The sequence below is a fragment of the Carcharhinus amblyrhynchos genome, chromosome 6 (assembly GCF_965287045.1).
Source record: "Carcharhinus amblyrhynchos chromosome 6, sCarAmb.v2.hapA, whole genome shotgun sequence".
Classification (NCBI taxonomy): domain Eukaryota; kingdom Metazoa; phylum Chordata; class Chondrichthyes; order Carcharhiniformes; family Carcharhinidae; genus Carcharhinus; species Carcharhinus amblyrhynchos.
Window position 1 is genome coordinate 19,713,724 of NC_137329.1, and position 135,466 is coordinate 19,849,189.

The 135,466-nt window shown below is 42.3% G+C and overlaps 1 protein-coding gene across 2 annotated transcripts; it reads left to right on the plus strand.

Annotated features, from left to right (window-relative positions):
- The first annotated feature begins 32,415 nt into the window (after positions 1-32,415).
- Positions 32,416-108,277, plus strand: wt1b (WT1 transcription factor b). Of its 2 annotated transcripts, none has more exons than XM_080189984.1 (8): positions 32,416-33,107; positions 50,082-50,204; positions 53,825-53,927; positions 73,431-73,533; positions 81,952-82,102; positions 97,484-97,573; positions 99,253-99,345; positions 106,757-108,277. In XM_080189984.1, the coding sequence occupies exons 1-8, from the start codon at positions 32,711-32,713 to the stop codon at positions 106,876-106,878; spliced, it is 1,182 nt and encodes a 393-aa protein (XP_080046110.1). In that variant the 5' UTR covers positions 32,416-32,710; the 3' UTR covers positions 106,879-108,277. The 2 variants fall into 2 exon arrangements, with proteins under 2 accessions (XP_080046110.1, XP_080046111.1); XM_080189985.1 differs by having other exon boundaries at positions 99,253-99,336.
- Positions 108,278-135,466: the final 27,189 nt, after the last annotated feature.

Here is a 135,466-nt window from a genome sequence, read left to right on the forward strand (position 1 = left end):
TGAATTACGAAACCAATATTTGCGAGGAGTTTGTTGATGCTATTATTGGACTCACACAGTTCCATCCTACACAGATCATACATTTGTTGGATGTTTGATTGTTGTAATAGTAATATAACATGCATCAAGTGACCTTCATGTTGACATGTATTCGCATAAGGCCCATTAGTTATTACTTGTGTTCAGACATGACTTAATTCAAGAGACAGAAAAAATGAAATGCAAGAGGCTCAGTGGAGTAGCTTAGTGACGTTGGAAGAGTGAGAGGTGATGTCTGGAGTCATGAGGGCCTAAAGAAAATTACACGGGTGGCGAATACACAACTCGTTCCCCTCATCTCTTAATAATCTTACTGACATGGGAAATAGCATTATATGATCATCTGAATTTGTTTTCCATTTTGATAAGTTATTTCTTAACTGTGGCTCAGCAGGTAATGCTCCTGGCTTTGAATCAGTAAACTGGAGCCTCCACTCCTAGCTCTGCACAAAATCTGAGCTGATTCTCCAGTGCAGTAGGGAGGGAGTGCTGCATTCCCTTTCTGATGAAACGTTCAACTGAAGTCCCATCTGCCCTCTCATGTGAATGAAAATGATCCCGTGGTACTCTTTGAAGATGAGCAAGGGTGTCCTGGCCAATATTTATCCCTCCAACAACATCACTAAAAAGAAACAGACTTTCTAGTCGTTATCATGTTACTGTTTGTGGATGCTTGTGTTTGTCCAACACAACAGTGAATACACTTCAAAAATACTTCACCCATAACATAGGGGACATAGAGTCATAGAGTCAGAGAGGTTTACACATGGAATCAGGTCCTTTGACTCAACTTGCCCATGCTGCTTTTTTTTTAAACCACTAAACTAGCCCCAATTGCCCAGGTTTGGCTCCTATCCCTCTATAGCTATCTGATCCATGTAACTGTCTAAATGTTTTTTAAAAGACAAAATTATATCCATCTCTACTACTGCCTCTGCCAGCTCATTCCAGACACTCACTATCCTCCGAGTGGAAAAAATTGCCCCTCTCAACCCTTTTGTATCTCTCCCCTTAAACCTATGCCCCCTAGTTTTAGACTCCCCTACCTTTGGGAAAAGATGTTGACTATCTAGCTGATCAATGCCCCTCAATATTTTATAGACCTCTATAAGATCACCCCTAAGCTTCCTATGCTCCAGGGAAAAAGGTCCCAGTGAATCCAACCTCTCCTTATAACTCAAACCATGAAGTCCCAGCAGTATCCTAGTAAATCTTTTCTGCACTCTGAAACCTTTTACAGCCAGTGAAATGCTCCTACTGTGTCTTCTCTGCGTAACCATTACCCACCTTTTAAAACATGACCTGTCCTCATCTCTCAGCAATTTGTTCAGTTCCTTTGCGAAGGAATCCATATCAATGCACACTTTGGTAATCTGTCTCTGATGTCAATGATAGTCCTTGAAAATAAAAATTTCCTACAATCTAATCTAATGCTTTGCTTAGGTATTGTATAATTGTGCCCTTTTGTTTTATCTTCCCAATTCTTTCCAATTTATTCCCTTCTTCAGAAAGATCCAACCATTCGGAAATGAGCCAATAGGTCAGGTAATTTTTTTTCGCCTGTGATTGATGATGCTAGGGCAGTGGATGTTGTCTACATGGATTTCAGTAAGGCCTTTGACAAGGTCCCTCATGGCAGACTAGTGCAGAAGATGAAGTCGCATGGGACCAGAGGTGAGCAGGCTAGGTGGGTACAAAACTAGCTTGGTCAAAGAAGTGGAGATGCCGGTGTTGGACTGGGGTAAGCACAGTAAGAAGTCTACAACGCCAGGTTAAAGTCCAACAGGTTTATTTGGTAGCACAAGCCACAAGCCATCACAAGTCATGCAAGATGTGTTACTGATTTCGTAATCCAGAGGCCTGGATTGATAAGCTAGAGTTATGAATTTAAATCATTGGCTTGTGCTACCAAATAAACCTGTTAGACCTTAATCTGTTGTTGTGAGACTTCTTACTTGTCAATGAAGACTGAGGACAACAGTGGAAGAATGTGGTTCTGAATGGACAAGCAGTGTTCCTCAGAGGTCAATGCTGGGACCTTTGTTGTTTGTAAAACATATAAATGATTTGAAGGAAAATGTAACTAGTTTGATTAGTAAGTTTGCCGACGACAGAAACGTTGGTGGATTTGCGGATAGTGATGGGGACCATCAGAGGATACAGCAGGACATAGATTGGTTGGAGACTTGGACGGAGAGATGGCAGATAGAGTTTAATCCAGACAACTGTGAGGTAATGCATTTTGGAAGGTCTAAAACAGCTAGGAATTATACAGTAAATGGCAGAATCCTTAACAGTATCAATAGGCAAAGGGATTTGTGTGTACAGGTAACAGGTCACTGAAAGTGGCAACGCAGGTGGAGAAGGTAGTCGAGAAGGCATATGGCAAGCTTGCCTTCATTGGCCAGGGGATTGAGTTTAAAATTGGCAAATCATGTTGCAGCTTTATGGAACCTCTGTTAGGTCGCACTCAGAGTATAGTGTTCAATTCTGATTGGCCTACTACCAGAAGGATGTAGAGGCTCTGGAGTGGGTACAGAAAAGATTTACCAGGATGTTGCCTGGCATGAAGGGCATTAGCTATGAGGAGAGGTTGGAGACACTTGGCTTGTTCTCACTGGAATGACGAAGCTTGAGGAGCGACCTGATAGAATTCTACAGGATTATGAGGGGCATGGGAAGAATGGATAATTAGAAGCTTTCCCCAAGGTGAAAGAGTCAATTATTAGGGGTCACAGGTTTAAGGTGCGAGGGGCAAGGTTTAAAGGAAATGTATCAGGCAAGTTTTTTACACAGAGAGTGGTGGTCACTGTCCAGTGAGGTAGGGGAAGCAGATACTATAATGAATTTTAAGGGGCATCTGGACAATTACATGAATAGGATGGGAATAGAGGGATATGGTCCCCAGAAAGGTAGGGGGTTTTAGTTTAGTCGGGCAGCATGGTCGGACCAGACTTGGAGGGCTGAAGGACCTGTTCCTGTGTTGTAATTTTCTTTGTTCTTTGTTGTTCTCTGATCAAATGCTAACCAGGACACTGGGAGACCTCTACTTTTCCTTGAATGAAATCTCTCACCTCCACCTGACAGCACGGTGGCACAGCTACCTCACAATGCCAGGGACCCGGGATCGATTGCTGGCTTGGGTCACTGCCTGTGCGGAGTCTGCACGTTCTCCCTGTGTCTGCATGGGCTTCCTCCATGTGTTCTGGTTTCCTTCTGCAGTCTGAAAGACGTGCTGGTTAGGTGCATTGGCCATGCTAAATTCTCCTTCAGTTGGCCATGCTAAATTCTCCCTCCTCGCAGGATTGTGGCAAATAAGGAATTTTCACACTAATTTCATTGCAGTGTTAATGTAAGCCTTCTTGTGACACTAATAAATAAATAAAAAAGAAATGAACAAGTTGAACAGATAGATAGGACCTAGGTTGGAAGCATCAATTGAATCTCTACAATATACTGTAGCTACTCACTTCTGGTTTCTTTTGCATTCCTAATGTTAATCACTCCATTCACTGGTGGCCATGTTTTCAGCTGCCTAGGCCCTAATCTCTGGAATTCCTTCCCGAACCTCTCTGCATCTTGGTCCCCTTTAAGATTTTCCTTAAAACCTATGGCTGGAATTTTACCATCCCGCCTGCCATGGGAACTGGAGAGGGCAAGGGATGGACCATGGAAAGGTCTGTTGATGTCGGGCTAGATTTTCAGGTTTTGGAACAAGTGAAACTGGAAGATCCTGCCCTATGACTTTGACCAGGACTTTGATCGCCCGTCTTAATATTGCCTTGTGTGGTTCAGTGTCAAATTTTGTTTGGCAATGCTTCTGTGAAGTGCATTAGGAAATTTTACCATGTTATAGGTATAAACTCATATATTCTAGTGTGCTAGATGCGTTACTGATTTAGTAATCCAGAGGCCTGGATTGATGACCTGGAGTCATGAATTTAAATCATGGCTGCCAGAGAATTTAAATTCAATTTATTTATTAAGTAAACCTGGAAGCATAAAGCTCATATCATTAATGGTAAAGGCCCATCTGATTCACTAATTCCCTCACAGGGAAGGAAATCTGCTATCCTTACCTGGTCTACAAATGACTCAGTCCCACAGCAAAACAGCAGACTTTTAACCATCTTGAGTGATGACCTAGCAATCCATTCAATTATGTTCAAGAAGATGCACCATTATTATTATTTCTTGATGATAATTATGCTGGCATCTAAATACAATATGCTTATTGTTGTTGAATTAGACAGGTATCAGCTATCCTGAAGATTATCAATTGTTAGAAGAAAATAAAAGAAGGAAAATGTTACGCTACAGAAGAACAGGAAGTAACCTATTAGTCGGCCATAGATACAATAACCTCATGGATCCTTGACACAAAGGATTTGAAAAGTTCTTGTATTATGGTTGAGATAAAACTTCCTTTGGAAGTGAATGTGGGGGATGTAGATCAAGGTTATACAAATTCGCTGTATTATTAGAAAAAAATTAACAGGATATCATATAAATGTATGATTCTAAGCTGACAGACAAACAGATAACAGATGCATAAAGGCAACCCAACACTGTACACAAATGCTAAGTTACACTACGTGCATTGTTCTAATATTCAAAGTCATAGACATGCTTTGCATGTTTGGCTAATGGCCATTTCTGAGAACACAGCTGAGGCAGAGGTTTTCCGGATATTATTGAAAAATAAACGGCGTGAAACATTTAGAATCATAGAAAGATACAGCAGCGAAGGAGGCCATTCAACCTATCGCCCCTGTCCTGCTCTGAAATATCTATCCAATTAATCCAACTCCCTTGCTCTTTTCATATAGTCTTGCATTTGAACATCCTGGGGTGTTCATAGTACACACTGATTTTGCATTATTTACTTTGGATACAGGAAGAGTGGATCAACATTTAAATAATCACATTGCTCAGAAGTACCCCAATGTGCTTCACGTGCTGAGGACCAGTACAGTGCTTATAGGGGTAAATAGGGCAGTCGTGTTTCACAGTAATGTCCCAGAAGCATGACTGAGATGAACGACCAGTTGTTACTAAAGGGAGGATTTCCTCTGTACAATATGTGCACAGAAATCATAAATCCATTCTCCATAAATTCGTCAGATGACCAGAATGACTAGTAAAGCTGTTCTGTGCACATGCACAAAGACACCTTTCAATGTGTGGTCTATCAATCTCACAAGGTTTGTAGGACTGCTTATCCTGGTTGTTGTCTGAATATAACAACGTGGTTAGTTTGATAAAATTGCTTTTGTGATTTGCTGAAGGTAGAGAGAGAGTTGATGCATCACTGATGCCTCATCTTTAAGGGTCTTTGATTAAAATAGAAAAGCCATGTCTCAGTTTAAACTGCTGTCGAAAAATGTAGCTGTTCCAGATGCTCCTCCTTGTGTCTGAACTGCAATCTGCTGCTTATCCCTTTACCACACTCTGCAGATCCCAAATAATACTCCATCCACTTGAGAGTTCTCCGATGATGGATTGTGACACTGTGTCAGGAAGAATTGATGCTCTTTTGCATCTTGTGGACTTGAAAGACCTTTCAGGCATTTCAACCTCCCTTGTAGGTGACTTGGGTTCATTGAGATGTGAAATCTTACGGAACTGCCATGATCACCTTCATCAATGTGCCAACTTAAAGCAGGGTTGAATTACTGACTTCAAGATATGACCATAAAATACTTACTCTGCTTCACTTAATACTGGAAGTCTGCCTGGATTTTTCCAATAACACATACTGTGATTATGCCTGTTTCATTGGAACATATGTAAGTCAATTTTGTCCCTCAATCCTATTCCACCCATTCAATTAGCTCATAGCTGATCTGAATAATTTAACTGCCTTGTTGATGTTATTGTATAAAATATAAAATCATTGCACATTGTAAAGGTTTTTTTAAAATCATTTATGAAATGTGAGCACTGTTGACCATTTCTAACTGCCCCTGAGAAGGCAGTGGTGAGATGCCTTTTTTGGGAACACCCACAGTGCTATTAGGAAAGGAGTTCCAGGATCTTGATTCAACAGTAGTTTTTTTAAATTCATTTGTGGGACCTGGACGTTGCTGGCTGGCCATTTAATGACCATCCCTAATTGCCCTTGAACTGAGTGGCTTGTTAGCCCATTTCAGAGGGCAGTTGAGAATCAACCACACTGCTGTGGCTCTGGAGCCACATGTAGGCCAAACCAGGTAAGGATGGCAGATTTCCTTCCCCAAAAGACCCCAAGTGAACCAAATGGGTTTTTCTGACAATAGTTTTATGGTCATCAGTAGATGCTTAATACCAAACAACTGTTTTTGAATTCAGATTCCACCATCTCTCATGGTAGGATTTGAACCTGAGTCCTCAGAACGTTAGATAAGTTTCTGGATTAATAGTCGAATGATAATACCACTAGGCCATCACCCCCCCATGAAAGAATGGTGATAGATTTCAAAGTCATGATGGTATTTGACTGGCGGGATCTTGCACTCTCCTGCCATCTCCCATGGGCCTCGCCTGTCCTCCTCGCCCTGAGACGTCTAAAATTTACCTGGTCCTGGATTCCAGGGACTTTGTCTTTGGGGCTGCACGCAGTCCCAGTCATGTTACTAATTGGGCGGCACGGGAGCACAGTGGTTAGCACTGCTGCTTCACAGCTCCAGGGACCTTGGTTCGGTTCCCTGCTCGGGTCACTGTCTGTGTGGAGTTTACACATTCTCTTTGTGTCTGCGTGGGTTTCCTCCGGGTACTCCGGTTTCCTTCCACAGTTCAAAGATGTGTGGGTTAGGTTGATTGGCCATGCTAGAAAGTTGCCCGTTAGTGTCCTAGGATGCGTAGGTTAGAGGAATTAGTAGGTAAAATATGTAGGGATATGGGGGTAAGGCCTGGGTGGGATCGTGTTTGGTGCAGACTCTATGGGCCAAAGATCCTCTTTCTGCACTGTAGGGTTCTATGATTCTATAATGTCCACTGCTGGGTCTGGTGCTGGCCAATCAGATCGAAGCAAGACTTCCTCCTGAGTGAGGCGGAGATGTCCCATCTCCAGCTAGTTAATATTCATTGGTGTGTGAAATGGCTGCAGAGTGGTGGGTATGGGCAGAGGTGTGTCTGCTGTCAACTCCTGGAATGGTGGCAAGGGAAAGCCCACCAGTCTAAAAACTCTGGCCTAAGTGAGAAGCTCTGAGGTAAGGTTTGAATCTCAAAACTAATCATAGACAAGAAGGTCTGACCAACTCAGCAAGTGTGGTGGAATTATGGTTAATACATGAAAGGTCACGTGAACATTTTTCTTGATCTAACCACGTAGCAATGCAGAAAATTTTGGTTGCTTCATTTTGATATTTCTGTGGTTGAGACCAGTTGAAGCACTACGTGTGTATATGTAGTGCTACTTGTGTCGGGTTCAATTGGTGGCGTACTCATAGTGGCAAAATCAAGATCTGACACTCTGCTTTGGAACAAAAGGAATGCTGAACTTTTAGAAGTCACAAGAATTAGAAGCAGTAGTAGGCCATTCGGCCCCTCAAACCTGCCCCTTCATTTGATAAAACCCTGGCTGATCTGATTGTGGCCTCATCTCCACTTTCTCATCCATCACTCATCATCCTTCCTTTGACTTCCTTGTCAAAGAACAAAGAACAAAAACAACCTGGGAAACAGGCCCTTCGGCCCAAAGAGCCCGCGCCGCCATTTTAACATTACCCCCTCCACCCATGACCCATATCTATTGTTTTATGGCAATCCACATTGAGGGAAACTAATTTAGGGACAATTTATTACTTCCAATCAACCTAATAGCACATCTTTGGGGTGTGGGAGGAAACCGGAGCACCCAGAGAAAACCCACGCAAGCATGGGGAGAATGCGCAAACTCCCACAGACACTGGCCCAAATCCATGTGTCTGCACAGCAAACAATGATAGTCACTGAGCTGTCGTGTTGCCCAGCATCTGGTCCAGTTTAAGCACACACAAACGACCTGAAGCACTAGGCCACTCTCGAACATTCAAGAGCAGCCCAAGCACGACCCATCGCGTGTATGCCCCTTGTTGGACAACAAGGCGGACTGACTTAAAACCTGTGAATTAAAAGAGAAAAACATTATTATCATACCACATCATTTTACATTACCAGGGACGCCCCAATGCTAATAAACCTTATTTAAAACAATCTCCTATATTCTCCCATCTCCAACCCACTCATGTGCCTGTCTAAGTTACTCTTAAACAACTCCAGCGTGCCTGCCTCCACCACCTTACTTGGCAGAGCATTCCATACCCCCATTACCCTCTGTGTGAAAAACCTCCCTCTAATACCTGTGTTATACCTCTCCCCCCTCACCTTAAGCCCATGGTCCCTCGTACTGTGTGTCTCTAACATAGGAAATAGCTTACCTCTGTTTATTCTATCTATACCCTTCATAATCTTATATACCTCTATTAGATCCCCCCTCAGTCGCTGTCTTTCAAGGGAAAACAGCCCCAATTTGCTCAATCTTTCCTCATAACCCAGTCCTTCCATACCAGGCAATATCCTGGTAAACCTCCTTTGCACTCTCTCCAGAGTCTCCACGTCCTTGTCAATCAAACGTCTAACTCAGTTTTGAATATATTCTATGATCTATCCCCTGGGGAAGAGAATTGCACAAAATATTCACTGTCCGAGAGGAAAAAAGCTCCTTATCACAACCTTAAATGGGAGATGCCTAAATTCTAAACTGTCCCTAGTTCTTGTTCCAACCACAACGGAAAATATTCTTTCAGCATTCACCCTGTCAAATTCACTCAGGATCTTACACATTTCAGTAAGATCACCTCTCATTTTCCAACCAGCCAATGGGTATAAGCCCCTACTCAACCTTTTATAAGATAATCCCACCATCATAGGAATCAGTTATGTGGGGCTTCCCTGAATGCTTCTAATGCAATTACACTCTTTCTTAAGTAAGGAGACCAAAACTATACATAGTACATGTGCTTCCTTCAGATGCGATGTTGAACTAAGATTCCCACTTTCCTTCTTGTGTGTTGTAGAAGATGTCATGGCATTATTTTGAAGAGGAGAAGAGAGGGCTAAACCCAGCATCCAGGCAATGTTTATCCCTCAATCAGTATCACAAAATCAGTATTCTGGTCATTGTCCCTCTGCTGTTTGCGGGAGCTTGCTGTGTGAAAATTGGTTGCTGCATTTCCTACATTTCAATATTGATGACATTGTTGTACTTCTTGGGTGTAAAGTGCAAAGTGCTATAAAAATATAAATCACTTTTTTATATGAATTTTCACACACTTATTAATTAAAATGTGCTGTGTTAGTAAAACAAATTTCAGCATGTACTTGCCAAAACCATTGTTTTAAATCTATCAAAGTACTTTTACAATTGCTGCTTGGTTCTTTTATGTAATATCAGTAAACTCATTGGAAACACTTTTATGCTGCTAGATCATGTAAAACAGGCTAGTGTGGGTGGGTTCATTGTTATAATTATAGCTTTTTATCATTGCATGACTAAATGTTACAAAAGTTATTTTACGACTGTCCAGCATTAGGTACAATCTGTCCTATTAAATCAGTTATGTGATCTTTGAAGTAGTTATGTCAATAGTGAGGGTACACCATACTCTCTGAAGGAAAATGCAGTAGAGGATTTAATTTTTAAAATGTTTATAGTCTGGAACATAATACTGGTCTAGAACAATAAACCACAGTCTCTACGATATTGTGCTTATAGACTAGTTTGACCCCACAATTGCCTCTGAGGCAGAAGGTTGTGAGCTCGTGCCCCCTTTAAGATTTAACTCATCTGTCTGACACCCCAACTAGAGACATCCTTTGGTTTAGGTATTCAACTAAAACCCAAGTTGAAGATCTCAAGGCTCCTCTCCGTTCTCCCATTGTCCTGCCCAACATTCTTCAATCTGCCAGAGCACAAAACTAATTAACCCCGTCATACATTTAATCATTATCCACGGGATCTTGCTGAGAAACTAGCTGCCATATTTCTCTACATTACAATTGTGACTGCGTTATGATAAAAAGAAATTCATGTGAAGGAATTTAGGATTTTTCTTAGGGATGTAATGCAATCTTTTCTATACAGCCTGCCAAAGTGTTTTTGTCTCAGCTTATTGAACTTTGGAGTAGGGATAAAATTGCAAAAATGTACTTAGTTTTCATTCAATTCATCATTCTAATACAATACTTCAACAATATTACACATTGACGACAATTACATCACTTCTTATATTTCTGATTTGCCTGGGCATCTTTCACACATTATGCATGATGCCCACTACCTAGATCCACTACAGTTTGCCTTCTGCTGCAACAGGTCCGCAGCAGACACCATCTCCCTGTCCCTGCACTCAATCCTGGAACACCTAGATAACAAGGATGCCTATTTCAGATTCCTATTTATTGACTACAGCTTAGCCTTCAACACCATAATTCCCATGAAACTCATCTCCAGGCTCATCCCCAAGGGAGGGCCTTGGCACCTCCCTATGCAACTGGATTCTGAACTTCCTAACTCCCAGACCTCAATCAGTAAGGATAGGCAACAACACTTCCTCCACGATCATTCTCAACACGGATGCCCAACAAGGCTGTGTCCTCAGCCCCCTACTATATTCCTTATACCCCTATGACTGTGTGGCTCCTGCAATTCAACTTTCAAGTTTGCAGACGATACCACAGTAGTGGGTCGGATCTCAAATAATGACAAGACAGAGTACAGGAGTTATATAGAGAATCTGGTGAACTGGTGTGGCAACAATAATCTCTCCCTCAATGTCAACAAAATGAAGGAGAGTGTTTTCAACTTCAGGAAGTGTGAAGGAGAACATGTCCCTGTCTACATTAATGGGGACGAAGTAGAAAGAGCCAAGAGCTTCAGGTTTTAGGTGTCTGGATCATCAACAACTTGTCCCGGTCCCCTCAGGTTGACACTACAGTTAAGAAAGCTCACCAATGCCTCTACTTTCTAAGAAGACTTTGGAAAATTAGCATTTCATAGAGTCGTAGAGTCATAGAGGTTTACAACATGGAAACAGGCCCTTCGGCCCAACTTGTCCGTGCCGTCCCTTTTTTTAAATCCCTAAGTTAATCCCAATTGCCCGTATTTGTCCCATATCCCTCTATACCCATTGTACCCACGTAACTATCTAAATGCTTTTCAAAAGATAAAATTGTACCTGCCTCTACTACTACCTCTGGCAGCTTGTTCCAGACGTTCACCACCCTCTGTGATATCTCTCGCTTTTGTATCTCTCGCTTCTCAATTTAAACCTATGTCCTCTAGTTTTAGACTCCCGTACCTTTGGGGAAAAATATTGACTACCTACCTTGTCTATGCCCCTTATTATTTTATACACCCCTATAAGGTCACTGCTCAACCTCCTACGCTCCAGAAAAAGAGTCCCAAACTATTCAGCCTCTCCTTATAACTCAATCATTCAAGTCCCTGTAGCATCCTAGTAAATCTTTTCTGCAGTCTTTCTGGTTTAATAATATCCTTTCTATAATAGGGTGACCAGAATTGCACACAGTATTCCAAATGTGGCCTTGTACAAGTTCAACAAGACGTCCCAATTCCTGTATTCAATGTTCTGACCGATGAAACCAAGCATGCTGAATGCCTTCTTCACCACTCTGTCCACCTGTGACTCCACTTTCAAGGAGCTATGCACATGTACCCCTAGATCTCTTTGTTCTGTAACTCTCCCCAGTGCCCCACCATTAACTGAGTAAGTCCTGCCCTGGTTCAATCCACCAAAATGCATCACTTTGCATTTGTCTAAATTAAACTCCATCTGCCATTCATCAACCCACTGGCCCAATTGATCAAGATCCCATTGCAATTCACTGTCCACTATGCCACCAATCTTGGTGCCAGCTGCAAACTTACTAACCATGCCCCCTATATTCTCATCCAAATCATTAATATAAATGACAAATGTCAGCTACGAACCTCACCAACTTTTAAGATGCACCATAGAAAGCATTCTTTCTGGTTGTATCATTGCTTGGTATGGTTCCTGCTCTGCCCAAGACCGCAAGGAACTACAAAAGGTTGTGAATGGATGGGAGGCAAACCAGCCTCCCATTCATTGACTCTGTCTACACTTCTGAGTCATGATGGCAGTGAACAATTAAACAAGTCACTGGAGGAGGAGGTTCTACACATATCCCCATTCTCAATAATGGGGGAGCCCAGCATATCTGTGCAAAAAACAGGGCTGAAGCATTTTCAATCATCTACAGCCAGAAGTGCCAAGCAGATATAACCTCTTCCCAAGGTTAATCTCTTCCCATTTTAACCTCTTCCTGGGATCCCCAGGATCTCAGATGTCAGTATTCAGAAACTTTGATTCACTCCACATGATGTCAAGCAACAACTGAAGGCACTCAACACTGCAAAGGCTATGGGATCTGACAATGTTCCAGCAGAACTAGCAGCACCCCTAGCCAAGTTGCTCCTGAACAGCTACAACACTGGCATCTTCCCAACAAGGTGGATAATTGCGTTGGTCCACAGAAAGCAAGACAAATTTAACCTGCCAATTACTGCACCATTAGTCGTCTCTCGATTATCAGGAAAGCGATGGAAACTGTCACTGACAGGGCTACCAAACAGCTTGCACACAGCAATCAAACAGCCCTGCTCACAGGCAATCAGTTTGGGTTTTGCCATGACCACTCAGACCCTGACCTCACTACAGCTTTGGACAAAATTGGACTTTTAAATAGAAAGCAACATTCTCAAAAGGCAGCGGCAGAAGAGTCTTTGACTATTCTTGAGACAGGGTGAGATAGATTCTTGAATAACAAGTTTATCGGGGCTAGACAGAAATGTGGGGTTGAGGTTACAATCAGATCAGCTATAATCTTGAGGCAGGCTCAAGAGGCCAAGAGGCCTCCTCCTGCTCCTAATTTGTATGTTGGTATGATTAGAAAAACAGATTGGGTGGAAAGAGAGAAACTATTTTTGATGGTGGGGGAGTCCAGGAAAAGCGGGCACAACCTTCAAATTAGAACAAGATGGTTCAAGGTGATGTCTGCAAACATTTCTTCACACAAAGTTTAGTAGAAATCTGGAACCCTCTCCTCTAAATTGCTACTGGGGCTGCGGGGGGTCAATTAGACTAAGATATTATGGATTTTAGAACCAAGGCTGATAAATAGAGTTAAGATATAGATCAACAATGATCTAAATGAATGGTACAGTAAGAAATCTCATAACACAAAGTTAAAGTCAAACAGGTTTATTTGGCAGCGCAAGTTTTTGGAGCACTGCTCCTTCATTAGGTGACTCACCTGAGGAAGGGGAAGTGCTCCAAAAGCTCATGCGACCAAATAAACCTGTTGGATTTTAACCTGGTGTTTTGAGATTTCTTTCTGTGCTCACCCCAGTCCAACACTGGCATCTCCACATCATAAGTGAATGGTGGAATAGAATAGAGAGACTGAATAGTCTCCTCCTGTTTCCATTTTTCTAAAACAAACTACCCTACAGATAAATCCCAGTGCTGAAAAATAAGCTCCTTCTATTTAAGCTCCTTGATATTATTGATAAATGATTTTCTGTATTAAATCATTTAATAAACTCCAAATAAAATATATGTGTTAATTAATACTTATCCTCTTAATCCTCATTCCAGTGATCGCAACAGGCAACAGTTATTCTTAAAGCAGCTAGAATTTGCCTAGTTAAGATGTTCCATGATGTGGAAAAACTTGAATCTTGTCATATGACTTTGTTTTAAAAAAAGGATTATGTGACTGCTTGGAAAAAAATAGGATTTTATGTAAACATTGTTTGGTGATTATGGCATGTCATCCACAGGATAATGCACAATCAAACTGTCACTAACTTCCTGGTTCAAAAAGAGATATAAATTCTTAGGCAATTCATAAAAGCTTTAGTTCAGATTTGTGACCTGTTGGAAGCCTCACTTCCGATGCACCTAAGGAGGTTCTTAGCCGTACATATAAAATTTACTGCCCAACTGCGACAGGGGCACACAGGAGTCCTTAGCTAAATCCTTTCTGGACTCAGAGTGACGCATGGGTTTTTCACATCCTGGACTGTCAGACCTGTTAGTCTCCTCCTAGCAGGATGTTCATCTCTGGATTTCACTGTTGCTGCTGGGTAATTGAGGGTTTCTCCAGAAGTTTTAGAGAACACTTGTATATGTTCTCTTGCAGCGTGGGGGCAAGAGAGAGATGGAGAGATTTTGTTTTCTTTCGGTACTTTAATAAAATAATTCAATTTGGACTAAATCCAATCATGGTCCCTACCTTGAGGGACAAAAAAGATCCAAGCTAACAAGATTATGCCTCCCATCTTGGGCTCGATCGAGCAAGATCTGAGCTGACAGGATGATGCATTGTGCCCCCTTCCGGGCTTGATCTAAAGCTTCAGAGAAATGTGGATGAGAGAGAGTTGGATCAACGACTCAGCTAACAAAATCCCAGTATGACCTGGAGCAATAGGGCGAGAGATGTTTGCAGATTGGAAATTAGTAGTATACAATTCAATTTATTGGGCTGGGGTGGGTGGGTGGTTGGGCAGGGGTGTCTGCTGTGGGGTCAACGCTGTATGACCTGTGTAAGTATTTGCCCTGATTGCAACTTTACTTGCTTATCTTTCCTCTGGGCTTGTCAATGCAGCCTGTTCCACAGCAGAATGGGCCACAAAATTTGAAATGGCATGCTATTGTTTCCAGATGAAATTGACCATAGGTGCCAAAGAGCTAAGACTGTATTTAAATCCTTCTGCTGTCTGTTTGCAAGGTCTCTGTCTCAATTAAAGAAGGGCAAGAAACTCATTCCTGCTGCCAGACAAGCCTACATCAATCATTGCAGCACCCCCTCTCCAACCCTTGGCCCATCAAACTTCTGCCACACCTGGAGAGAATTTAGTAAATTGGTTTGAAATGTCCAGCTCAAGCAGGTGCAGAGATTTAAAGCTTTTTTTAAACAATAAAGTATAGATGCAGAATAATGGATACCAGGAGTAGGTTACAAGGCTGTAATTCATTTGAGATCCTGATGATATCATAAACCGTGAGCGCATCATTCAAGTGGTTCATGAATGCCAGTGGAGTCTTTTGATTGAATTACAACCTGAGAGTGGAATTAAGACTATTGGTGGGTAATTCATTTCATTACTCATTCCCTGTGAGTCTACTGGCTGTGAAATGTGTTTCAGCTGCTTCTTCATTCTTCACAAGTTCCGTACTCACCTATTTAAATTGACATGAGGTGCCACTGTCGTGTTTGTTTGTGAAGAATTATAGCAAAATTGGGTGGCTTTGAACTGGCATTTTCATTGTGAAACTCATCTTTATAACATCAGCTTACAACAAAGGAGGATTATTTACTCGCAACTAGGCTTTACACAGGAGCTCTAAGGCTGGGGTGTACTCGTACTTATTATACTTGATGAATGACAGCAGTGAGTTGTTTTGCTTTTACATCCTCCTGATGTCAAAAAGTGTTTTGCCATCAATTACTTTTTGAAGTGTACCAACTGTTGTAATATAGGCAAACACAGCAGCCAATTTGTGCAAAGCAAGATCCCACAAACAGCAAAAGAGATAAATGGCCAGTTAATCTTTTTGGCATGGGTCCAGGATACTGCTCTTCAAAACAGTGCCACAAGGTCTTATGTGTACACCTAAACAAGCAGACGGAGTGTCTGCTTAACATCTCATCTGAAGGTTAGTACCTCAGTACATCAGTACATCAATCCCTTACTGAACTATCAGCTTACACCAAATGCTCCAGTTCTGGAGTGGACTCAGTTTCAGACTAGATCAATTGGTTGTACTTTTGGATCTGAGTGCAAAGCTATCTAAGTACAGGTTGGAAAAAGAACAGTTAAAAAACTTTACATAAATTCACTGGAGGAAGGCTTCACTGTGGACGTTTCGTTTTGCTTTACCCTGTTTCACATTTCATATGAGAAGCTAACTATGAACTTTAATTTCAGATAATGAGGGATGTGCAGAAAGTGACACAATGTTACCTGGAAGAAGTTACAGCAGCTGCTAAATGGGTAATAAAATCCATACACTGCATATTTAAAATGGAAATCACACAGAAAATCTGTGAATAAATACGAGTTGAACTTTTGGTGTGTATATGTATTAACAGACATGAGAAAGTATGAATAAAGCCAATCCATCATTAGGATTCAGTCACACTTCACTCTGTTTTAACTTGTTATTTCCTGGAGGATCTTCCTTACCTTCTCAGACTTCTCTTGATGTCGCATCCAAGGTTACTAATCTTGATTGTGTCAATGGGGCAAGGCACAGAGGCAGGGACCAAGATCTATCTCAGTCAGGACAGTGGTTGAACCCATAGTTGTTGGTTTAATTTGGCACCATACCATTAGTTAACTGAGCTAATGAATTCCCCCTCGGACTGCACCTTCTTTTATCTCAGGAAGACTTCAAACCCCAAGCTTCAGATAATTGAATCAGCTAATTCCCTATTCTATTGATTTTTATTTTGATGGTGTTTAGGTACACTTCAGGTACACAGGAACAGGAATAGACTTTTTTACCCCACAGGTCTTTTCTGTCTTTCAATGAGATCATGTCTGACTTAACTCCATAAAGCTACTGTTACTCCCTCCCCTTCCAACTTTTAATACCTTTGATCAGCAAACAACCATCAATCTCAGGTTAGAAACTGACAGCATCAATTGCTGTTCGCAGATGAGAGTTCCAAATCTTTATCACCTTTTCCGTGACAAAGTGTTTCCTAACTTCACTCCAGAAAGATATGGCTCTAATTTTATAATTATATATCACAGTCCTAGACTCCCCAGTTTTGACCAATCCTACCTTGATTTGATTTGATTTATTATTGTCACAAGTATTACTGTACAGCAAAACTTATTGGTTCATGCACGCTATACAGACAAAGCATATTGTTCATAGAGAAGGAAATGAGAGAGTACAGAATGTAGTGTTACAGTTATAGCTGGGGTGTAGAGAAAGATCACCTTAATGCAAGGTAGGTCCATTCAAAAAGTCTGATGGCAGCAGGGAAGAAGCTGCTCTTGAGTCTGTTGGTATGTGACCTCAGACTTTTGTATCTTTTTTCTGACAGTAGAAGGTGGAAGAGAGAATATCCGGGGTGTGTGGGGTCCTTTTTCTCCTTGACATGTTCTTCATAGCAAAAAACATCAGTAGGTGGAGGGTTGAAAGTTTAATAATAGTCGCAGGTATCACCCTTGGATCAGTGATAGCACTAATAGCTCTGAATTAGAAGGGCTTTATTCAAGCCCCGTTTCAGGCAGTTGAGCACAGAATCTAGGCTAGCACTTCAGCGCAGTCTCAGGGAGTGTTGGGCTGTGTGAGTTGCAGTTTTACTGATGAGATGTTAACTGGGCTTCTCCTCTTCCGCTCAGATGGATATCAATTATCCCATCACATTATTCAACTAAGCCAGGGAGATTCCTCAGCATGCTGGACAATATTTATCCCACACCCAAATCTGAAATAATATTTGATCTGGTCATTTATCTCATTGCTGTTTTTCAGAGCTTGCTAAATGCAACTTGACTATTGCATTTCATAGAGTTCAGCAGTGAAAGCGTTTTATTTAAAGTGAAAGGTAATTGATTGGCTGCAAAACACTTTGGGACGTCCTGGGATTGTGAAAGGTGCTTATATAAATGCAATTTTTTTCTTTTGGTAAGGATATTCACTCTGTTCTTCAGAAATCAAAGTATATAGGGAACTTTAGTTATCACCTTACTTGAATTTCACATGATATATAGATCATCCTGTGGTAATTTTATTAACTCTACTTGAAAATATTATTGCTAAACCACTTTAAATATTCAACAACAATAATGCAGAGAGTAGTTAGTAACACCTCTAATAAAGAAGAAAACATTATTAAACTTTCTTGGATTTGTTAAAGGAAGGCATTGTTTTACTGATGTGCAATCCAGTGCAGAGAATTCTAAATGGACTAAGATCAACTCATGTTACTGATCGATGTCAATCGTTATGTTAAACCCAAAGCTGGATAACCTGCCAATGCTTTGGTCAAAAGATGATTTAATGTTTTGCACAAGATAACCAGTGAGAATGGAGAAGTTGGAGATAGTTTTATAATTAGTTTGTGGATTTCATTGATGCTCTGAATAACAGTTCAAGTACAATAAATTGTGATATCATCTGAATCTGTAGCTTTATGTCTTGTAACAATCTTTTATTTTAAAAATTGGTTCCTACACAAATTAGACTAATTTGAAAACTAGATATCAATTCCTTTAACAAACAGCTTGGAAATCAGTGTCCTGTTTAATGCAGAAGCACACAACCATGGCTTTTATCTGTTGATGACAGCAAATAAATAAGTGTTGGGTTCAATGTTAAAAGTGTTAGCCATGGCTTGGTGGGTAGCACACTCTCATTTGAATCAACAGGTCACAGGTCTGTGCCTTATTCCAGAGATTTGACCACATAATAAAAGATAACAATTTCACTTGAGCACCGAGAAGTTCTGCACTGTTGAAAATGTCAACTTTTGCACAAGATCTTAAACACTCTCTTTTGTCTCAGGGAGACTTAAAATTTCATGGCAATGTTTGAAGAAAAGCAGAGATATTCTCCCTGTATCCTGATCAACATTAATTCTCAACCAATATCATTAAAGCATTTTACCTGGTCATTTATTGCTGTTTGTATGAGCTTGCTGTGTGCAAATTGATTTGATTTGATTTGATTATGATTGTCATATGTATTAGTATACAGTGACTAAACAGACATAGCATACCAAGTATAAGGAAGGAAAGGAGAGAGTGCAGAATGTAGCGTCACAGTAATAGCTGGGGTGCAGAGAAAGATCAACTTAATGTGAGGTAGGTCTATTCAAAAGTCTGATGGCAGCAGGGAAGAAGCTGTTCTTGAGTCGTTTGATACTTCTGTATCTTTTGTATCTTTTCCGAGGCAGCAAGAAATGTGGACAGTGTCAGTGGATGGGAAGTTGGTTTGGGTGATGGACTGGGCTTAGTTTATGACCCTTTGTAGTTTATTGCAGTCTTAGACAGAATAGGAGCCACACCAAGCTGTGATATAACTGGAAAGAATGCTTTCTATGGTACATCTGTAGAGTTGGTGAGTGTTGTAGTGGTCTTGCTGCAGCTGTATAGGGCATTGGTGAGGCCGCAGCTGGAGTACTGTGTGCAGTTTTGGTCGCCGTACTTACGCAAGGATATTTTGGCCTTGGAGGGAGTGCAGAGGAGGTTTACTAGGCTGATACCGGAGTTGAGGGGGTTGAGCTATGAGGAGAGGCTGAATAAACTAGGCTTGTACTCGTTAGAGTTTAGAAGAATGAGGGGAGATCTCATTGAGACGTATAAGATGATGAATGGGATGGATAGGATAGAGGTGGAGAGACTCTTCCCGCTCAGAAAGGATAGTAGGACTAGGGGGCACAGCCTCAAGATAAAGGGGGGGCGGTTTAGAACAGAGTTGAGGAGGAACTTCTTCACTCAAAGGGTGGTGAATCTCTGGAATTCTCTGCCCGTTGAAGTGGTGGAGGCTGCCTCACTAAATATTTTTAAGACCCGGGTTGATGGGTTTTTGATAAGAGAGGGGATTAAGGGCTATGGGGAGAGGGCGGGAATGTGGAACTGAGCCACGACAGATCAGCCATGATCTTATTGAATGGCAGGGCAGGCTCGAAGGGCTAGATGGCCTACTCCTGCTCCTATTTCTTATGTTCTTATGTTCATGCCAAATTTTCTTAGTCTCTGATAAAGTAAAGGCATTGGTGAGCTTTATTAATTATAACGTTTGCATGGAGGGACCAAGGCAGATTGTTGGTGATCTGGACACCTAAAAAGTTGAAGCTCTCGACCATTTCTACTTCATCCCCATTGATGTAGACAGCACCCTCCACTATACTTCCTGAAGTTGATGACTATCACCTTCGTTTTGTTGACATGGAGGGAGAGATTATTGTTGTCGCACTGGTTCACCAAATTCTTTCTCTTTCCTGTTTCGTGTCTTGTCATTATTTGAGATCGAACCCATAACGGTAGTTCATCAGCAAACTTGAAAATCGAGTTGGAGGGGAATTTGGCTGTGCAGTCAGAGATATATAAGGAGTATAATAAGGGGCTGAGGACTCAGCCTTGTGGAGCATCGGTGTTGAGGATGATCATGGGGGGAGTTGTTGTTGCCTATCCTTACTGATTGCGGTCTGTGGGTTAGGAAGTCTAGGATCCATTTGAAGAGGGAGGAGCCGAGCCCTAGGTCATGAAGGTTGGAGATGAGTCTATTAATTGAGTCTGTTAATGAGTCTATTCGTTGCTACATTTCTACATTACAGCGGTGACCATGCTTCAGAAGTGCTTAATTTGTTGTAAGGCTTTTTGAAATGTCCTGAAGTTGTGAAATGTTCTGTATAAGTACCAGTTAGTTTCTTTGACAAATGGAGAGACATTGTCAGAAAATGTCTGTGAATAGACTTGACAGTCAACCTTTCAAAGGTTTACCCTCACTGTTGTGGAGGTTTTTTTTAGAGGATATTAATTTTACCAAACAGGAATGGCAGAAATAGTTTTAATCTTTGCTACGCATAATAACTGACATTGACCTACATTTCTGGCAATGAGAGTTACTATTAAGAGTTGGGCTGGGATAGAGAGAATGCCTTTCATTCAGAGGCACCATGTCCACTTTTGTCATTGTCACTGTTATTGCTTCGGGCATTGATGCTGCTTCTATTGGTGGGAAAGCAAAGCCAAGTGTTTAGACCCATACCTCCAAAATTAAGAAAACCATCTTTGTGAACACTTTCTGATGAACTGAATTAAATAAAATTACTATGTTTAAAATAGTATGCAAACTAAATGCAAATTATGCTTCTGTCTGCATTGTATCATCGTTAAATTTCAATCATCCACCAAACATGATATAATTCTGTTGTTTTCTTGTACATAATGTTGATTTCTTGAGATGATGGGTGAATGGGGATCGGTGCAAGTTAGGATCCAGGCAGCAAAGTTTTAGCCAAACTCAAGCTTATGCAGGGCAGAAAATGGGAGTTCATCCAAGAATGTAATAGGATAGTCAAATCCAAACTTAACAAGTGCATAGCTGAAAGTAGGCAGTTTTTTAAAATGTAATATAGCAGATTTGCTGCATCTTTTAAAATGAAGGCAAAGCTGTTAAGGTGTGCTCTAGATGAGGTATTTAAAATTACTAATGGGTTCACTGGGATAGATCGAGATAAATTATTTTCCCTGGTGGAAGAGTCCAGAACAAGTTGCAATAACTTTATGGCAACTTGCTAGGCTGTTCAGGGGCAATATGAGGAGACATTTTTTCACAAAAAGGGTAGTGGAAATCTATAACCTTTTTTTCAAAAAGCTGAGTATTGCAAAACTGAGTAGATTTTTAATTAGCAAGGGTATTAAATATTATGGAACAAGGTGGGTAAGGGACAGCTGAGCCATAATGTAATTGATGGACAGCACGGTGGCACAGTGGTTAGCACTGCTGCCTCACAGCGCCAGGGATACTGGTTCGATTCCTGGCTTGAGTGACTGGCTGCGTGGAGTTTGCACATTCTCCCCATGTTTGCGTGTGTTTTGTCCGGGTGCTCCGGTTTCCTCCCACATTCCAAAAATATATGGGTGGATTGGCCATGCTAAATTGCCCCTTAGTGTCAAGGCGACTAGCTAGGATAAATGCATAGTATTATGGTAAGGTCCTGGGTGGGATTATGGTCAGTGCAGCCTTGATGGGCTAATATACTGTATACTGTAGGATTCTATGATCTATGATAATTGAATAGCAGAACAGGTTCAAGACCCTGAATAATTTAACCCTGTTCCTATACTTCTAGGAAGGCTTAAGGGCCCAATCCATTATTTTAGATACAGCAGCAACTGTAACTTGTATTTCTATAGTATTATGAACAAAGTGAAATGTCCCAAGTGCTTCACTGGAGTGTTATCCAACAAAACTTGACACTGAGTCACATAGGAGATATTTGAGAAGATGACAAAAAGCCTGGTCAAAGAGTAAGGAGCATTTTACAGAAGGACAGAAAGGTTTAGCAAGGGAATTCCAGAACTTGGCATCTGAAAGTCTGACTGCCAATGGCGGAGCAATTAAAATCAGAAATACACAAGTGGCCAGAATTTACAAGCATAGACATCAATGATTATTGTAGAACTGCAGGAGGTTCAATAGAAAGGGCAAGGCTGTGGACAAATTTGAAAACATGGTGGAGAGTTTTAAAATCAAGACATTATTCAACAAGGGGCCAATATATGTCACTGAGATCAGAGATGGTGGGTGAATGGGGATTGGTGCAAGTTAGGATCCAGGCAGCAAAGTTTTAGCCAAACTCAAGCTTATGCAGGGCAGAAAATGGGAGTTCATCCAAGAATGTAATAGGATAGTCAAATCCAAACTTAACAAGTGCATAGCTGAAACTTTTATCGGGGGTGTGGGAGGGAAGGGTAGGTATATGGGTGATGTTACAGAGGTAGATGAAAGCTGGTGGTACACACATGAGGTCAAAAACTCATCTTCAGGTTCACATGTTGTTAGATGGCTCCATCCATCATTTAAAATTGCCAGACCTATAAATAGTAATTATTTTTTTAAAGAAATTGTTGTGTAACAATGTCATGACTTAAATATTTTAATAAAATTGTTTTTTTAATTTAAAAATGATCTTTTGTATTTATTTATGAAAACCAAATCTTCCATCATAACTACTTCAATTCATTCTATAGACAATTCAAGAAAGTGAAATATACCAACTGTACACATTTAAAAAACAATTGGATGGTGGATATGGCAAACAGTGACATAATGTGATACAATCTTCAGTAAGTATCAGACTAGATTCAGCTAAGGAATACTTCAAATTCAATACAACATATGCTCTGATTGTATCAAATTGATTTTAAATTGTAATACTCTTAATAATATCTGAAATGCTTCTTACATGTCTCGATGGCTCAGAGTAACCTTAGAGAGAAAACAAAGAACTAGACATGTTAATTTGATGTCAGTAGTAGGGAAAATGTTAGAATCAATGATAAAGGGCATGATGATGGGTTTTTGATAAGCGAGGGGATTAAGGGTTATGGGGAGAGGGCGGGAATGTGGAACTGAACCACAACAGATCAGCCATGATCTTATTGAATGGTGGGGCAGGCTCGAAGGGCTAGATGGCCTACTCCTGCTCCTATTTCTTATGTTCTTATGTTATGTTCTTATAACTGGACACGAACAAAGAATGATATTATTGAGCAGAGCCAACATGGAATAATGGAAAAGGACATCATGTTTGACAAATCTGTTGGAGTTTTGGTGATCTTACTTGTATCACAGATAAAGAAGAGCCAGTGGATATGGTGTATTTGGATTTTCAGAAGGTTTTCGATCAGGTCCCACACAGGAGTTTGGTAAACAAAATTAGAGCACGTGGGATTGGGGAGAAGATACTGCTTTGGATTGATAATTGGTTGATGGATGGAAAAAAAAGAGTAGGAACAAATGGGTCATTCTCGTGGTGGTGGTGGGTACAGCAATAATCAGCACTTGGGGCACAGCTGTTCACAATCCCATAAATGATTTGGTTGTGAAGAACAAGTGTGATAATTCCAAATTTGCTGATGGCACAAAACTAGGTCCGAACGTGTGTTGTGGGGAAGGTGAAAGGAGGATTTGGACAGACTAAGTGAGTGGGCATGAATTTGGCAGATGGAATAGAATGTGGACAAGTGTGAACTTATCAACTTTGATAGAAAAAACAGAAAGGCAGAATATTTCTTTAATGGTGAGATGTTGGGAAGTGTTGATGTCCAAAAAAGTGTCCTTATTGAAAAGATTTCTTCACTCAGAGTGTAATGAATCTTTGGACTTGTCTACCCCAGAAGGCTGTGGAAGCTCAATCATTGAACATGTTCAAGACAGAAATTGATAGATTTCTGAACACCAGTGACATCAAGGGATATGAGGATAGTGGGGGAAAATGGCATAGAAGTGGATGATCAGTTATGATCTGTTTGAATGGTAGAGCAGTGTCAACAGAACGAATGGCATACTCCTGCTCCTATTTCCTATGTTCCTTTATTCCAATGATAACATTCTCAGCTGCGTCAGACATTTGTACATTCCCATTCTAGGTGCATGAGTATAAAAATCAAGGTGGAAACAACAGTGCAGTACAGGGAAAGTCCTGCAGTGTTGGAGATGCAATCCTTTGAATGGGGGGAATTTAACCAAGATTCTGCGTGTTCTTGCAGTGGTGTGCAAAAAAAAAGTTAGGTCCCTACTTTGAACAAGACCGGATGTGCAGCAGCCAATATTTATCCTTTGCCCACTACCAGTGAAAAAAACAGATTATGTGATCATTATGAGACCTTGCTATGCACACGTTGTTGTTGCATTTCCGATATTAACAACAGTGCCACATCAAAAACACTGAATTAGCTGCAAAGCGCTTTGGCATTTCTTGGCAGCTTAAGTGCTATTTAGATACAAGTCGTTTTTTTATTGTTTGGGCACACAGTAGCACAGTGGTTAGGACTGCTGCCTCACCGCGCCAGGGACATGGGTTCAATTCCTGGCTTGGATCACTGCCTGTGTGGAATTTGCATGTTCTCCCCATGTCTGCGTGTGTTTCCTCTGGGTGCTCTGGTTTCCTCCCACAGTCCAAAGATGTGTGGATTAGGTGAATTGCCCATGCTAAATTGACCCTAGAGTCAGGGGGACCAGCTAAGATAAATGCATAGGGTTATGGTGATAGGGCCTGGGTGGGATTGTGGTTGGTGCAGACTCAGTGGGCCAAATGGCCTCTGCCTGCACTGTAGGATTCTATGATTCTACTGAGTACTAATATTCCCAGGAACAATTTTGAGGACCATAGCTATGAATTGCATATTCACTTACTTCTGTGATTGATAAAGAAGACTGTGCAGAAATGAAGAACTTTTTAGTCAGGAGGCCTGGGGTAGTGGGGTATATCCTTTTATCTTTTGCATTTGGGCTCAAATATTTCTCAGACTATAGCAATGTGCTGCTCTCTGATGCCTCTTCCCTCTCAACCCTCTTAGTTGATTTATTGCACTTATCGCAGTGAAACTCAATCTTACTTGCATTATCCTGTGTCTGAGTATCTTCATAAACAGTGCACTGGGAAAGAATCCACCTGTAAAGTGGTTTTCAAACAGACCAGTCCTAAATCAGTGCCAATATGAAGTGGCAGCTTTTGGCGAAATGTGAAATGGTGGCTTAAGAATCAAGTGTAACCTTGTTCATACATATCCAAATACTTATCTTCACACAGAAACTGGGATTTAAATTGATTTGGAAGTAAAGTGCAGATCTAACAGAGCATTGTTTACATTTTTGCAGCCTCTGACTCCCTTATTTAGCCCCAGAGTTCTAAATCTTCTGCTGCAGTGCTAGAATTACACTGTCTCTTTTAATTAAACGTGGGCATTAATGGTTTGGAATCAAAGTGGACACCTGGAGTTAAGGTACAGATCAACCATGGTCTAACTGAATGGTGGTAAAGGCTGGAGGGGCTGAATGGCCTACTTCCATTCTTATATAAGTTTGCTTGCTGTCTGTGTCTAGCAGCTTTGCTTTCTCATTGATATTGGGCTTCAGTGGCACAGTGGTTAGTGCTGCTGCCTCACAGTGCTAGGGACCCAGGTTCAATTCCTGGCTTGGGTCACTGTGGAGTTTGCACACTCTCCCAGGTCTGTGTAGTTTCCTCCAGGTGCTCTGGTTTCCTCCCACAATCCAAAGGATGTGCTGATTAGGTGCATTGGCTATGCTAAATTCTCCCTGGGACACAAGTATTATTCATTCCTGGGACACAGGTATTATTAGTTGGCCAGAATTTATTGCCCACTCCTAGTTTCTCTTTGAGAGCAATTGAGAGTCAACCATATTGCTGTGACCCTGGAGTCACCCTGGAGTCACATGTAGGCCAGACCAGGTAGGGGCCGCAGATTTTGTTCCTTGAAGGACATTAGTTGAACCAGATGGGGATTTCCAACAATCGACAATGGTTTCATGGTCATCAGTAGATTATTAATTCCAGATATATTTTTAAAATTCAAATTCCACCTTTTGCCATGGTGGGATTCAAACCCAGGTCTCCAGAACATTAGCTGAGTTTCTGGGATTAATAGTCTAGCAATAATAGTTCTTGGCCATTGCCTCCCCATACCCGCACCTATGTAACTGAACAGGTGCTGTTGTGGCGACTAGGGGGTTTTCACAGTAACTTCATTGCAATGTTAATGTAAACCTACTTGTGATACTAAGAAATAAACTTAAGCTTAATAATATAAATTTTAAAGCTCAGTTTGCCTTTGGAGAGGAACAGGCTCTAAGGGAAGTCTCACTCCAGTATCCCTAACTCTGGGTGGAGGTGGTATTTTCTAGTGTTGGTGAAAGCCCTGACAATGCAGTTGGTGTACAATGTACCCTTTACAGAAAGATTTCCTGCATGAGTCTCTATGCGTTAAAACGGGCCAAACATTAAGGGCGGGCGAATAGAGAGCTGAGAGAAACCTCAGCGCCAATATGTCCTGCGCACAACTCTGAACTTTTGAGCGCTAATTACTGAGTGAAGAATTCCATAGGTCCCCAGTGCTGTCATCCGGGCTGGGCAATTGGAATTTGAATCAGATGGAAGCCAAAACAAAGTAAATAAAGTAGAGGGGCAAAATACAGTGAAGGCTGGGACCCTTGAAGTAAAGGTGTTTCCTGTAGCACTAACAACAGCAGAAAATGCTGGAAAATCTCAGCAGGCCTGGCAGTATCTATGGAGAGAGAATAGAGGTAACCTTTCCAGCCTGGATGAATCTGGTTAGCTCTGCTTCTCCCTGCAACAGATGCTGTGGAGTGTTTCCAAAATTTCACTGCAACATTGATACAGTACTCTGTGGTTGTTTGAACGAAGACCTAGAGATGCCAGCGTTGGACTGAGGTAAACACAGTAAGAAGTCTCACAACACCAGGTTAGAGTCCAAACAGTTTATTTGCTAGTAATCTCACAAGCTTTCGAAAGGTTGAACTCTAACCTGGTGTTGTGAGACTTCTTACTGTGTTTGAGTGAGGGCAGTGAAGATGGACCTGGGCAATTTCAGACAGAATTGGTTGAAGTGGTGCCACTCAGCACTGGAACTATCAACTCTGCATCATTGTGCATTGACAGAGCTCTTGCCCCAGAATTTTGACAATGTGGCGTGAAAGATTGATAAACTGAACAACTTGCCTATTGATCAAAAAGCATGTCAAGAAAAGTACAGCAAGACGTCTCGCAGGTTAATGTCCAACAGGTTAATTTGGTAGCCCGAGCTTTTGGAGCTGCTTCTTCAGCAGGAGAGTGAAAAGTAGAGCACAGGAAAAGGCCCTTCGGCCCTCCAAGTCAGTGCCGATCATGATGCCCTAACTAAGCTATACTGAAAAAAAACCCTTCTGCCCTCACTCCGGCCTGTGTCCATCTATATAGTGAACCATGTCCATTGGTCAGGATAACCAAGCCCGTGTGATCTCAGGTTATATTCCCACCATCCCAGATACAGGCCAGTACAGTATTGCAACACAACGGTGAAAATTTCCGCCTTGCTTTGTTGAATAATAACGGGAGAAGGGAGATAATCACTGGCCACGGACAGTGTGTCAAATAATCAATTTTTAACAGTGTTTGCCCCTAGGCGATTGCCGGGCTGATGCTGTTACTGATCGGCTCTGGGAGCTGCGCAAACACACCAGAGTCCAACGCCGATATCTCCACATCATGACTACCATCGGCTGCGCAAATGACCAGGCTGCTGATCCGAGATGGAGAAGTGAAGCCAGACTTGAAAACACTTACTCCCACCTCCACCCACTCACCGCACCCCCCTCGGCTAAACAGCCCGGGCAGGTCCCACTGTGTAACCCAAGCACAACCCGAAACCAATACATTTCGCCATTCCGAAACGAAATAACCGTCAGTTCCAAAAGAGTAAGAAGTGATTCACGACTCTCCCAATTAAAAAGAGAGAGCGTGCCAGTCTGTACAGAGGAGATTCAATTCTTCACGATTAATGTGACAAATAATTATCCGGCTGCACGAATTTACTTTTTCGTTAAAATAAGTATTTATTGCTAATTCTAGTGAAGTTTGGGACTTCAAAATCAACTCGTTATAAACATTGGAAAGTTAGCATAGGGAATGGGGGCGGTTAAGTGCGACAAATGAGATGGTTAATTGAACATTTTCCTGCTAAAAAGGAAAGCTAGTCTATTGTCCTTCTATCTCGCCAAGGAAGGTGTCCGCAGTCACAGAACATCGAGCTGCAGTGGTACAGAGTGACACAGGGCAGGGAGTTGACTACATAAAAGTGATAGAAGGTGATCAGTCCTCCCAAATGCCCGGGGCGAAACGAAACGAGGGATTGTTGTTGAAGGACAGAATTGATATGGCAAATTTCGTTCAATGCTTGCGCTGATTCATTTGAGATCCTGAAAGTAATCAGCAACGTTTAAACTAAAACTTCCAGACTTGGCAGAAGAGACGCGAGGAGTGATGGACATGTGTCTCTGTGTTTCTGTGTGTGCGTGTGGGGGTGGGGGGAATTCAAACTGGGGATCGTTCCTTCCAGTGACTTCGCATCTTCTTTCCACCCTGAAGCCAAATTCAAACGATTAACCAGTGCAAAAAGCCACAGAAGCAGGGTAATACAAGACAAACATGCTGAACGCTACCTTTATAGCTGTTACAGCAATACGTCCCAAACCCTAGTCTTTAAATCATTCCCCCAAAGTACACTATAGGGCGGGGGGGGGGGGGGGTGGTGGAGGAACAAACTAATTTTAATTACTAATTTATTAATTACTATTACTAAACCACTAATTACTATTTACTAATTATTTCTCTCTCCCGGCATCGTTCATTTCACTCAGATCTTTTTTTTGAAATATAATTACTTCTAAATGCGCATCCTTGTCAAGTTTTTTGTTTCTGCTCCTTCATCTATCCTTCAAATAAACCTCATCACAGCACCATCATTTTCCTCTTCCTGTAAGTCCCCGTCTTAATCTCCAGTTTTATTCCCTTTAAATAAAACAAATGACCTCAAAATGGTTTAGAAATTATTTTAAAGTTGCTAATTGTTACTTTCCAATTTGCTTATTTTTAGATAAATATCCCCCCTTTCAGAGACTGAACTTTTTTTTCACGGTTTTTAATTCAAAAAGTTCAACTGATTGACTTCATCCGGAACGTTTTTGGAATGGTCAGCTTTTCGCGGCAAGTGTTTCTAACCAGGGGAAATTGTAACTTCCAAAGAAAATGAAATCCGGACCGGCACATATTCGGTATCATTTATAATGTAATATCTCCAACACGTGGCCAACTCCTTCATCTCATTCACTGTTTCCCTCCATTGCCCTCCAGTCTTTATGAAAGTGACCCCCCAATCACACCTCGGAGGAATTTGGTGAAGAAACGTACGGTGTAACTGGCTGGGGTGGGAGGGGAATCAGTGATATTAATTAAAGCAAAAGCGCATGTATTTCCTTCCATGTTGATAATGTCTGACTGGACTTAGGACAGAGCAGATAATGACCAGAAAGAAACCAGTTTTCCTTAAAAGATGATGGTCTTCAAACAATATAAAACTACATAATATATAATGCGTCCCTGTGATCTATATATGTATAAAACCATCGTGAAAAGCACATTTGCTACCATATGTAATGCATAATATAACAAAATAAATGATGTTGTATCAAATGATTGTAAATATTCTTCACCTTCCCTGGTCAACTGACTTTTCCCAAACTTTTCATGTGACAATTTGTCTGTCTAATTGAATCCTTATGATTTCCTAAGTATCGGTATGTACGTGGGAATAGAGTAATAGTATTTTTTTTGAGCGAAAGTTCCCTCTTTCCCCAACTCCCATCCCAGTATTAACACCTCCACAACACTTGGCAAAATTAGTACTGACCTAGGAAAGGTAACCAATAACATGACGCGTCATTCCTGATGTTAAGTCCTGATGTTTTCTAATATTGGAACTTTGGAGGAAAGATGTTTGCGGATGGAACTGCGGCAATATATTACGGTCGCGTGTCAGACATTGCTATAAAGTTCCAGGACCTGAGGGAGGGAAAGGAATGGCGCGTCATGTTATTGGTTACCTTTCCTGAATCAATTCTTGCTAAATTTGCCAAGTGCTATGGAGGTGTTGATAGTGGGATACGGGGGGAGAGGATTACTCTATTTCCACGTACGCACTGATACTCGGGAAATCATAAGGATGCAATTAGACAGTGCGAAAATTTACACGTCCACAATCCCACACCATCCCAGCAATTTGAAAATACAATTTGCCGAGCTGAGATTATTATTAAGTGGGGGGGGGATAAATAAATATCTATATTCCTCATGAAGTAGCCTCGGCGTCAATAATTAATGGAATTATTTCGTTCACTGTAACCACGAGGTTTTAGTTTTCTAATGTTGGGACTTTGCGGATGGGACTGCGGCAATATATTATGGTCGAGTGTCATTTACAACCCAATATATTTCACTTTTCACATTACCTACAACGGCAAACGTGTTCAATACATTACTGATACAACATCTGCAATGTAGTCATTGTCCTCCGCCGCTTAGAAAGTCAAATATAAATATCTCCACATATGTAGTATAAATATCTCCTACTTTCTATGGCTTGTAGCTTTGACAAAGGGTCATCTGGACACGAAACGTCAGCCTTTTTGTCTCTCTCCTTACAGATGTTGCCAGATCTGCTGAGATTTTCCAGCATTTTCTCTTTTGGCTTTAGAAAATCAAGTCATCGCCACCATCATTTAGTTGGCCATTCGTCGCCTTGAGCAAATTGAAAACTTCTGAGGTGAAATGCAAGTAGCTACAACCTCGAGTTTCACAGCAATTGTCAGCTTGTAGCTTTCGCCAGAAAGTTGCCCCCCTCCCCCTCCTCCCCCAGGACATTGGCCCCAGCTTTCACCTGTTTGAATGGAAGCAGATCTCGGCCTTTAGACATTATTGTTTTATTTGAATTAAGCAAATTAACGAGACCTCTGCTCAATTGACCGTCGGATTCCTGGACCGTGTGAAAATTAAAAGGAAAACATGTCAGGCAAAAAGTAATCGCCTGCGAGGGGAAAGTTCATTTACGTTTTAAATGGCCGTTTATATGCCGCTCGCTTCTTTAATGGATTGCGCGCTCTGTCACTTCTGCCCTGATGTTTCTCGTCTGTTCCCTTCGTGTTTTATATCTGTTCGCAAAGCTAACAATTTCATCTTGTGAGGATATGTTTGCTGGGCTCGAATCATCCGTCAATAAGCGTGTGTTCTCAAATTAACTGAAGCAATAATCTGTTGGTTTACATTTGCATTTGATTGCTTACCGAATATCGAACACTTTAGCTTAGCTGCTCCGCGTACCCATCAACACCCAACAGACATCAAACTGTGCCCGAACATTTAGAATAGCGACCGATTATTTTAAAAGCCCCCACTTTTTAAAAATTCACTCCTGTATATTTCCCCGCTCGCTATGACTTGAATTATTACTTTTACAGTAAAAGCAGTGATTGATGGTCGAAATAAAATCAGGGATGACATGTTTGTTTATATATATAGTGTATATATATATATATATTTAAAATCAAGCAAGATTTGGATTCATTTTGGAAAGGTTGCAGCAGATTGCCTGAAAGTTAAATCTTTGACAATAAAACTCAGATAATTGTTCCTGCTAATGATTAAAAAAACTTGCATGATTCGCCTCAATGTATAACAGCTAATTAAGTCAATTTCATCCCCATCCCATATATACACATATATATATTAAAAATGTAGGTTGCGGGTCATTCTATATTTAATTTCGACTTACTGATGGGATCCGCAGCCTTCAATATTGCAACCTCTTCAGAAAAAAAAAGGAAAACTCTGCTTAGATTCGCACCGGCCTTTTGGTTTGAGTCGAATGATAGCTACATACGGAATTAGGGATCAATGACCCCCCCAGCCCCCCTCCCCCCCCCCCGACCCCCCCCCCCCCCCTCCCCACCCATTGCCACTCCACCTCATTCGACTCCCTCCCCCAGTTTGCTTCTCTCTCGCCAACTAATCGGTGGCTAAAAGCACAATGGTGGGGGGCGGGGGAGGGGGGGTGCGGTGGGGTGGGGGTGAGAGAAGCGTGGAGCAGAGTTTTGTTCTTGTAATGGGAGGGAGGACGGATCTCAAACAGAGTTTCCAGACTCCACCTCTTCGCCGTATTTGAAGCGAAGAGTCACCAGTCCAATTCGACACATGTGCCATAGTGTTGCAGATGCAACCACACACGCACATTTCGCCACCCCATCACTTGACAACCTCCAAAACAATAACCCTTCCGAGATCTCTCTCCCGTTGTGAGGAGTCTGCAAGTTTGACCATCAAGGAGACTCGAGATTCCAGCCCTCTTTTTGTTTTGGGAGGTGGGGGGAGAGAATATTGTGCTGGAGGAGGAAGAGGAGGAGGGAGGGGTGGTTGGACGGGTTTGGAACCGATTCACTGAGACAGGCGAGACAGAAATTAAACGATTGATTCGTTGTGGTTGAAAGAGTGCGCGGACACCATGGGTTCCGACGTGCGGGACCTGAACGCCCTGCTGCCGGCTGTCTCCACGCTGACCCCGGGCAACAGCAGCTGCACCATGCCGGTGAGCAGCGCTCCCCAATGGGCTCCGGTGCTGGATTTCCACCCGGGGGCTTCTTACAGCGCTCCCATCGGCCACCCGTCTTTCATCAAACAGGAGCCGAGCTGGAGCGCCAGCGAGCCGCACGACGACCACTGCCTGAGCGCGTTCACCGTCCACTTCTCCGGCCAGTTCACCGGCACGGCTGGAGCTTGTCGCTACGGAGCATTCGGGGCTCCTCCGCCCACTCAGGCGCCTCCGAGCCAGGCGAGAATGTTCACCAACGGCGGCTACCTCAACCATTGCATGGACACACAACCAGCAGCCAGGAACCAGGGTAAGAGAACCAGAAAACAAAGAGAGAGAGAAAGAGAGAGATCACTATAGCCTCCTCCCACAAAGTTTCAAATTAAGTTAGAAGCAAAACTCAGTGAAAGTACAGGTCTGCCGACAAAGAACCCTTCAAAATGTGTTCTGGGCGGGGGGGGGGGGGGGAGGAGGTATGGAATTTCATCTATTAAATTGGTCTCCCTATCTCCACCAGGAATATGACATTTACACATTAAACCAGGGAGGATTTATTCAGAGATTGTGTGTTGCAGTGTGACGGGGTTTAGCTCCAGCAATGTTAATGGTTAATTAATGGTGTGTATAGCAGGGACGTGCATTCTGAAAAGTTGAGATCAGCACTGGGAAACCGGTCACAAAGTGTGTTTAGAGTGGAGATGCAAAAGCGATTGGAAACTTGATGTTAAAGAACACCGTTATCTTTGCAGCTCCACTCCACGTCCCTCCACGCAGACAGTTTACTTTCTGAAGCGGCGCGACTCTTAAACTGGACTGGCGCTTTGCAAAAAAAAAGACACTTAAAAAGAATTCAGATCTGGATATATTACTAAAAGCAAAATCATTTTCTCGGGCAAGATTCTGACGGATTGGACAGATATCGCCTTAACTCGGCCGGACCCTTTATTAATCACACTCGGAGCCCAGCATCACCCCTTGTTTGAAGAATGTGTAAAAGGGTTTTCCAATTGACAAGAGGGGATTTAGATTGGAAGTGGGGAGGAGGAAGGGAGCTGGGGGATGAGGGGGTGGGGGTGGGGGCGGGGGGTGGGGAGTTGTTGAAGTTAATTGCCAGTAAGATCAATGTCCTTGTATGTGATTCTAAACTTCAATGAGATGTCCACAGAGGTGCCTAGGCGCTTGATAATCAACGCGGAAATGGACAAAATATGAATCCCTATCTAAACTTTTGCTTCCTCCGTACATGTAGAGAAGTAAATTGTGTGTGTTTTCTGTAGACTGAAGTATCAGAGGATATTAGAGGAAAGGAGTGAATTGTCTCCTTTCTGGTTCCCGCGTTGCCAGTTATGTCGTATTTAATCGTCCGCCTGTGTTTCACGCCTTGTTCAGGCGGAATCCCGTTTCCGACGCTAAAGAGGCAGGTGGGCGAAATAGCATGAGCTGCAATACTGGATGCCCGGCCTGAAAAAGAAACCAAGTTCTCCTTGTGTTAAAACATGTGGGTTGTATTGAAATGGAACTGCAACATCTGATGTATTTGGATTCTCTAATAACCTACCACAGACAACGGCGACGCTGTAATGGGATTAAGCTAATTTAAAATAGATGCACAACCTTGCTTTGCCCCTCGCTGGGCGCCACTGTTGAGATAGATATATTTACAGTAAAAAAAGGGATATGGGGAAGAGGTGGGGAGGTGGATTTGAGAGCAGGGAGTGTTCAACCATGATCTGATTGAATGGAAAGAGCAGGCTCGATGGGTTGAATTTGCCTACTTCTGCTCCTAATTCCTATGTTGCTTTTAAGGCGCAACATGTTAAAATTTTATTAAGTATATATAGCAGTTTGGGTGAAGTGGGCCCGTGGTTGAAAAGTGCAAACATATAGGAATAGGAAATGAGTTGGAATGTTAAAAACAGTAGCTCAGATGCAAGTATCCCATTCCCTGTTAGCACAGGATCGTTGGGCAGTAGTGAGTGTTTTACTATGTGACCAGTGCTACACTGAAAAAACTTTCCACGAAGAGGGACGCACCGTGGCGATTGAAGAGAGTCTGCCCCAATAAAACTGTACATATTGTTTCTGAAATCTCATAGACAATTTCACTGCCATGTCTAACGTCAGGGTTCTTGGTCGATAGAGGGTCTCTGTCGAAATGTTGCTTGATTTCTTTTTAAAGCTGACATCCCTTGCAAATTAGTCTTCCATTTTCTTTTCAAATCAACAGAAAATGGCTTTGTTGTTAATATATATATTACAACAAGGCCAGCGGCCTCCGTTCACAGCTTTCACAGGGGTGGGGGAATGTCCATAATTAATGATGTTCCCCTTCCGTGAATATCGTTGTTGAATCGATCAGGGAGGGAGGGACGCTGGAATAAATAACAAGACCATAAGAATCTGACTTGTATGAACGAACTCGGAACGGAAGAATGCCCAGATTGGCCTGTTTCCGGAGTCGGCACATCAAGGTGTAGCAATTCACCTGCCCAAAATTTGTGACCCCCCCCCGCCACCCCGGGGTTATCCCTATTACAGTGCTTATTGAGAAACTGGGGAGCCCCCATCCCCATCCAAGGGCATGTATATTACTTAAGGATTATGATCTGAATCGTTGATATATGTTTAGTGACCTGCGTGTTGACCAGTAGCAAGAGCCAGGAGGAGGCTCGCGTGGAGTATTATCGCCGGCATAGACTAGTTGGGCCGAATGGCGTACTTCTGCACAGTAGACTCTAGGGTTGTTTGTCAGGTACAGGAGTAAAGAGGCAGCGTGTTGAACGGAGGAGGGGACCTTCGGCGTAAATTATCTCAAGGCTGCAAGTTTAGCACTCAGACTAGATTTCAGATCGTGGGAAAGGAGCTGCCTTGGCGCAGAAGATTAATTTCTGCCAAGTCTAGGCAGAGAGATGTCGAAAAGGGGGCATTGCAAGCACCAGCTGCGCCCCTCTCAAGGAGAATCTCCTAAATGGGCACGGGGATGGAGAGAGAAGGTTGTCCAATTAAATTTCAGCGCATACTTCTTAATTCATGTTGGATTTTGTTTTTGAACTCCCGATAAGACCCTTAATTGTAACCTTAACTAATTGTAATCTTAACTATCAAATCTTTGGTTCAGAACCGACAGGGAAGTGAGGGGGGGTTGGGGGTGGGGAGGGGGTGCGGTGTTTGCTAAAGGGCCTTATCACATTCCAAAACCGTGGGTCTCGCTAATACCGGAAGATCCGCAGCCTAAAATTATAAAAAAAGGCTTTTGCTTTCAACAAATGTGAAGGTCATGGGCTGATTCGCTATCGCCGCTAAGTGAATAGGCTCTGTGTATTCTATGCTGCAGTTTCCAATACAAGGCTGAGAAAAAAAAAGTGCTACAATTATTCCCTCAAACTGTAGACTAGATAAAGCAATCGTTGAAAGAAAACACATTACACACACACATACTAAACAAAGCCATGTTGTCTATTACACCGTGTTACTTGGTGAATGATTCATTGCACAGGGAGATTCAAAAACTCTTTGTAAATCCATTCGAGCCGTTACGTCGTTTAAAATTGCGTTACTAAATCCCGAAATAACTTTTTTGGGGGGAAACATCTCAATTCCCCGTTGTTTGTTGAGCGAAATGATGGAGAAATAATGAGGATTTTTTAAATGCCAAATGTGATTCCAACCTCCCGATTTGCAGTGTTGGGATAATGTTTCACCTGAAATTTCCAAATGGAGTTGAAAAAAAATCAGGACGCGCCCTGGATCGCACTCACTGGTTACTATTGAGAAATAGTGCAGTTACATCTTGAATTAGCACGACTTGATTTTTTAAAATGTATTTGAAGCAGCCAATTATTTCTGTCCTGTGAAGGATTTTCACAGGACATTCGCGGAAATTAAAGCCATACAATGTGTTCTCGAACCGCTCCCTGTGAATGTGTCCATGTTTGTCCTTTAGAACCCAAAAATACACTGATTTTGGTGCTGTGACGCCGAGATTTTCAAATGTTGTTTAGAAAATAATTAACGGACTTAACTGTTGCTGTACATGTTTCTCGTTCCCTTGTATTCTCGTTAAAAGAAAAAGATACACACACCACCTTAACCAGCAGCGCGGGAGGATCAATTGTTAAGTATACAGCTGCTTTATCTTCCCTCTGCAGTTAGGTGGAGCGGGAGCTTTGCCCACCTGTATTTGAAAAATGCACATGGCCCCCCACCTCCTCTTGCTCACAATGCTGCAAATCGCCAATCCTCGTTCACAGTCTTCTCTGACATGCGTTTACAAGACTGTGGCCGTGCATCTTTCGGAAAGCGAGGTTATCCTGTGGCCGATGCTGGCTTTAGTTTTAAACGTGTGGTAGTTACAGTTGCAAATTAATTCCGAGTTACTGTGGCGGGTGGCAGGGACAGTCTGCGTTGCAATGAATTAGCGTTTGCAGGTTACGCTTATAGATGGGATGAAAACCCCGCTCAGCAAACTGCGAGCATATCACAAGCAAATGGACTGCCAGGAATTTCACAGTAACTTCATTGCATTAAGCTTTACTTGTGACTAAATAAATAAACTTCAAAAATATTTCGAAATATCAATATAGGTCACGAATTTACCGGACGATATTCGCTAGGAGCAGGAGTTCTGTAGGCCACCGCTTTCTCGGTTAAAGTTTGCGTTCTGCGTTGACCCGGGTTGGAGATATTTGGGATCGGGATTTGAAAATAACTATTTGGGAATCCGGAAATGTAACAAAAGAACAAAAGAAATGTAACAAGGGGTGTCTTATAGACCCACAGCAGATTCAAGGCATTCAGAATGTGGATTCTAAGCACTGATTCTATCGAATGGACGTTTTTTTTAAAAAAATGCCCCATTTAACTCTGCCAGAGTAACGTCGAATTTAAATATGTATGTGAAATCTTCGGGATGTGTCTGAAAGACTCGATCAAGAGCCCCCATACCATCGAAATCAGTGTCCAACATGCGAAAATGGGATGCAGGTTGCACGCCAGCCGATCTCACTTACGAAAGGGACACTCCTTTCTTAACAAATTATGACTTTTTAATTAGATCAGGAATCCGGTGCGTGTTTTAAAACAAAATAGTCCAGATAATTGAAAGTCGGCGCTGGGAAGGTTGATTTACGGCTGGGGGCGGTTATCCTGGAGGGGTCAAATGCAGGCGCGGAACTTTTTCTCTCCCTTGTCATTGGGGGTTTCGCCCTGAGTCGTGTTTGTTTATTTATTTATTGACAGAGGCAATTGGTTTTTCTGTGGTGGGAGGCCATTTAATTTGATGTGAAAGTGGAATTTGCGAGGCCGTTTTCCAGACTGGGTGTTAATTAATCGGGCCATGGATAACGGGAGCCGAAAATATTATCCACTGGACAGATGGAGATTGTCTTTCACGGGATAAATATTATTAGAATAACAAACGATAGGTACTCTATTCACAGCGCTATCAAAGCAACATAAGTCAAGCTTTCCTGTTATAAATTGCCCACTTATTCGATTAAGAATCCATGCGCTTTGGAGTTTCGGTTAGATCACTGGTAAAATGCTGCGGTGTTTTGGGGAGTATAATTGATTTTATTTTAGCTTATAATATACCTCCCCTTCAAACCAAACCATGCGGCAGTGTTCTGGGAAAGGTTTCAAATTGCAACAGCGTTTTATCAATGTGTGGACCGCGTTCCACACAAGAGGAGGTTAGCACCACCGATTTGAAGAATCATAAAATGTAACATGTCCCCCAAAACACAGGCCGTAATATCCAGTGGTTTGTATATCAACTCGCTGATCCATCCCCACACCATAAGATTAGAAAGAAAGTAGCTAGCGCCCCGTGAGCGCTGAATGTGGAGATTTTTACTCAGGAGGTTAAAAATTGGGAGATAAACTGACTGCCAGAAAACAGGAGGCGGAAAGGATGCTTCCCCGCCGCAATAATCCCACTTTTGCTCGCGATTTTCGGAGCATCGCCCATGTTTCTTTGTTACATAATGTTAAGCGTTACAGAAAACGGAGCCCGAAAAACAAATTTACGAATTTGCAATTCAGGTTTCCTTTCGAATATTTTCGAATAAACTGTTTTTTTCCCCCTAGAAGGGGAAAGCGGCATCAAACAATTCCACATCTTTTTAAATTCAAGTTTTGTGAAGCGACGTAGCGTATTCCCAGACTTGGCAACTTTCTTCAATTTCACCCAGTAATAAATAGAACTTTTAAGTGGTAATTTTTAAAACAGTGCAGATTCAACACTCAGCATTTTCTAACTTTCCACCATTTACACAGCTTCCTAAAATCAGTTACAGGTCTTTTTTTTTAAATACAATCTCTATTAATGGCGACAATATGTGAAGGAAAATGGTCAGTACATTGAAATAGCCAAAGTACTGTTACATGATTACGGTGCTACATTATTGTGCATTGGGAGGATTGAAATCCAGTCCCGAAATACTGCAATAGCAAATCCATTGCAAAATCATGGGGCATTTCTTATTTAAAATAGTTTACTGCGTCCTAGTCTTGTGTCTATTGCTGCCGGATTTTTTGTTGTTTAACATGGGGCGGCTACTCAAGATGTATTAACGTCTTATGGTACCGCATTTGTGGACAAGTTCACAATCCGGTGGGACTCAGTCCATCAGCTCGGTGAAAAGTAGGTTCTCGTGGACAATATCAGAACTTTCGACAGCAGCGCAGAAATAGCGCTTTGAGTTTGCTTCCAGGCGATCAAACACCAGGAATACCCGTCTGTTTACAACGGACACAAATATTTATAACTTGTTTTGTATCTTAACAGTCCAATCCTGTTTGTGAACTTTCAATGTGTGTGTGTTTTTTTTCGCGGTTATTCAGGACGAATCTTGGATCTCAGTTCTTTTCAAAACCTCGCATGAATCCGAGCGCGCTTCCTTTTCGATTATAGGCAGTGAATTTAATCGGGCCATTTTTTTTTATTTCTTGTTCGTCGATTTCAAATAAGATCCTCGGCCAATTCCAAACTCGAAAAAGTGTAGAAGATTTGTAATGATTGGTCTCTGTCCCTGGAGTGATAAATTCATGTCAATAATAAACATAAGTTCTGTAAAAAGGATGCGTACACAATCTCAGTGTCACCCAACCCCGCTATTTGGAAGAGAGAACCTGAAGCAAGAGATGGAGGGACAAAACACTAGACGCAGCACTCGGATCAATTGTAAAACCGCCTATGTTAAGTACATTTTTGACCCATAAAACGCAATGTTCGGGATTGGGGGTGGGGGGAAGGTGGGTGGGGGGTGTGGTGGGGGAAGGTGGACAGCAGTTTCCAGGACAGATTCGGTCTGTCCTGTGGAGTTCCAAGCAAATCTCGCCGAAATTCTGGGATTAAATAAAACAGCCGAGGTGAGCATCAGAAACGAAGCGAAGGCCAAGACAGATTGATTACTGCATAAAAAAAGCTGAGGGCTAAACATGTCGACTGATGTTTCTCTCCCAGAATAAAACCAGGGCAGATACCTAACAGATGTTTACTTTGGAAGGGGATTATTCAACGAATTCTGAAACCCATTTAAAATGAAACCTCGAGAATGCCAAAGAGGAAAAAATAATTCTCTGGTATTAAGATCGGTTTACTCAATAACAGAGACTGTCAAGTTTATAATTGCAGAAATTATTTTGAGTATCGATAATTTAAAACAGTTTGATTATAATTCGTTAATTTTTAAAAAAGAGAAAAATCAAAGGTTATCCTCGGGAACCTATTTATCATTCTTCAGAATTTTTTTTTATTCATCCGTGGGACATGGGTGTCGCTAGCTGGCCTACATTTATTGCCCATCCCTACTTGCTCTGAGGAAGGTGGTGGTGAGCTGCCTTCTTGAATCGCTGCAGTGGGTTGACCCATAATCTCATCCCAGTCTTCCGGCCGACCAGGGTACCAGGCAGTGCAATCATGTAAAGCCATTTATATCCAGTTGCCTTCGCGTCTGAGGGACTAACGATATCATTTTAACATCTGACGCATTGCTTAATATCACATTGAGTTTTACATTCCTGGGTTCCTCCTTGTCAAAATCTATCTTTTTTATATGGATCCAGTTTTTTTTTGGATGGGGTGGGGTGGAGTGGCGGAAGGTGGTGGGGGGCTGGGTTGGGGTGCGGGCGGTGATGTGCTTTTACTGCAAAAGACGGCAGTCTTTGCGGTAGCTCTTGTTTTTCTTTCCAAATTTGGAGACGGTCTCCGTTTGGGGGGGGGGGGGCTACCCAGAATTGCTATAACATCTAACTCATTTCAATTTTGCCCGAATCCTTGACTAGCTTAGATATTTTAAGCGAGTCCCATGTTTGTTTTTACATCAAGATAGTAACTTGAACTCCCTCAACCCGCTTTCATAACATACCGTTTCAGGATTATGAATGACCAGTTACTTTCTTCTCTACCAATTTCGACACAAATGTGCTTCTGAAGACTATTAAAGGAAGCTAATATTACTACCTTGGAATAATAATCAACGTTTCTAGCCAAACACTGCATCATTCTATTTGTATTATTAATTGCCTTGCTGCACTGTGGGAAAGGTTTCAGTGAAGGGGTCAGCTACCATTTCTAAATTATCTTCCTTTTACGCATTTTGCAAAGCTTTTCCTCATGCCCAGTGTAACTCTTTAATAGATTACACCAGTAGGGCAAGTCCATGTTCTGATCTCAACTAGCCTGAGATCTTATCAGTTTTGCCTTTTCTCACCAAATACTTGGAGACAAATGGATTTTATTGTGTGAAGGAAAGTGATTTATATATTACCTAATGAGCCATTAGGTTTTGACTAAGTAAAGAATAACAGAGTGCCCTGGGAGTGGAACTGAAAGCTATAACACAACTGAATGCCTCTGACAACATCAGTAAAGACATGAGTTCACCCCAACTAACTATGGTTTATAAATTCATCAAAATCTAAAGATTGTGTTACATCTCATAGCATACTCCCAGGCAGCCATTGTTTTATGTATTTCCAGGTAGCATAGGTACAAATCTCCTGGAGTGTAGACATATGAAGAGTTATTGTAGAACAGGAACAGAAGGTTATAGGACAAATGGTTCTTTTGGCACAAGAACTAACTGAGCAGAAATATTCACGTACACAATACACAAACTAACTGGTGCCTGGACTTTCTATGTACATATGATAAATCATCCCTGGATTACTTTGTTTCAAATAGTATTCTTGTCATGTGGACCTGTCATGTCTAGATAGCCTTCCACTTAAATTAATTTTATGCAGTATTAATAAGTAACCAATGACCAGAAGCAGAGTCCCTTTATTCACTGATTAAATTTCTGATTTATAATATAATATTTTCCCCAATTTTGCAATTGCAATTATCTATGGGCTTCACATAGTTCGGTTTTCCAGGTTGACACGATCCATTCTTCTCTGATTGAGCTTTCTTGTATCTTCTTTTGGTTCAAAATGCTGCCATCAGATTTTATCATTTTGAGTTCTTGACAAACTTTAACCAAGTTTGCTGATTGGGTTTTCATTTCTACTCATTGTCAGCAGATGGATTCTTGCACTATGCTTTCAAGATTTTTTTTTAAGTTGATGAGAGATTGAAACAAAAACATGATTGAAACATAGATAATCAAAGGGAAGAGAGAATATATTGCAGAACAGCAATGTGATCATGGTATGTGATGTAAACCAATGCAAAGGATACATAAAATAACATTAAAGTTTATTTATTAGTGTCACAAATAGGGTTACAGTAACACTGCAATGAAGTTACTGTGAAAATCCCCTAGTTGCCACACACCTGCGCCTGCTCAGGTACACAAGAGAGAAATTTAGCAAGGTCAGCATATCTAACTTTTGGACTGTGGGAGGAAATCGGAGCACCCAGAGGAAACCCACAGAGACATGGGGCAAATGTGCAGACTCCACACAGACAGTGAACCAAGCAGAGAATTGAACCTAGTCCCTGGCGCTGTGAGGCAGTAGTGCTGACCACTGTGCCATCATGCCACCCACGTGAAGATTTAAGCACATTACAAGGTTGCATTCATTGAAGCAAAACAATATTCCTTTTTACTATACATTCAGGGGATATGGGTGTTGCTGACTGGGCCAGCATTTATTGCTCAATTGAACTGAATGACTTAGTGGGGCGTTTAAGAATTGACCACATTGCTGTGGGTCTGGGATAGGCAGTCCAGGCAAGCATGACAAATTCCTTTCCTTGAAGGGCATTAGTATAGCAGGTGGGTTTTACAAGAATTGACAATGGTTTTGTGGACTTCTAGTTCCAGATTTTTATTGAATTTGAATTTCACCATCTGCCATTGTGGGATTCGAACCTCGGTCCCCAGAACATTTCCGTGGGTCTCTGGATTACTAGTCCAATGACAATATCACTACACCACTGTCACTGAAAATTCCTGGGCCATTCAACCCATCATGCCAGTATTGGATCTTTGAAAGTGTGTTGCAATTAATCCATGTCTCTGCTTTTTCCAAAAAAAACTTGCATTTTCTCCATTAAGTATATATCCAATTCCCTTTTAAATTATTCTATTGAATGTGCTTCCTACAGCATTTCAGGCAAACCTTTCAGATCATGACAACTTTCTGAACAAACAAAATCCCTAATTTCCCTTCTGATTCTTTTGCCAACTATTTTAAATGCCTTCCTGTGTGCTGATTGTATTTATACTTTGTCAAGTGTGTACATAAATAATTCTGCTTCCAGTCTTTGCCATGGATGTATAGAACATGAACCTGAATATAAAAGATTATTTCTCATCACTAAAGTGGTCAAGATTCTCTAAATCCGTACCGACAGTAACCCAAGCTGGGAATCAAACCCTGGTCCCTTATACTCATCTGCCGTGTTAACACTTAATTCTCTTCTGGGGGAACATATCAGGTGTATAATTAAAGTAATAAGTTTAAGTTTATTTATTAGTGTCACAAGTAGGCTGAATTAACACTGCAGTGAAGTTACTGTGAAAATCCCCTATTTGCGACATTAATAAATAAACTTTCTAATATCAATTTATGCAACATATAATTTGACTGTTTGCAAATTTGGTTTTGCAAATATAAATATCAAAATAGTACAATTGTGGGATCATTTTGGCAGAGTATCAAACTCTGTGGCACTCTTAAAACATGTTTCTGGTGTGAAAATACTGAATTCTATGTCCTGTGAATGTAAGGTGAACACTTTGAAGCTTGAAATTTTAAACCCATAAGTATTTATGTTATATATGTAAACTACACTTTGTTTTCTATTTTCTTGTTATTGAGCACTTTTCTATCCAGTTTTCAGATCTGTTTTCACAAATAACCACCTTCTCTAAAGCTGCAGTTTACTACAGTGACTAATCTCAGAGCTGTATCTGCAATGTTCAATCCTCGGGTAGCAAATTGTTGCTATATTATCCTCTGAAACTTGCACTGAGCTCATTAAGAAGGGAATTCTGCACTTGAATGTTAGACAGACGTACAAAGTTCCTTTCCCTAGTTGTTTAATGATACAAAGGAGCAAGTGGGAATATCTCATTTTTCCTTCCATCAACAAAAGTAAAGATACGTTTATGAAGTTCCCAAGCGGTCCAATAGATTGACTAGATATGTTTACACTGAGGTTTAACACTTAATTCTCTTCTGGAGGAACTTATCAGGTGTATAATTAAAGTAATAAGTTTACATTTATTTATTAGTTTTACAAGTAGGCTGACATTAACAAAGCAATGGAGTTACTGTGAAAATCCCCTAGTTGTCACACTCCAACATCTGTTTGAGTACACTGAGGGAGAATTTAACATAGCCAATCCACCTAACCAATACGTCTTTTGGGCTGTGGGAGAAAACTGGAGCACCCGGAGGAAACTCATGAAGACACAGGGAGAATGTGCAGACTCCAAACAGATAGCGACTCAAGCTGGGAATCGAACCTGGGTCCCGTGCACTGTGAGGCAGCAACGCTACCTACTGTGCCACCATGCCACTTAATATTAATAATATTAGGATGTATAAGAGTCTCAACATTAGTGATACTTTTACACCCACAAAATGAATATGATTGCAAGGCATGGATTTTTCCTTACAACTTTTGTTCGTATGTTATTCTTTATATTCAGCCCCCTTTTTACCTCTTGCAATTACATGTTAAAGTTGACTTGGAAGTATTTCAGTGCAACAACCAAGTGGCACTTTTCATCAGTATGCTTTGATAGATTTCAGTAGATTGTTCCACCACAGGACATTACCATAGAAACATAGAAACAAGAAAAACTACAGCACAATACAGGCCTTTCAGCCCACAAAGTTGTGCCGAACATACCCCTACCGTTTAATTCATTCCAGTTCATTCCAGTTCATATTCAATACCAATCCAAATGCACAAGACCTGTACAGATTTTGTTCCTTGGTTGTGATACCAAGGCTCTTGCAGTGCAATACTTGTGATCCAGATTAGATGAACTAATTAAATGTGCTGCTGATTGATTGTGGAACATTCCTGGACACAAAAGAATGGTAATTTATCCATTGGGCCCCCAGGGAGGCCAAATATTATTTTAGATATGCTGCTTAACGAAAACCTCAAAATGTTGGAAATACTCAACAGATCAGACAGCATCTGTGGAGGGAGGACAATGGCCTTTTGCGGTCTAATCTTTCTTGGTGTCATGTCCCAGGGCAGACTTCACTGGGTGACTATTCTGTTCTTAATGAGAGGAAATCTTGACCTAAATTTGCACTTGGTATGTGTTGCTCTCGATTTCTTCAATATGCACGCATGTTTTACTGGATTTAATGCTTTGATATTTAGAAAGATTTTAAACTTGGGTTGCATCTTGTGGCAAAGACCTCAATGGAAAACATGAGATGTGGCTTTTAATTCTGTGATTAAAATGAAAAAAAAACTACATTTAAAATATTAGCCACCCAGAAATCTACAAAGAAATCAGTCTCTGTCATCCAGCACTTGATGGTTTAGTGAATACACATACAGCAGTATATATTTTCCAATCATTTTGGCCTATATTTGGGCTCTAATTTTCTCTTTGGTTGTTTCCAAGTGATCTTATTCTACATTATAATAGTGATTACACCAAGTACTCTGGGATGTACTAAAGTTGTGAAGGTGCTGTGTAAATGCAAATTAATTATTTTGCTTTTATTCCTGCCTTCGCCCCTCACTGACTCCATCAAATGGGGTGGCACAGCACTTAACACTGCTGCCTTACAGCACCGGGGACACAGGTTCAATTCCCAGCCTGGGTCACTGTCTGTGAGGAGTCTGCAGGTTCTCCCCTGTTTACATGGTCATATGCATTGGCCATGCTAAATTCTTCCTCAATGTACCTGAACAGGTGCAGGAGTGTGGTTTTAGAATATTTTCACAGTAACTTCATTGCAATGTTACTGTAAGCCTACTTGTGACACAAATCAATAAAACTTTTTAAAAATCTGCAAAATAGTTTATTTACTCCCACAGTATCATTGTAGGTTATTTCATCAGGTGATGGCAGTTCTGGTATAACGTTTTTATGTCTCCAATCAACACTTCCCCCAAACTAAAAATGAAATCTCCCGGAATTATTACTGTGAGTTCCTCAGATGTTTTGTTTTCCAGTCCAAAGGTATGCGGGTTAGGTTGATTGACCATGCTAATTTCCCCCTTAATGTCAGGGGGCAAAGCCGAGTAAGTACGTGGGATTACGGGGATAGGGTCTCAGTGGGAATGTTGTCGGCGCAGGCTCGATGGGCCGAATGACCTCTTTCTGCATGTAGGCTTCTATGATTCTAGGAATTGCATCTGTGGTTCCACTTTCCTCCGATTTCTATCAGCAGTGGGGTCAAGTTTCCCCAATTGAATTCCTCCTTATACCCAATGTGCCATAACAATTGCTTCCTATATCAGAACACAGCCAGTCATTCAACTAAACCTACTGCTTTCCTCACGCGAGATAGTATGTTCTTGCAACCCAAAAGCTACGGTAATGCCAGTAGCAATGGTGGTGGAAAGGGGAAACGTTGTGCTTTTTTACTGACAATGAAAATGGAAAAAAAATGATTCTTTACCCATACACTAATATTTAGTTACTCATGTGACCAGTTGGATTTGTATCTTACATTTATCTTGTGGTACGGTTAAAACGGCATGTCATCTCGCAGTTTCATTGTTACATCCGTCAGCAATCCCGCAAAATCCTTCTCTCGTTTTCACTTTTACTGAGTTTTGGTGCTTTAACCGTTTCGTGCTCTTTGCTCGCCAATCTGCATCTCCTGTTTTGCGACTATTTGGAGAAAATAAAAATTCCAATGTCCCCAAAACTGAAACCTATTCTCCTGCGGGTCGCGCCATTTACAAATTGCTTTGGGCTCCGCACTGATTTTTCCAAGCGTCACTTCTTTCTGACGAACTGACAACTTTGCATTCCCTTTTCTTCACATTTACTCAAACCAGTCTCACCTTCCCCTGGTAAACTTCACCAGTCAGTTAACAGGTTTTTTTTTAGCGAACCCTGAATAATTTCTAATATACATTTGCATTAAGGAGCGGCGATTACCGATTAATAATCAAGACCATCACAGTCCTCGAACACCGAGCCTGACTGCTTGGAAATCTTGATCTAAGCCCTTTTCATTTTAGCTAACGTTTAGTTATCTCATTCTGGGCATTCTTTCGTTGTCTATAATTGCGATTCTTTCCTTATATTTAAGCTTTATTTGGAGCATTCATTACGAAATTGAATAGAAACTATTCCATTTACATTCCCAACGAATTTTATCCACTGTCCTTTTCTTCCACCTCGTTCAAGTACTCTTCCGTTTTGCTTCGACTTCCTTCCGCCTTTTTGCGGTTTCATGGTTTCCTTCCAGTGACTCATACCTCCCGCTCTTAACATTGTTCCACCCCAAGAGCAAAGTCCACCTTGGCCATCGCTCTCCTCACTTTCCTGACCTCCCTATTTCTGGATCTCCATGTTATTTTTATATTGGAGAGAGGATTGTTCCGTCCTTACCATTATATTGCAGTCGAGCTTGTTAACATGCAGCGTGCAGTACCAGTCTAATATATAAAAATCAGTTTTCTGTTGGTTATGGATGAATTATAGAATTCCTACAGTGCAGAAGGAGTCCATTCGGCCCATCGAGTCTTCGCCGAACACAATCCCCCACCTCGCTATCCCCGTTACCCCTAGCTAGTTCCCCTGACACTAAGGGGCAAACCACCCAACCTGCATATCTTTGAACACGACTACCACAACAGACTTTATGTAACCAAATACATGTGTTTTATAACGCCTCGGGGGAAAAGTCCTTCTCTGCACTGTAGTGCTTTGAGTGGTGGTGATAATAATGTTGTGGCGGCGAATTTAATATTCAGTCTTCAATATTCATGGCCGCTCTTCTGAGTTTAGTATTTCGACATTTAGAAATATTTTACATTTACATTGAATCTTTTGACAAAGATCGCCCCTGAAAATGTGAGTAGGAGTGAAATCTTTAATTAGAATCATAGAATCCATAAAATGTAGAAGGAGGCCATTCAGCCCATCCAGCCTGCACCGACACCCAGGGCTCTCAGCTGTGACAAAGGGTCATCTGGACTCCAAACGTTGGCTCAATTTCTCTCGATGTGGAGATGCCGGCGTTGGACTGGGGTAAACGCAATAAGAAATCTCACAATACCAGGTTAAAGTCCCAACAGGTTTATTTGGTAGCCAGTAGCTTTCGGAGCGTTGCTACTTCGTCAGGTAAGAAAACTCCCATTTACCTGACGAAGGAGCAGCGCTCCGAAAACTAGTGGTTTTTCTACCAAATAAGCCTGTTGGACTTAACCTGGTGTTGTGAGATTTCTTATCCTATTTCTCTCCACAGATGCTGTCAGACCTGCTGAGATTTTCCGGCATTTTTCTGTTTTTGTTCCACACCGGCCTATCCCGTAACCCTCATATATTTGCCCTGCTAGTCCCCCTGACACTAAAGGGCAATTTACCGTGGCCAATCAGCCTAACCCGCACAACTTTGGACTGTGGGAGGAAACCGGAGCACCCGGAGGAAACCCATGCAGACACGGGAGGACGTGTAAATTCCACACAAACGTGCAGATAGAATTAAAAAGTGCCGATTTTAATCTTGCGTGGAGTGCGATAGATTCTGTAGTTCCGTGTAAAATGACTGATAGAGATTCAGCATTCTGTTTCACAGCTCTCACTATTCCCATTGGCTTCAATGGGAGGGATGGAAATGCCCAATCGCGATCTCTCACCTTACTGGGTCTAGTTCTGGCTGAGGGGACATTCAAACCGGTCACCAATCCACACTCAGCTATTTTGCAGTTTTGTCAAAGTTGAACTTGAATTCCTGTTTCCATTCACTGTTTACCCCAGTCCAACGCCGGCATATCCACATCATGACCCCTGGACATAAACCATCCCATGGTTCTGCTGGCACAGTGGCTATCAGCGCTACCCCACACCATCAGGGTCCAATTCCAGCTTCTCCCACCATCTGCTTTAGCTATTTTGGCCCCAAGACCAAAATGCACGTTGGCCTTCGCTCTCCTCGCCTCCCTCTTTCCGGATCCCCTTGTTATTTCAATATTGAAGGGAGGTTTGTTCCGTCCTTACCATTATATTTCAGTCCAGCTAGTTAGCACGCAGCGTGCAATACCAGTCAAATATATAAAGATCCGTTTTCTGTTGGTTAAATATAAACAGTGAATTATAGAATTCCTTCAGTCCTGTGTGGAATCTGCACGTAGCTCCCGTGTCTGCATGGGTTTCCTCCGTGTAATCCGGCTTCTTCCCACAATCCAACGATTTATGGACTCGGTGGATTGGCCATGCAAAATTGCTCCATAGTGTCCCAAGATGAGTGGTCTGGGGGGTTAGTGGGATCATTACGGGCGTTAGAGGAATAAATTCTCTGTTGGAGAGTCGGTGCAGACTCGATGAGGCGAATGGCCTCTTTTCTGCATTATAGGGATTCTATGATTCTAAACCCAGGGAGATGGCTCGAAATTTCGGTCAACATTCCTCCCTCCGCTAAACCCATGAAAACACAGGTCGTTGGGACACGTGTCTCATTCGCTGTTTGTGGGATCTTGCTGCGTGAAAAGAGCTTTTACTAAACATTAGCAATGACGGCACGGTAAAAGGGCTTATTGGCATGGAAAATGGTCTTCCCGAGGATGCGGAAGGCACTATATAAATGCTAGCGGTTTATTTATTAGCATTTAAGGCAATCACTCTATCTTCTTATGCCCTTGCCTGATGCGATTTTTATGTTTTGGTTTCAGGTTACAGCGCTGTGACTTTCGACGGGACTCCGGGTTATGGTCACACTCCCAGCCATCACACACCTCAGTTCTCGAACCACGCCTTCAAACATGAAGACCCCATCAACCAGCAGAACAGTATAGGTAACACTTCAGTACTCCAGACGTCAAAGCAAAGATAATACCGGGTCAAGTGTTTCTCTAGCCTAACAGTTCAGACTACGAATTAACATTTCGCGAAAAATAACCAGGTACCATTTGAGAACCTAACCTTAAAGCAGTTTGGTCCGGGAAATAGCATCGCAATTCTTTGAGGGCTGCTGAGTGTTGGTCAACGTTGTGCAGACATATATCTGAGTCACTACTAGCCAGAATAACAAAACACTCCCAAAAGTGATACAAAATACTGATCAAATGTACTCCAATGCGATTAAACGCACCACTTAAGTATTACGCCTTTTCAATATCTTTAGGCTTGTGACATTGGAGGACGGTAGCACCAGACTTATTGACCACCTCGCTTGGGCGAGGCTCGTAAAATCCCGTCCGAGGTCTAAAGGAGCAGGGGCGGGCGAGGCGGTAAAATTCCGGCCACGCAGTTTGATGGGCCAGACATAAACTGCCTAATATCGCTGAACATCCACATTTAGTCTATCGCAGGTAGCAGCCCTTGTGGGATCTAAGTACAGAGCGGCAAATGGGTCATGTATTTTAGTTTATGTTTACACCTCTCCAATTACCCCGTGGGGTACTGGCGGCCAGAAGCTCAGTGAACTGTACCTTACTGGAGAAGTTATTTAAGCAGATGAATAGAGCTGAGAGGGAGGAATATCAGGTGTGTTTCTTCGCCATTCATATTCCAATATCCCACTGTGTAATTTCAGGACATGCATTTAGACACTAATGCAATGAACTACCCGGACCTTTCTCAGATTTAACGGCAACAATCCATTTTTAAACAACACTTAGAAGAGTCTCTGTTTATTGTTTATTGACTCTTAATAAACACAGAGACAACCCAACTTAAAATGTTGATTGAATGTTGGAGAAAACAAAAACATTTATTGTGAGTAATTAAGCAGCGACAGCCTGAGCAATTGAACTAGCAGCGGGACCCGATTTATTACCCTGTAGGTTCAATATTTTTTCATGTTGGTTTGAAAACTATCGGGCAAATAGTGAGTGTAGTTGATGTTAAGGCTGCAATAAGTTATTGAACCATCTCTGCAATTAGCTGCTTAAGTGTTCAGGAGAGATTTGTTGATTTTCGAACAGCCCAGACAAGGTCAACTTTGCCGTGTTGGATGATCTGAGTGGGAAGTTGGAATTACACGATTTCACGACGGAACGCGTTTAATCTTTTATCACTGCAACTTGTCGTGGAATTAGTCCCATTAAAAAAAACAGTCCTTAATCCTATAGTCATTTTCACTGTACCGCCGTTTTCACAAAATTGCAGTAGCGAACGTGAATGTTATACATCGTGTTAGCGAGGTCAATTACCCGGTCTCCCCCCCCCACCCCGCAAAGTGATTTGACATAAACTGCAACGTTAATGGTAAAGCAGCGTTATCCCCGGGGGCGGGACCTCACAATACTGGCCGAGGTGTAAAGCGGGTGACTCATGAAAAGTCAAGAGGTAGAGAAGTAGCCAGGGGCTGGGATGATAATAACACGTATCCTGTTTGCCACTCGCTGAATTAAAAAAAATATAATCTTTTATTTTACACCTGTTCTAACCAACCAACTCGACTATCACTGCAGCTGCAGCATGTTTTCGCTCTCGCCCGTGAGAGTTTCTATTTAGTCCCAGCAAGGATAAGACTGCAAACAACCGCGCCTACTATATGTACACGTGAAAGGCATGTACAACAGTGTGTGAGTTACAGGTTCTGTACAACATTGTGTAGCAACACGAGGCTTATACTGGAGTAAACGGGTAGCAACAGTAAATCACCGTATAGGTTTGACTAGATTTCAGAGACGTAACAGGTTCAAAACATACGTTACATATTACCACAAATATTATTCGATATCTTAAACTTCTAGATAGTTTAAAAAAAACGTAAAGCCACATATTTGGGCTGGATCAGTGATTCCCTTGGTCAATGTGATGGAAACTCTTGTGATGAGGTTGCTAAGCACGTTTGTTTGTTCTGAAAATGTGGAAGCACTGCAACCACTTAGTCTGTCTTCCAGCCGGTCTATTAAACAATACAGCAGGGCCTTCGTTACAGTGTCTCTCAAACATGCAACACTTTAATCTTAAATCACAATTAATTTAATAAAGAGGAAAGTTGGCAAGGTCGCTCGTAAGCGAAGCTGCAAAAACAGATCTAATTTCTTAAAGATTTATTAAATGGTATTGGTTTAATGGACGTGCATGGTGACTTTTCGGTAAAATTACATAGCCCGTGCAACGCAGAAATAGATCATTCAGTTTAGTTGGTCCATGTCGGTGTTTGCACGCCCCACGAATCTTCTTCGCCCCAACTTCATCTCACCCCATCAGCATTTCCTTCCGTGTATAATTTTAGACTTTAGTTAAAGTTTGGCGATGGACAAATGTGCCGCTTGCGTTCAAAACTTTTGCGCAACAATCTGAGCAAATGTTATCTTAGAAACTAATCAGATGCAATGCTGTTCAATTCCATCTCCACACTTAAGCGAACTCACTCAAACCCCATTCGCTTAACGGTTCAAATTGGGTCCATATGTGTGCATGTATGTATGTGAAATGCATCATTTTAAAGAAATGTAGTTCCCTAGCATGTGCTAATACTCCGTGCAATGTTGAAATTATGGGAAGCAAAATTAGTGAACAAAATTTACATAGTAAGAAGTCTCACAACACCTGGTTAAAGTCCAACAGGTTTATCTGGAATCACAAGCTTTCAGAGCGCTGCTCCTTCATTCTGGTTGTGAGACTTCTTACTGAGCCCACCCCAGTCCAAGTGCATCCCCATCTTAGGAATATACATAAACATGTGTCAATTAATTTCAGAAAGTCATCTAGACTGATCTGAGGGCCGGACAGTAATTTAACAAGCCCATCTTTAATAAGTTGTCATTTTGTTTTACAATGTTTGGACTGGATATACATATCAAATCGACATGCCAGATCATTAGCAGTTGACTGTGTTAATATTAAAATGAGATCATAAGAAGAAGCCACGGAACCTGTTCCACCATTCAGTAGGATCAGAGGTGATCTGATTGTGGCCTTAATTCTACTTTCCTGCATGTCCCCCATAACTCTTGACTCCTTTGTACAAGTTCAGAAATTTTTATAATTTAGTAGGAGTTTTGAAAAATTACACAGTTGAAGAGCTGGACAGAATCTAAGTAAAGGAGGCTTCTCAAACCTTTATCCTCCACACCTAGCCATCTATGCCAAGAGGTAAAAGGTTAGTCATAATCACAACTATCATTAATTACTTGATAGTCAGTGGCTGTTTTAGTTCTTTGCCTTTGTAAGGGTATATAAAAGTGCATGTGTGTTAATTGAACACCAGGTAAAATACAGTATATTGATTAAACTTAGCAAAGTTTGCTTTAATGATTGTAATGACAATCAAGAATAAAAATGTTATACGTGTGTTAAATCCCACTTGTTCCCAGTAGAATTAATCCCAGTGTCCTGAGGTATCTGGAGCACATCTATGCTATTTTAACAATGACTTCATATCATTGCATTAACAGTTCATGCTTTAAATGGCTAAACAAGTCCATAAATAATTTTTCACCTGTCATTTATTTCACAGGAGAGCAACAGTACACAGTCCCTCCACCAGTGTATGGCTGCCACAACTCTACAGACAGCTGTGCTGGGAGTCAGGCCCTGCTGCTAAGATCCCCATACAACAGGTAACATCTCTGCACTGCGTAATAATTAGCTGGCATTGATGAGAAATATTGGTGGTTTTATTGTTAATGCTGTATATTTTTGGGACGGGGCACACCTCATTTAGGGGCCTTATAATTTGTTGTGGGGCTCCATGATGTGGCAGAAAGTAGTCAGCTGATTACCATAATTTGATCAGTGGGAAAGTAAGTTGGCCAACTGTGCTGTATTGTGTCAGATGCTGTTCACCCATCATCACTATGCTCACTGACCTACATTGGCTTCCAGTTGGACAATGCCTTGATTTTAAAATTCTCGTCAATCTGTTCAAATCCCTCCATGGACCTTTTATCCATCACCCTGCCCACCCCCTCCCCCAACACTCACTTTTCTATAACATGCTCCAGGTCTTTAACCTTCTGAGATTTCTGCATTTCTCCAATTCTGGTCTCTCGCGCATCCCCAATTTTGATCACTCCACCTTGTTGGCTTTGCCTTCAGCTGCCTGGACCAAATGTTTTGAACTAACTCCATAAAACCTCTCCACCTCTCTACCTCTCTCTTTTCCCTGAAGGCATTCCTTAAAATCTGCGTCTTTCACCAAATTCTGATTTGGTAACTGAAACCTTAGTGAAATGTATCTGTGCCAAGATTGAGTGGGCATTTGGATGAAATTACAGGTCTCTATTCTGGCACTGGGAGAGATATTGGCACTCGGTGCTTCACTTGTTTGTGGCCAATACCAAAGTTTGCATGAACTGTGAACTGCTTTGGAATGCTTATGGCTCTGTATAAATGCAAATTATTGTTGTGAACCATCACCTTGTGACACAGCTTCATACATGACAGATAAAAGCTGATCCATCCACAGGGCGGCACAGTGGCACAGCGGTTAGCACTGATGTCTCACGGCGCCATGCACCTGGCTTTGTTTCCCGGCTTAGGTCACTGGCTATGCAAAGTCTGCATGCTCTCCCCACATCTGCATAGGTGTCCTCTGGGTGCTCCGGTTTCCTCCCACAGTCTAAAAGATGTGCTGGTTGGGTGCATTGGCCATGCTAAATTTGCCTTCAGTATATCTGAAAAGGCACTGGAGTGTGGTGGCAAGGGGATTTTCATAGTAACTTCATCGCAGTGTTAATGTAAGCCTACTGTGACACCAGTAAATAAACTTTAAACTTTAAAACTCCCTTCACTTTCAATCCTATCTTGTATGGGGGTATAGTAGCCAGCCCATTCATTTCCCTTTGGATTTTTTCCTTTTAAAGTTGAAAGTTCCATTCAATATTTAGTAAAGACAACTAAATGCTGTTGTTAACCCATTTCCTCCATTTAACCCAATGTTCCCTTACCTTCTGCATTAGTTGTCAGAGTGCAATTGCCTAGCCATTCTAACACTAGTGTTAATCACAAATTCTCCCAGCTGGGTGTTAGCATTTGTGCAGTGAGCAGGAACGTTGTTGGCTTTTGCTAGACTAATCAGAAAAGTCAATTTATTAACCTCTTAAGGGTTGCGAAATGATTTCTACTGCCAACTGAGACTGGCATTTGAACTCCCACTCCTTTCAACTGTGCCCAGAATTCTGCTGTTGGAACATTGTCAAAATAGCCATCATTAGACACTGACAAAATAACTTGCAGAACTGTAACAGAATGTTACAGTCATGGAGTAAATGGTGGAGAGCTGATGGATTAAGAGAAAAGAAGCTCCTTTGTGCTGATAGTGTTGTTGAGTTGATGTAGTTCAATATGACTCATTGATATTTTCCTCTATAATTCATCACTTCAGTTCAAAGTCTTAAGCACAAAATCTGGGATGACATTTCACTCTAGCATGGACTCTTATGCTTACATTTGCAAGAAAACTGACATTTACAGCACCTTGCATTTTATACGCCCTTTCAGGGTCTTAGAATGTTCCATTGAACTTCAGAGTTAATAAAGTAGTTTTGTAATGTAATGTAGGAACCGCAGCAACAAACATCCACACAACAAGCTGCTACAAACTACTGTATGAGAATGACCAAACTATCTGTTTTGCAAATGTTGATTGAGTGATAAATATTCACATAGGACAATGGGAAGAATTTCATTGCTACTCTTCAAAATAACAGTTTGGAATCTTTTAAGGGCAGGCAGGGTGTAACATCTCATCTGAGTAACGGCACTTTTGACTGTGCTGCACTGAACTCATGTACAGCACCAAAATGACAGCCTAGATTTTACTTCCAAACTCCTTGACTGGGACTTGAACTCACGACCATCCAACTAATAGCCGAGATTGCTCTTCACCGAGACTCAGCCAATGGGGCCGCCCAAGGAATTATCTTGCTGCTTAATTGTAATAATGGGTCCGAAAACTTTCATTCTGGCCAACACTAGCTTGGAAGCAACCTCTATGAAATTACACAACAAAAACAGAAAATGCTGGAAAATCTCTGCAGGTCTGACAGCATCAGAGCTGAAAGGTAATTCAGACTCAAAATTTTGACTTTATTCTCTCTTGATGTAGAGATGCCGGCTTTTGACTGGGGTAAACACAGTAAGAAGTCTCACAACACCAGGTTCGAGTCCAACCAGTTTATTTGATAGTAATCTTACAAGCTTTCGGAAACGATGTTTCTTCGTCAGGTTTCTTCAATGTTCCTTCCTGATGAAGGAACACCATTTCCGAAAGCTTGTAAGATTACTATCAAATAAACTGGTTGGACTCTAACCTGGTGTTGTGAGACTCCTTACTTTATTCTCTCTCCACAGACCTGTTGAGATTTCCCAGCTTTTTCTGTTTTTGTTTCAGTTTCCAGAATCTGCAGTACTTTGCCTTTATCGCTGTGATTTTTTTTTGTCCCATTCTAATTAATTTATGCATTTTTTCCTGTTGACTCAACAGCTAGGCAAGATTTCACACACACAAAAAAAGTACATGCTATCTTGTAAAGCAACAAGCAGCTCAAGGCTGTATCATAATCTCAGGGACTGGATGACCCCTGCACACTCCGCTCAAGATTCCCTTTCATAGTTGATGTAGTCTGAACCTCTTGACTGTATTTGTGATTTCCTCTTAGATTTGCAGTTCTAGACTTTTTTTTTCTGAAAGGACATGATTGCAACTTCCGCCAATGCTTGGAATTGTTGCTTGCTGATCATGAAAACATTTCCCCAGATTTTGCAATCCAAGCCAAAATGATGGCAAACGTAAGGGCACTTACAGCTAATGATGTGCAAATTGCCCAGTATGTAGCGAGAAAGTTATAGCCATGAATGGTCAATTGCCACAAGTTGATGACTAATTTATGCTGCTCCATCATTACCTTTGTGAGAACGAGGGCTTGTCCTCAACCTCCTCCCCATGAGTTTCAAGAAATTTTTGTATTTGTATATTAATTGCCCAGAAAACGTATCACAGAAAATTAGGGTTGTAATTTAACTTAATAGCAAGATGTATATTTATGCAATGACAATCAACCTCTCTGGTCAGGAATGATACAATTTAAACTGTGTAGTCTCCTTCCTACAGTTAGTAAGTAGATTGACAATAGAGATTTAATACATTTTAAATTCTGAGCTACTTTGTCTTCTGTCTCTTTTCTTTCTCTTTCCTAAACTAATATTTCTTTCACTCTCTGTATTTTACTTTCTGCATTTGACTCTCATTCACAACATTTCCACCTGATGTGCTGCTTCTTTCTGAATCCTTAAATCTCATTGCTTAAGAAGATGGGCTGCTGAGACCCCCAGGTGTCCTGTGATCATCCAGCAAGTTATGCGGTAAAATGTTTTTATGTTGAAATATGAGAGCAACATGTCTAACTAACTCGGCACAAGCATCGTCTGGGCAGAATCTGACAACTCACAGTAAATGTGTGAAGAATATGCAAATATATAATGAACAATGAATGTTTTCCACAATGCTAAATTCAGCAAAATAAATTAGAAATGGGAAAGGTTAATAAAACACACATACATCCAAAAATACTTTGAATACATGCTCCAGTTTACGTCAAGGGAAGGAGGTAATGATGTAATATAGGAAGGAAAGGAGCTTATCAGGATGGATGATGTGTGGTACTTTATTGACCAAAGGAATCTTGAAGCCAGCATTGGTTGAGAGTGCACAGAATCTATAAATATGATTTGCGATGCAGTCTTGAGCATTAGCATCTCATCTAAGCGCCAGTGAGGGTGACCTTCCACACAGGATACAGACAGTAATACCTGGGCAGCAAGGGAAAATGCGTTTTTGTTATGCTTGCTGTGGATTGTGGCCAAGGGAGAAGTGATGCTGGAAATCACAATGGGGAATTAAAATAAGAATTTATGTCACTGCCTTGCTTTTTTTTGAAAAAAGAAAAAGTGGTAATGTATTGTTGACCTAGTAGAAAAGTTCATACTCAGAAAAAATAGGAGTGCGTTTGCCTGAGGCAATGAATCAAGATCATAACAGCTTGCTGGGTTAATCATATCTCCACTATTTATTCATAATCAAAGTTTCATAGATATTCTGTACTGTTAACAACCTCCCTTCCCTGCACCATTACTTTGAGGAGTTTTGCTGCATTTCACATCAGTGTTTTTTAATGAACTGTTACAGGATTAGGATCAGACTTAGAGATATGCCATTGTCAGGTAACAATATCATTAAAGCTCGGGTTGCATTTGGGAATTAGAGATTTGTTTTACAATCAGATCCGAAGCCAGTTTTTAAAGTTGGTTCATTCCATTACCTTTCTGTGTAAAGTAATGGTCGCAATCAGAGCTTTTACTGGACTTGATTGTTTTGACTGAAAAAAGTACATTCTGCCATGGAAAGGGGTGCCCCATTGTATCTTGGATTGCATAGTATAGGGAATTTGGTACCTATTCGAAGGAGCAAAAAAATTACTGGGTTATGGTAAGAAAGGGAGTGAGAATAATTGGATAGCATTTTCAAAGCACTGGCACAGATATAATGGGCTGAATAGTCTCCTTAAGTGCTGTGTTCACTTGTGCGATGATATGGATGATTCTAATTAACTTAACCTAGTGGATTCAATTGCATTTTCTATGTTTCTATAATATATAGATATCTCACACCTCCTCTCATCCATCAAACACAAACTTAAATGATTTGTGTTTGATGCATTACCACTTTGTTGCTTGGCTGGGCTCAACTAAGATATGCAATATGTCACACTCAGGAAGTCTCTGCCATTCTAAATGGTGTTGGAAAGTGGACAAGAGGAATTTTGGATCGGCCACAATCCTATTAAATGGTGGAGCAGGCTTGAGGGAATGAATAGCCTGTCCCTGTTCCCAATTTCTTATGGTCTTATGGAACAAATCATGATTTGACTCCAGAGTGCTGAAAATAAAAATGAATTTGGTTTGAAACTCAAAATATCACATTTGGACGCAGGATGAGTAGGAATATCTTTCTGCGGAAAGCAGATGGACCAGATTCTGGGGTGGCATTTTGGAATTTTGTATTTGGGATTGCATGGTGCCACAGTGGTTAGCACTCAGAGCATCAGGGACCCAGGTTTGATTATGGGCTTGGGTGACTGTGTGGAGTTTGCACATTTGCCCTGTGTCAGAGTAGGTTTCCTCTGGGTGCTCCGGTTTCCTCCCACAGTCCAAAGATATGTAGATTAGGTGAATTGCCCGAGGCACTCAGATCCCACCCGCGGCTAAGGGAGAATGCAATTCTGTGAGGTGGTAAAATTCTGGCCTTAGTGTCCAAAGATATCTAGATTGGATGGATTGGCCATGGTAAATGTGCAGTGCTATCGTGATAGAGCCTAGTTAAGATGCCCTTTTGGAGAATCAATGCAGAATAGATGGGCCGAATGGCCTCCTTCTGCACTGTACAAATTCTATGATTCTAAGGGGCTTGAGGGGCTGAATGGCCTCCTTAAATGAGACTGAGCAATGAACAATGCAATGCATTAAAGCTGGCACAAACTCCTATCGTGTGCTGTTCAACATGTTTTTATTTCTTTGACAAGAAGTGAAGGGTGTGCAGTAGCCCGGGTTAGAACTCCCTGGTCAGATCATTCTAGCTGTGATGCTGACTCGTGAATTACTGCGGGGTTTAAAAAAAAACAGCCCCGAGAAAGCAGGTCCATGATGAGGGCGTGAATAAATGATGAGTAAATGCAGCAGGTTGATGAGAAAAGGTTAGAGAGCGAGAACAAAAAAAACGCCCCGGTTGAGACTGTGGGGAGACCTGTATAAATGAAGTGTCAAAAAGGAGAGAGGGTGAAGAAAAATCTCCTGCAGCAAATGTATCGGCCTGGCACCTCCCAATGAGAATCAGAGTACTGAAGGAATTAATTACAAGAGCATTACAAGAAGAATTCGTGGAATTGCAAAGCATGTGGCACAGACCAGCACGAGGAGGCAGCTGCTAATGGGGGGGGAAAAACTGCAGGAGAGTTTAATAATTCTCAAAACAGATATGAAGGCAGCATAAAAGAAATGTGGTCAGGATAATGGATAACGCTGTCCAAAAGATACTGATATATATGCGAGGTGGAGTCCTTTTTCTGTTAGCGTCAGATCATTAAAGGTGAACTACAGCAGAGAGAGACACGCACTGAGTTCCAGCTGATCTCTTGTGTTTTCACTTCGAGGAGTGTGTTCTGCTGGAGCTAGGACTGAGACTTCTTTTTAACTAATGATGGAATGGGTAGAGTCCGCGGCTATGAAAATAGCAGGTACTGTTTTCATTCATCACACCTCTGTCGCATTTCTCTTCCTTTGTCAAGCCACACAGAGCGCTCCATCATCCATCACCAGCCACCTTGGAGTTTTCAGTTCACGAGTTGAAAACTATCAGCACTTTTTTTTTCTCTTCTCCACTCACATTTCTCATGGGTTAGTTCATTTGTCCTGCCTCTTCCACATTCCACCATTTTTATGTTAGCCCCCGTCCCTCCTCAACGGTGGATTCCTCTAACAGATTATATTTTTCCTCTCTCTCTGTTAAGCACCAGCCATCAATCCTGGGCGGGGGGAATATTTATTTTTAAAAAGTGAAAGTGGGTCTGTCGACAAGCTGCAGTGTTGTACGCCGTGGTTTGTCCCTTGGGCCTCCCAACAGGGCGAATTAAACCAGCCATAAAAATAAGAGTTAAAGAGCTCTTTTCAGCTTCCCTCTTCCAGCTGATAAGACGGACAGGGTGGCACAGTGGTTAGCATTGCTGCCTCACTTGTGCTACCAAATAAACCTGTTGGACTTTAACCTGGTGTTGTGAGACTTCTTACTGTGTTTATTCCAGTCCAACGCCGGCATCTCCACATCATCACAGTGTTAAGGACATGGGTTCAATTCCCCGCTTGGGTCACTGTCTGTGTAGAGACTGCACGTTCTTCCTGCATGGGTTTCCTCTGGGTGCTCCAGTTTCCCCCAAAGGTCGTGCTGATTAGGTGCATTGGCCATGCTAAATTCCTCCTCAGTGTAGCCAAACAGGTGCCAGAGTGTGGCAACTAGGGGATTTTCACAGTAACTTTATTGCAGTGTTAATGTACGCCTACCTGTGACACTAATAAAATAATTCTGAAGCATCATCACTATTGTAATTTGGGAAATGTGGTAACCCATTTGCCCACAGCAAACTCCCACAAACAGCAAATGGGGCCATTTAGACCCCAAAACTTAACTTGGTTTCTCTCTCCACAGATGCTGCCAGACCTGCTGCGTTTATCCAGCATTTTCTGTTTTTATTTTCAGCATCCTGCAATATTTTCTTTTTCATATGATTTTGCCCAGATAATTGGATTTTTTTTCCTGATGTTGATTGGGGGATAAATATTGACCAAGACACTGGAGATAATAAAACATTGCAGTGGGATCTTGAGGGGAGCGGTGGCTGGGGGTGGGGTGGGGGGGAGAACTGACAACATCTCAGTTCAGCATCTCGTCTAACCTGGAAAGCTGCAACTCTAAGAATGCAGTTCTCTCTCTCTCTCAGTACCACACTGAAATCTCAGCGTTATTTTTGAGCTCAAGTTTTTAGCGTTGGTCTTGAACCCGCAGATTTCCAATAGTAACACACTGGGGATTTGCACAAAATATCTTGCAGTTGCAGGGTTAAATCAGAGGAATTTATAGGCATCCTTCTTTATTTTGTGACTTCAAAATGGGTCCAGGAGAATGGAATAGTCTTGAGATTTGGATACAAGTTGCCATAATAAGCACCCCCCCCACCTCATTTCCCACCCAGTCCCCCATTCCCCCCTCCCCTCCCCCCATCCCCCCAGATGCAAAGTTAAACTCCTAATATTCTGACCAAGCCTCAGACTCACAACTCCTGGTCTCATTTTTCTCCTCGACACTATTCCCCCCCACCCCCGCCACCCCCCATGTGTTTTCTCAGTAAAGTTGACAGTTCAGCAACCAATTCTGTTGAATGATGAGATTTTGTGCCATGGGTCCGTACCCACGAGGAATTGGGTACAGACAGGCAAAAAAATTCATCTGACTCTAAGAGAGAGAGAGAAAAATGTTATCCCTTTAGTTTTGAATGCAAAGCTGAAAGAACAATGTTGAAACTGACTGAATTCTCAATGTTTTCTCATATCAAGTTGCAAAAGGTGATATAAACTTGATTAACCAGCTGCTGGTTGGCCTCGACATTCTTTTCCCATTTCAATTCTAGTCAACAGTCTACATTACTATTTACTGCACATTCCCACTGCTTGTTTTCTTTAGACCCATATGTAACCCCATGTTCTTTTCTTGCATAAATCAATACATGTCAGGCTCATTTGCTTTGACAATGTGGTACCTTAGCTAAATAGGTAGCACTCTTCACTTCCAGTCAGAAGGTACATGATGGGTTCAAGCCCTACATCTGACACAAAGTAGGGGTGGCATGATGGCATTGGGGTGGCATGTGGCACAGTGGTTGGCATTGCTGCCTCACAGTGCCAGGGACCCAGGTTTGATTCCCGGCTTGCGTCACTGTCTGTGCGGAGTCTGCACATTCTCCCTGTGTCTGCGTGGGTTTCCTTCGAGTGCTGAGGTTTCCTCTCACAGTTCGAAAATGCTGGTTAGGTGCATTAGCCTGCAAAATTCTCCCTCAGCGTACCCAGACAGGCACCGGAATGTGGCGACTAGGGGATTTTCATAGTAACTTCGTTGCAGTGTTAATGTAAACCTACTTGTGACACTAATGCATAAACTTCAAATTTTAAAACTAGCCGACTCTCCGAGTTTAAGGCTGAAGGAGGGCTACATTGTCAGAGATGCTGTCTTTTGATGAATTTGTTAAGTTGAAATCCCTGTCTGCCCTCTCAGACATAAAAGATCCCACAGCACTATTTTAACAAAGAGCAAGGGAGTTGTTGCATGTCCAACATCTATCCCTCAGCTAACATCACTGAAAACATGACCTGGTCATTCATTGTATTGCTGTTTGTGGGAGCTTGCTATGCAAAAATTGGCTGCTGAATTTCTTACATTGCAACAGTGATGTACTTCATCGGCTGACAAGCAGTTTGGGACATCTTGGGGTCATGAAAGTCATAATACTAATCCTTTCTTTAAGGCATGAGCAAATCATTGCACCATGTTTTTTCTGTGAAACTTTATCCATGACTTTATGACACATCAGAAGACTTTGATCAGTGGTGGTTTTGGTAGGCTACTATGCTCCACACTGAAGCTCTTCCCCCAAAATATATCTTCTTCATAAGCAGACAAAGAGGCAGACAGACGACACACGCGTGCACACACACACTCGCACGCATTGACAGCGTGACTGCATTAACTCCAGTTGCCTTTTAAAAACATGTCAGCCAAAAAAAAAGCTCTATTTTTCAAAACTACTGGGTTCATACCCAAGAGTTCTCAATGTAATGTTAGACACTGTTATGTCTGTTCTGTAAAAAAGAAGTACATCAACCTTGACACAGTTCCAAGATATAAAATAAAGGAAGAGGTCATCTCTGGGGAACTGTGAGAAAATTGGACATGATACAGTATTAACATTTCGCAACACAAGACTAAATGTGCTCCAAGAATCTACAAACATTCCCAAACAGCGTTTTACTTCCCCCGTACCCCCCCTTTAAAGAATTTAATCTTTTGCGAGTTACATTGTGACAGAAGAGTTGAAAATAAGCTGAGCAATCTGCGGCAAATATAATTCCACAGTTTCTTCAGGCCAATAACGAGGATCCAGTGGAAAATTAGTTCTAGACATATCCTCATCACCGAGAAGTGAAGCCAAGGTATTTAGTTGGCTTCTTAAACCGATGGTTAAAATGTACGGTGCGCCGCCACCGCTGCTCGTTACTAAGGTCACTCTCTCTGAAGGAGTGATGATGTGTTTATTAAAGGTTTTCTTTGGCGTGTTAATCAGAGAACCATCGCTGAAGGCAATCTCCCAACCCAGAGGAAAAGTGTTGCAAAAACAGAATGACTGTAATTGCATTTTATGAGCAATGTATCCTATCGTATTTGGCAGACCCGCAGGAAAAATGCAATTCCCTTTCTGCCGAGTGCAGGAGCATGTCCACCAGATGTCAACAAGTTTTGTATTTTAGTCCATCTGGAGGACATCATCCTGGGTTGACGGGTACACAATGGACTTCTGTTGGTGGACTTACAGCCTCACCAGGAAGATGAGTCATTTCAGCCTACGTATGCTGACTAACAAACATTGTTAGCGTTCAGGAAAGTTATTTGAATTCGTTCTGTTTATCTACACTATTACTACAGTATCAGTAGCACGCTCTATTTCTGAATGGTGGGTTCAAATGTCACTCCAGAGACATGAGAACAAAATCTAAGCTGGGGGTATGCTGCAATATCAGAGGTGCCGTCTTTCAGATGATCCTCATTGCCTTCAGGGCTTTAAAACACCCCTTGAAGTATTTTGATAAGCAGGGAATTTGTCTTGGTTTTCTAGGCAAATATATGTAGCTCATCCACCATCTACAAAAAAGAATGCTTGTCATTATTGCAGTAGGCTGTGTGGGAGCTTGTTGTGTGCAGATTGCTTGTTGCATTTCCTCCATACAACAGTGATTACACTTCACATGAATTTTATTGGCTGTGAAGCACTTTGAATCATTCAGAGGTCATGAAAGACACTACATTAATGCAAGTTCTTCTTCTCACTATTCCAAATTGGATCATTTTTTTGATTTTCTTTCACCCAGAATTTAATCCAGAAGCCTTATAACCTGGAATATCTTTTCAAAAATAGAAAGGGTTTAATTTCCTCTGATTAAATTGCACTGATTAAATTGTTCATTTGCTTCTTCATTTTAATAGATTGACCCATTTATTCTCTGTGCGCGAATTTGGGAATGATAAAGAAAGATTTAGCCTCATCATTTCTATGCCAAAGTGCGTCTCTTACAATGAGTTACATTGTGCAGCTAATATAGCATTCGGTTAGTAATTTAGCAGCCATTTTCCCCATAGCAAGTGGCTGGGGGAGGCATGTTGGCCTAGGCACCAGGTGAACTCCGTCTTTTTTTCAAATATCAGTCACATATGCCACAGGTACAGGAAAACAGGGTCTCAGTTTAACATCTCATCTGATTTATAGGACTTCTGACAATGAATCATTCCTTCAATGGCTTACTAAGACTTCATCTGAGATTATGTTAAATTATATTGATTAATGCTGTTAAATTGAGTTTGAGCAGTCTAGAAGGGAAGGATATCACAGAATGAGGACAAGGAAGGATTTGAATGCATGAACGAGCATTTTAAAATCAATGCATTTCCAGTCGTTCCTTTAATTTCTTTGGCTAAGCAGATATCCTGTTACAATCATTCACCAGGGTTTCAGAAGCTGTATAGCCATTGCTGCAGAATGAGATTATGCTTACAGTCCAAAATAAAATTGGGCTGAAGGATGCAGGAAAATGTCGAACTAATTGGGCAGGTTCCAACAAATTCCAGCTCATAATCTGATGTTAACATGAACATAATCTGATTCTACTTGAAGAAATATCGAGCAAGCATAAAAATTTAGGGGCTATAGTGGCATCATTGTTATGTAACCAGGTCAATAAAGCAGAGTCCTGGACTAATGATCCAGCTAAATAGGGCAGGATTTTACAAGAGTGATTCTAAGCGTCCAGGGAGTGTGAAATTGGGAGAATTGCGGATCTGTTTTTGGGCAAGTTTTTACACCCAAGCTTGTGCACATTGTGCATGAAAAAGTCGGCTAGGTCATTTCTAACTGCTACAAGCAATGATTGGCCTTAATTCACCAGCCAGCAGTAAAGGTAGCTATTGTGCATGTGCAGACCTCTGTGTCTACACATGCGCAATAGCTGCCTCTGCTGTAGTTGTTGCGCATTTGTAGCCTCAGTGGTTGCAGACCTCTGATGCTACATTTGTGCAATATCAACAGCAGAGGCCTGACAGAGAGAGAGAGAGAGAGAGCTGTTGGGCCTCTGCTGTTGCAACCAACTCCCTCCCCCGCCACCGAAATTGCAGGGGAACGTGGGAGATTCCAAGCCCACGCCACCCAAAAATATAGCCACCACCACCCAAACCGATTGCGCCCCCTCCCCCCCACTGATCACAGGCAGTGCAGCAGGGCCCCTCCCCTCATACTGATCGCAATGCAGAATGTCAGCAAGCAGCCCCCTCCCCGATTGGGCCATCTATTAAGATCCCACCCCCTTCAAGCCCTGCCCTATAAGTCCCGGCCCTTTAGGTCGCACCCCATAAGCCGTATCCCTTCAGGCCCCACATCCCATGGGCCCTGCCCCAGCACTGCCAATGGGCAGTGCCAAGGTGCTCACTTGGGCATTGTCAAGGTACCAGGCTGACAGTGCCAAGGTGCCAGGCATGCATTGCCAGGCTGGCATTGCCAAAAGTGCACCCTCTATTGCCCTTGGCCTTCCCAGAGGATCTCAATGGCTGTCAGTTCTACCGCCGAGGCCAACATGAATTTTCCCTGTTCATGGAGAGCAGATGTTTTCCTCGTCGGAGAGAATCTCTCCCAGCGAGGCAGCAAAGGCAAATGAACCCGCATGATTGAGCACCAGGCTCACTAAACAGATGAAAATGGTGAGTTAAATAAATTTAAATACATTATTCAAACTCTCACTGGATTTGGGTGAGAAGCTGACCTCGCTGTCAATTTAATCAAATAACGTTTTGAAAAGCCTTTGTCCCTTAAAGGTGCTATGCACATGCAAATTATTCACTGAAAATTGTGCATTTGCTTCTTTATTTGGATGTCCTTTTGCCAGTTTGTGTAGATAGAACAAGGGTGTTCAGTTTTAACAGTGTAATATGATGTGGCCTAAGTAAGTTGTGCTAAATTGAAAGCTAGATTTACATCACAGAGCTGAACTTTCATATATGTGTTCCCAGCCTAGCACATTTTATTGAGGAAATTATATGGATTGAAATTGTGCAGAACATCTGCCAATGTCCTGGGTTTGTGGCAGGAATGGGTGATTGTAAAATTAGCCCTGCCTTCTTTGAACTTCACCAGATAATGTAACATACTTCTACATACTTCCGCCTTGTCAGAAGAGTTCATTCATAAAATTGACCCAATGGCCAACATGGAACAAACATGGCTAATAACATTTTAAAAAATTATTTCATGAGACATGGGCATCGCTGGCTGGCTAGCATTAATTGCCTATCCCTAGTTGCCTTGAAGCTGAATGGCTTGCTGGGCCATTTCAGAAGGCAGTTGAGAGTCAACCACATTGTTGTGGCTCTGCTGTCACACGTAGGCCAGGCCAGGCAAGGATGGCAGCTTTCCTTCCCTAAAGGACGCTGGTGAACCAGAAGGGTTTTTCCGACAATCGGCAATGGTCCCATAGTTATCAGTCAACTCTTAACTCCAGATTTTCTTTGGAGTTCCATACCTGTGCATTGCTAATATTCCAGTAGATAACAAGGACATCATTGAGCAGATAAATCGGTGCTGGGGCAAATCTTCAGATGCTTAGGCTGCTCTGGGAGGTACAACTTATGTTGTTAACACGTATTTTATGGATTTGGGTGGGAAGCAACAGTGGGCCGCAGGCCTCCTTGTGAATTAGACAGTCTATATCTGGGGCTAATCCTAACTTCTCTGCGTCAATTCAGGATGCTTCTTTACCGGTGATACTATAGTCTTGTTCCTCTTTTTAGGAGGTGCACAGACCATCACTCAGCTTTGCAGAGCTGCTGCTTTCTTGGGTGGGAGTTGATAGTTCCTCCAATCTGCAAGTCCATTCATGGCAGTAGCAAAGGTTGTGACGTAATTTGGTTATCGATCTGCATGAAAACAAATAATCTGTATCGGTGAAATGTCTGAATCATGATTTTCTGTACCTCTTTTCCAAGCTTGTTCAAACTAACCTGGATCACTTTTTGGGCTCCAAAGAATATTAGTTGAGACTTTTGTTGGGGGATGGTTATGCTTCTATTTCAATACTAATTCATACACCACTGGTATTAAGACTTTGCACAAAGGCAATCTGGGGACTATTTGTAATCATTTAGCTTACTGTACTGCACCACATTACACTACTGTGTGCACAGAGGTACTAACTGCACAACATAGTTTATGTTAAAAACCTTTCATTTGGAAAGCAGGCCTGTATCTTTAACACAGAAAGTGCAGGAGGGCAACCAACAAGCTGTAACAATGATCTGAACCTGCAGATAACTCATTGACCACCCCCCACCCCCGCACCTTTGATGTTCAGTGACAGCATTTTGGCACTTCATGTTGAAGAACATTTGATTCTCTTTGTCAATAAAGTAGATGGGAGTTATCATTTAAATAGATTTGAGGGAGGGATTTACAGTTACACAATGTAAATCCTTTCTCTGTGAAGGGAAATTATTGTCTTACAAGAATTCCTTGGCTGAACTGACAGGCATCAACATTTCAGGTCACAGCTAGAAGGTCAATATCTTTTCCAAAAGGTAGGGGAGTCTAAAACTGAGGGACGTAGGTAAGAGGGGAGAGATACAAAAGTGTCCAGAGGGGCAATTTCTTCACACAGAGGGTGGTGAGTGTTTGGAACAAGCTGCCAAAGATAGTAGTAGAGTTGGGTACAATTTTGTCTTTTAAGAAGCATTTAGATAGTTACATGGGTAAAATGGGCGTAGAGGGATGTGGGCCAAATGCGGGCAATTGGGATTAGCTTCGGGTTTAAAAAAAAGGTGGCATGGACAAGTTGGACCAAAGGGCTTGTTTCATTGCTGTAAAACTCTATGACTATGGTCATCACCTGAAGGAGTGCCTGAAATGGGTCAAAGAGGTAATTATATATAGTAGAGAAGGGTGGGATCATACTGCTGATTTAGCAGATTGTCCTGTCTGCAATAGGTCCGTTCATGTTAATGTTCTTGCTGCTGATTGATCAGTACATGTTTTAACATTCTTGCTGCTGATTGGTCAATTGTGTAGAATAAATGCTAACAAGTTTCTTGAGACAGAGTAGCCATTAATGAGAAGGCTTCAGTCTTGGAGGAACAATGTGGCATTGGTAGATCTCCATAAGCTCCTGAACATACCTTTTATGCCAATATGTGATGGATGAAATCAGTTTAGAGTTGGGCTTGTATTGGATGTAGTAGTTATAAAGTTGAGCACATTTGACAATAATTCACATATTCCATTCACTATATCTGAAGTAGGTTTGATGTTCTTTGAATCTCGCATTTCAGCTGCAACTTTCTTCTCCAATGTCGGCAAGCCCACAATTGTATTGTATGCTGTAAATCTCTGGTGTATTGTAAGATGCTTTCTTGTCTTTGTGGGTATGAAAACTGGAGTGAAATATTTTAGATGATGTGTGTTGGACTTCTGCACCTGTTGACTTGAACATACATTGTAACCTGTGTGAGGTGGAACCAATATACAGAACCTGATTCTTGTCTTAGTGGAAGTAGCTATTATAGAGTGAGTAATTGGTGGGCATGTGTTAACCTTGTGGGAAGGGAATCATAGAATTGAAGTGTAGATTTAATATTGTAAAACTTTTTGTCACTGATAGAATAGGCCTTTTTAATGAGAGTGTTTGAAATCGACTGGATGGTGAAAGTTTATTGGAAGGATTGATAGTTCCGGTATCTGTTAGTAGAACAGGGCTGACATTAGACTTGTTGTAATGGCATGCGATTATGAGACTTGCTGATGAGACCATTGAAAAATGGTATATGATTGGGCTTCGTACTGTCATTACAACAACTTGATTTTACACTACTAAACACCAGATACAATTGGTTATCAGTACATTGATTGTATATCTGATACAAATAATAAATACTAGTATATTGTATGTGCTATTGTCCATAGTGAATATCAAGTTTTTTATTACTTGCAAAGCAGCAACAAAATCCCAAAAGGGCCATAACTTGTGGTCAAAGCCTAAGTTGACATGGCTAAATTGGCTGGGCAATGTTGACATTGCAGTTTACTGTGGTAAATGTTGATGCAAAAATGTAACCAGGATTTGTGAGAATAGGAAGTAAGGTGTGTGAGGATGAATTATATATGCTAAGTAAGACTTTTAATTAAGTATCTTACAACTCCAAAAAGAATTCAGCAGGAACCTCTTTACATAGAAAGTGGTTAGCAATTACTCCATATTGCACCATGGAGTATTAAGATGAATAACATTTAAGAGGAAGCTGGATAAACAGATGAAAGAGAAAGAAATAGAGGGTTCAGCTGATAGGCTTTGGTTCAGTAACCAGAGTATGCGAGCATCAGATGTTAGACAAAGGAAGTTAGGGTGGGTGAGGAGAATTTATTTTGTGTAGCAAGCTAGAGGAGCTTGAATTGGAGATATGCCATAGATGCTGATGTACAAGTTGACCTTTGAAACCATGGAATACCCCTTCAAAAATGTGGGCCTGACTCACACGCCAAGAATAAAAATGAACTGTTGGCATGGGTGTGGGTGGTTGCCATCACTATGTGGGGTTTGCCCTCTGTGGGCATGTCTTAAACACCTGCGCATCTTTGCATCACAGACCACAACACCTTCTTGATCCCTTGCACCCAGCTGTAAGGGGACTAGCATATAAATCTCCATTTGAGGCTGACTACTAATGTGACTATTGCATGTCATGGCTGAAAAAGGGGTCAATTAATGTGTCAAGTATATACAAAAACTTGGGGTGCAATCTTACCGGCTGTTCATGCCATGCTTCTGCTGAAGCGAGGTTGGAGAATTTGGCGGTCAGACAAATCTCCATTCACTACAGCGGAATGGGAAAATCCCATCGGCATGAACAGTGATAAGATTCTGACTATGGTTTTTGGAGCCAGAAAAATAGGGCTGTCTCATTCACCAGCTTGTCTCATACGCCACATTCTATGATGCAATAAAATTGCAGGGCTACCAAGGAAAGAGTGGAGGTGGGAGACTAATTGCCCATTGGGCACAGGCCCAATGGGCTAAGTGGCCTCCTGTTGTGCTGTATGATTCTATGATCTAGTTTGGGAATCTACCCAGGCCCAGAAGACCTTACTTTGGCTTTACATATGTAAATGGACAAAGCAGTGAGTAATATACTCATGTCATGGTAAGGTTACTGCTTTCAAAGAAAGAAAATTAGTCCAGACAGATTATATTACATGCATAAATTGACGGATGAAGCTCTGTGACAGCCCATCATTTAATTCATATTTAAAAATCCTCAGGGATTAGAATCAATAGCTGATTATAACTCACGTTCAATTTTAATGCACGATGCAGAGCCTGGAATGATTCTGACAGCGATAGATTTAGAGGGTGATGCAAACTGCATGTCTGTGAATGTTACTGCTTCAATGAGAAATGCCTGAACCTATATCGTGATTGCTGGCTAGAGAACAGCTGTTTTCATATGTCAGATTTTCCAAGTCCGTAAAATAAAAATTGCTACTTACTGTTAACATTTTCAGTTCCTATGACTTTTCAGACTGTTTGCTGTCAATTTGCTACGCAATGCAAAATGGTTGTTTTCAGCAGTTCTAATCACTGCTGTGATTCGTTAGGTGTGACGGGTTAATGCATTGTAAATTATGTACCTTCACCAATAGGATAGACGGTCAGGTCTGTGGTGCTGAAAGAGGACTGAATTGTGGTATAAGTACTGAGCTTCCCGTCTTTGGAACACCGGCAGTCCAAAGAGTTTCCTCACTCTTATTTGTATAACATTTTCAAACCTGTTCTTTACAAAAAGCACCCAGAGGAAATCTAACCCATTAGGGTAGCAGGATTTTACGTTGCATCCAGTCAGGTTATGCTTGACCTGGTAGACTTTCACTGCAAGACCTCCCCTCACCTACCTCCCCCATCGTCCTACACCCACTCTCCCATCTCACCTCCCAATTCCTGGACTTGGAGAGCACATCTAACAAGAAAGAACTGTTGAAGAATGCATGACTAAGGTGTTTTCATATTAAAGGAGCCCCTCTCCTCTTCTTCGCCCATTTGTTCTGCCAAATAATGGTGCAAATTTGGCCACCACAAATGGGACTCGTTCACAATGCAATGGTAAAGAGAAAAGATACTCTCCAGAAATTGAAGGGTAAAAGAAAGTCTTTGATATTGTTCCTCAGGACATCACTACACTCTTTACCGCCACTGATGCACAAGGTGAATGTTTAATCAGTGTTGCAGGAAAAGCGGCAGCCAATTTGTGCACAGCAAGGTCCCATAAAAGGGCATTATGACATTGACTGGGTACTCTATTTAGTGGTGTTAGTTGGGGATAAATATTAGCCAGGAGAACTCTGCTCTTCCTTGAAATGGTGCTATGGTGTATTTTACATCCACCCAAGATGGTGAATGGAGCATTGGTTCAACATCTAATTCAAAAGGCAGCACCAGAATGCCAACTCAGATTTTCTGCATAAATTGTTGAAGATATTTTGAGGAAATAACTCTCTCACACGGACTACTACCCATTGAGGCATAGATGGCATCTAAGGCAATTGAAACCTCTGAAAGGATATTTATTAAGGGTGTGTGCACAACACAAGTAATCCTGCATATTTCCCAAATTAAAAGCAACACTATCTACTTGGGTATGGTAGTTTAGTGGCTATGTAGTACTAGAAATAGTAATCCAAAGTACTGGGGGTTCAGAACTGACTGCATGCAAGTTATGAAATCAAATCTAATGAATGTAATATTTTATGGACTGGCACTGGAATAACTTTTGGAATTTTTATAAAATCTGGTGCTGCATTGACACAATAGATCCCATGGTACTATTCAACGCAGAGTTAGAGAATTCTCCCTGGTGTCCTAGCCAATATTTATCCTGCAACCAATATCTCAAAAACAGATTATCTGGTCAATTATCACATTACTGTTTGAGGGAGCGTGCTGTGTGCCAATTGGCTGTCACATTTCCTGATAGAACAACAGTGACTACGCCTTGAAAAAAAAAGTATCATCAGTCAAATAATACTTGGGGGTGTCCCGGGGTAAAAATAGAAGTGTTTTGTTCTTTTATTTTGTATATTCAGTTGTTAAAGGTAATAAATGAGCTTTGAAACACAAAACCGAGCAAGTGGAAAATGACAATTATTCTATTCTTACTTCCCCGACAGCCATGCGACAGGTTATGAGACCGACAATCACAACGCCCCAATGTTGTACAGCTGCAGCACGCAGTACAGAATACATACACACGGGGTGTTCAGAGGGCTTCAGGTGAGTAATGCCAATGTTCCTTTTCTTAACAGCCCGTGTGTCTGTTACGGTCTTTAAAGAAAACCTTTTAAAACCTTTGCACCTGACCCTGGGAAAGCTGATTGTGGGCGGTCTGGAAGTAGTCCTGATTACAAGGGCCACTTATGTTTCCAGATGGTTCTAATTTGGGACTTTCACAACACCAGTGGAGCCGAGGGAAGGAGATTCTGTTTCGTATCAGCAGATTTGAAAAAAATGTAGATTCGACACTCGTTCTATCATTTGCTTGAGACTGACTGAGAACCAGTCAAGGTGGCAGCAATGAGAAGGTTTGCCTCCAGCCCTGCCTGCTGCATATTTTCGAGGAATTGGCAGAATAATTTCAATCTGTCTTGATTTCATCTGCATTTGTAGTACCCGATATTAATCATTATAATATCTTATCAGTGAAACCTTGCCTTCTGATATATCACACCAACTGATAAAACGTGTTATTTATGGTTTCCTCTCTCACAGGGGGATCATGATAAATGCCCTCGTTCTATAACCTGCCACTATCTGTGTACCATTTCTTTCAAAAGAAACTGAAAGTACAAACAGTTTGACCCTACTGACACTGTAGAATTTCCTTCTACACTTTCCCAAACAGATAGTGTATAGGGCCCCACAGACGAGCTCCATGAATATGAATATTTCATCAACGCTTCATAAATTAGAATCATCCAGGTTAGGTACTGCAAGGTAATGATTTGTTTCTTTAAAGTTACATTCTTCTTTAAGACAGACACTGTTTTCTTTGGAGCAAAGAAGAGATTTAATTGAGGTGCATAAAATTATATGGGACCTAGTTAGAGTGGATAGGAAGAATCTATTTCCATTAGCAATGAGGTCCATAACCAGTGAGACAGAGATTTAAAGTAATTGGTAGAAGGATTAGAGGGAAGTTGAGGAGTTATTTCTTTTTCACCCAGAGAAGTCACTGTGTGAAAGGGCCATAGAGGCAGAAATTCCCATCCCATTTAAAAATACCTAGATATGCACTTAAGGTGCTGCAACTTACAGGACTACAACTCAAAGAGCCAGAAGGTGAGATTATGGGTGGCATGGTGGCACAGTGGTTAGCACTGCTGCCTCACAGCGCCACAGCCTGGGGTTCGATTGCTGGCCTGGGTCACTGTCTGTGCGGAGTTTGCACATTTTCCCCGTGTCTGCGTGGGTTTCCTCAAGGTACGCCGGTTTCCTCCCACAGTCAAAAGACGTGCTGGTTAGGTGCATTGGCCATTCTAAGTTCTCCCTCAGTCTACCTGAACTGGCTCCGGAGTGTGGCGATTAGGGGATTTTCACAGTGACTTCATTGCAGTGTTAATATAAAACCTACTTGTGACACTAATAAATGAACATTAGGTTGGATTTTTTTCAGCTGGCATGGTGGTATAATGTGCAGCACAGTGCCATAGTGGTTAGCCCTGCTGTGTCATTGCATCAGGTATGCAGATTTGATTCCCGGCTTGGGTCACTGTCTGTACGGAGATGGCATGTTCTCCCTGTGTCTGTGTGGATTTTCTCCTAGTGCTCTGGTTTCCTCCCACACTCCGAAAGACGTGCTGGTTAGGTGCATTTGCCATGCTAAATTCTTCCTCAGAGTTCCCAAACAAGTGCCGAAGCATGGCAACTAGGGGATTTTCACAATGAACTCATTGCAATGTTAATATAAGCCCAGTTGTGACTAATAAACAATAAAAAAGGTATCCCTCTGTTTTTACATAGTGTTGCAAACAAAAAGCGAAAGGCCTTTCTCTTCTGTCCTCATCAACATTCGGCTTAGTTATTTCTCATCCCCTCTTTATGGCCTCCTGTGGAATGTGCCACTTTCCAACCACAGATGAAGACAAATGTTTTGGTCTCAGAAAGTTGACAGGTTTTCCAATTTCCCTTCCCTTGGTTAAGGTTAGCACCTCATTGTGCAGAGAACAGTGGGCTTGAGCCTACTACTTTATCCCACACTCATCAAGTAATCCAACACACTTGTGTTTGAGTTTATACGTAGTAAAAACCCTTGTATTATCACTCTTAATTGATAAACAAACCAGTGAGTTTCTTCAGGCTTTGCTGAGTTAGAAGTGGCTTTTGTTTATTATCACAAGCCCAAATGTTAGATAGACCTGGGCATGTAATGTCACAATCGCTAGTGATAGGGGGCAGGGGTACTGTGTGGCAGGTATTACCTATTTAAATGATTAGAAACACTGATGCACTTTAGATTTTCCCTCTAGTTGTTGCAACTGTTGCAGAAATATTACTACATTAGAACAACACAAAAGAAGAGGAATGAAATTCAGTGTGGAGAAACAGAATAGAAAGAAATCCCACAACACCAGTTTAAAGTCCAAACAGGATTTATTTGTAGCAAAAGCCGCAAGCATTTGGGACAGCCTGTCCCTTCGTCAGCTGGTTGGCTGTCCCGAAAGCTTGCGACTTTTGCTGCAAATAAATCCTGTTTGGACTTTAAACTGGTGTTGGGGGATTCCTTCCTGTTTTACCCCAGTCCACTGCTGGCATCTCCACATCAAGAAATATAATACCATGTGAATCAGAAATACTTGATGACCATCAGTATGCAACTACACAGTGCATGATTCCCCCACTCCACTCCCACCCTCAACACACACACACCTTGAAGTTACTAAAGAATGTTATTACCTAGGAATGCACATCCAAAATAATTTATAGTGGAATGTACAAACTCTACACAGCCATCCAAAAGGCTTGGATTTGTGAAATGGAACTTCCATCACTCTTCAACAACAATAAAGAAATTGCAATGGCAAACATTGATTAGATTGCATGTATTTTGATTTGATTTATTATTGTCACATTTATTGGTAAACAGTGAAAAGTATTGTTTCTTGCGCACCATACAGACAAAGCATAATGTACATAGAGAAGGAAAAGAGAGAGTGCAGAATGTACTGTTACAGTCATATCTAGGATGTAGCGAAAGATCAACTTAGTATAAGGTATGTCCATTTGAAAATCTGATGGCAGCAGGGAAGATCCCGTTCTTGAGTTGGTTGGTTCGTGACCTCAGACTTCTGTATCTTGTTCTCGATGGAAGAAAGTGGAAGAGCATATGTCTGGGGTGTTTGGGGTCCTTGATTATGCTGACTGTTTTTCCGAGTCAGTGGGTAGTGTCAGTGAATGGAAGGCTGGTTTGCGTGATGGACTGGGCTTCGTTCACAACCCTTTGTAGTTTCTTGAAGTGTTGGACAGAGCAGGAGACATTCCATGCTGTGATACATCCAGAAAGGATTCTTTCAATGGTGCCTCTGTAAAAGTTGGTGAGAGTCGCAGTGGACATGCCATGTAAATGATGGCATAGCTTCTCGGGATCAATATGCTGCTATAAGCATTACCCTCACTGAGGAAGTACAATATCATGCAGTTCATTTGTTACAAACAATTACTCACAAAATTCTGGTGTCTCCCTGTTGGTCCCATTGTGAGGCTGTCATACACAGCAGAATCAAAGAAAAACCCATACATTGACAGGTGTGAATAAAACTTTGAATAAACAATTACATTTTTCTAATTAATACATTAACCTCGAAAGTGACTGAACTCAAAATTACATAACCAACAGATGCAAATGCCAACATGCTTCCTTTGCCAACTCCTTTTTCCCAGGGACAATTAAGATTTGGAAACATCTTCCACAAACCTTAATCACCAAGCCCCCAGGAAGTAATTTATGGAAAATCTGTTGAACTTTTTAAGTTAATGTAAATGTTAATGTGCTGAAGAGCTATGTTCCAGAACCAGCCGTGCCCTTAACTGAGAGGATTCCAGAGGATTGGAGGATAGCCAATGTTGCCCTGTTATTTAAGAAGGGTAGCAAGGATAACCTTGGTAATTATAGACCAGTGAGCTTGATGTCGGTGATAGGGAAATTGTTGAAGGTTCTTAGGGATAGGATCTACACACATTTGGAACTGAAGGGCCTTATCAGCAAAAGACAACATGATTTTGTAAGAGGGAGGTCATGTTTCACGAACTTGATTGAGTGTTTTGAGGAGGTGACAAAAATAATTGACGAGGGAATGGCCATGGGTGTTGCCTACTTGGACTTTCGTACAGCATTTGACAAGGTCCCTCAAGGCAGGCTGGTGCAAAAGGTTAAATCACATGTGATCAAGGGTGTGAACTGGCTTAGCCATAGAAGACAGAGGGTAGCGGTGGAAGGGTGGTTTTCTAAACGGAGATCTGTAACTAGTGGTGTTCCACAGGGATCAATGCTGGGACCTCTGTTGTTTGTAATATATATAAATGACTTGGAAGAAACCGTAGCTGGTCTGATTAGCGGATGATACTAAGATTGATGGAGTTGCAGATAGTGATGAAGATTGTCATAAGATACAGCAGGATACATTTAGGCTGGAAAATTGGATGAGGAATGGCAGATGGAATTTCATCCGAACAAATGCGAGTTGATGCATTTTGGTAGATTCAATTCAGGTGGGAGCTATAAAATAAATGGCAGAACCATCAGAAGCATGGACACACACACAGAGATCTGGGAGTATGGGTCCACATATCCTTAAAAGTGGCAGCAGAGGTAGAAAAAGTGATGAAGAAAGCATATGGCATGCTTGTCTTCATCAACTGGGGCATCTTCAAATAAACTCTACAAACCTTAATCACCAAGCCCCCAATGAAGTAATTTATGGAAAATCTGTTGAAGTTTTTAAACTAATGTGAATGTTAATGTGCTGAAGAACTGTGCTCCAGAACCAGCCATGCCCCAAACTGAGAGGATTGGAGGATAGTCAATGTTGCCCAGTTACTTAAGAAGGGTAGCAAGGACATCCAGGTAATTATAGGCCAGTGAGTTCAGACTATAGGCATTGGCAAATTGTGATACAGTTATATAAAATGTTGGTTAGGCCACATTTGGAATACTGTGTCCAATTCTGGTCGCCACACTACCAGAAGGATATGGAGGCTTTGGAGGGAGTACAGAAGAGTTAACTAGGATGTTGCCTGGTGTGGAGGGTATTAGCTATGAGGAGAGATTGAATAAACTGGGATTGTCCTCCCTGGAAAGGTGGAGGCTGAGGGGCAACCTGATAAAATTATGAGGAGTATAGATAAGGTGAACAGATGGAAACTTCTTCCTAGGGCAGAAATGGCAATTGCAAGGGGCCACAAGTTCAAGGTTAGGGGGACAAGGTTCAGTAGAGATGTGCAGGGAAAATTTTTTACACAGATGATGGTGGGGGATTGGAATGCACTGCCAAGTGAGATGGTTGAGGCAGACACATTAGCAACAATTAAGACTTATCTGGACAGACACATGAACAGGTGAGGTAAAGGAGGATACAGGCTGTTGGTCTAGACAGGACAATGTGATTGATGCAGGCACGATGAGCCGAAGGGCCTGTTCCTATGCAGTGCTTTTCTTTGTTCTTTGTTCTTAAGCTATTCCAGTATAGCTACAATCCTGGCATCTATGGGGCATAAAATTGCCCAGGGATGTCCTGTCTACAAAAAGCAAGACAAGTCCAATCTGGCCAATTACTGCCCATCTATCTACTCTTGATCATCAGCAATGTGATGGAATATATTGTCAACAGCGCTATTAAGCAACTCTTATTCAGCATTACCCACTCACTGGCACTCAGTTTGAGTTCCACCAAGGCCATTCAATCCCTGACTTCATTACAGCTTTAGTCCAAACATGGGCCAAATAGCTATACTCAAAAGTAGGGGAGAGTGACTGCCTTTGATATTAAGACAGTATCTGACCAAGTCTGGCATCAAAACTGAAGTCAGTGGAAATCTGGGGGATCTCTGCACTGGATGGAGTCATATCTAGCACAAAGGAAGATGGCTGTGGTTGTTGGAGGTCAATCATCTCAGTCACAAGACATTGCTCCAGCCCAACCATCTTCAGTTGTTTCATCAATGACCTTCCCTCCATCTTAAGGTGAGAATTGGGGATGTTCGCTGGTGATTGCACAATGTTCAGCACCATTTGCAATTTGCAAGATACCAAATCAGTCCATGTCCATATGCAGCAAAACATGGACAATATTCAGGCTTGGGCTGATACGTAGCATAAGAACTAGGAGCAGGAGTAGGCCATCTGGTCCTTCGAGCCTGCTCCGCCGCTTAATAAGATCATGGCTGATATTTTCGTGGACTCAGCTGTACTTATCCTCCCGCTCACCATAACCCTTAATTCCTTTACTGTTCAAAAATGTATCTTTCCTAGCCTTAGAAACAAGTAACATTTGGGCCACACAAATACCAGGTAATGATTATTGCCACACAAGACAGAACTACCTCCCTTTGACATTCAATGGCATTACCATGCTGAATCCCCCACTATCAACATCTTGGAAATTACCATTGATTAAAAACTAAACTGGACCAACCATGTAGGGGAGGTGATGGCATAGTGGTATTGTTACTGGATTAGTTAGTCAAAGACTTGGGCAGTACTCTGGGAAGGTGAAATTTGAATACAGTGAAAATCTGGAATTAAAAGTCAAAGTATGACCACAAAACCAATGTTGATTGTTATAAAGACCTCCCTGTCTATTAAGGAGGGAAATTTGTCATCTGAATCTGGTCTCCATGTGACTCCATTCCCAAAATTGACGCTCAAATGTTCTCTAAAATAGTTGAGCAAACCATGCAGTTAAAGGGCAATTAAGGATGGGCAACAAATGCTGGCTTTGCCAGCAACATCCTCAATCCATGAATTAATAAAATAAGTGTAAGCACTGTTGTTACAAGAACACTTGCTGATTCTCCAAAACCTGTCCACCACCTACAAAGCACAGCTTATAGACTCACACTTGATGGAATACATGGATGAGTGTTGCTCCAACAAAATTAATAAGCTTGACACCACCCAGGACAAACACAGCCAGCTTGATTGGTACCCCGTCCACCACCTTCAACATTCATTCCCCCCACCACTATGGAGCAATGTGTACCATCTTCAAAACGCACTAAGGCAACTCATTAAGACTCCTTCAATCGCACCTTCTAAATCTGTGACTTCTACCACCTAGGAGGACAGAGGATGCAAATACATAGGAATACTACCATCTGCAACTTCCTGTCCAAGCTACACACCATCCTAACTTGAAACTGTATCACTTTTCCTTCACTATCACTGGGTCAAGATTCTGGAATTCCCTCCCTAGCAGCAGTGTAGGTGTATCTATTATCACAGGGGCTGCATGGTTCAAGAAGCAGCACACCACCACCGCCTTCTCATGGGCAATTAGGGATGGGCAATAGATGCTGGCCTAGGCAGTGAAGCCCATTTGCCTCGAAGGAATAACAATAAATAATTGATTGCACCTCCTGGTTAAATCCCCTAGTGGAAGATGATAAGAATTAAAACCAGATGTCTCAAGAACTCAAGTATAATGTGGTGATCCATAAGCCTGAAGAAATAGATTTCTCTTATGTGAAATTATGATCTTTATCTTCACAGCAGAGGAGGTTAAAGGGAGATTTGATGGAGCTATTCAAAATGATAAGAGGTTTTGATGGAGTAACTACAAGAAACCGTTTCCACTTATAGGAGGTCCAATCACCAGAGGACAGAGAGATTCATGTTTATGGTCACCAAGAGGGGAAATGAAGACTAAAATCTTTTACATAGCAACTTGTGTCTGGAACACAGCCTGAACGAAGGATTGAAAACAGATTTACCTGAATCCAAATTAGAATTTGATAAATACTTGAAAGGGGAAAAGTATGCAGATCACTGGAGAAAGATCAAGGGGAACGAGACTGATCGGATACCTTTTTCAAAGAGATGGCATGGATAGGGTGAATGCACTCAGTTTTTTTCCCCAGGGTTGGAGAATCGAGAACTGGAGGGCATAGGTTTAAATTAAAAAGGGAAAGAATGAATGGGAACCTGAGGAGCAACTTTTTTACACAGAGGATGGTACGCACGTGGAATGAGCTGCCAGAAGAAGTGGTTGAGGCAGGAACATTGACAACACTTAAAAGGCATTTGGACAGATACATGGATAGGAAAGGTTTAGAGGGATATGGGCCAAATGCAGGCAAATGTGGGTAGCTTAGATGGGCATCTTGGACCAGTTTGGGCTGAAGGGCCTGTCTCTGTGCTATAGATTCTATGATTCTATAACCCTATGAGGTGGCACAGGCATGGTGGGCTGAATGCCCTCCCTGTGCGCTGCAATGTTCTCTGAATTTATGAGAAAAGACAGTCATACCCTGACTGAATCTTTGCTTCAAATAGAAATAGAAGTTAGCTCAATGGTTTGGAATCCTGTGATATGTAGAATTATACCATTATTGATTTTATTTCAAATGTAAAGGCGAGGTGAAAATTTGCTAGCTTCACCAATGCTGATCTAATCTTGGTGTGTGTGCTTATTGTTTCAGGATGTTCGGAGGGTCCCGGGGGTGGCACCCACCATTGTCAGAGCAAATACAGAAGCCAACGAAAAGCGTCCGTTCATGTGTCCTTACCCTGGGTGTAACAAACGCTACTTCAAGCTCTCCCACCTGCAGATGCACAGCAGAAAACACACAGGTATTGGCAGCATTGTGTTAGCATAATGAGCTTGTTCCTAAATTTACCCAGCATCGAAAACATATTGAATAAGATTGTATAGGTATGTGTGGAAAATCTATCGGAACCTCTCCCCCCCTCAAAATTGGGGATGGAGTCCTGGAGAGAATAGACAATCTTGAGCAAAATGAGGCTGGAACCAGAGGGCACAACCTCAGGATGAAGGGATGACCCTTTAAAACAGAGGTGAGGAGGAATTTCTTCAGCCAGAGGGTGGTGAATCTGTAGAACTCTTTGCCGCAAAAGGCTGTGGAGGCCAGGTCATTGAGTGTCTTTAAGACAGAGATAGATAGGTTCTTGATTAATAAGGGGACCAACAGTAATGGGGAAAAGGCAGGAGAATGGGGATCAGCCATGATTGAATGACAAAGCAGACTCGATGGGCTGAGTGGCTTAATTCTGCTCCTATGTCTTATGGGCTTATGGTCTTATGGTAGTTTGGGGTGGAATTTAGTCACATTCTATTTGGACAGTGGGACTGGCTCTTTACACTAAAGAGCTCAGTGAATGCTTGATGACCATATATGAATCAGGCCAGCATCTGTCGGTCATGGTCGCCTCTTCACTGAAATTCAAGTGCCATTGTTTGCATAGTCCATGGATTGGAAACCCAAACGTCAGCATTGACTCCCTTCAATTCTCTCTTCGTTTGCTTGGAACTTTCACCCCTGCAGGTATGGATTAAGAGAATGCTTTTCATCTATCTTTTGATGACATTATATGTCATTCCATCTCACTGCCTCCCTTAGAGGCTTCGGCCTAGTTTTGTCCAATATTTTCACTGTAATCCAGTCCTTGAGTGCTGGCGATCTGCCAGGTGACTCATGGTTGCCTGAATTTGATGATTCCCCTGCCTCTCACGAGCTGGAGCTGGCCTCAGTCTCAGCCATGGCTCAAGTGTGGTGCCACCCCAACTTCTGAGTCAGAATGCTGTGGCTTCAAGACCAACTCCAGTTATTTGAAAGCAACCAAAAAATCTGGGCCAACACCACAGGAAATCCTACACTGCTGAATAAGAAGTTAAGCAGAAATACCCTGGGGGAATATTCCCATCCCGCCCGCCAAGGGAATCGTGGGTGGGCGGGGGGGAGCAGACCATGCAAGGGTCTGTTGACTTCAAGCAGGAATTTCTGGTTTTGGGGCAAACATGGCTGGAAAATCCCACTCTGTCTGTTCTCTGAAGTAGATGTGAAAGATCGCGTTATTTTAACGCAGATCAAAGGAGTTATCCCCAGAGTCTGGCCAATGAGCATCACGCAAATAGAACAGATTATCTGGCCATTAGCACATTTCTGTTTTGCCAGTGCTAGCAAAGTGACTGCAGCGTATGTCTGCAATACAACTCCAAAAGTACTTCATGGCTGTAAAGTGCTTTGGGACATTCTGAGGCTGTGTAAGGCACTATATAAATGCAAGCCTTTATTTTCAGTACTCAAGATGTGTTCTGATCAAGATTCAGCACAGACTGAACATGAAATTAAAAGCAAAATACTATAGGTGTTGGAAATCTGAAATAAAAACAGAAAAGTTCAGCAGGTCAGGCAGCATCTGTGGAGAGATATTTTGAGTCCCTGACTCTTCTTCAGATGTTACTTCTGTTCGAATGTTAACTCTGTTTCTTCTCCCTCCACGGATGCTGTCAAACCCGCTGAGTTTTTCCAGCATTTTCTGTTTTGATTAAAGTTTGAACATGCTCTGACAAAGGGTCATCCAGGCTCAAAATGTTGGCTCTATTCTCTCCCCACAGATGCTGTCAGACCTGCTGAGATTTTCCAGCATTTTCTGTTTTGTTTCAGATTCCAGCATCCGCAGTAATTTGCTTTTATCACAGTTTTGAACATTACTTGTTTTGCTGATGACTCTTCTGCATTGAGTGGAGATGTTAAACATTGGCCCTTCAAAAGTTCCAATATCTCATTCAGTTTAAAGTTTATTTATTGGTGTCACAAGTAGGTTTACATTAACACTGCAGTAAAGTTACTATGGAAATCCCCTGGTTGACACACCCTGATGCCTGTTCCGGTACACTGAGGGAGAATTTAGCATGGCCAATGCACCTAACCAGCACGTCTTTTAGACTGTGGGAGGGAACTGGAGCATCCAAAGAAAACCCAAACAGACACAGGAGAACATGCAAATACCACACAGACATTCACTTAAAGGGAATTGAACGCGAGTCCCTGCAGCTGTGAGACAGCAGTGCTAACCACTGTGCCACCCTTCAACTTTATCCTTAACTATTTCAATAACATTTATGAAGTGCTTGTACTGCTTATTCATTTCTTTATAAGCACTAGTCCATTTACTTATATTGTACAACCAATTTAGAAGTTTCCTGGCTGCTTCCTAATCCAGAATGATCCATGAATTTTACCACCAGTTTATTTCATTTTGAAATTGGAAACAGTAGGAATAACAAAAAAACAGTTCCTGGCACTCCACAAAAAACATTTGTTGTAATTTATAACACTTGTTTGGGGGATCACCAATAAAAATAAAAATCGTACGTCCATAAATACTCCATTTCAAGGACAAGGTGACATCAAAAACAGCTTCAGGTTATATTCCTGGGCTGCAACACTTGAGTTGTAAATCTACCCTCGTGTTCTAAGTAGAATATGTTATGGTAATACGGTAAATATCTCCACAAGTAATTCATGAGTGACAAAGGTAGAAGTGAGTTATGATTGCCTTATGAATGGAGATATTTATCCAGGAGTGTTTCCAGCGTATGAGGGATTTGGGACATATTACCTTGAAATCCAAATTTCCTTCTTGAAATTTCGCCAAGTGTCTAAAAAAACTTATGGCCATTAATGGTTTAAGTGCCTGGCAATTATAAAATCTCAAACTCCTAACCCCAAAGGAAGCCTTATTTATCGTATTATATGACTGGCCAAGAGCTGTCCTTTATGTACTTGATACAGGAGGATCGTAAACAAATATAATGACTTTTCTTGATTGGTAAAGCACTCTCTTAAATCTAAACTTAAATCTAAACTCGCAACCATACCGAGGAGAATCGCATGATTTTGTGTCGTAATGAGCGCCATTTTCTTGATGTGAATCAATGGCTACAATGATGATAAACACTGGGAAGATTAGGAGAGCACTGTCTGTAACTGGAATAAGAACCCACATGGGAAACACAAATGGAATATCCTGGCTAACAAGTTTATTCCATTTGGGGAGGCCATGGCCTCATGGTATTATCGCTAAACTATTAATCCTGAGACTCAGCTAATGTTCTGGGGAACCTGGTTTCAAATCCCGCCATGGCAGATGGCGGAATTTGAATTCAATAAAACTAATGTAGAATAAAGAGTCTATTGATGACCATGAAACCATTGTCGACTGTTGGAAAAATTCATCTACTTCACTAATGTCCTTTAGGGAAGGAAATCTGCCATCCCTCCCTGGTCTGGTCGACACGTGACTCCAGAGCCACAGTGGTGATTGACTCTTAACAGCCCTCAGGCAACTAGGGAGGGCAATAAATCATGGCCAGCCAGTGATGCCAATGTCCCACGACTGAAAAACAAACTAAAAATACTATGTTTATTTAAAAGAAAAATATCTGGAGGTGAGAGGATGTAACCCACATTCATGTGAGGGTGAAGAAGGGCTGCAGGGAAAAGCCTGGGAACTACAGGCCAGTGAGTCTAACGTCTCTAGTGGGTAAGTTATTAGAAGGTATTTTGAGAGACAGGATCTACAGGCATTTAGGAAGGCAAGGACTGATTAGGGACAGTCAGCATGGCTTTGTGATGGAAAACTACATCTCACGAATTTGATTGAGTCTTTTGAAGGGGTAACCAACAAGGTAGGTGAGGGCAGTGCTGTCGACATTGCCTACATGGACTTTAGCAAGGCCGTTGACAAGGTACTGCATGGTAGGTTGTTGCATCATGTTAAATCTCACAGGTTCCAGGATGAGATAACCAATTGGATACAAAATTGGCTTGATGAGAAAGACAGAAGATGATTGTAGAGAGGCCTGTGACCAGCAGTGTGCCCTAAGGATTGATGCTGGGTCCACTGCTATTTGTGATTTATATTAATGATTTGGATGAGAATGTAAGGGATAGTTAGTAAGTTTGCAGATGACACTAAGATTGATGGCAAAGTGAACAATGAAGTAAGTTATCTAGGCTTGCAATAGGATGTTGATCGGGCCAGTGGGCTGATGAATGGCAGATGGAGTTTAATTTATATAAATGTAAGGTGATGCATTTTGGTAAATCGAACCAAGGCAGGACTCACTCAGTTAATGATAAAGCGTTGGGGAGAGTTATAGTACAAAGAGATCTAGGGGTACAGGTTCATAGCTCCTTGAAAGTGGAGTCACAGGGGGACAGAATGGTGAAGAAGGCATGCTTTGTTTCATTGGTCGGAACCTTGAATACAGGAGTTGGGACAACTTGTTGAAGTTGTACAAGACATTGGCAAGGCCACACTGGGAAGAGTGTGTATAGTTTTGGTCACCTATTATAGAAAAGATATTATTAAATTAGAAAGAGTGCAGAAAAGATTTACTTGGATGCTACCAGGACTTGATGGTTTGAGTTATAACGAGAGGCTGGATAGACTGGGACCTCCCTGAAGCGTAAGAGGCTTAGGGGTGATCTTATAGAGGTCTATAAGATAATGAGGGGCATAGATAAGATAGATAGCCAACATCATTTCCCAAAGGTAGGGGAGCACAAAAATAGAGGGCATAGGTTTAAAGTGAGAGGGGAAAGATACAAAAGTGTCCAGAGGGTGATGAGTGTCTGGAACAAGCTGCCATACATAGTAGTAGAGGCAGGTAGAATTTTGTCTTTTAAGAAGCATTTAGACAGTTAGATAGTAAGATGGGTATAAAGCGATATGGGCCAAATGCAGGCAATTGGGACTTGCTTATTGGAAAAACTGGGCAGCATAGACAAGTTGGACCGAAGGGCCTGTTTCCATGCTGTAAACTCCTGTGACTCTATTACCAGAATTTTACAATCTCGCTCGGGTGAGGCTTGTACAGTCCCACTCAAGGCCAACGGAGAATTCTGCTCTGCAACCCACGACCACCCTGATTCCAGGGTGGAGAGGCTGTAAAATTCTGGCATATGACTCTATTCATAAACCCTCATTTCTATAAAGGGAGTTTCTTCTACTGATCATGTGTTGTGAAATCATAAACACATTTATAAACACAGTTACAATTTCACCATGCACGGTGCACAATTAAACATGTGATTCATGATGTCATCTAAATGGTTCAAGTCCATTTCAGCCTTGTAAAGAACTTGCAGACTTTTTTTTGTTTATGTTACATGCGTGGGAAAGATACAAATGTAAGTTTGCATGCAATCTATTGCAAATTAAAATGTGATTACACTCTTTTATAAATCATTGCGAACCGCTATTATTCTGCAGTTGCGATGCTACAGCAGGTGATCATTCCGTATTGGTAATGCTGCCTGTTTTATTCTTAACCGCCTGTGGTACATCCGTTGAGACAGCTGCCATTGTATGTAAAAAGCTGGCAAACCCTAAAGCTGACATTGGTTAAGAATGCAGCTTCCTGCCCATTCCACTTAGCAGCACGCTTCAGATAGGTCAACAGTTTGAAAGGCTTTATGAGTAACAAGTTACAGATCTCCAGTCAGGCTGCGCTTGTATCTAGTTCTGAGGGCCTGTCCAATAATGTCATAGCCATAGATGGATACCAGAGATGCAAAAGTTTGGCCATGAAGAAGAGCTGGAAAAGTTAGAAGTTCTTTCAGTGGAATAGAGATTATTAAATGTAAATGTTATAGAGAGGATTAACATTGTGAAGCATTCTGATAAATTCAGTAGAGAAATTATTATTTCCAGTGGTCAGTGAGTTGCCAAGCAGCAAGCATAAATTTAAAATCTCCCAGCAAAAAAATGGAAGGAGAGGGAAGGGGTTAGGAGATTTCATTTTTTTAAGCCGAGGATTATTTGAACACGAGTACGCTACCAGAAATGGGCAGCACGGTGGCCCAGTGGTTAGCACTGCTGACTCACAGCACCAGGGACCTGGGTTGATTCCTGGCTTGGGTCACTGTCTTTACAGACTCTGCACGTTCTCACTGTGTCTGCGTGGGTTTCCTCTGGGTGCTGCGGTTTCCTCCCACAGTCCAAAAGACATGCTGGTTAGGTGCATCGGCCATGCTAAATTCTCCCTCAGTGCACCTGAACAGGCACTGACTGGCGTGTGGTGGCTAGGGGATTTTCACAGTAAATTCATTGTAGTGTTAATGTTAGTCCACTTGTGACACTGATAAATAAACTTTAAATTTGAAAACAATTTTGGTATAGATTAAAACAAACAGGAGTGGCAGCATCTAGAGAGTGATTGGTCCACTGAGTCTTAGAATTTAGTTGCCGTGTGATCTTGCTGTGCCCTTGGTCACTCCCTAGTATATCTGCTGTCGTGGGTGTAGTCAGTGAAGTGTTTCGCCATGCACACGGAAGATTTGGATTTGACCAGTTCCAGAAAGTGATGAGTTTATGGGAATGTTTTTCCACACGCTACTGGCATTTCCTCTTGAAGCTGTCAGAACAACATTCCACAATGAGTTATTTGTGACTTTTGACCATTCTCAAGCCTATGTTTATTTTTAATTTTAACTGCAAGGGACGATTAGTCCTCCTTTTTGCACAAGTTGTTTTCATTTTTCTTTTTACAAAACTGATCTTACTAATAGAATGACTGTTGCAACATGATACTCTGCTGGCTTCAGGCTTGTCTGTACTGTTTATGAAGATTCCACTTTGAGGCATCTGCACATTTTACAGTACCATTACTCTGGATTCAGCAGCACTATTTTGTAATTGGAATTCCTCTAATGAGTACATCTACAAACTAGAAAAGATAACATAGAAAAGAACTTTGTTCACAGATGATGCAAAATGAATGCCTTGGTTGATACTTCATACTGTGGGCAGCATGGTGGCACGGTGGTTAGCACTGCTGCCTCACGGTGCCAGGGACCCAGAATCGATTCCTGGCTTGGGTCACTGTCTGTGTGGAGTCTACACATCCTCCCCGTGTCAGCAGGGGTTTCCTCTGGATGCTCCTGTTTCCTCCCACAGTCTGAAAGATGTGCCGGTTAGGTGCATTGGCCATGCTAAATTCTGGATGTACTGCAGGTGCTGGAGTGTGGCGACCAGGGAGTTTTCATAGCAACTTCATTGCAGTGTTAATGTGACTACTTGTGACATTAATAAATAAACTTTAAACCTTAAAACTTTATGGAAAACTTATGATAGAGTAAATTGAGAAAAATAGATTTCCAATGGTCAGTGGGTCAGTAAAGTAGAAGACATTCATTTCACACTATCACTATCGAAATAAAGGAGTGTTTAAGAATACTTTTTTAAGTAAAGATCCTTTAGCAATTGAAATGTTTTATCAGAAATGGGGATGGAAACAGAATCAATCACACCTCTTAAGAATGAAATGGATTAATAATTGAAGAAGGAGGATGGGAAAAGAGCGAAGAATGGAACTCAGTGGAAAGCTTACTCACAGAGCTAGCATAAGCACAATGGGCTGGGATGGCCTCCTTTCTGTGCTGTAAAAACCATTGACACCATCACTTGTTTTTTAAAATTTTCTTATTGATGTCACGAGTAGACTTATATTAATACTGCAATGAAGTTAATGTGAAAATCCCCTAGTCACTGCACTCCAGCACCTGTTCGGGTACACTGAGGGTAAATTTAGCATGGTCATTGCACCTAACCAGCTCCTCTATCAGACTGCGGGAGGAAACCGGAGTCCTCGGAGGAAACCCACACAGACACGGGGAGAACGTGCAGACTCTGCACAGACAGTGACCCAAGCCGGGAATCAAGCCTGGGTCCCTAGTGCTTTGAGGCAGCAATGCTAACTATTGTGCCATCATATCACCTGTGCTATCAGGAAACCCAGTAAAATCTAACTATTAGGTCGTAGTTCATGATTCAAATTGAGGACAAATATGCATCTTGGCAGTTCCTGGGGAATTTGGTATTCTTCACATTGACTGTGGAATAAAATAATTTCACTATATTAGTGACATCAATACTGCAACTGGATCCAATGCCACTTGCATTATCCATTATGTTTTCTTCTTGTGCCTTGAGCTCTTGGTCTTGTTCTCTGTGCCTCTGCTCAAACACATGTTCTCTCCCTAGACCACAATGAAAGAAATAAGCCTAAATTGAGTCTCATCTGGCCACATTCCTGAACACAAATGAAAATACATTCAATATATGAAAAGGAAAACATGTAGGTGTGTAGGTCTGGGACAACTTAAACACCTAACTTGATAAGCCCTCCTACTCCCCCTGCCTTGCGCCTGCACCACTCATCGTGAATTGTCACGATAGCTTATCCATTGAGACAATCTTCATGTAGATTGAAGACACTCACTTCTTTCCAGTAAAGATTGCATTTACAGACTTTGGGGGCACAATTTTACCTTTGGTTGAAGGGTGGTTGAAGGGTGGGGTGAGCTGGTAATATCATGAGAGAGGCGATCTCTCTCGTGATCTTACTGGCACTGGATATCTGGTGAAAACAGCCTCGCAATCAGCAGTGCACCGATCCCTGTGGGGAGTGAGTTGTGGTGGTGGAGGAGGGTGCAGGGCGGTGTGGGGGGGGGGGGGGGGGGGGGGGGGGGGTTCGGGGAGGGGGGGAGCGGGGGAGGGAGGTGGATCGGTCATTCCTTCGGATGGAGTGGGGCGATTAGCCGATCCAAGCAGGGGGGGATCAGTTGCGGAGACCAGCTATTGGGGGAGGGGGAGGCAATTGGCCACAGAGGTCAGCGATATTCAGGGAGGGAAGCAGTGACAGATCTCTCTGATCTGTGCAGCCAGAAACAAGCCTACCTGGTTAAGCCACAACCTAGGACTATTGGCATGTCAAACAGCAGAAGATCCTGCCACATCCAATTGTGATTGGTGGTGGTGGACAATTAAACAACTAACCAAAGAACAAGTCTCTATGAATAGTCCCAAACTCATTAATCGGTTGGGAGGGGGTTGGTGCAGTATGACAGTACCAAAGATAAGCCTGAATCATTTGCAATTATCTTCAGCCAGAAATGTTAAGTGGATGATTCATCTTGGCCTCTGCCTGAGGTCCTCAGCATTGTAAATTTTAGTCTTCGGCCAATTTGATTCACTTCATGTGATATCAAGAAATGGCTGAAGGTGTTGAATGCTCCAAAGGCTATGGCTGTGCCAATATTCTGGAAATTATACTGCAGACTTTTGCACCAAAACTTGCTGCTAACCAAGAATTAGCCAAGCTGTTCCAGTACAACTGCAACACTGTCATCTACCCAGCAATGTGGAAAAGCCTGTACACAAGCAGGACAAATCCAACCCAGCCAGTTGCCACTCCAGCAGTTTTCTCTCAATCATCAGCAAGATTAATGAAGGTGTCATGATATTGCTATCGAGTATCACTTGAAAAGCAATAACCTGTTCACTGATGCTCAGTTTGGGTTTCGCCAGAGGCCATTCACCTCCTGACCTTATTACAGCCTTGATCTAAATATGGATAAAAGAGCTGAACTCAAGAGTAGGAGAGGTGAGAGTGACTGCCCTTAACATTGAGGTAACATTTGTTCAAATGTGGCATCAAGGAATGCTCGCAAAGCTGAAATCAATGGGAACTCTCTATTGGTTGGATTCATACCTGGGCTTGTTGGAGGTCAATCATCTCAATCCCAGATCATCACTGCAGGAGTTCCTCAGCGTAATGTTTTTGGCCCAACCATCTAAAGCTGCTCCTTCCCTCCATCATAAAGCCAGAAGTGAGGATGTTCACTGATGACTGCCCACCATTCATGACTCCTCAGATACTGAAAGTAGTTTGTGTCCATATGCAATAAGACATGGCCAGCATTCAGGCTTGGGCTAATAAGTGGCAAGTAACATTCACACCATGCAAGTACCAGTCAATTACATCTCCAACAAGAGGGAATCCAATTACCTCCCCATGACATTCAGTGACATTACCATCATGGAATCCCCCACTACCAACATCTTGGGGGCTACCATTGATCAGAAACTAAACTGGACTAGCCATATAAATACTGTGGCTAAAAGAAGAGGTTAGAGGCTGGGAATTTTATAGTAAGTAATTTAGCTCCTAACGCTCAAAAACCTGTCCATCAACTACAAGTCAGGAGAGCAGTCCAAAGATATGTGGGTTAGGTTGATTGGCCATGCTAAAAAAAAATGCCCCTTAGAGTTCTGAGATGTGTAGATTAGAGGGATTAGTGGGTAAATATGTAGGAATATGGGGGTAGGGCCTGGATGGGATTGTGGTCAGTGCAGACTTGATGGGCCAAGTGGCTTCTTTCTGCACTGTAGGGTTTCCACTTGTTTGGTTGAGTGCAGCTCCAATGGCACTCAAGAAGCTCAACATCAGCCAGGAAAATGCATCCCATTTGATTGGCACCATTTTGAACATCTATTTCCTCCACTATCAATATGCAGTGGCAACAATGTTCAAATACAAGATATACTGCAGCAACTTGTCAAGCCTCCTTCAACAGCACATTCCAAACCCATGATCTCTACCACCTAGAAGGACAAGGACAGCGGATGTGTAAGAACAGCACAACCTGCAGATTCCCCTCAAAACCACAGATTATCCCGATGTGGAACCATATTGCCATTTCTTCACTGTATCTGGGCCAAAATGCTGGAAATCCCTTCCTAACGTCACTGTGGGTGTAACTAAAACAGGAGTGCAGTTCCAGAAGGTAGTTTGCCACTGTCTTCTCTAGGGCAATTAGGAATGGGAAACAAATGCTAGCCTAGCTAGTGATGCCCACATCCTATGAAAGAATAAAAAGAATAGAGTAAACATAAGCAAATAAATTGCCAAATGTCTGCTTGAGATTCCCTGCTCCAACAACAGCTTTCAACAGCAACATTTATCCGTAGCAACTTTGGTTAAAAAAGTCTGAAGGCATCCACTGTCATCCCAGGCTATGCGCAGAATGCACAGTGGTTAGCACTGCTGCATCACAGCGACCTGGATTCAATTCCCAGCCTTGGTCACTATCTGTGTGGAGTTTGCACGTTCTCCCCATGTCTGTGTGGGTTTCTTCCGGGTGCTGTGGTTTCCTCCCACAGTCTGAAAGATGTGCTGCTTAGGCGCATTGGCCTTGCTAAATTCTCCCAAACAGGCGCTGGATGTGGCTTCTGGGGAATTTTCAGAGTAACTTCATTACAGTTACTTGTGACATTAATAAATAAACATAAAAACTTTAATCTTAGAACAGTTCCATGTCTTCTTGGTTGGTAGCGGAACATTGTTTATGCACTGTGCGGTATGTTTTGGATTACATGTAGCCTCGAGGGAACATTGTTAGAGGACTCTACTGTTTTTCTATGTTGTGCAACCTGCTTGTTTTGCTGTGTGGCCCCTTCAAGAGTGCTGCCTGGTTGTGTGCCTGTGCATCTTACAGAAAGTGTTGCTTGTGTGCAGTCTGTTGCACCAACGCAGCTCAGTGAAAACATTTGCCATGACCTTGCATTAAAGAATCCCATCCTTGCTCCTGTCCTGACGTCAAAGGATCTAGGCATTGCACATGACTGTTCCTCTCCACATTGACTCCAACCCCAACACCAGGTGCAGCCTACAATTGCCCTCCTCCCAAGCCTCTCTGCTGCAGGTAGGGAAGCATGCTTCGAATCAGGCACAGACAGAGTCACTAAGCGGGTAATTTGTCTTTTCAAGTAACAAACCCTTTGTATGATTGTGGACGTGGATGGGAGGGAAGTGTCTTGTGACCTCGATTTGGTTAAAATACTTGGGATTTTCAAATGTCTTTGGAAATGCAGTGAGCCCAAATAAAGTAGAAGTAAATTTTTTGGAATGATCCCCTCAGTCATTTGGTTTGAAGTAGCTGTCTCGAATTAATGTGTTTGAAGATGATGGCAGCATTTAGGAATTATTCTAGTTTGGATGCTTTGGCTTCCTATTTTGGATTTGGCCAATACACCATCTGGTTATGAAAAGTTTGATGTCCTTTTTCATACACACTTTGAAATGAGTCAGTATCAGAATTTATAATACCAATAGGAAAATAGGAATATAGAATCAGGAGAAGGTCATTCAGTCCCTCCAGTCTGCTCCATCATTCAGTCAAATCACGGGCTTAATCCCAGCAGCAGGTCCATTTACCTAGTTTACCGTCTTATCCCTTAGAATCATAGAATCCCTACAGTGCAGAAGGAGACCATTCAACCCATCAAGTCTACACCAACCACAATCCCACCCAGGCCCTATCCCCAGAATCCCATGCACTTACCCTAGCTAGTCCCCCTGACACTAAGGGGTAATTTAGATTGGCCAATCCACCTAACCCACACATCATTGGACTGTGGGAGAAAACCGGAGCATCCAGAAGAAGCCCAAGCAGAGAATGTGCAAACTCAGACAATGATCCAAGCCAGGAATTGAACTGAGGTCCCTGGCTACTATGAGCAGCGGTGCTAACCACTGTGCCACCATGCTGTCCCAGCTTAATGCACTACACTTAAGAAATTTCTCATGATTCATTTTTTTCCTCAGCTAAAACATTTAAGAAGTAACACTTGATCCTCATAATGAAGATGTTTCTGTTGTGTCTGCCCGGGGATTTGGGAAGCCATGCTCTCGTTGATGTCGCTTGTATAAAACTGACCTGCAATTGACATCTCATTGCAGCAAAAGCTCATCAGAAGGGGCTGAAGCTTGAAGGGAGAGTTGTTCAAGGAATAAGACCGCAGTGAGCAGATGTCAGGTTGACTTGAGATATAGCTCACGATAGCCAAGCATAACATCTGACACAGCCCGAGCCAGATGTTTTAAAACATGACTACTTAAATAATTCTTTTAAGGAAGAACATATATTATCTTCTAAAATTTTAATTCAACCCAATACCCCTTTGCTTCATTCTTGATAGCTAAAACATCTGGCGTTATGCTGGAATATTAACGATACATTAAGCTTTAAACACAGGAACGTTTTTGAACAATGGTTTTCTATTCAAACAAAAATCGTGTATTTGTTGCTGCATTCTATTGCAAGGGAATTTGTTTTAATATGTCAAAGACTAACTCTTGCCCCAGAGATAATTTCCTGTAAAGAACTGCAACTCCTGGGGGAGCTTCTGTGGTCAGGGTTTAATTGACCATTTTCAGTACCAGTGGCAGATGCCACAGACTACATGAAATCAATTAAGCTGAATCGACACTGAAATGTTACATGACCCCAAACCCTTGGGTAATTCATATGTAGTCAGTTCTGCTAACTATTTTCCCCAGTCACCTAAACACACGGCTACCATTTTGCATGTTTTTACAATCTAACAAATGCAGCCAAACCCTTAACTCTTAAGGAACCACCACAAGGGTTAGTTAAAGTAAAGTTTATTTACTGGTTGACATGTAAAGCATGGATGGCTTTAAAAAGAAGCTAGGTAGGAAGTGATGGGGAAAGTGACGAGGATTAGGCCGATTGAGTTGGATGAAGTAGGGAGGCATGGTGGTACAGTGGTTAGCACTGCTGGTCACAGCACCGGGACCCGGGTTCAATTCCAGCCTCGGGTCACTGTCAGTGTATGCAAGTTCTCCCTGTGTCTGCTTGGGTTTCCTCCAGGTGCTCCGTTTTCCTCCCACACTCCAAAGGTGTGCAATAAAGGTGGATTGGCCATGCTAAAATTGACCATTAGTGTCAATAGAATTAGCAGGGTAAGTGTGTGGGATTGTTGGTGGTGCAAATTTGATGGGCTGAATGGCCTCTTTCTGCACTGTAGGGACTCTATAAAATAGGGTGGCAGGGGGCTGAGGAGGTGCATGAATATTGGAATAGACCATTTGGTTGAACAGCCTATTTCTGTGCTTTAGATTTGACATGGCTCTCTGTGCGAGAAAGATTTGCATTTATTCAAAGCCTTTTGTGACTACAACATGATCCCAAATTGCCTTATTACTAATGAAGTGCTTTTTAAGTGTTCCTCATGTCAGCCAGTGTTGAAGCAAATCAAAGTCCCATAAATAATACAGAAATAAATGACCGGATAATCTGTTTTGTCCAGTTGGCTGAGGGATAAATGTTGGCCAAGCCACCATGGAGATCACCCCTACTCTTCAAAAATATTTTTGTGGGATCTTTTACATCCACTTGAGAGGTGAGATGGGTCTTGGTTTAGTCTTTCATCCAAAACGTGATATACCTCAGTAGTGCAGCACTCTCCTGGTCCTGCACTGAATTCTTAGCCCAGATCATGTGCTCAAGTATCTGTAGTGGACTTTGACCCCTGGTTGAGAGGCAAATGTCCTACCAACTGAGCATTGCCTGCCACCCAGTGAAAATGCAATAGCAAGAGCAGATTTTTTTTAGGCAATTATCTTTACCTAGTAATCTTATAAACACTTGGATGTACCTACCACAAAGGATTGAGCTTTGAAATGAATTTTCCCACCTGAGTTTTCATATGTCACAGAATCATGGAGTTTTACAGCACAAAAAGAGGCCCTTTGGCCCCTTTTGTCTGTGCTGGTCATCAAGCCTAATCTAACCCCACTTTCCACTTAGTCTGTAGCCTTATATGCTATGGCATTTCAAGTGATCATCTAAATAGTTCGTAAATGTTATAAGGATTCCCCTTAAGATCCCAAGCTGCTGATACTATCTGATCTTGGTACTGATGAGATGTTTAAAAGGGGGTGTAGTAATGCATGGGGTTAATATGCCCAAAGGTCCTGAAGGAAATTTTGAACTTACTGTCCAAAATCAAACATTATGGATTGTTGTTAAAACTGCCCAATTTTCATTTCTAATGCTCTCAATGCAACTCGGGCCTTTTCTATAACTTTACTGATGCCAATTTTATAATCCCTCCCTATCTTTGTAACTTCCACTTGACCTCCAACCCTCTGAGAACACTGTTTCCAACTCTGGCTGCTTATCCATTGCCCAGTTTCTTCGCCCCATCATTGGTGAGCCAGCCTTTGCTGCCTATTCACTAAACCCTGGGATTCTAAACCCATTGCCAAATCTCCTTCCTCTCCATCTCTCTCCTCCTTTAAGATGCTGCTTAAAGCCTATTGTTATAACCAAGTTTTAGGCCAGTTTCTGATAACAGTCCTGTGAAACATCTCATTACAACTTCCTATGTTAAAGGTACTTTGTATTGTAAATTTCTGATGTTTGTAAATGCTAAGATATTAAAGGCACCATTAAACTGACACTTTACTCACCTGAGCTTGGCTTTTGGTTATGGTATTTTATCTGAATGACAAACCTGATGCACAAACATTTTCTTTTCTTGTCTGATAAGGTGAGAAGCCATATCAATGCGATTTTAAGGACTGTGGTCGTCGATTTTCCCGTTCAGATCAACTCAAGCGACACCAGAGGAGACACACTGGTAAGAATGAATTGCCATCAATAACGTTTTAACAAGGATGCAAACACATTCAGAGAGGTTTACCACATTAATATGGGGAATGGATGGGTTGTCTTATGACGGGAGGGTTAGACAGGTTGGGCCTGTATCTGCTGAACTTTAGAAGAGTAAGAGGTGACTTGATTGAAACATATAAGATCTGGAGGGGTCCTGGCAGGGTGGATGTTTCCTCTTGTAGAAGAATATAGACCTGGTTGGCTGGGGGGTGAGGGCAGGTGGGGGTGGAGAGGAGGAGGGGTGTGTTGCGAGGGTAAGGGAGGGTGATGTGTGCAGGGGGATGGGTATTGGGGGGATCACTATTTAAAAATAAGGGGTCACTGATTTAAAACAGAAATGTTTTCGCTCAGAGGGTCATGAGTCTTGGGAATTCTTCCTGAAAAAGTTGTGGAAGCAGAATCTTTGATTATTCTTAGCCCAGCGGCGGACAGATTCTTGGTAAACAAGGAGGTGATAAATTATCGGGAGTAGGCAGAGCGCAGATTTGAGGCTATTATCAGATCAATCATGATCTTATTAAAGGTGGAGCAGTATAGAGGGGCTGAATGGCCTACTCCTGTTCCTTGTTCTTATGTTACTGAACTGACTGAACTCAGCATGATTATTTACCATTGTACAATGCTGATCGGCACGATAAGAGCAGCTGCTCTATCAGGCCTCCTCCACATAGCCTTATGGCTGAAATATTATGACTAAGTTCCTCTAACACTCACCATCATCTCCAACCCCACCCATCTAACCTCCTGGGAAAGACAAAAACACGAGAAAGCATTCTGGACCAAGTAGAAAAAAAACTCTGTAAAACTCCTCCCTGACCTCCTCAGGCAATTGAGGCCCCTCCAGGAGACCACATGGGAACATGTGTTATAAAAACACTTATCTACTTTACAAATCAGGAACAGATCCAACTCCCTCTTAAAGGTGAGCAGAGTCAACCTTCACCACATCAGGTGACAATGGATTCCAGAGGCTCACTACTGTTTGCTCATGGTCATTTCCATTGGGGTGTGATGCACAGACTGTATATACAGACTGTTTGAAAGCGCATCAAGTGTCCAAGTCAATCCCAATGCATGCTTGTATGCAGAATGCCAACCACTATGAGAATGTTATCCTGCCAACAGGCTTTTTTTTATGTACTCATGGGATTTGAGCGTCACTGGTAAAGCCAACATTTATTATCCATCCCTCTTCTTGAGAGAGTGGTGGCGAGCTGCTACTTTGATTGCCTGTAGCCTGCATGGTGGAGGTACACCATCATTGCCCTCAGCAAGGGTATCTCAGGATTTTGACGCAGCGATAGGAAAAGAATACTGATATATATATATTTTCAAGTCAGGATGATATGTCACGGAAAGAGGAACTTTCAGGTGATGATGATCCCATGTGCCTGCTGCCCTTGTTCTTCTTTGTTATTGAGGTCACAGGTTTGGGAGATGCTGTCGAAGGCACCTTGTTGAGTTGCATCTTGTGGACGGTACTTGCTGCTGTTTCTGAGCATTGATGGGTAGGCAGTGAATGCTTAAAGTGGCACATTACTATCATTTTTTTCCTTAGCTGTTCAGCCCTTTATTGCCTTTACTTTGTACTGTTGTGCAAATTAGGTTGGACAATCTGATTAGAATTTTTTTTCATTTCTATAGGGGTAAAGCCATTCCAGTGTAAAACATGTCAGCGTAAATTCTCCCGCTCCGACCATTTAAAGACCCACACTCGAACTCATACAGGTAAAACAAGTGCGTAAACTTTTTTTTTTGACATTTTACTTTCTTAGACGCGGATTTTGATATCTTAACAGCTAATATTCACTGCCACTGTTTTTAATACATGAACCCTTTGAGCACTGATTGTTCTTTTTGGAACTAAATGCTTAACCTTAAAAAAAGGATAATTCTTAAGTGAGGTTTCTTTCGGATTTTATCACCAATTGATTCCCTTTATTCTCCCCACAGGAGCTGCTGGCCGAAACGCAGCCTCCTTGAACTGGGAGGGCAGGATGGTTGGGCCTGCGGACTTCTCCATGACCACCATCAATGCCACTCCATGAAGGGCCAACAGAGAAGTGTGCTTGTAGCGAGGGGAGAGAGGGGTTTTGCCAGTTTTTGGTTTATTTCAACACCCAACCCGACCCCACCGTCCCTGATCTTTCACACAGCAGAGAATCTTGTCATAAACATTGACACTCTGTTTAAAAACCAAGCAAATATTAAAACGAAACTGCCTCCAATAGAGGCTGGCGAGATTCATCTAATCATCAAAATATTAAGAGATCAGTTTTTCCACATTAATAGTTTTTAGTATTAAGTAGAATTTATCAGCTCCTCCAGTTTTCAGACCAAGTTACTTAGACACATAGAAGTTCTATTTGCTCGACAAGGACCTGTTTGCCCAAGGTCAGAATATTTTGGGAGATATTGACAAGATCCAAGGCTTAAGGACTCCTTATATGCGTCCTAGGTAGTGTTGGAGTTCAACCAGTTAACAGTGAACAAGTTTCTTCCTGGTGGGAGCACTCTATCCTTTCTCACCAATTTCCCTTGGGCGATGATATGCAGGATTATCTGAGTTACAAGAATCCCGGTCCTAAAAGTAATGCCACTTCTTCAGATTCCATAAAGACAGCCAATTGGTTGGTCAATCGTTAGCAATTCTTCAGACTGCAATGGGCCTACCTAGTTTGGGTTGTTGAATATTTGGGTCTACCGCAGACAATTGACTTGCTTATGAACTTTCCATGTATTGTCAAGTCACCTTGGCCACAAAGAGACCTAGGTTACCTTCTGCTGTCCCCCTCTCACCCCAACTGTCCCCCACTTCCAAGTGGGATAAGAATTCGTCTGAGGAACCAAAAGATATTTTTCATAATTTTGTTCTTGTTTCATAAATTTAAATATTTTCTGCGTAAGTTGTATCTTTGGCTAACTTTATATTAAATTAACATAGTCCTCAAAGGGTTAAATTCTTCTGAAATCTTTAACTGCATCAATGATTTGTGAAATATCAAATGTTTTTAATTTGAAACATTGCACTTGCCCTTTTCATGACAACGTTTTAATCTTAACACGTGTACAATGTTTAGCTTTTGTCTAATATGTAAAACTTATATCGAGGTATGGCAAAGTTACGTGGTTCATGGGCAGTTCAACCATAGAAACCATAGAATCCCTACAGTTCAGAAGGAGGCCATTCAGCCCATCGAGTCTGTACCAAACACAAGCCTACTCAGGCCTTATCCCTGTAACCCCACGTATTTACACAGCTAATCTCTGCATGGCCAATGCACCTAGCCCGCACATCTTTGGACTAACATTTATCATCCAACATACAAAGTAAAAATGTTCATTGTTACCTAATCCCCCACAATCTCCCTGTTCCTAGCCCCAACTCCCATGTAAAAATGACACACAGCAACATAGAAAATAGGAGCAGGAGTAGGCCATTCAGTCCTTCGAATCTCATCTGCACCATTCATTAGGATCGTGGCTGATCATCCAACTCAATAGCCTGATATAATCTTCTCCCCCATATACTTCGATCTCGTTTTCCCCAGGAGCTTCATCTAACTCCTTCTTGAAAATGTATAATGTTTTGGCCTCCCTTGCTTTCTGTGGTACTGAATTCTACAGGTTTACCACTCTCCAGGTGAAAAAAATTTTCCTCACCTCAGCCCTACAAGGTTTATTTTCTTATCCTTAAACCATGACCCCTGGTTCTGGACCCCCCCCACCATCAGGAACATCCTTTCTAAATGTACCCTGTCTAGTCTTCTTAGAACTTTATAGGCTTCTATGAGATTCTGCCTCATTCTTCTGAACTCCAGTGAACATAATCCTAACCAACTCAATCTCTCCTCATATGTCAGTCCTGCCATCTCAGGATTGCAGCAGGCCAGTCTCTGGGAATGGTGGCATGCATCTCAGGACTTTCTGGAGATTTATATTAAGGGATTGGAAACCAGAAGCCTAGGGCAGGAGAGCACTAAGGATCTTCCAAGGTGCTCTCAGTGAGAGCCACACCTATAGGGACATCAGGTCATGAAGTCTGACTGTGGTGACATAGATTCAAAGAATTCTATAACACAGAAGGAGGTTCTCTGAGCAATTGTGCCTATTTTTAAAAATAAACCTTTCACAGGACGTGAGTATCACTGAGTTGGCCAGCATTTTTATTTCCATGATAAAATCAGAAAATGCTGGATAAACTCAGCAGGTTTGGCAGTACCAATGGAGAGAGAATCAGAGTTAACATTTTGAGTTTGTATGACTCCTTCTACAGAACTGGAGAGTCATCCCTTGCTGCCCTCACCTCCATGAATTTTGGACTTGACAAGATGCTGAACTCTGCTTCCATTGTCTTTGTCTCTGTGTTCATTTCTTTGAGAAGAAGTCTTCCCCTGTTAAATGGATCTATTCACCCACCTCCTCCCTTCTCGTTCTACCTGGACTTCACTCTCTGGCCTCCTAGCTGCTCTTGAACTTTTCAGTGAGAACGGTCAGTGGGACCTCAGTCATCTCAATTTCCCTGCTGCTCTTATCCATTCCAACTTGTCTCCTTCTGACCTTGCTGCACCCCAGTTCGGTAGAAATGTCATGCAGATTCGCAATATTAACTCTGTGTTTCTCTGTCTACAGATGCTGCCAAACCTGCTGATTTTATCCAGCATTTTCTGCTTTTATTTCAAATTTCCAGCATTTGCAGTATTTTGTTTTTATTTAAATTGCCCATCATTAATTGCCCTTGAGAAGCTGGCGGTGAGTTGCCTCCTTGAACAACTGCAGTCCATGGTGGTGTATTGCCTCTATGCTAGAGCTTTCCAATTAGTCTCATTCCCTGCTCTTTCCTTCTACTCTGCAAATTTTACCCATCAAGTCTTTACCCAAATCCCTTTTGAAAGTTACGATGGAATTTTCTTCCATCACCCTTTTAAACAGTGAATTCCAGATTGTAACAACTTGCTGCACAAATTTGATCTCCCTCATCTCTTCCTCATCACCCTTATGGGCTGCACAGTGACACAGTGGTTAGCATTGCTGCCTCACAACACCAGGGGCCAAGGTTCGAGTCCAGCCTTGGATGACTATCTGTGTGGAGTTTGCACACTCCCCCTGTGTCAGTGTTGGTTTCCCCCAGGTGCTCCCCGGCCCATCCAAAGTTGGGTGGATTGGCCAGGCTAAGTTGCCCCTTAATGTCTCAAGATGTGTAGGTTAGTGGGATTAGTGAGATAAATATGTGGGGTTAAGGGGATAGAGTAGGAGGTTGGACTTCAATAAGATGTTCTGTCAGAGAGTCGGTGTACTATGCTGGACCAAATGGCCTCCCTCTGCATTGTAGGGATTCTAAGATCTCGCTCTTGGTTTTTTTGATGGCCACCCTAAACCTCTGTTTGCTGATTGCCAACCTTTCCAATTGTGGGTACAGTTTCTCAGTGTTTACTCTATCAAAGGGGGCATGGAGTTGGGGGTAGGGTGTTAGCGTGGATAGAGGATTGGTTGTCAAATAGGAGGCAGAGAGTGGGGGTTAATGGGTGCTATTCGGATTGGCGGTTGGTGACTAGTGGAGTGCCCCAGGGGTCGGTGCTGGGGCTCAGCTATTTACCATTTATATAGATGATCTGGAGGAGGGAACCGAGTGTATGGTGTTGAAATTTGCTGATGACACCAAGATTGGTGGAACGGCAAATTACGCGGAGGGTGTGGAAAGTCCGCAGAAGGATCTAGATAGGCTGGGCGAATGGGCCAGGAAATGGCAAATGGAATTTAATGTTGGCAAGTGCGAGGTGGTCCACTTTGGTGGGAATAATGGTAGGAAGGACTATTACTTACGTGGCGAAAAACTGCAGCAGGCGACGGTGCAGAGGGACCTCGGGGTCCTTGTGCATGAGTCGCAAAAACCCAGCCTGCAGGTGCAGCAGGTGGTCAGGAAGGCGAATGGGATGCTGGCCTTCATAGCGAGGGGGATTGAATATAAAAGTAGGGAGGTCTTGCTGCGGCTGTATAGGGCATTGGTGAGGCTGCGACTGGAGTACTGTGTGCAGTTTTGATCGCCGTACTTACGCAAGGATATTTTGGCCTTGGAGGGAGTGCAGAGGAGGTTTACTAGGCTGATACCGGAGTTGAGGGGGTTGAGCTATGAGGAGAGGCTGAATAAACTAGGCTTGTACTCGTTAGAGTTTAGAAGAATGAGGAGAGATCTCATTGAGACGTATAAGATGATGAATGGGATGGATAGGATAGAGGTGTAGAGACTCTTCCCTCTCAGAAAGGACAGTGGGACTAGAGGGCACAGCCTCAAGATAAAGGGGGGGCGGTTTAGAACGGAGTTGAGGAGGAACTTCTTCACTCAAAGGGTGGTGAATCTCTGGAATTCTCTGCCCGTTGAGGTGGTGGAGGCTGCCTCGCTAAATATTTTTAAGACGCGGGTTGATGGGTTTTTGATAAGAGAGGGGATTAAGGGTTATGGGGAGAGGGCGGGAATGTGGAACTGAGCCACGACAGATCAGCCATGATCTTATTGAATGGCGGGGCAGGCTCGAAGGGCTAGATGGCCTACTCCTGCTCCTATTTCTTATGTTCTTAAAACCATTTATGAATTTGAACTTCTCTGTCAAATCTACCCCAAAATCTCTCTGCTCTAAGGAGAGCAAAATTAGATTTGTCTGTTACTTGATATGACTGAAGTCCTTCTCAAAATAAGGGGAAGCAGATTTAGGATTGAGTTGAGGAGGAACTTCTTCACACAAAGGGTTGTGAATCTGTGGAATTCCCTGCCCAGTGAAGCAATTGAGGCTACCTCATTGAATGTTTTTAAGGCAAGGATAGGTAAATTTTTGAACACCAAAGGAATTAAGGGTTATGGTGAGCGAGCATCTAAGTGGAGCTGACTCCATGAAAAGGTCAGCCATGATCTTACTGAATGGTGGAGTAGGCTCAAAAGCTTACTCCTGCTCCTAGTTCTTATGTTTATATTACCCCTGGTAACACCCTGGTAAATCTCTACTGTGTCCTCTCCAAGGGCTTGCCATAATTTCAACAAATTAAATAATTCAACTAACCTTATTTAGATCCTTAGTGGGCTGAATCTAGAGTGATGGTATAGAATCTGGGCAGCCTACCTTTAAAAAATGCTTTGGAGGCAGTTCGGAGAAAGAGGAAGAATGATTCATGGATCTAGGGTTCTGAATTATGAGAACAAGTTCAGAGTGAAGAACTTAGTTTGTCTGGAAGACAGATTGAGGGGATGATGTGATTCATACTCTTAAAATGCTGAGAGACGTGATGTGTGTAGGTGTAATCTGGTTATACACCTTGGTCTGTGAAATTATAGAGAATTTAGAAGGTTAAAAATGAAGAGAAATGGGAAGAAGTTATTCCCCATTGAGTTGTGGAGGTATGCAATAAGCCTACAACGTAGGAATATTAAGAAATGAATGTGGCCATTCAGCCCATTCAGCTAGGTCTTAGCTGGTCTGCTGCGATTTCGCTCCATAACCCTCAATGCCTTTCATAACAAAAATCTCATGATTGCAATCATAAAGGCTCCAATTTTCTTACTACCTATAATTTTTTATGAGAAGAGAGTTCCAGACTTTTACAAGCATTTGTGTGAAAAAACAGTTCTTGATTTTGCTCTTGAATGTTATAGTTCTAATTTCAAGATTATGCTCCATTGTTCTTGATTCCCTTGTCAGAAGGAATGGTTTCTTAGTTTGTGCTCTCATATCCCTTTCATATTTTAACCATCTCAATTAGATCATCCCTTAATCTCCTGTATTCAAGGGAACACAATGCACATTTAATCAACCTGCCCTCATATTTAAGAATAGTAGAGTAAGGCCATTTGGTCCATCCCTGCTGGTTCTTTACGAGAGGGATTCATTGCCCTGAATATAGCCATGTACATTTTTCCTGCTTCAAGTTTTGTCTCATTTTCCCAAACAGTACACTAGCCTTTGCCTGTGCTATTCTCGATGGCAAAACATTCACATTGTCATAACTTTCTGCCAAAAGAAATAGATTCCAAACTCTGTCCCAACGACATATTTAAATCAATGAACGTCTCCCCCACACTACAACTGTGTCACTAATTCCCTATCCAGAAGGAGTAGTCCTTAGTCACTTAATAACATCCACTCAGCCTTCTCCTGCTCACATAGAAATAGTCACAGCATATATCCCTTCTAATTATAGTTCCCCATCTCAACCACTGTTCTCCAGCAGAAAGTAATTGAATTAATTACCATCATCAAAACAGAATTTGATAACTGTCTGGTTGAGAATGAATTGGGGTTTACCCAGGGAGAAAGCAGGGAGTGACGCTAGTAAATTGCTCCTTTGGTGAGTCGGCGCAGTCAGGATGGGCCGAATGGTCTTCTTCTGTGCTGTAACCATTCTCTGATTTACAGAGATAGATATGAGCCAAGACCATCTGTGGGACATGGTAGAATTTAATGCTGAGGTTGGGATACAGGACACAAACTCTTTGGGAAGCAGAGAGTTAGACTGAACGGTAATCATGTCTGGTTGTTAAATATATTATGAAATTTGCAATAATGTTTCAGTACATTATGGAGTTTTATATAATAAACCATGGACCTTTTATCATTGCTTTGATTGAATGGATAGTGTGTAATCCATGATGGGGGCAAATTATAAATGGACTAGGGCAGGAACAGGCTTAATGGCCAGAAAGGTCTTTTTCTCCTTTCCCTCCTTTCCTAGATAAGTATTCACTTCTAAAAATCTTGACATTCCATGAAAATAGTGTAACAGTAACAACAAAAGAGAATGCATCCAGTCTGAACACTTGTTCAACTCATAATGACATTGATCCTTCCTCCCCTTATCTCCCCTTCTTGCAAGATAATGAATAATGAACCAGCCACACAAATATGAGACTTCAGTGAAAAAGCAATTTTGTGATAAGCTGTCCATGTCCATGAATAAAAAATCAAACTGTGATGGGGGTTCCTCATGAATTAAACCACTAATAAAAAGTCCTGCACAATCTAATTGAAGAAGAAAAATATATCGAAAGTGGATCGAAATGCTAATAGATCTAATCCTTAATAAATCATGTTTAAGTAATATCAGCGACGGTACCTTTATTGTACAAAAAAATAAAAGTTCATTAGGGCTGCTGTTTTAACAGGTGAAAAGCCCTTTAGCTGTAGGTGGCCAAACTGTCAGAAGAAGTTTGCCAGGTCCGATGAACTGGTTCGTCATCATAACATGCACCAGAGAAACCTGACCAAGCTTCAGCTCACTCTGTGAAAGATGAACAGGACTGCAACGAGCTCAAAGAAAAGGTGACGACACACACACTGCTGGAGAAGTCTGCTTTCTTCTATCCACCCCTATTCTAAATGTTCAGCAGCTCACAGGTTAACGGGACAGAGTCAATGCCCACGTTTCTATGCCTACCTGATGCATGTACCACCAATGCGGTTGCATTACACCTCTTCTTCCCACTAGTTGCCCAAGTCAGGGTTGCCACCTCTGCTGGGATGTATTCCTGGAGGTCTCATCACCTCTCACCTTCCAACTGCAAACCTCAATCAAACATCCGGCCATACAGTCTTCTTATTTCTCTCTTCCACCTCCAATACTGCTTCCAACTAAAAAAGAAACAAAGGTAATCAAAGCGCACACTTTCTGTAGTGTCTCTGTATGACTTAACTCCTGGGCTCCTGAGAGCAGGGTCCAAGACATTCCTGAAAATGCCAGGACAATCTTGGAGGGTTGGCAACCTTGGTCTGAGTGTGTAAGAAGAGGTGGATTCAAAGCACGTGGCCATTGTTTATGGAAATCAGTGGCAAGGCACTGCACATAGGGTCGTGGTGGTGCTCACTGAGTCACGGGGCGGGAATTTAGGGCCTCGATCATCCCGAAATGGTAAAATCCCGCCCAAGGTCAGCAGACCTTCCCATTGTCTGCCCCTCGTCTGCTCCGATTCCCGTGGCGGGTTGGACAGTAAAATTCCAGCGATTGTATCGTGTGACAGTACAGCAATATGCCACTCAACTCCTTTGTAAATATTGTATATATAGGGACCTGTTGAAATTAAATACTACTGTATTTTGTTGGGTTTTTATTCCAAAACAAAAATGGAAATCCAAATGTATAACCGTGTGACATGCAGCCAATGAAAACAAATAAAAATGGCAGGTGGGCATTTAATCTATCAGGTTAACTGTTATTTTAGGCCCTACAGTAGATTCACAGAGGAACGATTAGATGGGATAATGATGTTGTTCATCCATTTGAAGTGTACTTTAACCAGATTATTTTAAGAGAAAGGTGAGGTTAACCAGCAACACTTCACTCTGTTCCAAAATTGTACACAATGTACTGAAAAGCCATGCTGGTTATGTGGCTGATTAGTTGTAATGTTAACAAACTTAGTTAAAAGAAAGAAGGCTGGTCCACAACTACCATTAACCATTCCTCTTGAAAAATAAGTAACTTAATGACTTTCCGAAATCTTCAAGTATAATATGTGAAGAAATCTTTTTAGTGTAATGGATTGTACTGTACCCAATGTTTCTTTGTTCATCTATATACTGCTACCAGCTGGAAATTATTATGTATATATCTGATAATGTATTGCTGTTCCCAAAAATAGGAGGGTTATTAAAAGTAGAGAATAAACAGAAGAAATAGGTATTTCACAGATCTGGCTTGTTTGCTTTTACTGTGCAATGATAACACTGAAAATGTAAGGAGCATCCTCTCTCCCCACCCCACCCCAGCCACTCCCCCGCTGCGTTCTTAATTAAAGATGACCCTGAAGGCGATAGCGAGCCCACAGCTGTTTTATTTCATGGTTAGCATCCAATTTCAGTCCCTCATTGTTTGAATGCCACTGTGTCTTGCGAACTACTTCCAGCTCTGGTCAATACAGGAACCTCCCTCTCTCTCCTGGTTTCAGCAGGGATCTGTTCACTTCACACAAATCAAATTGATACCACTGGCATGAAAATATGTCGCTGTAGAAAGATCTTGGGTGAAACCTTGCGGAGGCAATGGGGTCCCAGCCACCAATTGGAGGGCCGGTGAGAGCCCGGATTGCCTTTTCCTGGGAAGACCCACTGCATCTTTTTCCATTCAGGCACTTGACAGTTCAGCAGTGAGCCTTCCCCTTTAGGCCTTGCCCTCAGGGGTCAAAGTCTTGTCCATTGAGCCTGGGAGTGCCACTGAGGAGAACTATTACCAATATGACCTTAATGTTTGCTGCTGTACACCAGGCCAGAAGTGAGTTATGGCAGAAGGTTGTTGTGGGGGGCAGGGGGGGGTCCCTTGATTGAGCACTGTCACTGAATGAGGAGCTCCTCTGTGAACCCAAGAGCAACCCCAACTGTGTTTACTTGTCATGCTGCATGAATGGTGAGACCCCCATCCACCATTGGGTTAACATCACTGGCAGTGAGATGGGACTCTTAAATAAGCATTAATTGCCACTTAAGGGCTTCAATTGGCAATGATCCATGGGCCTTCCTGGCATGGCTTAATAGGGTGGACATGGGAGTATGGTGAGGACCCCACTTACCACCAACCCATTTGGTTAAATGCCTCCCCATGACCAAACCTGCCGCAGGGGAAGGCACAAGAGTCCATCCTTTATCTGGTGGGAAATTTGAACAATGTTCATGGATTGCTGGTGACACTGAACTTACGTAATGAATGTGACTCAGTAGTGAACCAGTGCTGCCGTACATATTACTGCAGGCCTTGTTCTAAAATGCTGCTCATAATTAAGTGTTCAACATTGGGATGTAGGCATTCTTTAAAAAAGAAACACTTGCCTTCATATAGCGACTTTCACAACCTCAGTCTATCCCAAAGTGCCTTGCAGCTGAAGAAGTACTTTTGAAGGGTTGAGAACAGCTTTCTCAGTCACATGAAGATGCATTGTAGAAGCTCTTGACCATAAGTAAACATCATCATCAAATCCATGGACAGTCAACGAGGACTTTTACAGAGAAGTTACTGTTCGACGCAGGAAACAGAAAATCAGTTTGTGTACAACAAGATCCTACCAACAGCATTGATCCATTGGGGTCAGTGATAGTGCTATTGTCAGTGGACTAAAATCCAGAGATCCAGGACAAGATCTGGGGACTTGGGTTCAAACCCCATCACAGCAAATGGTGAAATCTGAATTCAATTAAAATTTGGCCATGGAACATTTGTTGATTGTCATTAAAAACCTAACTGATTCAATAATGTTCCTTAGGGAAGGAAATCTCCCACCCTTACCTGGTCTGGCCTACATATGATTCCATATCCATAGCAATGTGGTTGACACTCAAATACCCACTGAAATGGAGGGCAGTTAGGGATGTGCAATAGATGTTGGCCCAGCCCACATTCTGTTAAATGTCCAGACCATCTGTTTTCGTTGTGCTGGTTGAGGAAAGAAAATATTGGTTAGGTCACTCCTGCTTATCTTCAAAGTAGATTGGTTGGATCATTCACATTTATCTGAGGGGGATAGTCAGGGCCTTGGTTTAGTGCTTTATCCAAAGTACAGCACCTCTGACAGTGCAGCACTTCTTCAGTAGTGGAACTAGAAACCACAAACTTCCAACTCAGAGGCAGGAATGCTACCAACTGATCTGCAGTCAGCACTTTTAAATGGGTATAAATGCCAACGTGTCCCAATGCAATCTGCTTAAATCGCAATCTCCTTAAATTAGAGCATTGATTGATACTTTTTGTTAAGGCTGTGTTTATTTGTGCTGCCACTGTTCCTGCTATACTTCAGGTCAGTGGCAGGAGTTAGTTTTGTTAATTAGAAACTGATGCTAATACCTCTTTAGAAATTTTAATGTCCGGCTGTGATTCCAATGAATGCATTTTGCTGCAGATGGCAAAATAAGCACAGCTCCAGCCCATGATAAATTGGGAGGCTGCTGATGTCACAGAGGCATTTTATAGATTCATAGAATCCCTACAGTGCAGGAGGAGGCCATTCGTCCCATCGAGCCTGCACTGACAACAATCCCACCCACGTATTTACTCTGCTAATCCCCCTCAGCCTGAGGGGCAATTTATCATGGCCAGTCCACCTAACCCTGAGGACTGTGGGAGGAAACCGGAGCATCCAGAGGAAATCCACGCGGACAGGGGGAGAATGTGCAAACTCCACACGGTCACCCAAGCTGGAATTGAACCCGGGCCCTTGGCGCTGTGAGGCAGCAGTGCTAACCACTGTGCCACCATTTGAGAAATCTAAACAAGTCACACATTGCATTCAGTATCTTTACAAAAGGCACGAGTGAAGAGTCTGCTACATTCTTTTACGAGCCAGAGAGAAAGGATTAATCTAGCTTAGTAGCTGGGAGCTGACTGAAGATGACAGCAAATTCCCAGTTGCAACTTTTGAAAAAATCAGCTGACATCTCCTGGCAAAGTCAATTAATCAGATCTAGCAATACATATTTCAAGGCTTGAGCCAGGAATCGGGTAATCCTGTTGACAATTTCTTAAGACTGAAAGATGCAACCAGAAAATGTAAATTTATGGACACAGATGAAAGGATGCTAGATTAGTTCCTTAGAGGCTCTGAACACCCCAAGGTACAAAAAAACGATTTAATTGGACAAGACAAACTCACAAGCAGTTGTAAGCACCGTCAGAGCACATGAAACTACAGGTAGATTGATGAGATGCTGACTTCCCATGTGTTTAGCTTTCAATTAAGTCAAGACAAAGGCAGCACGGTTGATGCAGTGAAACAGCAAAAAGAAAATGCACACAGAGAAAGATATGCAAGAGCTGCATATGACCACAGAGAGAAGGAAATGTTCCACATATGGATCAGTGTAGAGCTCACGCAAAGCCAAACCACTGGGAAAACATGTGCAGAACAAAGAAAAAAGATAACAAATGAATTATCAGACGCAAAGCAATAATACAAATGAGAAGTAGAAAGAGCTGAAGCATCCGTGATCTGGAAGATGATGATGAGTTTGAGGTCATGATAGACATAGGAACCATATATCTGCGTGAAGTGGCTTGATTGCGACAATCCCTAGAGAATGTAGGTTCAGACCAGGAAGAGGGTAGGAAATAAACCCAAATCTGAAGCTGAAACTTAGTACTGGAGCACAGAGTAATGTCATCTCACTTAGATTATATCAGAAGATATTTCCTGAAAACGTGAAAGAAATGCAGACCAAGGAAGGGTGCTCTGATTCCGAGGTACCTCATGCTAAAGGCACATGGGGAATCTCAGAAGCAACAATTAGGAGCAATGCAAATCATAGGGACCTACAAAGGAAAATATTAATTGTCTGTTCTATACCACTGAACCAGAATGTGTTATATGTGTATATAACATATATACCCCACCATGGCAACTGTTGTGAATAAATTAATATATATTTTCATGAGCTGTGGGTGTTGCTAGCAAGGCCAGCATTTCTTGCCCATCCCTAATAGGGTGGCAAGCTGGCACAGTGGTTAGCACTGCTACCTCAGATCGCCAGGGACCTGGGTTCAATTCCTGGCTTGGGTCACTGTCTGTGTGGAGTTTTCATATTCTTCCGTGTCTTTGTGGATTTCCTCTGGGTAGTCCAGTTTCCTGCCACAGTCCAAAAGGTGTACTGGTTAGGCACATTGATGCGAACACGAGCCAGAATGTGACAACTAGGGGAATTTCACAGTAACTTCGTTGCAGTGTTAATGTAAGCCTAACTTGTGACTAATAAATTAACTTTAACTAATTGCCCTTGAACTCAATGGATTGTTAGGCAACTTCAGAGGGAAACTCAGAGTCCACCACATTGCTGTGTGGTCTGGATGTCAGATTTCCATCCATGAATCAAATGAACTTTTGCAACAATCGAAAACAGTTTCATAATCTCTATTCCTGAGGTTAGCGTCATCTTTCAGATATAGTCATTGAATTCAAATTCTGCCAGGAGCCGTAGTGGGATTTGAATTCATGTCCCCAGAGCGAGGAAGCCCATTAATTATGTAACAATTTATTGAAATGAGGAATCCAACCTTCTTGGGCGGGACCTCATTATGTTACTGCTGGGGGGAGGCGGCTACAATCAGAAACCGAGATCTCACCGGTAAGTTCTTTGTTTTCCATGTTACGTAAGATTTTGCCGCTACATCGCTGTTTGTGATGATGATGAACTTGAGCGCAAAATCACAGCCACACTCTCCAAGTGCCCGGGAGAAATTGAGGCAACGACTCACCAATGCACACAAAGAAGGAGGCCAACACTACAACAAAAATGCAATATCCCAGCCTGAGCTATTGAAAGGACAAACTATACATATACTGGATAGAAACTGTGAGAACCTAGAACCCAGCAAAAGTTATTGGTGAAACTGAGATTCTAAGGTCATACATCATTGAGGCCAAAACCAATGAGCAAATGAGAAGGAGCAGAGTTTGTTTCTGACTGCATCTGAGCTGGAAAGATCATCAACAATACCAGCAACCTCACTAACCAGTGAGACAACATTAACAACATCACTAACCAGTGAGACAACACCCAACAACTTCATCACTAACCAGTGAGACAACACCAACATCATCACTCACCACTGAGACAACACCAACAACATCTCTAACCACTGAGATAATACCAACAATATCGTCACTAGCCACTGAGACAGCACCAACAATATCACTAACCAGTGAGATAACACCAGCAACATTACTAACCAGTGAGACAGCATCAACAACATCATCACTAGCCACTGAGACAACACAAAAATATCATTAACCACTGAGGCAACACCAACAAGAAAATCACTAACCAGTCAGACAACACCAACAAAACATCACTAACCAATAAGACCAAACCAACAACAATACTAACCAATGAGACAACACCAACGCTATCCTTAACCACTGAGACAACATCTACAACATCACTAACCAGTGAGACAACACCAACAATATCATTAACCAGTGAAACAACACCAACAATAACATCACTAACCAGTGAGACAACATCGACAATATTATTAACCAGTGAGACAACGCCAACAATAACATCACTAACCAGTGAGACAACACCAATAACATCACTAACCAGTGAGACAACACCAATAATATCATTAACCAGTGAGACGCCAACAATAACATCACTAACCAGTGAGACAACACCAATAATATCACTTACCAGTGAGACAACACCAACAATTATCACTTACCAGTGAGACAACATGGCAGCATCACCAGTGAAACATCAACATTGTCACCAGCAAGTGACTCAATATTAGCATATACCAAGCACGACTCCTCCAAGAAGCAACATGCACAACGTACCATGTGTAAACTCCAAGCAGCTAAGCGTTACCATGAGTAATATTTTGGGTAAAGAAAATGAACTATAACAGAGTCTTAAAATGTTCAATATATTTATAAAATTTAATCCTCTTTAGTTTTAAAAGGAAAGCTAATCATAGGAACAGTTATATTGTTATAGAGTTTTTTTTTGAAAGACACATGTTACATTGTTGTATTAAAGAGTTAGGAGCTAATTGTTACACATTCAATGTCGCAATGCAGTCATGTGCAAAGTATTAATGTATCAGTCCATCAGCCACATGGAGAGCTGAAAGAAATACAACAGGTGAAACCCCGGCATTTTGACTATTTCTAACTTATGGGAACAAGAAGGCATAACACCAAATCATTGGATCTCTTAAGTGGAGGCAGAATTTCTGGAATCATTGAAAACATAATTGAAGTCTGTAATGGGGGGACTGCAGATTCATACTTGACGCAGGAGCTAAAATTGACCCAATTACCTCCCCCATTTATATTTATCCTCCGATCTTGTGATCGAAACTTGACTAAAGTGACTTAGCGAAAGAGGTAGAGGTGACCTCTTATTTTAGCACCAATTGTCCTTATTTATCTGGTTAATTTCAAGGCAATTGGTTTGAGGAAGGAGCCAAGCCATTAATTTCAGACACAGATGCATGTTTGATGTTGCGAAGTTTTCTACATGTCTGTTTGCTGTCAAACAATTATGTAAATTCACAATATGTTGGTAATTGTATTTATCAGCCTGCCCTGTTCAAACAACAGGCTTTATCTGGAGCACTTGAAGACATCCATGTGGGACTTTTAAAACAGTAGGAGTTAAGGTATTTGACTCCTGTAGTTGATGAGAAAAGGGCAAAAGATTTGTTGTGGGAGAAGATTGATTAAAATTAATTTCACATAGAGCTCTGAGTGATTTATTATTTTCTACTATACACACTATTAACAAAGTTGACAACTTGTGTGGAAATATATGTTAGTTTTCAGCTATTTATTTGCCTGTTCATTTACAGGTCAATAAATCCATTTGTCAGTAAAGTCTAAAATAAGGCCTACTGTGGTATTGTTCTGTTGCCTCTTGCAGACGAGGGGGGAGTCCTGTGGTGATATGCGATACAAGTGAGCTACAGGAGGGTTTTCTGCTCATTATCCTAGGCTACCGGTAAACATACCTTGCTAGCGGGCCTATTGTAAATGCTCCAGAGAACAGAACACAGTTGCCAATGAAAGTAGTCTAAAACACAACATACCTAAAATGTAATGTGGAGCCCACAGCCATGAAACAGGCCATTCATCCCAATTGACTCATGCCAGTGTCAATCTAAATGAGCCACCTTAATCTATCCCCTTCAACCAACCATGCATCAAGATTATCCGTCAGCAATGACTGCATGTCCCTTTACTGATGCCTCTGCAATAATGCTGTGCCCTACTATCCTGAATGGTCATAAGATAATTGACAGAAAAAATTGCTCTCCTGATTTCAGTGGCCTACCTAGTGGGTGGGTTATATAATGGAAGGAGGTTCACTGGCAATTAGTCTATTGCTAGTTGTCTTGGTATACCACATGTCAATTTTACAAAGGAGGAAAGAGAAGTGCTCCGAGTCAACATTTATTCCTCAAACAACATTACTGAACCAGATTATCTGGTTGTTATCACATTGCTTTTTGTGGGTGCCTGCTGTGTGCAAATTGGCTGCCACATTTCCAAAATTACATTAACTACCCTTTAAAAGTACTTCGTTGGCTGTGGAATGTTTTAAAAGTGAAAGGCGCTATATATACGGAAGTTCTTTCATTCTTTAGATCAGCTAATTTCCTCAATTGATCCCTCACTTCGAATGCTTGCATCACATGGCTGGCCTTGTTTGGTTAATTTCTCATGTGTTTTGTGGAATATCTTGTCATGGATACAGTAAGAAGGCTCACGATATCAAATTAAAGTCCAACAGGTTTATTTGGTATCATGAGCTTTTAGAGCATTGCTCCTTCATCAGATGATGAAAACCAACAACATCACTCACCTGGTGAAGGAGCAGGAGTGCTGAAAGCTCCTGATACCAAATCAACCTGCTGGATTTTAACCTGATATTGTGAGACTTCTCAGTGTGCCTACCCACGCCCAAAGCTGGCATCTCCACATCTTGTCTTGGATAATAATCTTTCCATCAGCTGGATCTGCATTTATCCAGGGTAAACCAGCCAACCGTGTTGGTCATCAATTTATATCCATGTTCCAGCTGCTACTTCCTCTCTTCTTATCCTCCTTGGGCGTTTTTAAGTGTCAGTGTGGCTAACCATTTACACCATTTTAATTTCATCCAGAGTTTAATTCTGTTTCTGTGTCAATGGCTATAGATGGGGATAGCAATTCTTTGCACCCTCCAGTTATGATGACATGCAAAAAAACTTCACATCATAGCTGCAAGGTTAACCGAGAAATAATCTTCCGCCAATTTCTCAGAAACCCTATGTATCTTCGACATTGATAAAACAGCACCAGAATCTCTCTACACTTTTTTTTGACATATTTGTTTTAAAATCCTTTCTTCTTTGCAGCAAATTTGTCCTAGAGTTCTTGAATGGAATTGGGACGTTTGGAAAAAAAAGACACAACTTCTCGGATGATTACTCTGGTTGCCGTGGTAATATCTGGATAGGAGGCAACATTGACATGCATCATGGCACAGATGTCTAAATAGATAAGTGGAAGTAGATGAAACATTGTGTATCAGGGAGTGGCGGAGATTAATTTAGAGATTTTTTTTAAGAATCTCAGTTGACAATATACAAGATTGTACTGACTGAGACAGTGTTTTTTTGTGTGTAAACAGCATGCTATTTTGAATTTAGATGTGGGATTTTGTTCCAAGTTTTGAATTTCTAAGATGTGGATTTTAGCTGTTTCTTTGGAAAAAAAGTGATGCTCAGCGAAGTGTTTGGGAAGTTGAGCACATTTTATCCTAGACACCGAGTGCCACCTGAAGTATAAATGGTCCTTGGGTGTGTTTAAGAGAGACTGTCAGAATCCTCTGGGACCTTTCAAACATTTAGTACCTATTATGGGGAGGTGATGGTCTAGTGGTATTATTGTTAAATTATTAATCCTGAAGTCCAGCTAATGTTCTGGGGATCCGGGTTCGAATCCCGCCATGGTAGATGGTGGAATTTGAATTTAATTTTTTAAAAATCTGGAATTAAAAATCTACTGATGACCATGAAACCATTGTGGATTGTCGGAAAAACCTATCAGGTTCATTAATGTCCTGTAGGGAAGGAAATCTACCATTCTTACCTGGTCTGGCCTACATATGACTCCAGAGCCATAGCAATGTGGTTGACTCTCAACTGCCTCCAAGGGCAACTGGGGATGGGCAATAAATACTGGCCAGCCAGTGACCTCATGTCCCATGAATGAATAGAAAAAAATACAGCTGTGTCCAGGGATAGATCTGCACAACAATCCTTCCAGAAGCTTCTCTTTGAGTTCCTTTGACACATGATCTGACATCACTATTGAGATAAATTTGTTACTAGCATAACTAACCCTCATCTGCAAACTCCCTTTCTTCTCCAATGTTGTGAACACAGTGTCACCTCTCAAGTCCATGGCCACTTTTCCCGGAACTCCATGTTTGAATCCCACCAATCACTATCATGGCCATTTTGCCAAAATGGCTCTTGTTGAAGTCACAAATTACATCCTAAGATAAAGGTAAATACCCTTCTTCATCCTTCTCAACGTGCCTGCAATCCTCCTCCAAAGCTTTTCCAGTTGCCTTGAACTGCACTTGCCTTGTTCCATTTTTACCTACATAGTCAGAGCCAGAACATCATCTTCAATGGGTGGCACAGTGGCACCCTGGTTAGCACTGCTACCTCACAGCATCAGGGACCAGGGCTCAATTATGGTCTTAGGTGATGGTCTGTGTGGAGTTTGCATGTTCTCCCCGTGTCTGTGTGGCTTTCCTCCGGGTGCTCTGGTTTTCTCCCACAGCCCAAAGATGTTCAGATTAGGTAGGTTGGCCTTGCTAACTTGCAACTTAAGGTCCAAAAATGTGTAGGTTAGGTGGGTTAGCCAGGTAAGTGCATGGAGTTACGGGGATTGAGGGGATGGGGTAGTTGGAGTAAATTGGTCTTTCAGAAAGTTGGTGCAGACTCGATGGCTGAATGACCTCCTTCTGCACTGTAGGGATTCTATGGTTCTATTCTATGAGTCTATGGCTTCTCTTCCTGCTTCTGTTCTGTTACCTCTGGTACTGTGACCTCTTCCTATTTCCTATCTACGCACTGCTCCATCATCATCATCCAAAAACGCAAGGTAGATTCCACAGGTGCACTGACAACACTAGCTCTACCTAACCAGCACCTCCCCTGATACTGCCATTGTCTTTAATTGTCAAATTACTTATCTGACATTTAGTACTGGATGAGCTAAAATTTCCTCTCATTTAATATTAGGAAGATTGAGCTATTCCCCTTGATCGCTGCTACAAACTCTGTTCCATATCCACACCATCACTAAGTCTGTCTACTCACACCTCAAAACCGTTACCTGACTACACAACTCATCTGCTGCTGAAATTCTCGACCGTTTGTTTTTTTATCCCCAGACTTGACTATTCCAACATATTCCCGGCTGGTCTCCCACATTCTCCCTCCCTAAAATTTTGAAGGCATCTAAAGTCCCGCTGCCTATATCCTAACTTGCACCAAAGATGGGAAAGCCAGACCCTGATACCCAAAAAACTCAGGTGCAAGCATACCTTTTAAAGTTTATTTATTAGTCACAAGTAAGGCTTACATTAACACTGCAATGAAGTTGCAGTGCAAATCCCCCAGTCACCACGCTCTGGTACCTGTTCAGGTCAATGCATCTAACCAGCATACCTTTCAGACAGTGGGAGGAAACCAGAGCACCTGGAGGAAACCCACGCCTTGGATATTAAGAACATAGGAACATAAGAAATAGGAGCAGGAGTAGGCCATCTAGCCCTTCGAGCCTGCCCCGCCATTCAATAAGATCATGGCTGATCTGTCGTGGCTCAGTTCCACATTCCCACCCTCTCCCCATAACCCTTAATCCCCTCTCTTATCAAAAACCCATCAACCCGCGTCTTAAAAATATTTAGCGAGGCAGCCTCCACCACTTCAACGGGCAGAGAATTCCAGAGATTCACCACCCTTTGAGTGAAGAAGTTCCTCCTCAACTCCGTTCTAAATCGCCCCCCCTTTATCTTGAGGCTGTGCCCCCTAGTCCTACTGTCCTTTCTGAGCAGGAAGAGTCTCTCCATCTCTATCCTATCCATCCCATTCATCATCTTATATGTCTCAATGAGATCTCCCCTCATTCTTCTAAACTCCAACGAGTACAAGCCTAGTTTATTCAGCCTCTCCTCATAACTCAACCCCCTCAACTCCAGTATCAGCCTAGTAAACCTCCTCTGCACTCCCTCCAAGGCCAAAATATCCTTGCGTAAGTGCGGCGACCAAAACTGCACACAGTACTCCAGTTGCGGCCTCACCAATGCCCTATACAGCTGCAGCAAGACCTCCCTACTTTTATATTCAATCCCCCTCGCTATGAAGGCTAGCATCCCATTCGCCTTCCTGACCACCTGCTGCACCTGCAGGCTGGGTTTTTGCGACTCATGCACAAGGACCCCGAGGTCCCTCTGCACCGTTGCCTGCTGCATTCTTACTATACTCCACTGGATCAAGGAGATGACAGGCCCAAAGTGACAATCTCATCTTTTTCCTCCCTACCTCTTGCTGCTACAAACTCCTTTGAGTTGGGTTAATTTCTGTTTACTGAATAATACCAAAAAATCACCAACTGTAACCCTGGATTCATCAGGTACAATTACTGTGAAGGGAGTTTTCCTAAGGTGATAAGGAACTAATAACTGCAGCTGTTAGAGTCCCCCATTTCGTCTGGTCTTTTTGCATCCCATACACAACAGCAATATTTGGAGCTTTGCCTACTGACCCGACCTTTCAACTCCACAGAATCACAGAAATATTACAGTGCAGAGGGATGCCAATCAGCCCTTCATACCTCTCTGAATAAGCAGTTCATTATCCCCATAACCCTCTTCCGGTAACAGTCTAATTCCCTTTTGAATACCTCATGGCATTTGGACTCAAGCCTATACAGTGGCACAGTGGTTAGCACTGCTGCCTCACAGTGCCAGGGACCTGGGTTTGGGTCACTGTCTGTGCGGAGTCTGCACATTCTCCTGTGTCTACGTGGGTTTCCTCCGGGTGTTCTGGTTTCCTCCCACTGTCTGAAAGGTATGCTGGTTAGGTGAGTTGACCTGAGCAGGAACCGCCTCCACCACGCTCTCAGGCAGCGCATTCTAGACTTTAACCTCTCAGTGCATGGAAAAGTTTCTTTCTCATGTTGCTTTTGCTCCTTTTGCCAATTACAGTAAACTCATGGGCTCTAGTATGCAAGCCTTTCACAAGTGGAACCGATTTCTCCCTCCCTGCTTTGTCCAGACCTCTATCCATAACCTCTATCCTGCTGTGCCACCCAGACCTCTGTTGTGTGGAGTTTGCACACTCTCCCCATGTCTGCATGGGTTTCCCCCAGGTGCTCTGGTTTCCTCCCACAGTGCAAAAATGTGCGAGTTAGTTGGATTGGCCATGCTAAGTTGCCCCTTAGCGTCAGGGAGACCAGCTAGGGTAAATGAATGGGGTTATGGGGATAGGGTCTCCTACTGTTTTCGCTGGAAAGAAGGCGGCTAAGAGGGGACCTTATTGAAACATATAAGATGATTAGAGGTTTAGACAGGGTGGATAGTGATAGCCTTTTTCCTAGGATGGAGAAAGCTAGCACGAGGGGGCACGGCTTTAAATTAAGGGGGGGTAGTTATAGGACTGATGTCAGGGGTAGGTTCTTTACCCAGAGGGTGGTGAGGGACTGGAATGCCCTGCCAGCTGCAGTTGTAAATGCACCTAGTTTGGGGGCGTTTAAGAGATCTGTGGATAGGTTTATGGACGAAATGGGATTGGTTTAGATTAGTGGGTTAGTGTTGTTTTTTTTTAAAAGCTGGTCGGCGCAACATCGTGGGCCGAAGGGCCTGTTCTGCGCTGTAATGTTCTATGTTCTATGTTCTATGTTCTACTGCACTGTAGGACACTATGATTTTGAATAAAATTAAATCCACAAACTGCTTACTCTCCCTAATTGACTGGCGATCTTGCAGGCAGCTTTGGAATTGTGGTCTTCCCATAAAAGTTACCTTTGGAGGTGCACTGCGACTGTGAGTGTTCCAGACATCCAGAAGCTACAGCCAGTATTTCCTCTTCCCATAGTCAACCTGATGTGGATAGGAGCAGAGGAAGTAAAAACAGAGTTACTGCAATAACAGTTGGATTCTATGACTATGAGGGTGAAGCATGTCCATTCTGAATGGAGGAGCTCCTTTCTTTTTATCTTGTGATTACATCAAACTGATACAAACCTAACTGATGTGGTATCAGAACAATAATCACACCACTACTGCAATAGGCTTTCAACTGGCAGACATGTCACTGTTAATATGCAGCCACATTGTAATGTCCTTTTCATCATTGTCTCCTCTCTCCTATAATTTATTTGAAAGATTTGTTTTTCTATGTATTAAGAAAAGTTAATGAGGAAATAAAGTAATAAACAATTCTTACAATGGCTGCTCCATGGTCTCTGCAGTATCTTTGTTTGGATATTGTATCTTGCTAACTGTAACATAACTATATTGCTTGGCTAACATATTTCACTGTAACACAGGTACTTTGCTGGTCTATCATATCTCACCATCTAAAACATGGCCCCAGTTCTTGGCTAATGTATCTAACTCAGTATTGCTCATTCCAATGTTTGGCTGTCATACTTCACTCACTATAACACAGGCTCCACTTACTGTAACACTATACAACGATGGGCTTGGCTGATATATCTCAATTATTACTCTCACCTCTGAGTCAGCGAGTTTTGGGTTCAAATTCCACTCCATTTACTTGAGTACAAAGATCTAGGCTGAAGATTCAGTGCAGTATTGAGGGAGTGCCACACTGTCAGAGGTGCCACTTTTCGGATGAGATATTTAAACACCTGTTTTCTCAGCTGTATGTTAACACCGGAAACCTCTGACTTGGGCGACACAGTGGCAGAATGGTTGGCATTGCTGCCTCACAGCACCAGGGACCTGGGTTCGATTCCCGGCTTGAGTCAATGTCTGGGTAGAGTTTGCACACTCTCCCCGTGTCTGCATGGGTTCCCTCCAGGTGCTCCGGTTTCCTCCCACACTCCAAAAGACATGCTGGTTTGGTGCATTGACCATGCTAAATTCTCCCTCAGTATACCTGAACAAGCATCGGACTGTGGTGACTAGGGGATTTTCACAGTAACTTCATTGCAGTGTTAATGTAGGCCTACTTGCGACACTAATAAATAAACTTCAACACCCAGTAAGCAGCTGGGATTCTTCGGTGCTGCAATGAGTGGCATTTTGGCGGAGCGCCAAATCGTCTGTTCTCACTGGCAGCAGGGGTGGGACAGATGAGTTTGGAGATTCCTGCCCAAAATATCCTTTGGGGCTATTCAAAATAGAGCAGGGGATTCTTCCAGTATCCAGAGTCACAGCATAATGTGATACCAAAAAGTAACGTGTGGTTTTTAAAAAAAAATACTATTGCCACTTTGCTGTAATTACATCAAAACGCTAGGCTCAAGATTAAGATACACGTTGTCTCATTCTTCGAAAGGATTACGTATATTTATCCCTCAACCAACATTATAAAGTAGGTTATCTGATCATTATCAAATTGCTATTTGTGGGAGCTGCCTGTGTGCAAATTGGCTGTTGCATTTCCTACATTACAACTGTGATTACACATCAAAAGTGGAACGTGACTTGGAACATCCTGATACAGTGCAAGGAGCTATTTAAATCCAAGTCTCAGCCTTCTTTCCATGCATAGGACATGAGCATCACTGACAGAATTAACATTTATTGTTCATACCTAATTGCCACAATTCTTGAATACAACTGAGTGGTTTCATAGAATCATAGAATACCTACAGTGCAGAAGGAGGCCATTCGGCCCACCGAGACTGCACCGATAACAATCTGATAACAATAGGCCCACATATTTACCCAATTAAACTCTCTAATTTATGCGTCCCAGCTCATGGAGGGGCAATTTAGCATGGTCAATGCACTTAACCCATTTGTTAGACTATTTCAGAACCAAATATGTTGCTGTAGATCCAGAGACAGAGCATGGTGTGATATCACATGTAGTTTTTAAAAAATTACTTCTACCACTTTGCTGTAATTACATCAAAATTCGAGATTAAGTTGCCTCATTCTTTGAACACCCTGAAAGGATTACATATATCTCTCCAGTAAATTCAGTACCATGCTGGAACCTCCAGCGGCATTAATAAACAGCAATATTTATCTGGGCCGTGGGGTGTTGTTAAGAATTCATTACAGCATTATGTGATATGGTGCTGAAACAGGAGACTTTCCCTTTGTGTAAGGATGATAAAGTTTAGCCACTTGTGAACTCTGGGCCTGATAAAAGTGGTGTCTGTCGCGGAGCTTCATTTTTCACTGGGCCATCTGCATTCATTCAAGGGAAGCTGGGCCTTCTCTGACCACTCGTTAATCAGCGAGAGGCTGATAGGACTTTCCCTTGATGAGTAAGGAAAGACAAAAAGAAACCGAGATGTTAATTTACTTCATCCGGGGTCAAATGCCAATCCTGGCATAAACAAAACAACTGTGAAGGCAGTATACAGAAGCATTGAGATCACATGTGCGTCTAAAGAACCGCTGCCCCATTTGTTATTATCTATGTTGTTATCATTTAGCCGATGAGTAAATCTTTCTGAACATTGCTATTTTTCTCTTCATTTAGTCTGACACTGTTTTCCTGTGCTTATCATTTGTTTGGGCCAAATCCATCACTTCCCCTTTTCATGAAGGCACATTGCTTTGCATGTTTCTTTTAATAGTCTCTGTTTTTCATGGCAACGGATCCATCTACTTCATGTTTTTTTTTGGACTGCACACGTGAGTAAATTGCTTTCACTGCCTCAAAGTTTTGCTTTCTCTGTAATCACTTGTTTTCATTTGAACTTTTGCCCATTTGCATCTGATACACACGTAAATCAACCTCAGCAATACCCTTAATGGGGTGGCACGGTGGCACAGTGGTTAGCACTGCTGCCTCACAGTGCCAGGGACCCGGGTTCATTCCCCGGCTTGGGTCACTATCTGTGTGGAGTTTGCATGTTCTCCCCGTGTCTATGTGGGTTTCCTCCGGGTGCTCCTGTTTCCTCCCACAATCCAAAGAAACACGAGTTAAATTGATTGGCCGTGCAAAATTGCCCCTTAGTGTTGGGAGATTAGTAGGGTTAATAGGTAGGGTTATGGGGATAATGGCTGGGTTGGATTGTGGTCAGTGCAGACTTGATGGGCTGAATGGCCTTCTTTTGCACTGTAGGGATTCTATAATGTTGTAAAATGTCCCGAGCTGCTTCACAGGAGTGATTACCAAACAAAATTTGATGCTGCGCCACGTAAAGAGATATTAGAACCAGATGACGAAAAGCTTGGTCAAAACAATAGGTTTGGAGAAGCACTGTAAAGGATGGGAAAGGTGTGGAGAGGTTTAGGGATGGAATTCCAGAGCTCAGTGTCAGGGCAACTGATGGCATGGGCACCAGTGGTGGAGAGGTGAAAATCAGGCCAAGGTTTTAAAGTTTGTTTATTAGTGTCACAAGTAGGCTTACATTAACACTGCAATGAAGTTACCATGAAAATCCCCCAGTCTCCACACTCCAGCGCCTGTTCGGGGACACAGAGGGAGAATTTAGAATGGCCAATGCAACTAACCAGCGCATTTTTTGGATTATGGGAGGAAACCGGAACACCCGAAGGAAAACCCATGCAGGCACGAGGAGGATGTGTAGACTTCACACAGACAGCGACCCAAGCCAAGAATGGAACCCAGGTCTCTGGCACTATGAGGCAGTAGTGCTAGCCACAATGTGATTGTATTGGAGAAGCTCAGGGGTCTTGGGAAGGGGGGTGGTTGGAGTTGCAGGGCTGGAGAGGATTTAAAGAGAAAGGGAGGAGTGGGATAGCATAGTGATTTGAATACAAGGAAGAGAATTTTAAATTTGAGGCATGACTTAACCGGGGGCCAATGTAACTGTGTGCGCATGTGAGTAAACTGCTTTCACTGTCTAAAAGTTTCCCTTTAAATCCTATCAGGTGACTCTGTGTGACTGTGGGATGAACACTCCAGGCTATTTATGTATATTTACTGATTGACCAAGCCTTTTATAGGTATTAAAGTCTTGGTGAAAACTCTTCATCAAAGTTGTGGTCATTGGCGAAATGGGCCAGGACTACTCTGCTGTTAACAGCTCCAATATAACATCACTGATCTGTATCACCATCGATCAAGATTTTCCTAATCCTTACTGACCAGAGTGTCTGGTAAATGAGAAATATATGACTCAACATTAATTTTGTTTTACCAAACTGCTAGACAGCATGTGAGGAGTCAGCTTACTGATAAGATAACAGCAGATGACCTGAACATCATTGAATGGCTTGCAATTGCGGAATATCCGAAGATGCACTCAATAAACACCAAGAACCATTAAGGGATTAGAATCTCCCTGATAGAACTCCTGATTAAGTAAACGGAAAGTGGTGCTACACACTAAATCAGTGTCTTGGTGGGCTATCATTCTTGAGATCATGTCAGGCTTTACCAAGGTCTGTGCTGATCCTGCATAGATTTTGTAACGACGGACGTGGTGTTAAAAGGTTAGTCCCCAACTGACGGCTTGCCATTAACCACTTTTCTACAGGGATCATTAGAAAGTTGATTATTTCTGCGTTAAAAGAAAACCTATTCATTCACGCACTGATTGTGAACATCATATACTTTGAGAGATAATTGACCATTTATTTAAGGCTCCTACCAAATCTGGAAGCAGGCATGTTCAATTAACTAGATCATTTTGAATGCTGATTTGGCATAAACCCTCTGCCAAATATGACACCAGGTACCCAGAAGAAGCAGGTTTGAGCCAGTCATGAGGCTGGCAGGAGCCTCAGGTGGGTTCTGCCAGGGAAGTGTGATAATGTTGGGGCAGGGTAAGCTGGGGGGTAGGCACTCCCAAAGCTCCAGCAAAGGCCCCCAGCCAACCGGGAGAAGAAGGTTACAAAACACAAATGTTTACACACATCTTTGCACCTTTTCTCAGTGGCTTCTAGCTATCCCATTAACCAGCAGTATCTTAAACTAGTAGTTGCTTTAGCCAGTGGTCCCTTCAACCGCTGGTTCCATTAACCAATAATCCCTTCAAGAATTGCTGGTTTGTCTGTTGTATACCTAGCACATCCAGTTAGGGCTCATGTGTCATAAACTCTGTTGAATTGCTGTTGCATAAGATTGGCTTATATTTCTTCGAAATGGAAGATGAAGGGGTGATCTACTTGAGATGTTTCAGGTGATCCAAGGATTTGATAGGGTTGATCGAAGTTAACTATTTCTGTTGCTGGGGAAGTCCTGACTGGGGAGGAAAATGTTAAAATTAGAGGCATCCCATTGAAAAGCAATGTCAGGTATCACTTCTTCATAAGGAGGGTAGTAGAAATCTGGAGAACTTTCTCCCAAAAGGTTGAGGTGGGGGACTCAGCTAAAAATCTCAAAATTGAGATTGAAATGGTTCTTCAAGGCAAGGGTAGAAATGATAATGGAACAAAAGTGGGTAGATGGGGTTAAAAAAAGGCTGGAAGTTTCCGGCTGCTCACACTGGCAGGATCTCCTGATGCTGCCAACAGTGCAACCCTGCTGCGAATTTTCTGGTGAGGTGGGGTGCAATCAATGGGAAATCCCATTGACTGTGGCAGGACTAGAAGATCCCACAACTGGCAGTGTGTCATCTCTCGCCACGAGAAACACAGAGCAGCTTGAAGGACCGAATGGCCTCCTCCTTCTTCTATTATTCAGACAAATTTTAAATCCCAACAACTGCTGTGGTGGGATTAGAACCCATGTGCCCAGAGCATTAGTCTGGATCTCTAGATTATGAGTCCAACAACGCTACCACTATGCCACCTCCAAATGCCTCAAAGTGAATATTGGCCTTCCTTCGAGCTAGAATTGAACCAACGACCTAAGGATGTCAGTTTGAATCATCTACAGTCCTCCACTCCACCAGCTGAGCTATGGAGGGGAGGCCAGAAATCCACCCACCCACCTCCCCCCCGTTGATTAGCCATTAGCTAATGGCAGAGCAGGCTAGAGAGGCTGAATGGCTGCCTCGTGTTTTATGATCTTTTGTTCCTCTGAAGTGGAGTTTATCAACAGAAAAAAAAATAATTGAGTAGACATTACACATTTAATGTAGGTTTGGCTGTATTTTAGATATGAGCTAATTTAATTGAATTACATATCTTATTGGGATAAATCTGTGTATTTAGACATTTCCTAAACATATTCCTTGCAGCCAGTGAGCTCAGCAGGGATGTGAGGCACTTAAACTGGATATTAATTCTCCTGACAAGGCGGAGGCAAAAACCTTTTTTACATCATCGCACAGTTGAGGGTGACAGAACACCTCTCGCCACACCACTCTCTCACCGCGGTGCGCCATACAATGACTTCTCCCCCGCCACCCGCTGACACAATGGAAGTGCAGTGTAAGCACAAGACGAGAGGCAGCTGGCCTGGCTGAGTCCGGGAGCGGACAGTTCCTGTATGACTCCGCTGAATCTCTCCAACAGCGGGGAGCGCTACTACTGTAAGGGGAGGGGAAATATTAATAGCGCGAATCAATCACAAACTGCTGGGCCGCTGAGGTGAGAGCAGAGGGCGAGGAATAGTCGAAGAATTTCTGCCATGGTTTTAGTTGTTTGTTACATTTTCTCAATGAAAGTTGCTGACAGGGCGCCAGTTCTCTTGTTCTCTCCCCTCTTATTTTTAAGGGAATCATATCTCTCAGACTTCCTTCTTTATGACTTCTATATCATTTCAGGCCTAGGATTTTTGGACTAGAGTCAGGTTAACAACTGGCTTCTGGTTTCTTTCAAAAAACAGGTCTCCATTACTTCTCCCGAACTGTGTTTCTAGATGGTGTATTTCATTGTTCTGATATTTTTTGATGCCAACTGTATCTATCCCCCCTCTCATCTTGCTGACATGTAATAACTTATTTCCAAAATACAGTAGTGAGTAACTGGCATGTGTTCGCAGACTGGGTTACAAATAATTCAATCGGACTGTGCGCAAATGAAGAGTGGGGAAGTGCAAAATGCAAATAAAAGTTACATGTTTTATAGACCCTGAAAAAATATGTTGATCTTTTCAGTTTTAAACAGTAATCCGTCAAGTCAGCCGCGGGAGTGCAAACGCCAGTATGGACGAGATGGGCCAAATGGCCTGTTTTGGTGCTGTTCGTTCTACACGATAAAAAAGTTCATTGAGAGGATGCGAGCACTAAATTATCAGGACCATTACTGCGGCTGAGCTTTCACCACGTTACTTAAACTAATAGGCAGTGCACACTAAAAACATCTGCAAGATATTTTTCATCACTGATCCAGGAAATTGAAGGTCTCTCAGGACGGTCTCTTTATCTTCAGCAAGAGAGACTTGGGTTCATGTTCGTGAGATTTAAACCGTAGCTTTCATTGATGTCAACTGAGAGGCCAGTGGATGGCGCACAGTGCAGTGGCACAATACTGGCCTGATTTCAAACCTCTCGAAGTGGATTGTCTGTCCAAGGAAGTAAACTCTAGCCCACAGTGCCTCACGGAGCATTGGATCGATTCCTCCTTATCAAGGTACTGGAGAGAGGGGCTCGCAATGCTGCTCCCCTAGCAAGAAGGTGGACAGACTAATTCAAAGAGAAAAACCAGACCAGGTGTGAAACGAGTTAAAATATAAAAAAACTGAAGCCACTCTCCCTTTGATAAAGGCAAATCACTGCGGAGGCTGGATTCTGAAACAAAAACAGAAAATGCTGGAAAATCACAGCAGGTCCGACAGCCGCCGAGGAGAGGGAATGGAGCAAACATTTCCAGTCTGGCATCCAGACACATGGGGGCTGAGAATTCTGGTGAGGGGGAGGGATGGAGCAGCTAGTGATGGCAAAGTCCCCAAAGGGTTTGGAGGTGTGAGTTGAGCTTTGCAGGAGTTGGTGTTGATCTGTGCAATAGTCATCCATCAGTTAAAAGTGGTTTTAATTCTTCTAACTTTTTCTGGGTATTTTTGATGTAGCACAATTGGAACCATCTGAAGTTTGCAATTTAATTCATACTCTGGGTTGGTTCCCAGTGCAGGGTAATTGCCCATTGGAAGTTCATACTTCCTGGACAATTGCCAGGTAAACCTGGGAGCCTCTGGTGGAGGGATTTCCAGTGCATCTTTGGGGTACTCCGCAGTTACACTGTTCTGGAGCTCCGAGGTTACAACCCAGAATGGTTAACTCCCTTCACAACAATGTGAATTTGCTGATAAGAAAATGCACACACCTACATATTTTATGGTTCTCTATTGCACTAGTATGTAGACACAGTGCAATAATTAAAACCACAATCAGATAGAAGAATATTTGGCTTGCTGGACACTATACTTGGACTCAGCAAAATTGACCAACAACATTATTGCTAAGGTCCAGTTTGCAAGAATGAATTCAAAACAACATTTTGTAGAAATTAAACACCTTCATTATAATAGGTGGTACTTTCACTAAATATGGGGTATCAATAGTGAATGGTCTATTAGGAATTGAATAAACATCTTCCCTGTAAGCAATAACGATACAACCTCAAACATTTTCTGTAAATATTTGAACATAATTTGAATAAGGTCACATTTGTTTTCAATTTGTTTCAAAGCCAATGATAACATAATGGCAATGTCACTGGGTTGGCAATCCAGAAGCCCAAGTTACGTGAATTCAAAACCCACCAGGCAGCTGGTGGAATGGCAGTCTGGCATCCAGACTGGAAACGTTAGCTCTATTCTCTATCCACAGACTCAGAACATTAGCTCTATCTTCTCTCCGCAGCTGCTGTCAGACCTGCTGGGATTTTCCAGCATTTCTGTTTTTGTCCCACTTTCACCTTCCCATGCATCATAGAAAATATTGGGGCAATTTTAACCCAGGTCTGCACCCATCGAGAGACCCACAAGATCTGATGGTATGCCAGATTTACAACCCACCCAACATCATTCTCCACCGACTTCCAGTGGAGTGTAAAGTTTGCTAATTCCACTGTGCCATTCTACTGGTTGGTTTAAAATAGCCACTTTGTGCCACAAAGGTCCATTAAGTCCTTTGTGCTTTTGTCTGTCCTGTCTCACAACCGGAGCACTTGCTCCGTATGGCCTAATCCATCATTTCCATCTTCTCAAAGACAACCATAGATGGTGACAAAAAGCCAGCCTTGCTAACGACAGCCAGAGCCCAAGAGTAAATATATATTTTTAAATCCTTTCATATTTTCTTTTTCAGAATACTGACTGAAATCCCTTCTAAGTGACATTGGGGTCCTTGCCTCAGCAGCCACTTTTGCTAAAAGATTAAATGTTCAAAGAGCGGCACAGTGGCACAGTGGCAAGCACTGATGCCTCACAGCATGAGGATCTCAGGTTCAATTCTGACTTTGGGTCACTGTCTTCGTGGAGTTTACACTTTCTCCCTGGGTCTGTGTAGGTTTCTTCTGGGTGCTCTGGTTTCCTAACACAGTCCAAAAATGTGCAGGTTAGGTTGATTGACCATTCTAAATTGACCCTGGTGTCATGGGGAATAGCAGGGTAAATGCATGAGGTTATGGGAAGAGGGCCTGGGTGGGATTGTGATCAGTACAGACTCGATGGGCTGAATGGCCTCCTTCTGTGCTATAGGGATTCAATGACAAATAATATTCCATGTAAATAAAATCAATCTCCAACTTCTCCCCATTCCCAATCATTCATTTCATTTTCACACTGAGTTTCTAAACATTTCATCATTTCAACAAGACTTCTATCAGCCCTCCCCTTAACCTTTTCTCTTTCAGTTTGGAAAAGCGTCAGCTGAAACAGTCATGCTTTTCTTTATAATAATAAGTTCTCATTTTTGGTGTTGTTCCAATGAACCTTCACTGTACCCTTTCTGTGGCCCAAGCATATTTCCTATAATGGGGTGTCAGAACAGGATCTTGCCAGCTGACAGATTTCTCTCTCTGTACACTCACTATTAAAGATTTACATACCTATTCCAACTTTCTTGTGAAGGAATGAGAGTCAAATAATACGGAATTAATACAGGAATAATCGGTTAAAAGTTTCCTTGGGTGAAGTCACAGTAAAACATATTTTTAACAGGAGCTAAAACTAGCTTGCAAATGTGGGCCTGTACTTCCTCAGAGTGGCAATCCAAGTCAAATTGTCACTCCACTCCTACATTTTTACCTTAAGGCCTTTCCTATTCTTGTCTTGTCGCTCCTTCCGACTCAGGGCCAGGCGAGAACTGTTCAGGATAGTGCGCTCAAAGGACCTTCTTGTCAAGGGCTTCAGGTTGAAACACAAGGAGGCCACATCCCCTTTATCTATGGCACTGGCTGCCATAAATCAGGTAGTTTTCAAGGTCCAGCCATTTTCAAGCCAGGGACATTGTAGGTTTGTCAGTTAAGTGGTTGGAAATTGTGGGGACAAATCTGTCAGGCACTCGCCGGGGTGGGGGGGGGGGGGGGGGGGGGTGTGGGAGGTTTGGGCACTCACTGGGAGTTGGACACTGGGGGAGTCACCAATCGGGGCGGGGGGGGCAGGTCAGGCACTTGAGTGTTCATGTTGGGGAAGGGAGGAGTTGAGCACTTGGTTGGTGGGGGGAGTTGCCAGGCACCCGTGGGCTGTAAGTCAAGGAGGGAGTGTGTCAGATGGTTGGGGTAGGGTTGATGCTTGAGTAAGGGGAGGGTTGAGCAGTTGGCAGAGGCAAGGTTAGATTGGACCTTGGGGAATAGTTAGAATTGGGAGGAGTCCCATTGGAGAGAATGGGGGAGAAGAGTCCCCTGGGAGAGGGAAATGGGGAGTGGGAACTCTGGTGAGGGGGAGGGGTGGGGCAGCTGGTGTTGGGGGAGTCCCTGAAGGGTTTGGAGGTGTGAGTTGAGCTTTGCAGGAGTTGGTGTTGATCTGCGCAATAGTCATCCATTAGTTAAAAGTAGTTTTAATTCTTCTAACTTTTTCTGGGTATTTTTGATGTAGCACAGTTGGAACTATCAGAAGTTTGCAATTTAATTCACATTCTGGGTTGGTTCCCAGTGCAGGGTAATTGCCCATTGGAAGTTCATGCTTCCTGGACAATTGCCAGGTAAACCTGGGAGCCTCTGGTGGAGGGATCTCCAGTGCATCTTTGGGGTACTCCGCAGTTACACTGTTCTGGAGCTCCGAGGTTACAATCCAGAATGGTTAACTCCCTTCACAACAATGTGAATTTGCTGATAAGAAAATGCACACACCTACATATTTTGTGGTTCTCTATTGCACTAGTATGTAGACACAGTGCAATAATTAAAACCACAATCAGATAGAAGAATATTTGGCTTGCTGGACACTATATTTGGACTCAGCAAAATTGACCAACAACATTATTGCTAAGGTCCAGTTTGCAAGAATAAATTCAAAACAACATTTTGTAGAAATTAAACACCTTCATTATAATAGGTGGTACTTTCACTAAATATGGGGTATCAATAGTGAATGGTCTATTAGGAATCGAATAAACATCTTCCCTGTAAGCAATAATAATACAACCTGAAACATTTTCTGTAAATATTTGAACATAATTTGAATAAGGTCACATTTGTTTTCAATTTGTTTCAAAGCCAATGAAAACATAATGGCAATGTCACTGGGTTGGCAATCCAGAAGCCCAAGTTACGTGAATTCAAAACCCACCAGGCAGCTGGTGGAATTTAAATTTATAGAATCATAGAAACCTACAGTGCAGAAGGAGGCCATTCAGCCCATTGAGTTTGTGCCGACCACAATTGCACCCATGCCCCATCCCTGCAACCCCATGCATTTACTTTAGCTAGTCCCCCACTAAGGGGCAATTTAGCATGGCCAATCCACCTAACCCACACATCTTTGGATGTTATTTAATGGATGGATATTATTCAATGAATAAGTCTGGAATTGACAACTAGACTCAGGAATAATAAAGTTTATTTATTAGTCACAAGTAAAGTTTACATTAACACTGCGATGAAGTTACTCTGAAATTCTCTAGTTGCCACAATCCAGCACCTGTTTGGGTCAATGCACCTAACCAGCACATCTTTCAGAATGTGGGAAGAAACCAGAGCACCCAGAGGGAACCCACACAGACATGAGGAGAATGTGCAAACTCCACACGGACAGTGACCCATACCAGGAATCAACCTGGGTCCCTGGTGCTGTGAGGCAGCAGTGCTGACCACTGTGCCACCGTGCCGCTGCTCACTAGAGTAACCATAAAACTATCATTGATTGTTCATAAAAACCTTCTTGATTCACTGATGTCTCTTCGGGAAAAACTCTGTCATTCCATCTTTATTTAATCTGGCCTACTTGTGACTCTGGACTCACAGAAACACAAGCCATTCAGTTCAAGGGTGATTAGGAATGGGCAACAAATACAAGTGATACCTATGAAAGAATAAATTAAAAAAACAAATGCGCTTGAGATTTAGGTAACCTTACTTTAATATTTGATGGAAATTCTTTTCTTCTTTTAGAAGTATTATATCTGTAGCAAGTAAAGTTTAAATTTTGGATTTGCTACCTTTTCTGTTTCAGGATGTACATAGTTTTGCAATATTGCTTCTTTGAGGAGGTGACGAAAACGGTTGACGATGGGAGAGCCGTTGATGTCATCTGTATGGATTTCAGTAAGGCGTTTGACAAAGTCCCTCACGGTAGGCTGGTAGAAAAGGTTAAGGCGCATGGGATACGAGGCCAGGTAGCTAGGTGGATTGAGAACTGGCTGGGAAATAGGAGACAGAGGGTAGTTGTGGAGGGGACCTTGTCGGGCTGGAGGCCAGTGACCAGTGGTGTGCCGCAGGGCTCAGTACTGGGACCTCTCCTCTTTGTAGTCTACATAAATGACTTGGAAGAGGGCGTAGGTGGGGTGATCAGCAAGTTTGCTGATGACACCAAGATGGCAGGGTTGGCGGGTACGGAACTGGATTGTCAGGTGATACAACAGGATATAGATAGGTTGGTGCAGTGGGCAGATAGGTGGCAGATGGCATTTAATCCTGACATATGCGAGGTGATGCATTTTGGACGGAATAATGCAGAGAGGAGCTATGTGATAAAAGGTAGGCCGATTAGGAGTATAGACATACAGAGGGACCTGGGAGTGCAGGTTCACAAATCCATGAAGGTTGCGTCACAAGTGGAGAAGGTTGTTAGGAAGGCTTATGGGATGTTAGCCTTTATAGGAAGGGGCATAGAATATAAAAGCTGCCGTCTAATGCTTCAGTTGTACAGAACGTTGGTTAGACCGCATTTGGAGTACTGCGTCCAGTTCTGGTCACCTTACTACTGGAAGGACGTGGAGTCTCTGGAAAGGGTGCAGAGGAGGTTTACCAGGATGTTGCCTGGCATGGGGGGACTGGGTTATGAGGAGAGGTTGAAGAAACTGGGACTATTCTCCTTGGAAAGACGGAGATTGAGAGGGGACATGATAGAAGTATATAAGATACTGAAGGGAATAGATAGAGTTAATAGTGAGAGACTGCTCCCTAGACTGGGTACGAACACGAGAGGTCATCATTTAAGGGTGAGGGGGGAGAGGTATAATTTGGAGGTGAGAAGAAGGTTCTTTACGCAGAGAGTTGTGGGGGTCTGGAACGCGCTACCGAGTAGGGTGGTGGAGGCAGGAACGTTGGACTCGTTTAAGATGCAGTTAGATAGGCACATGAGTGAAACGAGAATGGAGGGATATGGTAGGGGCTATTAAATAGGGTTAAACCTTGGGAGACACCGGAAGGGCAGGCTGTAAGATTAATATTTTTGTCTTTATTCCACAGGTGGAGGTCCACCTCGTGTCAAGCGAGGGGCATGCACACGGCGGGTCGTGCGTGGGCTGCTCTTGGAAGTCCAGGAGTGGCCTAGTACTTCATGTTGGTGTGTGTGCTTGATTCTGGACCGGTAGACGGGCGCCGCAACAGCTCAGTGACTAGCACTGCTAGCTGTGCAGACACATGGATTTGGGCCTGTGTCTGTGGGAGTTTGCGCATTCTCCCTGTGGTTGCATGGGTTTCCTCCGGGCGCTCCGGTTTCCTCCCACACCCCAAAGATGTGCTCTTAGGCTAATCGGTTTTTACCAAATTGACACTATTTCTTCCCTGAATCTGACTGAGTAGGGTTCCATTCGTAGACATGCAGGGTAGAATAGGTGTAGGGTGATGCGGCGGCGCGGGCTCGTTGGGCCGAAGGGCCTGTTTCCCGTGCTGGGTTGTTCTTTGTTCTTTGTATATACACTTTTCATATAACCATCAAATTG

Excerpts from the sequence above, each read along its gene's own strand:
- wt1b (XM_080189984.1), top strand. The coding sequence starts at position 32,711 with ATGGGTTCCGACGTGCGGGACCTGAACGCCCTGCTGCCGGCTGTCTCC. Across the intron at positions 82,103-97,483 it reads GCACAGCAGAAAACACACAG|GTGAGAAGCCATATCAATGC; the intron begins GTATTGGCAGCA and ends TTGTCTGATAAG. Across the intron at positions 99,346-106,756 it reads AACTCATACAGGTAAAACAA|GTGAAAAGCCCTTTAGCTGT; the intron begins GTGCGTAAACTT and ends CTGTTTTAACAG.